The sequence below is a fragment of the Neoarius graeffei genome, chromosome 2, assembly GCF_027579695.1.
Source record: "Neoarius graeffei isolate fNeoGra1 chromosome 2, fNeoGra1.pri, whole genome shotgun sequence".
NCBI classification, from domain to species: domain Eukaryota; kingdom Metazoa; phylum Chordata; class Actinopteri; order Siluriformes; family Ariidae; genus Neoarius; species Neoarius graeffei.
Window position 1 is genome coordinate 40016515 of NC_083570.1, and position 119341 is coordinate 40135855.

Genomic DNA, 119341 nt, shown 5'->3' on the forward strand with positions numbered 1-119341 from the left:
TTCCAGAGTGCTCAGGACCTCAGACTGGGCCAAAGGTTCACCTTCCAACAAGACAATGACCCTAAGCACCCAGCTAAAATAACAAAGGAGTGGCTTCGGAACAACTCTGTGACCATTCTTGACTGGCCCAGCCAGAGCCCTGACCTAAACCCAATTGAGCATCTCTGGAGAGACCTGAAAATGGCTGTCCACCAACGTTCACCATCCAACCTGACGGAACTGGAGAGGATCTGCAAGGAAGAATGGCAGAGGATCCCCAAATCCAGGTGTGAAAAACTTGTTGCATCATTTCCAAGAAGACTCATGGCTGTACTAGCTCAAAAGGGTGCTTCTACTCAATACTGAGCAAAGGGTCTGAATACTTATGACCATGTGATATTTCAGTTTTTCTTTTTTAATAAATTTGCAAAAATTTCTACATTTCTGGGTTTTTTTCTGTCAAGATGGGGTGCTGAGTGTACATTAATGAGAAATAAAATGAACTTTTTGATTTTAGCAAATGGCTGCAATGAAACAAAGAGTGAAAAATTGAAAGGGGTCTGAATACTTTCCGTACCCACGGTATATACAGCGTAGACCACTGAGTGGCCTAGTGGTTAGCATGTTCACCTTTCGATTGGGAGATCATGAGTTCTACTCATGGTCGGATCATACCAAAGACTATCATAAAAATGGTTCCTACTGTCATGGCACGCTGCAATACAGATGTGAGTGGGGAGTCAAACTCTCGCAGTTACCAGAGGACTAGCCCCCCATTGTAACCCTAGCTATGTAATATAGGCGAGAGGTCGAGGGCTACGAAACTGAGCTCAGCATCTCCAAACGTGCCATGAATGGTGTGGGAAGGACTTTGACAGTGGAGAGCTCTCATTTTGCTGCAGGATTTTAGACCTCATAGGTCTGCATCTCTTGGCCACATCATCATCATCATCATTCACAAATGGATCAGCCTGGTAATCACTTCTAGCTAGATGACTGAAAAAGTTAATTTAGGTACTGAAAAATCATAATATTTTTACACGAGTTCATTTTTCTGAACATTTACAAAATGCAGCACTTGAGTATAATTAGGCTCTTCTACAGTTCCATCAAAACACTGTTCCCAGTTTTATAACCCTTCAAGATCTACTAGTGCATCTCAAAATATTGGAATATTGTGAATTTTTTTTCTTCAGAATTTAATACAAAAAAGTAAACTTTCATATATTCTGTATTCTTTATGTGTAAGGTGAAATATTTCAAGGGTTTTTTTGTTTTAATTTTGATGATTATGGCTTATAACTCATGAAAATCAGAAATCCAGTATCTCAAATTATAAGAATATTTCATTAAGAGTTTGAGTAAAACCGTATAAATACCATGAATCTCGCAGTCTAGTTCAGTACATGCAACCACAATCATGGGGAAGACTGCTGGCTTGACAGTTGTCCAGAAGGCAATCATTGACACCCTCCACAAGGAGAATAAGCCACAGAAGGTCATTGCTGAAAAGGCTGGCTGGAAAAGGTGCACAAGCAACAGGGATGATCACAGCCTTGAGAGGATTGTCAAGAAAAGTTGGTTCAAGAACTTAGGAGAGCAGGAGTGGACTGAGGCTGGAGTCAGTACATCAAGAGCCACCATGTCTTCAGACGTCTTCAGGAAAGGGGCTACAACTGTCACATTCCTAATATCAAGCAACTCCTGAACCAGAGACAACATCAGAAGTGTCTTACCTGGACTAAGGAGAAAAAGAACTGGATTGTTGCTCAGTGCTCCAAAGTCCTCTTTTCAGATGAAAGTACGTTTTGCATTTCATTTGGAAATTGAGGTCCTAGAGTCTGGAGGAAGAATGGAGAGGCACAGAATCCAATGTGTTTAAAGTCCAGTGTGAAGTTTCTGCAGTCTGTGATGATTTGATGATTTCATCTGTCATCTGCTAGTACACTGTGTTTTATCAAGTCCACTGAGCAACAATCCAGTTCTTTCTCTCCTTAGCCCAGGTAAGTTGCTTTTGATGTTGTCTCTGGTTCAGGAGATTTTTGAGATGCACTAGTAGATCTAAAACAATATATAAATTTCTTCTTTCAATACAAATGCAATGTTTTTTCATATTTTGTTTTAATTTTTTTAATGAAGAATATGCAAAGGGAAAAAAACCCAATCAGTATTCACCAGGACCTCACAAAAGTGTAAACTGATATTTTTTGTCCAATAAATTCATTTATTTTTTATTACATTATTTTGTACACAGTCAACAAATGAACTAAAATCACCAATTGTACAGAAAGTAGTAGCTTACACTTTTGTGAGGTCCTGGTGAATACTGATTGGGGTGGGGGGTTTTTTTGTGAATAATATTTCCCAGTTTCCCCTAAGAGAGTCTTTTTACATCAATAACTGTAAGGAAACTGTAGATTTTTTAAAAAGGGCCAGGTTACCTGCCCAAACTGATAATTGCATCATCAGTTTTTCTTTGGCTAATAGACACACAAGGTACACCACCACACTTGCAGGAGCAGTTGGGGGTTAGGCACCTTGCTCAAGGGTACTTCAACCAGTTCTGCTGGTGCAAGGAATCAAACCAGCAACCTTTTGGTCCCAAAGCTGTTTCTCTAACCATTAGGTCATGGTTTCCCAAAATTGTTGATATTGACCACCTTATGTTTACCAAGGGGATCCTTTCCATGTTGTCAGACACTCATTCATGTTGTAGTCAGCTAAATATTACAGCATGACTTTTCCTCCTGTAAACATCAGAAAACAGCCCCCATGTAATAATGGACTACAGGCACTGAATGGGGCACTGCATCAGAGACCGGAAGAAGAGAAAGGTAAAGCAGTAAGTGTAGAAACAGTCATTTTCTCCAGTTTCTTTACACTTATTGAGGTAAGCAGACCCAGCTGTATCTCTGTAGGGGACTCTTTCCATGTTCTGAGACACTTATAATAACATTACGAACGAGTCAGTGGCCAAAACAAGCGCTTTACTTTGGCAAGGATTATTTCCCTCTAGATTGACATTGTATAGCTGTTATAGCACTGTAACTCAATGCTGGACCGATTTCAATTGTTTCTGACCCTAGTAAATATTTAGACCCAAAGAGTTGAGAAATAGTTTTACTTTAAGCAAATAATTGTGCTCTAATTTGTGTTAATGGTTTCCCCTACTAAAGGCAGCCTTTTGCAGTATGTTTTGCCACTCAGTCTGACTGGGGGGGGGCTGTTCCAGTGGGAAAGTGACGTCAATGCATACCCTCTACTGAACTGTATTGCCATCTACTGCATTTTAAGATGTATGTCATTGTCGAGCACAGGCTTCCACCATGGCCGAATGGTGTATCTCGCAACATTCGTGAAAGTTAAATTAAATTAGTAGATCTGCCCTGTGACTTGGATCCACTCCAAAATTTAATGGGATCTTCCTTTGCCAACGCTACACCCTTCCACCAAGTTTCATGGAAAACATGTTTTGTGAAACCCTGCGAAGAGAAAAACAAACCGCACTGACCTCACATAACCTCCTTGGTGGAGGTAAAAAGTGAAAGAACTGAAATGGCAATGCCTAACAGTAGAAAGCAAAAGCTACTGCCATAGCATCATTCCAGGTGGGGAATGTGTATGGGGGATGGAGTAGATGCCATGCACCCACAGCCAAGCCCCACTGCTAGCAAAAATAAATTCTGAAATCAGCAGCATTGAATTTTTTTTTAAAGATATGTTCAACAAACATGGTAACCAGAACATGTCTGGTACAGTACACTTTCTGGTGTATTTTAATCAAAGATTTTTATCGATAGTCCCCTCTAAAACACACACGCTTATGGCTGCCTGCTGAGGGAGAAATATGCTGCACTATACTCTGTACCCACGTTAAGTGCTCTGGAATCTTTGCTGTAAACAAACAATGAGTCAGTCACAACCAATTCATCAGTCAGAGAACAAAGAACAAATTCAAAGTCCACAGTAACTAATCTTGCATAAATGAAAAGGTTTAAAGCTATCAACAAATTTAAGGTCTGAAACAATATTGTATCAGGCTATGTAGATAGTTACGAATGTATAATTCGCTTTGCAGTGTTGTTTTGCTTAGTGATTCCACCTAACATTGTTCATGGAGGAATATAAATATCCTAGAGGAGATGGCTAGGACAATTATAAACCAGCTGGCTAGCCATATGTAAATGCTAGCCAACAGCAGGCTTTTAGTACTTGAGTCCAGGATTTGGACTCAAGTCCAACTCGTGACTTGACTTGGACTTGAGCACTGATGACTCGGACTCGTGCATTAACTGCATTCAGACTTGTAAATTGGAGACAAAGACTCAGATTATCTCTTTATTTTTTGTAACATGCTGTAATAATTGGGCACAAGATATTTATATCTACATTAATTTTTATATTAATTTCGTGCAAGAGAATGCACATTCACCTGTTCATACGTCATGTTTGGGAACAAACTAACGTTAATGGTGCTAAAATGCCTGGAGAGAACGCCCCTAGGATTGTCCGCTTTGCTTATACAGACTTCTTATGCAGTGGGAAAAAAATGCACTGCTATGTGTTCCATATGTAGAAAAACTATTGAGGAGACGACGGGGACAACCTCGAACTTCAATCGTCATTTGACAGGACTACACCCAGAGAAGGAAGTGACACGCTATGTTCATTGCCCTGTTGATAGTGGGGCTTGCTTGCTGACCAATGAACTAGCTAGCGTTAACCCTCTCTCATGTTATTTGCCCTGTTGATAGTGGGCGGGGCTTGCTGAGCAATGAACAAGCTTTTAATCTGGAGCCTATTAACTAAAATGAAGCAGTCAAGCAGTAATGTTAGTCCAACACAGTAGCAGAGATGGTTTCATATAAAGGCAGCAACAGCCACCGTCAAATAGTGCGGTTGGAGTCTTGTTCTTGGACTCGACTTGAAATTTTCTTTAATGACTTGGACTTGAACACTGGGGACTCAAGAATGGACTTGGACTCGAAGTTTAGTGACTCGACTACAACACTGGCCAATGGTGTTTGGATTTATGTAGTTAGATAGCACTGCCACAACAAGCTAGCAAGTTAAACTGTTTAAGTGTTGTTGGGCCATTTCTTGCCCCATTGCATTTTACTATCATAGAATTGTCCTATCAGCTACAATTGTTCTTTTTAAGCAAAAGAAACGACAGAGGAGTATTGACTCCTTTTTCAAGCCAATTCATGTAAGTGGAGTTATAAAGAGACGAACTTGATGTACTAGATAATTCAATTTTCCTTAGTGTTGTTTTTGCATGCCTTACCGTATCTATGTCAGTGAATGTTAGGTAACAGAAACCTACTTGTTTGGGAATTGCAATGCATCCATCATGAGCGATGATGACCACTAGCACCCCTGAGTTGTTATATCTTGTGCTTCTGTTGGTGGCTAAAGAGGCCTATCCGGGCACAGATTAGTCTCCCACAAGTTGAACAAGCATGAAGAGCTGGTGTAGAGGTGGCACCACAAGACGCGCGCTCCTTGCGTAGGTGCCACTTTTCTTCTGCATCAGTTTTGTGTTTCTCTTCAGCTTGTGTGCCTCCAGAATTAATGAGCTATCGCCAAGTAGAGCGATCTTGGCTAACTTATAAAGTTCAATAGGGGAAGCCATGGCCTAATGGTTAGAGAAACAGCTTTGGGACCAAAAGGTTGCTGGTTTGATTCGCAGGACCAGCAGGACTGGCTTAAGTGCCCTTGAGCAAGGTACCTAACCCCCAACTGCTCTGACAAGAGTGGTGGTGTACCTTGTGTCTGATTAGTCAATGAAAAACTGATGATGTGATTATCAGTTCGGGCATTGAACCTGGCCAACTGAACTGATAAAGTTCAATAACTCATTCCTTATTATTGCTCTGTTCTGCTTGTTTAGGACTGGCAGTTGCAGCAGTTGCAGGAACCTCAGTGAGACAGGCAAATAAAATATAAAATTAGGCTTAAGATCTGCCCTAATTTTTTAGAAAAGCTTCTAGGAATAGCATACTTCAACAGTGTTATAGTACTTGAGACATGCCTCAAGACTACTTTTTGAAAGTTTTGGTCTCGTCTCAAAATCTACCGGATTTTTACGCGGTCTTGTTTAGCAAGACAATAGATTCGGGATTTTATTTCAAAACTGGTCAAGGCTACAACTGTGGGGATTTCACTAATTTGCCTGTGCATTGTCTAATTTATTTGTTAACATCGTTACTGTGATTGAATGTAAAATTTTCTGTTTTGAATGCAACCAATAATGTGACTAATTGCTAATTTGAAATTTAGATCATGTAAGAATCTATCCCATTGAGTGTTTTTTATATCCACTTCTTCTGAGTGTACTTCTTGGTTTTAATAACTTGCTTGTTTGCTGTACACAAACATGGCAATAAGTTCTTGTGTTAATTGACCAGACTCCACTTTTGGATCATTAATCCCCTTTGACTGAGAATGCCCTGCATGCATTGTTTTGGCTTCTGGCACATCCATACAGTTTTAAATACAATACCTCATCATCATCGGCTGTCCATCGCTAGCGATGATGACTGCTTAATTAGGATGCACAGAAATGCACATGGGCCGTGAGGCCCGCACCAGAGCGATAGAGTTGCCCGCAGAGGCAGCATGAACGGCCGGCTGAGCCGCCATGGAAATGTCTGGCCTCATAAGCTCTCACATACTATTCTCCTCTCCTAATGAAGCACCTTGCATGGTAAGGTAAGACAAACAATATTGTGCCCCCATCGTGTTGTCTCTCTGTACCTCCAGGCCAAGTGGTGCACAAAAGTGCCACAGACCTGACGGGTATGGAAGTTGCCCCGCAGTGACAACTGACTTGCCAGGTGATGCCATCTGTTGGCCATTTCCACATGCTATCTGGTGGAGTGCCATTGACCCTGTTGGGTTCATTTGCCACATTGCACCGAAAAGCGCCTTGCTGCCAGCACCTTATTGGTGATATACTATTTAACCTATAGCTGGAACCCAGGCAGGTGCTGTGAGGGAAATTTAATGGACGAACATTATTATTCTCTGTGTTTCTGTATGTTGAGCTCAAGTGACTTAGTGAACTGAGAAAGATGTTTTTCCACATGCTGTAATCACCTTTCTGTGGCCTTGGTGATAAGCAGGGTGCCTGAGTTCTCCATAACTACGCATCCGCCTGCACATACCAGAGCACGCCAGGTGCACGCTTTAACAAAGCTTCATAGAAAATCTTGAGCCAATCACGTGAAGATGCAAGCAGTAAGCGAATGCCTTTAGAGTATAATACATAACAGCCACTAAAACACAACTCAGAGTGCGCATACTCTCGGCATCATCAGAAGTGGTGTCTTCTTCTATTCTTCTCTTTCCTTTCCTATTTTATATATCTTTATATGATCTACTATAATAAATAACAGAAAAGACGACTGCTAAGCGTTCTGAAGTGTTTATTAGAAATTTCCATTACAATTTGGCGTCCCCTGGGTGGGCCCTATGCATCTGATCCTCAGACAACGGAACACTCCCAAGGCTACGGTGTGGAGCTGAGAACTCGGATGAGAGACCAGGCCATCAGGGCTCACCGAACCAGTAAGTGATAACTTTGCATTCTTGTGTAAAGAAATTAGTGGAAACAGTATTTAAAGAATGATATGAGAAATGGACAGAGATTGTCCTAGTCAATGAAGACTGACATAAGAGATGGACAGAGATTGTCCCAGTCAAGGAAGACTGATATAAGAGATGGACAGAAATTTGTCCGAGCCCAGGAGGACTGCTAAGCTGTGGTACCATCAATATGTTTGCCGAAACGGATAAAACACAATTTTGAGACAATAAACCGCGAGTAGTTTATTGGGTTGTGTAAGAGAATTATCCGCCCAAGTGACGACTGGGTAACAGCTCACCTACTTGAGCGAAGGAAGTACGGGTGCGTGTCTCGACGGACTCACGTTCAGCGATTCGTAACTGGGAAAGAATTGAATCTTGCTCCCTTTGTTCTGTGTGAACAACTGGCCCGTCGGAGGAACGGGATAGAGAGGTTCGATCACAAAGTCGCAAAGACGCACCGGTCTGCACGCAAAATATTGATGAATTAACAGAGTACTGTCCTCCTCCAAATTCTGAAACAGAGAAATAGATTTTGTACACATGCGTGAGTTGTCTTTGAGGTTGTTGTGCTAAATGATACCTACTTTAGTTTAAGGCAAATGCCAGATAAATTGTTTACTAATAAGAACACACCTAAAGGATTATTGTGTCGCATTTTTGAACATAGTCCAACTTGTTCTTCTTGTGATCCAAATAAAACTCAGCCATTGTTGTCATAACCTATTGATATAATAGTGTACAATGAGGAACAGAAACAGTAAGTTAGGGAAAGGAACGGAAGAATCAAGTAAGCCTGAAGCTACATGTGCTATAATAAGAAGTGGGTGTTCTTATGACAGCCCAAACATCCAGTTTATGAAAACCTCATATGGCGAGGATTATTTGGCACAGTTTGACATATGGGTAAAGGACTTAGGATTCCCTGAGAAGGGCAGTTTTAGTCCCAGGCAGATAGAACAGTGTGGCAGCGGGGGCGTGGTCAAGCGTCGGTCTGTGAATGGAGGGCGGAGTCAGGGAAGGTAAGTGGCGGAATCACTGCACCTGACAGGAATTAGCCTGTGTTTGTGTGTCTTCCCCAGTGACTGCACCCTATAAGAGGAGAGGGAGAGCGGAGGAAGGGAGCTATTCCCCAACCTGGAGACTTGTGTGCGTGCGTATGTGTGTAGTTAAGGCTGAAAAGCTATAATAAACGGGTTTTTGAGAACTCAGTTCTGGTCTGCCATGCTTCTGTGCTCCACCCACCTAGAACACTTGCTACAAACAGTTAGAAGAAAAGTTGAAATGGAAGGAAAAAGAAGAGTCTGCAGATAATGTTAAGTTCTTAGGGAACTGGAGGGCGTTTTCTGCATGGAAAGAAGAAACACTTAAGAGAGTACAAAAGAGAGAAACGAGAGGCAGGGCTCTCACCCTCTTCTCAGTGTTTGAAATTTCAGATGGACCCTGACCTGGAGTCTGCCCCACCACCCCGACACACACTGCCTCCTCAGCAAGGCGGAGCATCACTCCCACAAGCGCTTCACCCACAGAATGGGGGAGAAGTCGAGACAAAGAAAAAAAAACTGAGCCTCTGGAATCTCTCCCAGCCTACCAGCCGCCTCCAGCATCAGCACCTCTCAGCGCTTCTCCATCACACACGAGATCCGGTCTTGCATATGGCGATGGAAGAGACACCCTCCTGGACCTGACCACATGCTCACCAGTGGGTCCGCAAGGCCGTAACCTAAAGTCTGAAGTCCTTCATCTTCCAATGGTGGAAGTGGCTGGAGCTGACAGCGTGCTTCTAGTCCACAGACCCTGGATGACAGCTGATATGAAGGAAAGCATGGCTTCTCTTCCCAATGTGAGAGAGGTAGGAGGAAAGAGATTTGGTAATGAGCTATTAAAATTTTGCAGAGAATTCCGAACAACCACCCATGAACTTCGCTGCCTACTCATGATCAAGATGGGTATAGATTGGAACAGAGTTTCCAAAGAGTGGCTGGAAGCTGACCAGTGAATGATTACACCAGACTGGAGTGCGGCTGGCAATGGTGAGTACAGAAATACCATCACTGCTCTCTGTGCTCGTCTGGACAGTGCTTTTCCCTTGAACATGGACATTACTAAGATCAGTATGTGTAAGCAAGAAGATGGAGAAGGTGTGTCAGCGTTTCTCGCCCGTCTCACCGCCGCGCACAAGAAACACAGTGGCCTGACCAGGCCCATGACCCTGGCTGCAGTGGAGGGCACTCCTGAGCCTCACCAAGATCGAGCAGTACACTGTGCATGCAGAAAGGCTGATGAAAGGAAAGGAGAAGACAAAGTCAACACAAAGAGACCAAGACCTACACGCCGCCACTCTCACTCTTCTCCAGACTGCTCAGCCTGGACCTAGAGGAAGAGGTCGAGGTAGGGGCCGAGACAGGACGATCTGGGGTGACTCGTCCTGGATTAAAGGCGCAACCTGCTACAACTGCAATCAGAAGGGACACATTGCTCGAGATTGTCTCCACAGTAGCAGGCAGAAGCCCCGTAAGGAGTAGAGCAAAGCAGACTGACGGGTGGACTCTGGGAACGGGCCCCACCAAGAGAACAGGGGAGGTAACACACACACACCTGATGATACACATAGACAGGAGCATTCACATAACGTTAAACACATTAGTAGCAGCACCTGCATGCAAGAGCAAGACTACACAGAAACGCCCGATACACCAGTCCAAATAGATACACCTGAAGTTGCATTAAGTTTGTTAAAATACACAACTACTCCCTTCTCTAAACTCCCTTGTATGCCCCTCACTGTGTGTGGGCATGTGTTAACCTTTTTAGTAGATTCTGGAGCAGGACACTCAGTGATATAACGTGGGGTACTTCCAGTAGACCCACCGCTCAGCTCAAATTCTATTCAGACAATGGGCATCTCAGGACGACCTGTAACCGAAACTTTCTCAGTCAACCTCCCGTGTAAAAGCAAAGGAGGAATAGTTACGTCCCACTGATTCCTCATCTCACATACATGTCCAGTAAATTTGTTATCACGTGATTTAATGTGCAAATTAGGAGTAAACCTCACGTCCACTCCAGACGGACTAACTACTGAAGTAAGTGAAATGTGTGGTGTGCAGTATGGGTTTGGAAGCCCCCTGTATGTGTATGTCTGGTGGCTCTGCTCAGATCAACTCACACGAACTCCAAAACACCTTGAACAGCTCGCACACTTGAACACCTCATCAGTTGACACAGATTATATGAAAGAGGAAGATTTGCATTGCACAACACATGTTCACCAAGGTCAAGATGTAGAGTTTGAAAAGACTTGGTTTGCAGACCCCCACGTATGTGAAAGATTGACCCTCAAAACTACATATTGGTCTAAACATTATTGCGCTGTGCAGGTCCATTTTACTCATTGTCCGAACAGCTGCATCAATGTTCATCGCAGTGTTCTCAAACATGTTATACGCGGCCTCGTGTCCGAGGACTCTGAGGTCGACTGCTGCCAGCATGATTTCTTTGACATCGTTAATTCTATACCTCATGTCTCATTAGCAAAGCCACAAGCCGCCCATTGGAAAGATGTGGGGGAGTGGGTCAAGAAGTGCGCAGCCAATGGCAATGAATGGTCCCAAACAGAGGATCCTAGTGTGTTGTTTTGTCAAAAGCTTGGGGTCTACAAACAAAGTCATGCTATGTGTGTGCATGTTAAGTGCAGCGTAATATTAGCCACTGATGACCGGGATCCTGGGGACCCCGGCTGTAGTGGCCTGTTTGTCTCTGTTTCCACAGGCATAACTCCAGCAGAGGTGCACCCCAAATTGGCGTGAGTTCCAAATTCCATTTGGGCGAAGGGTAAACATGATGTGGGCCTAATAAAGAATGCTGAACCAGTGGTGATCACCCCCAAATCAGATTTCAGGCCTAAACAGACCCAGTACCCACTCAAACCAGAAGCAATCACAGTTAAGAAGGCAAGAAAACCGTCCCAGCCCGATGAGTGGAGGCTTGTCCAAGATCTGCAAGCAGTCAATGCTGCGGCTGTCCCGCGCGTGCCTGACGTCCCTAAAGAGCGTTCTGCAGACCACACCCACTCTGGGACTGCCTGACCCCAATAAACCATTTTGTTCAAAGTGTAGATGAAAAGAAGGGTTTTTATGACCTCTGTTCTTTTGCAGAAACACGGGGATAGATTGAGACCTGTAGCCTACTTCTCCAGCAGGCTGGATCCAGTGGTGGCTGGACTTCCTGTTTGCCTGTGTGCAGTTGCTGCAGCTGAAAAGGCAGTAACTGCCTCCAGAAATATTGTGTGGTATTCTAACCTCACTCTTTTGGTCCCTGTGGCAGCGGGGGCATGGTCAAGCACCGGTCTGTGACAGGAGGGTGGAGCCAGGGAAGGTGAGTGGCAGAATCGCTTCACCTGACGGTAATTAACCTGTGTTTTGTGTGTGTTTTCCCAGTAAACCGCTCCCTATTTAAGGAGGCTGAGAGAGAGCAGAGGGAGCGCGACCCGGGATTGGAGGCTGAGTGTGTGTCTGTGTGCGTGCGTGCGTGCGAGCGTTAGACTGAAAAGTTATTTAATAAATACACTGTCTCTACCTCCAAACGTTGTCCTGTTGTCCTCTGTGCTCCACCCACACATTGTCCGCGCTATAGTGGTGCCAGAACCCGGGAAAAGGTGGAGCACCAGTTCTGCAGCTCCATGGAATCCTCCCCGTTCGCGGACTTGGTCCATGCCCTCGCCACGGCTCAGCAAAGCCAGCACCAGGCACTCGTCATGCTCCGAAAGGAGCAGGAGCGCCGCTTCGAAGCCCTGGTGCTGGCCCAGCAGGAAGACCGAGAGGCGTTCCGGCGGCTCCTCGCGTCGGCGGGGTCCACCAGCGCCCCGGCCGCGGGCCCATCTCCCCTCACTTTGTCCAAGATGGGCCCGCAGGACGACCCCGAGGCTTTCATCACCTTGTTCGAGCAGCTCGCCGAAGCCTCGGGGTGGCCGATGGAGCAGCGCGCGGCGCGCCTCCTCCCCCTCCTGACGGGAGAGGCGCAGCTGGCTGCACTACAGCTCCCTGCCGACCGCCGGCTGGCCTACGCTGACCTTCACCGGGCCGTCCTCCAGCGCGTAGGGCACACGCTGGAGCAGCAGCGCCAGCGCTTCCGCGCGCTGCGGATGGAGGAAGTCGGCAGCCCGTTCGCGTTCGGCCAGCAGCTCCGGGACGCCTGCTGGCGGTGGCTGAGGGCCGAAGATCGCGACGCCGAGGGAATCATCGACCAGGTGGCACTGGAACAGTTCATCGCCCGCTTACCAGCCGGAACCGCAGAGTGGGTCCAGTGCCACCACCCGGCGTCGCTGGATCAGGCCGTAGGACTGGCGGAGGATCATCTGGCGGCTGTTCCGGCGGCAGGACAACGGATGACATCGTCTTCTCTCTCCTCTTCTCTCTCTCTGTCTTCCCCCCCTCCTCCCGTGTCCCGTCCTCGCCCCATTCCCCCACCACGGAGGCGGGGGCCGGCTCCACCCCAGCCGGCCCGCCGCACCCGTGGTGCCCTCCCGTTTCTCCCTTCTGTGTCTGTCTCTCCCCCCCCTCAGGTGAGTGAGCCCCAGAACACAGCTGCAGAGGGAAGGCCCGGGCCGGTTTGCTGGCGCTGCGGGGAACCGGGCCACCTGCAGCAACAATGTGCAGCGATGGAGGTGGGGGCGGTGGTGCAGATCCCCGACGCGCCAGAGGCTGCCCTCGATCGGGCCGGAGCGTATCGCATACCGGTAAGTGTACAAGGGGCTACATATCAGGCGTTGGTGGATTCAGGCTGCAATCAGACCTCGATCCGCCAAAGCCTGGTGCAAGACGAGGCATTGGGGGGAGCACAAGGGGTGAAGGTGTTGTGTGTGCACGGGGATATTCACCGCTACCCGTTGGTGTCGGTCCACATATATTTTAGAGGGGAAAAATCGAGAGTGAAGGCGGCGGTTAATCCTCGCCTTACCCACTCTTTGATCTTGGGGACTGATTGGCCAGGATTTTGGGGTTTAATGGCACGCCTAGTAAAGAGTGGGTCCTGCCGGTTGACGGGGGAGGGTCCCGGTGTCGCTTTGGCTGGAGCTGCGGTCGCAGAGCCATCCACGTCATCTCCGCGACAGGGTGAGGAGCCGCCGGCCCCTCCTCTTTCTATTGGGGAATCCCTCGCGGATTTCCCACTGGAACAATCGCGAGACGAGACTCTGCGACACGCGTTTGACCAAGTGAGAGTAATCGATGGTCAAACGCTCCAGCCGAACGCCACCCCGTCCTTCCCTTATTTTTCCATTTTGAAGGATAGGTTATACCGAGTGACGCAGGACACACAGACGAAAGAGCAAGTCACCCAGTTGTTAATTCCAAAGAGCCGCCGGGAATTGGTATTCCAGGCGGCTCACTTTAATCCCATGGCTGGACACCTCGGGCAGGATAAGACACTAGCCCGAATAATGGCCCGATTCTATTGGCCGGGGATTCGCGGCGACGTCCGTAAGTGGTGTACGGCGTGCCGCGAATGCCAGTTAGTAAATCCAGCGGCCATTCCAAAAGCGCCCTTGCGCCCCCTACCATTAATCGAGACCCCGTTCGAAAGAATTGGGATGGATCTCGTCGGGCCATTAGATCGGTCAACACGAGGGTACCGCTTTATATTAGTCCTGGTGGACTATGCAACGCGATACCCGGAAGCAGTGCCTCTTTGCAGTATCTCAGCACGCAGTATTGCAGAGGCCCTCTTCCACGTCATCTCCCGGGTTGGAATCCCGAAAGAGATTCTGACTGACCAAGGCACCTTGTTTATGTCACGAACACTGAGCGAACTGTATGGGCTACTGGGTATTAAACCGATCCGCACCAGCGTTTATCACCCACAGACGGACGGTTTAGTTGAACGGTTCAACCGCACCCTCAAGAATATTATTAAAAAATTCGTAAGTGAGGACGCACGTAACTGGGATAAGTGGCTCAAACCCTTGTTGTTTGCAGTGCGAGAGGTCCCCCAAGCCTCCACGGGGTTCTCCCCGTTTGAATTATTGTATGGGCGTAAGCCGCGCGGCATCTTAGATGTACTGCGGGAAAATTGGGAGGAGGGACCTTCACAGAGCAAAAACAAAATTCAGTACGTTATGGATCTGCGCGCAAAACTCCACACGCTCACCCACCTAACTAAGGAGAATTTGCGGCAGGCCCAGGAACGGCAAGCCTGCCTGTACAACAAGGGCACGCGCCTTAGAGAGTTCACTCCGGGAGATAAGGTACTCGTCCTGTTGCCCACGTCGAGCTCCAAATTAATCACCAAGTGGCAAGGACCCTTTGAGGTCACACGGCGAGTCGGGGACGTCGACTATGAGGTTAGGCGAACGGACAGGGAGGGGGCACTACAGATCTACCACCTCAATCTGTTGAAACTCTGGAACGAGGAGGTCCCCGTGGCGTTGGTGTCGGTAGTTCCGGAGAAGGCGGAGCTGGGGCCGGAGGTCCCTAAAGGGTCATTGGCATCACGTACCTCTCCGGTCCCCTGTGGAGACCACCTCTCCCCGACCCAACTCACGGAGGTCGCCCAGTTGCAGGCCGAGTTTTCGGATGTGTTCTCGTCCCTGCCCGGTCGCACTAACCTCATAGAACACCACATAGAGACGCCCCCGGGGGTGGTAGTGCGTAGCCGTCCTTATAGATTACCCGAACACAAAAAAAAGGTGGTTCGGGAAGAACTTCAGGCCATGCTCGAAATGGGCATCGTCGAGGAGTCCCACAGTGACTGGAGCAGCCCGGTGGTCTTGGTTCCCAAGGCCAACAGGTCGATCCGGTTCTGTGTGGACTATAGAAAAGTCAATGCGGTGTCTAAATTCGACGCGTACCCAATGCCTCGTATTGATGAGCTGCTCGATCGACTAGGCACGGCTCGCTTTTACTCGACACTGGATTTGATGAAGGGATATTGGCAGATCCTCTTGACTCCATTATCCCGCGAGAAAATGGCCTTTTCCACACTGTTCGGCTTACACCAGTTCGTCACACTTCCGTTTGGGCTGTTTGGGGCGCCCGCTACGTTTCAGCGGCTGATGGACCGGGTCCTCCGGCCACACGCCACCTATGCGGCCGCGTACCTAGACGACATCATCATTTATAGTAATGACTGGCAGCGGCACCTGCAACACCTGAGGGCCGTCCTTAGGTCGCTGAGGCGGGCGGGACTCACTGCCAACCCGAAGAAGTGTGCGATTGGGCGGGTGGAAGTACGGTATCTGGGCTTCCACTTGGGCAACGGGCAGGTGCGTCCCCAAATTAATAAGACAGCAGCGATTGCGGCCTGCCCGAGGCCCAAGACCAAAAAGGGGGTGAGACAGTTCCTGGGGCTGGCTGGCTACTATCGTAGGTTTATACCTAATTATTCGGACGTCACCAGCCCGCTGACTGACCTCACTAAAAAGGGGGCGCCAGATCCGGTCCAGTGGACGGAGCAGTGCCAGCGGGCTTTCTCTGAGGTAAAGGCTACACTGTGTGGGGGGCCACTCTTACACTCCCCTGACTTCTCTCTCCCTTTTTTGTTACAGACGGATGCGTCGGACAGAGGGCTGGGGGCCGTTTTGTCCCAGCAGGTGGAGGGGGAGGACTGCCCGGTCCTATACATCAGCCGCAAGCTGTCAGTGCGTGAGGGGCGCTACAGCACAATTGAGAAAGAGTGCCTGGCGATCAAGTGGGCGGTCCTCGCCCTCCGTTACTACCTGCTGGGGCGCTCTTTCACCCTCTGTTCGGACCACGCGCCCCTCCAGTGGCTCCACCGCATGAAGGATGCCAACGCGCGGATCACCCGTTGGTATCTGGCACTCCAACCCTTCAACTTCAAGGTGGTCCACTGGCCGGGGGCGCAGATGGTCGTGGCGGACTTCCTCTCCCGTCAAGGGGGGGGGGGAGTCGGCTGCGGGCCGGACGGGCGCCTGGCCTGAGTCGGGCGGTGGGGGTATGTGGCAGCGGGGGCGTGGTCAAGCACCGGTCTGTGACAGGAGGGTGGAGCCAGGGAAGGTGAGTGGCAGAATCGCTTCACCTGACGGTAATTAACCTGTGTTTTGTGTGTGTTTTCCCAGTAAACCGCTCCCTATTTAAGGAGGCTGAGAGAGAGCAGAGGGAGCGCGACCCGGGATTGGAGGCTGAGTGTGTGTCTGTGTGCGTGCGTGCATGCGTGCGAGCGTTAGACTGAAAAGTTATTTAATAAATACGCTGTCTCTACCTCCAAACGTTGTCCTGCCGTCCTCTGTGCTCCACCCACACATTGTCCGCGCTACAGTCCCACATGCTGTCTCCCTGCTTCTGTTGGAGAAAAAGATCTCACATTTGTCAGCACAGAGATGGTTGAAGTATAACACTGTCATACTTGATATGCCTAACATGATTGTGAAACGTTGTACTGTTCTGAATCCTGCCTCTCTTCTCCCTACAGAGGATGATGGAGAGCCACATGACTGTGTTGCTTTCACTAATGATTTTTGTTCCCCCAGGGCAGACTTAAAGAGTGACCCTTTGGAAAATCCAGACATGGTCCTCTATGTGGATGGTTCAGCCTCCAGAGACTCAGAGATGGGAAAGAAGAAAGTAGGTTTTGCCGTAGTCTCAGATCATGAGGTCCTCAAGGCGTCGTGTCAAGTCAAGTTTATTTGTATCGCACTTTTAACAATAAACGTTGTCGCAAAGCAGCTTTACAGAATTGAGGACAGTCGTGTCTGTCCTCAAACCTGTCAGCGCAGGCCGCAGAGCTCTGGGCTCTCATTGAGGCATGCAAATTGGCTGCAGGGCAATCTGTCAATATTTTTACAGATAGCAGGTACACATTTGGCATTGTGCATGATTTTGGCACCATTTGGAAACAGAAATTTTCTCACTAGCACAGGATCTCCCATTGCACATCATAAACTGGTCTCTGAGTTGTTGGATGCTATTCTACTCCCTAGAGCAGGGGTGGGCAAACTTTTTGGCTCAGGGGCCACATTGACTTTTGAAATTTGCCAGGCGGGCCGGGCCAACACCAAATTCATACATATCGAACATAAACCGGAAAAGCTTTAGTGTTTTATTGTAAGGCCTTCACTGACAGAGACCCAAATGCAGATCAGATTGACATTTATTTTAGTTCTCAGTCAACAAAGGCAGAGCAGAAAAATGCTTGCAGTTCAATAGATTGGCACATAAAAAATATATACACATAAAAACAAACACCAGCACTACAGCAGCCACCCACGACAACCAAAATTACTAAGAGTTATACTTTTTATATTATTATGTCTGTAAACATGTGACTACCATCTTATTACAGCTCCAACATAGTTTTAAAAAGAGTGTTAATACTCACATTCACTCAGCAACCGCTGAGCTGTATTCGTCCATTCTTGCGCTGACTAGCATAATTAGCATGCTTGGAGGAAAAGTGCCGTTTGATGTTATATTCCTTTAAAACTGTCATGGTTTCTTTGCAAATAAGGCATACAGCCTTTGATCGGACTTCAGCAAAAAAATATTTAGTTGTCCATTCTTTATTGAACACCCTGCACTCACTGTCCACTTTTCTTTTTTTAGGACCACTCATTGTAAAGTTTTATCCTGTGTTCTCGAGATCATCAGTGGCACGGGCGCCAGAATGACTTCCATGGCACGCGCTGCACCACTCTGCAAATGTAATCTCGCGTGAATACAACTGACTGGAAAGACGGATCTCTAGAACACCTGTCTACGTGATAACACTGACGCTTATAGTTTATAGATCTGCTCAATCGTGTTTATATGATTATCTTCCGCGGGCCGGATTAGAAACGCCAACGGGCCGGATGTGGCCCGCGGGCCGTAGTTTGCCCACCTCTGCCCTAGAGCCATTGCTGTGTGTGTGCTGCCCGTACTAACAATACTGAATCTTGTTTCTCAAGGAAATGCCAAGGCAGACGTGGCAGCTGAGTGTGCAGCCTCAACTTCCAGTTCACCCTCTAACCTTGCCTTTCCTCAGGTTTCTACCCCCTGTTTACAGCTAGCGGACCTTCAGAGCACTGCCACTCAGGACAAGAGACGAGTCTGGAAACAGGCAGGCTGTATCTTTGCAAACTTGGTCTGGGTTTGTCTCTCGGGCCATCCCTGTCTACCAAAATATATGTTTCCTTTCTATGCAAAATTGGCACATGGGCTCGCCCATGTGTCAAAAGAGGGGATGGTAGTAGAAGTAACAAAGAGATGGTTCACAGAGAGGTTTTCAAATCATGCTGCGAAATTTTGCAAACAATGCTTGATATGTGCACGAAATAATGCAGGTCAAGGTATCAAACTAACTCAAGCAGCACACCCAATACCAGACAAACCATTTGATCATCTCCAAATGGACTTCATTGAACTGACACTTAGTGAAGGGAAAAGGTATTGCCTGGTAATAGTTGACGTTTTCAAAATGGGTTGAAGTATTTCCCACAGCTAAACAAGACTCAGAGGCAGTAGTCAAAGCACTCCTGAGAGATATAATTCCTAGGTGGGGTATACCTAGCAAAATCTCAAGTGACAATGGAACACCCTTTGTTAATGCAGCCCTAAAGAAAATAGGAGCATTCCTAGGGATAGACCTGAAACAACATTGTGCCTACCATCCTGCCAGTGTCGGAGCAGTAGAGAGGGAAAATGGGTCCCTTAAAAATAAACTAAGCAAAGCTTGTGCAGAAACAGGGCTAGGATGGACAAAGGTCCTCCCTGTAGTACTAACACAAATGAGGATGCAAACTAGACCTAAACATGGGTTAAGCCCATTTTGAAATTCTGTTTGGATGAGTACCCGACACGAGGTTAGGGCCAGTTTAAGGAACCCTGCCAGACACCACACTGTGTGATGATGCAATGTTGAATTACTGTGCAATGTTGTCCTCTGCTTTGAAATCTATCCACAAACAGGTAAAAGAAGCACTTCCCAAACCTGCTGAGGGACCTCTGCATGATCTACAACCAGGGGATTGGATCGTGGTGAAGGACTTCTGATGAACCAAGTGGAACAAGGCATGGTGGAATGGCCCATTCCAGGTCCTGCTCACGACCCCAATGGCAGTGAAGGTCACGGGCAGAGTGACGTGGATCCACGCTAGCCACTGCAGGAGGGTTCCTGAACCGGCTGAGCAGGAGGGAAAAGAAGGCCTAAGTGACCCAGACGCTGACTAAAGCTTGTGAGGAAGAAAGGCATCACTGCATGGAACAGTGCGAGTATCACATCACGCACGCACCCTCACTAGGGAAGAGTATTTCAGTGTCTAGCCGATAGATAAGTCTTAGGGTTTCGAATTTCCTCCAAGTCCCGGTGAGGTGGGATGAGGGCTGATAGGGCGTGCCTGCCCTCTGAGCACCAATACACGTCAAGAAGGACAAGGGTTAACTCGGTAACATCACTGAGGCACTGAACAAGATGCGCAAGGTTGCTGAACAATTACGAGCAGATGAACATGGAGGAGTTGAAGACAGCTGATGGTGTTGGTTTAGTGGATGGAAGACTCTGATTCCATCCACCATACCGGTCCTGGGCTTAGTGATCGTGATGCTATGTTTGCTCCCTGTTTTATGTCAATGTTGTACATGTATGTCTGTGTTTCAGAGGCAGCTGACAAATATCGGTTACCAGATGGTAAAAATAGACCCAGATGACTTGTCTGACTGGCCTCCAAACCCACATGAAGACTATAACCTACCGTTCGATGACATCAGCACAGTTGACATGAAACTAGTCCTGACTTAAAACACTTTCATTATGATTGTTTCCTGTTCTATTATTCCTGATCTATGTATATGGCTTGCTAGCATTTACTTAAAGACGTCTATGTCTTATAAAAACAGCCTTAGCATTATCCCTGTACATTCAATGACGTGTTAAGTCGAATCTCTCTGAGAACTCTTATCACTGAAACTGTGTACAGTTCTTTTCTTTTAGCAATTATTATCCTGTAGGATAATAAGGGGGGGAAATGTGAGGGAAATTTAATGGACAAACATTATTATTCTCTGTGTTTCTGTATGTTGAGCTCAAGTGACTTAGTGAACTGAGAGATGTTTTTCCACATTCTGTAATCGCCTTTCCGTGGCCTTGGTGATAAGCAGGGTGCCTGAGTTCTCCATAACTACGCATCTGCCTGCACATACCAGAGCACGCCAGGTGCACGCTTTAACAAAGCTTCATAGAAAATCTTGAGCCAATCACGTGAAGATGCAAGCAGTAAGCGAATGCCTTTAGAGTATAATACATAACAGCCACTAAAACACAACTGAGTGCGCATACTCTCGGCATCATCAGAAGTGGTGTCTTCTATTCTTCTCTTTCCTATTTTATATATCTTTATATGATCTACTATAATAAATAACAGAAAAGATGACTGCTAAGCGTTCTGAAGTGTTTATTAGAAATTTCCATTACAGTGCTATCACTCCAGGTCAGAACGGACCTAGGAGCAATGGTGATTAAAGGGTAACTCCACTTTCCCCAATACTCAAGTCCTCCTGGACCTGAAACTCACCACCGGTTGCAGTTTAAAGTCATACCCAGGACTATATACAATACCTACAAATAAACATTTGCTTTTATTGCAATTATTTAAGTCCTGGGCTCCCATCTGTAACAGGGAGTGATGTTGCATTCCATTAATACACTTTACAATAGATTATTAGATTCTAATAGAATAGATGAGCGAAAATAATTGGGGATCTTTTTTAATGGGCTCCGACTCGTGATAAATATGACTAGGTGGGACTCAAAGCAGAAAAGGTTGAGAACCCATCCATCTATCCATCCATCCATTATCTGTAGCCACTTATCCTGTTCTACAGGGTCGCAGGCAAGCTGGAGCCTATCCCAGCTGATGATGGGCAAGAGGCGGGGTACACCCTGGACAAGTCACCAGGTTATTGCAGGGCTGAGGTTGAGAACCCCTGGTCTATATACATCCATCCAGCCATCATCTGTAGCCACTTATCCTGTTCTACAGGGTCGCAGGCAAGCTGGAGCCTATCCCAGCTGACTATGGGTGAGAGGCGGGGTACACCCTGGACAAGTCATCAGGTTATCGCAGGGCTGAGGTTGAGAACCCCTGGTCTGTATCCATCCATCCATTATCTGTAGCTGCTTATCCTGTTCTACAGGGTCGCAGGCAAGCTGGAGCCTATCCCAGCTGACTGTGGGCGAGAGGCAGGGTACCAGAGGCTCCAACTTGGGAAATTGCAAAGAGGAAGATTCTTCCTCTCTGCGAGTAGCTAGGAGGGAGAAAAGTTTGAGTGCTGTAGGCGCAAAGGCGAGTTATATATATATATATATATATATATATATATATATATATATATATATATATATATATATATAAAATGTGTGTATATCTATCTATCTATCTATCTATCTATCTATCTATATATATATATATGATTCACCACATTTCGTGTCAGTTTCGTGTCAATTAAATCTTATTAATAGTAACAGATCTAGATAAATCCAGTGACTATAGACCAAACTTTAATATGCCTAAAGTCAATGTTAATGTCAATAATGATTATTATAAATTGCCAATGGTAGACCCTCTAATGATAATGTTCTTCTAATAATATTCTATTTCTAAGTCTAAGTTAGTAAAAGTCAGACAAAAAAAGTCAGACAAGTTCGTTAGAATCTAACATCTGGTCTGGTGATCTAACCTTGTCGGATATTGGGTCGTCTTGCTGCTTTCCAAAATAGTCCTCCATTCATCCCTGGTGACCATCGTGACGGGCTATCCGAACTTTATCTTGGTGATTTTCTGATATTTTTTCTTCATAGTTTGGCTTTCGCCATTTCCACCAATGGAACTTAATTTCATTATCTCATTCAAGAGAGCATAAAGTTAAAGATGAGCAGGCGATAAATGCAGACGAAATGCAGATGCAAAAAAACAAAATGGTTGAGTGTCGCGGGTTTTCTCGTTCTCTCACGCGTATCATTAATAGCGCTATCTGTATGCTTTATCAGTAACTGCTAAGACATTGGGTCGGCTCAAGTGTGTACCCTGCGGCATACCGAATTCTGCTTGATTCACATGTGCGCTTGATCTGAGCGCGCATGCCTCCAGCATTCACTCCAATCCCCCCATTATGCCGATCAGTGTACCGACCGGGGAATTTGCATATACCGCGGGGTACACACTTGAGTCCACCCATACAATGTCAGACACACAAAAAGCGGAAATTCAACTATTAATTTTCATCAACATAAACGTATCAAGTTATATATTTTTTTAACTAATCATGTGTAGTAAGGGCGGGCAGGAGATTTTTATGTTGTCAGCGGGAGGTCGGGAGGATTTTCTAAATGTTCCCTAAAGCGGGAGCTCTCCCGCCCACGGTGGGAGAGTTGGAGCCTCTGGGGTACACCCTGGACAAGTCGCCAGGTTATCGCAGGGCTGAGGTTGAGAACCCCTGGTCTATATCCATCCATCCATCATCCATCCATCCATCCATTATCTGTAGCTGCTTATCCTGTTCTACAGGGTCGCAGGCAAGCTGGAGCCTATCCCAGCTGACAATGGGTGAGAGGCGGGGTACACCCTGGACAAGTCATCAGGTTATCGCAGGGCTGAGGTTGAGAACCCCTGGTCTATATCCATCCATCCATCCATCCATCCATCCATTATCTGTAGCTGCTTATCCTGTTCTACAGGGTCGCAGGCAAGCTGGAGCCTATCCCAGCTGACTATGGGCGAGAGGCGGGGTACACCCTGAACAAGTCATCAGGTTATTGCAGGGCTGAGGTTGAGAACCCCTGGTCTATATCCATCCATCCATCCATCCATCCATCCATCCATCCATTATCTGTAGCTGCTTATCCTGTTCTACAGGGTCGCAGGCAAGCTGGAGCCTATCCCAGCTGACAATGGGTGAGAGGCGGGGTACACCCTGGACAAGTCATCAGGTTATCGCAGGGCTGAGGTTGAGAACCCCTGGTCTCTCCATCCGTCCTTCCATTATCTGTAGCCACTTATCCTGTTCTACAGGGTCGCAGGCAAGCTGGAGCCTATCCCAGCTGACTATGGGCGAGAGGCGGGGTACACCCTGGACAAGTCATCAGGTTATCACAGGGCTGAGGTTGAGAACCCCTGGTCTGTATACATCCATCCATCCATTATCTGTAGCCGCTTATCCTGTTCTACAGGGTCGCAGGCAAGCTGGAGCCTATCCCAGCTGACTATGGGCGAGAGGCGGGGTACACCCTGAACAAGTCATCAGGTTATTGCAGGGCTGAGGTTGAGAACCCCTGGTCTGTCCATCCATCCATCCATCCATCCATCCATCCATCCATCCATTATCTGTAGCCGCTTATCCTGTTCTACAGGGTCGCAGGCAAGCTGGAGCCTATCCCAGCTGACTATGGGCGAGAGGCGGGGTACACCCTGGACAAGTCATCAGGTTATCGTAGGGCTGAGGTTGAGAACCCCTGGTCTGTATACATCCATCCATCCATTATCTGTAGCCGCTTATCCTGTTCTACAGGGTTGCAGGCAAGCTGGAGCCTGTCCCAGCTGACTATGGGTGAGAGGCGGGGTACACCCTGGACAAGTCATCAGGTTATCGCAGGGCTGAGGTTGAGAACCCCTGGTCTGTCCATCCATCCATTATCTGTAGCCGCTTATCCTGTTCTACAGGGTCGCAGGCAAGCTGGAGCCTATCCCAGCTGACTATGGACGAGAGGCGGGGTACATCCTGGACAAGTCATCAGGTTATCGCAGGGCTGAGGTTGAGAACCCCTGGTCTGTATACATCCATCCGTCTCTATACAGTGTGTGTTGTGAACCTTTTGGCGTTCCATAGAGCAGAGCGGTTCGCTTTCAGCGTGCAGCGTCAGACTCTTTTAGGATGAAGGGATGCTGCAGCTCGAACAGAGGACAGAAAATGAAGAAGCTTTCCCGAAAGCTGACGGTAGCTGCGGCTGCGCTGTTCTGGGTCGCGGCTTTGCTCTATTTGATTCTCCTGAACAGTCGGAAAATACCTGAGCAGCACGACAGGCAGGAAGAGAAGGAGGTGAGTGGAAGAGTCAGAGAATAAAAGTGGATGGATGGAGGCGACACACACACACGCACTGCAAGTCAGTGCTTGTGTCCAGATGGGACAATCAAGATGTCAATTACACTGATGATGTAGTACACTATAATTCCCTCCCTTCATTATGAAGGATAAACAAATATATCAATTTATTAATTAACATTTATAATGTTAATGTATATCCAGGAGCATGTGGCACCTGATATTGATTTATTTTGCTCCATGACATAATCTTTAATATTCTCTGGGTATTAAAGTCACCTTAATCTTTACAGAGGTTGTTGTTGTTGATATTATTTTTTGGCATATTTTTCAGGGGAATTCATTTGAGAGAGAGCAGAATATTAACCTGTCACTGCAGCGCTGTTGTTTCATTTCATTATTGCTCATCTCATCTCATTATCTCTAGCCGCTTTATCCTGTTCTACAGGGTCGCAGGCAAGCTGGAGCCTATCCCAGCTGACTATGGGCGAAAGGCGGGGTACACCCTGGACAAGTCGCCAGGTCATCACAGGGCTGACATATAGACACAGACAACCATTCACACTCACACCTACGGTCAATTTAGAGTCCCCAGTTAACCTAACCTGCATGTCTTTGGACTGTGGGGGAAACCGGAGCACCCGGAGGAAACCCATGGGGAGAACATGCAAACTCCGCACAGAAAGGCCCTCGCCGGCCACGGGGCTCGAACCCGGACCTTCTTGCTGTGAGGCGACAGCACTAACCACTACACCACCGTGCCGCCCCATTTCATTATTTATTCCTCACAAATAAGGAGGCTGAACACAAACTCATTTCACAAAAACAAAAAGGAGAAAGAAATACAATTGGACATGTGACACGAGCATGTTATTGTGTCATAAAACTCAAGTCAGGTGTATTATGTAAATAAGAATAAAAACCATTATATAAGAACTGCTGTATCCATCCATTATCAGGGTCACAGGCAAGATGGAGCCGATCCCAGCTGACTATGGGCGAGAGGCGGGGTACACCCTGGACAAGTCGCCAGGTTATCGTAGGGCTGACACAGAGACAAACAACCATTCATGGTCAATTTCGAGCCACCAATTAACCTAACCTGCATGTCTTTGGACTGTGGAGTAAACCCACGCAGACACAGGGAGAACATGCAAATTCCACACAGAAAGGCCTTCACCAGCCACTGGGCTCGAGCCTAGGACCTTCTTGCTGTGAGCCGACAGTGCTAACCACTACACCACCGTTCCACCGCTGTATTAAACAGAATTTCACTTTAACAAAATGATCTTAGCTGCAGGAGTAAGGTGATTTTAGCTGTGACTCTGCAGCTCTCATTTACAATACGCTAGTTGCAGCCTCGTAGACGCTATACACTGTCAGGAGAGTGTGTTCATAAAGCAGCTTCCACACAACATTGCATGTCTGCAGTATGCACGTACATTTATGTCCACAAATATTTTGACATTGACAGAATCATGGTTATTTTAGCTGCCAATCACAGTATATTGGAGTTGAAATTAAATAATGAACTTAAAGTGCACACTGATTGGGTGCACACTGATTGGGTGAACACTGCACTTAGACAAGATAACAATCATTAATTAAATTGTTATTGCAATCAAATGCTTGAGTGCAAATCCTAGGTCAAGAACCCATATGCATCACCAGGCGCTGAGTTTCTTCCCTGGTAATGATCTGCCAGGTCTTTACTGCAGCTCTCTTCACTTCTTATTTGTTACTTCTTTGGGCGTTTTGTCTACATTTTTGCCTTTAAAGAGTGAAATTCAACTCTGGATTCAGCTCAGGTGATTGACTTGGCCATTACAGAACATTCCACTTCTTTGCCTTAAAAAAAAAAGTCTTGAGTTGTTTTCTAAGTACACGTCAGGTCATTGTCTGTCTGCACTGTGAAGCTCCATCTCGTGATTTTTGAAGGATTTGTCTGAATGTGAACAGATAATATCACCCTCTACACTTCAGAATTCATCCTGCTGCTTTTCTCAGCTGTGAAATCATCAATAAATAGAGAACCAGTATCACTGGCAGCTATAAACACTTATGCCCATACCACAAGATGATGTGATATGCTTCAGATCATGATCAGTTCTTTCCCTTCTCCATATGTGTCATCATTCTGCTACATGTTCATCTTTGTCTCATCTGTCCATAGGATGTTGTTCCAGAACTGTTCAAGCTCTTTTTTTTTGGCAAACTGGTTTTCCTGTTTTTGAGGCTTACCAGGGGTGTACATCTTGTATTAAGGCTTCTGTATCAGCAGAAAATCACTAATGTGTACCAAATGTGTCTCACTGAGGGCCAAAAATTGACCATGCCCTTTCCAGCAGAAACCTATGGTATATTGCCACAAATTATGTCTAATTTATACCTGTAAAATTTTTCTTACTAATCTTCAACGGCAAAAAAGTTACATACATTCAAGTTACGGCACTATCAGGGGCCTTCAGACACTACATTTTGCAATATTACTTTGTATTTGTGATAAAGAAATGCTATAAATATACTTGTAAGGACAAAATTATTGACAGAAATTGATTCGGTATGTAAAACCAGTCATATTAAGAGCAGAGAACAACAATATCTTCCCCATTACTGAAAAGACTGCTCTCCGCTAATATATGTACTGGAAAAAAAAAATGGCCATATAAACTCTTCCTTGTAAGAAGCCAGTAAACCACTGAAACACCTGAAATTTGTCATTAATGTACATTAGTCTTATCATTTACATCTCTACAATGATATTTAAATTTATATTCCAATCTAGTTGAATTCAAAGAATGAGTTTTATGGTTTGAAGAATATTACTGCGAAGGGGCTACGGACGCTACAAGGTAGTCAGTTACAACTCCCAACTATTTTTAATTGTTTTCAAAGCATTTATTAGCTTATAAAGGGTGCTTTTCATGTTCTGATTAACTAACAATATTCAGGTCTACAATTTTTAAAAGCAATACTATCCCAATACTTTGTTTTAACTCTAGTAAGATCAGAATTCTTGGCATATGGTGTTTTGAACTGTAATTAAATCTTCCAAATATCATGAAAAAAGTTCCTTGTGTATTTGTTTCTGTGTCACATACAGAGAAAATGACTGATTTTTCCTGATTACTTCAATAAGTTGCCTATAGCTTTTTATGTAATTGACTCTTTGTATGAGATAACATGGGGCCTACGGACACTACAGGTGGGCTATGGACACTACAAGTGAGTTAATTGTCCTGCCTGCATTTTGTAATTCAGCAAGTACCATATAGACATATTGTGTTGTTACCAAAGGCCCTTCATAGTTATTGTACTGAGCTCATTGTACGTCTCTCAGCATTGTGTACATAGAGGAGCCTACGGACACTATGGAGATTTTTGTCATTTTGACATATGATTTTGAATCATACCTCAGTAGTATTAGGAAGTTATATTGTGAACATGTTTGGGGTTTTTTCCCCATCTGGATACTTTGTAGATGAGAAATTCATTATAAACTAGATACAAATTTGACATCATGAGCTTGATAAATTTGACAGAAAAGATCTTATCTCATTATCTCTAGCCGCTTTACCCTGTTCTACAGGGTCGCAGGCAAGCTGGAGCCTATCCCAGCTGACTACGGGCAAAAGGCAGGGTACACCCTGGACAAGTCGCCAGGTCATCACAGGGCTGACACATAGACACCCATTCACACCTACGGTCAATTTAGAGTCACCAGTTAACCTAACCTGCATGTTTTTGGACTGTGGGGGAAACCGGAGCACCCGGAGGAAACCCACACACATATGGGGAGAACATGCAAACTCCGCACAGAAAGGCCCTCGCCAGCCACGGGGCTCGAACCTGGGCCTTCTTGCTGTGAGGCGACAGCACTAACCACTACACCACCGTGCCACCCCTGACAGAAAATATCTCAATAGTAAATCTGTCACACTGTAGACATTTCATGCGTGGTCCAACAAGATGTATATTTTGCAACAAAATGGTGTACTTCAGCGTGAAAGATGAAGAAATATGATACACTAACACAAACAGTGCATTCAATAAGTTGAAATCATATTATGAGACAAAAAAATACATGAAATTGTAGCACATTCATTGCTGGCAAATTTTTATTATTGCAGATATCAATGTGCGGTTTTCGACATCTGACAGTCCTTGCGGTACTTTATCTGAAAACACTCAAACACTACAGTTATTCTGTTTCTATAATTCTGAAATGTGTGCATAACATTGTCAAACAGGGGCGGCACGGTGGTGTAGTCGTTAGCGCTGTCGCCTCACAGCAAGAAGGTCTGGGTTCGAGCCCCGTGGCTGGCGAGGGCCTTTCTGTGCGGAGTTTGCATGTTCTCCCCGTGTCCGTGTGGGTTTCCTCCGGGTGCTCTGGTTTCCCCCAAAGACATGCAGGTTAGGTTAACTGGTGACTCTAAATTGACCGTAGGTGTGAATGTGAGTGTGAATGGTTGTCTGTGTCTATGTGTCAGCCCTGTGATGACCTGGCGACTTGTCCAGGGTGTACCCTGCCTTTCGCCTGTAGTCAGCTGGGATAGGCTCCAGCTTGCCTGCGACCCTGTAGAAGGATAAAGCGGCTAGAGATAATGAGATGAGATGACATTGTCAAACATGAAATGGCTCACATTAGTGATTTTGTGCTGTATATACTCTGGTGAAGTTTTCTCTTGATTGTTGAGCTTGACAGAGATACACATACTTTCTGTAGAGTGTTCTTTATCTGGCCAACTGTTGTGAAAGGCTTTTTCTTCATCACGGAAAGAATTCTTCTGTTATCCACCATAGTTGTTTTCCATGGTTTTCTGGACCATTTGGTATTCCTGAGCTCAGCAAAGCATTCTTTCATTTTAAGAATGTACCAAATGGTTGATTTGGTCACATCTAATGTCTTTGCTATCTCTCTGATGGGTTTGTTTTGATTTGTCGGACTAATGATGGCTTGCTTCACTGGCAGTGAGCTCTTTGGTCTTCATATTGAGAGCTAACAGCAACAGATTCTTAATGAAAATGGGCGCTGTAGCATAGCTGCTCACTGCTCTGGGTATGTGTGTGTGCTCATTGCTCACTTGTGTGCGTGCATGCGTGTGTTCACTGCTTCAGATGGGTTAAATGCAGAGGACGAATTTCACTGTGCTTGAGTGTGCATGTGACAAATAAAGACCTTCTTCTTCTTCTTCTTCTTCTCAACCCTAGACCTTTTATCTGCTTACTTGTAAGAGAAATAATGAGGGAATAACACACACTTGGCCAGGGAACAACTGAGTAATCTAATGTCCAATTACTTTTCGCCCCTTAATAAGGGAGGGACCACATATGATTCCCTCATTCACCTGATTTGGATGTAAAGAAAATAAAGCTCAAAATAAAGCTGAAAGTCTGCACTTTGAGCTGATATTTTCTTCATAATTTCCACTCCAATGACAATACCTTTGTTAATGTCCATATATTTATAGACCTGACTGCATATTCTAAAAACAAAATAATGTAGCACACACAACAGAATGTTCATTTTAATATTGTGTAATTTTAAAACTTTGCTTTTTTCTGTTCTGGTACCTGACTACAAAATTATTTAACATGTTAACATTTTTACATTGTAGGGAAAAGAACTACATGAAGCAGACGAATGACTTTTAAAATATATTTTAGTAGTTCATCTAGATACACAGTGTCACTAAGTGGCCTTCACTGCCGCTATAGAATTATTTAATGTCATCCAGATAACTGTGTTCTCCTGAAATCTGGGCTATGTGATTAACATAGCACGAATTATTCATATCTTTCCACTCTTAGTCCCTAATCCTTTAATATACTTACTGTGTATTGTATTCTGTTATCTGAATTGTGGGACTTCAGAGTCTGTGGTGACATACTGTAATGAAAATATCAGATTTACTGTCGACTCCGTAGCGCAGGCCTTTAGCTGAGTTTATGCAGGCTGAACTGAAAGCCTGGCCCTCGTCATGCTTTATGGTCTATCATGAAAAAAGGACACCTACAATTACCCACCTTCGCTTTTTTAAAGCAGTGGGTTATGACATCCTTACCAGCACTAAAAAAAAGTGCAAGCTTGTGGAGAATTCACACTAAAGAACATTGACAGTGCACTTTGAAACCATTAAATACCTTTCTGTCATCATTCAAAGCTACAAACAAAAAGATGTCAGGTTTTTTCCCCAACATTGGTATACAGCCTAATTGCATACTGAAGTTTATATTCTGAAAAGTTAAACCAGTTAAATCAATAGACATTGCAGATGCTGCATTTAATCTAATCAGACTAATACCTCTTGCTCTCTGTTTGTTTATTTTCTTACCTGGTCCAACTATTCACAGTTTACTAGCTAACATTAATGCAAATGTTTATGTATGTAATAATAATGTTAGCTTTCAATGGTGGGCTAGATCACTGATGTGTTTTTGAACTTTAGAGAAAACCTATCCAGATGGCTATACAGAAATAACCTCGAAGCCACACGTAGATCATATTTCTGACAAAGTTCTCATGCTACATAAAAGGTTCAGTAAAGCGCAAATAAACACCAATCAGATGAGGGCTTTACAGAGGAGAAGCCATTTAATTTGACTCCCCACCAGATGCCTTCCACCAGCAACGAGAGCGTATTGCAGCAGCTTGTATTGCGATGAGCTGACTTGTAATGTGAGCAAAGATTCTAAAAACTTTCATGCTTGATGGTTCAACTCAAAATCGATTTTCTTTGGCCTACCAATTAAAGAAATGGTCTGGTTAGATGTTGATTCATTTCAGAAACACCTTCAACAAAAGGGTGAATTGTAACAGTCAACAGCTGTGAGACTTCACTAGTCATGTAACATCCTGCATCCTGTTTCAAAACAACACTTAGGATAAAATCAGAATCTAATACTAGCTCACTAATGTCACCTAAGATGGCTCCAACTGAGCTATATTTCATCTGCTGAAGGCCCCAAGAACAAGCAGGAAGTGGTGAATACAGCTGCAGTAAAGGCCTGGCAGAACATCCCCAGGGAAGAAACCCAGCATCTGCTGATGTCTGTGGGTTCCAGACTTCAGGGAGTCATTAACTGCAAAAAATTTACCACCACAACACTTTAATTTAAGATCGGTAGTTTGTCTGATTACTTTCGGTCCATTTAATTTCAACTCCAATATACTGTGGTAGACAGCTAAAAAAACAATGACTTTGTCAATGTCCAGATATTTATGGACCTGACTGTATATTACACAATGAACTCCTGCATAATACAGTAAAGCCAAAATGGTTTAAGCCTCAGTTAATAACTAAGAGTAACAATAATTGTTTACTTCAACAAAGAAAGAAATCACTAAAGTTCTATAGGTTTGAGGTTCTTTTGTCATACTCTCAACCAATCCTTCTGCCACTCGCCATCATTGGGTGCTGTTTTTATAGGCTTGAGTTTGTGCAATATCAGAATAATAACTAACACAAGTGCATGGCAGTATTATAGGCTCATTAATACAGTATTTGTGTGCATTCCAGTGATATACAGTATGTAAATACAGTAATACAGAATGTGTGGCAGCCATTTTGATTATGTGTGGGATGCAGATGGCCTTGGTGATGTGGATGGTTAAATAGATTTAGGTGGGGATTTGCCAGTTGGTTGGGAAATAAAGAGTCATTGAGATGAGTCCTCAACTGTAAATAAAGTGTATTTGTGGAAAAATACCATGAGTCTCTCATGAAAATTCATCTGTATTGGTAAAAAACACAAGTGATGTTTTTTTTTAACTTTTGATCTCAACACAAAGAAATGAAAACTCACTTGGGAATTTTCAGATCCAACTGGATCCTTCTTCAGCCATGAACTGTGACTAAGAAGTGACATCAGAGCGCACATGCGCTTTGACAAGCTTAGTGTAGTGTAGCGAGAATAGCGTGTGGGTGGAGCACAGAGGACGGCAGGACAGAGATCAAGGTTCTCAGAAGGCTTTATTGCCGAACTTTTCAGTCTAACAATATTTAAACCAATAGGCAGAGACACGCACGCACACACACTGTCGTCTCTGCCGGGGAAGAAGCTCCCTTCCGCTCTCCCTTTCCCTCCTTAAGTAGGGCAGTTTACTGGGGAGAACACACACAAAACACAGGTTAATTACACTCAGGTGTAGTGATTCTGCCACTTACCTTCCCCAACTCCGCCCTCCTGTCACAGACCGGCGCTTGACCACGCCCCCGCTGCCACATGCCCCCACCGCCCGACTCAGGCCGGGCGCCCGTCCGGCCCGCAGCCGACTCCCCCCCCCCTTGACGGGAGAGGAAGTCCACCACGACCATCTGCGCCCCCGGCCTGTGGACCACCTTGAAGTTGAAAGGTTGGAGCGCCAGATACCAACGGGTGATCCGCGCGTTGGCATCCTTCATGCGGTGGAGCCACTGGAGGGGCGCGTGGTCCGAACAGAGGGTGAAAGAATGCCCCAGCAGGTAGTAACGGAGGGTGAGGACCGCCCACTTGATCGCCAAGCACTCTTTCTCGATAGTGCTGTAGTGCCCCTCACGCACTGACAGCTTTCGGCTGATGTATAACACTGGGTGGTCCTCTCCCCCCACCTGCTGGGACAAAACGGCCCCCAGCCCTCTGTCCGACGCATCCGTCTGCAACAAAAAAGGGAGCGAGAAGTCAGGGGAGTGTAAGAGTGGCCCCCCACACAGTGCAGCCTTTACCTCAGAGAAAGCCCGCTGGCACTGCTCCGTCCACTGGACCGGATCTGGCGCCCCCTTTTTAGTGAGGTCAGTCAGCAGGCTGGTGACGTCCGAATAATTAGGTATAAACCTACGATAATAGCCAGCCAGCCCCAGGAACTGTCTCACCCCCTTTTTGGTCTTGGGCCTCGGGCAGGCCGCAATCGCTGCTGTCTTATTAATTTGGGGACACACCTGCCTGTTACCCAAGTGGAAGCCCAGATACCGTACTTCCACCCGCCCAATCGCACACTTCTTCGGGTTGGCAGTGAGCCCCGCCCACCTCAGCGACCTAAGGACGGCCCTCAGGTGTTGCAGGTGCCGCTGCCAGTCACTATAAATAATGATGTCGTCTAGATAAGCGGCCGTGTAGGTGGCGTGGGGCCGGAGGACCCGGTCCATCAGCCGCTGAAACGTAGCGGGCGCCCCAAACAGCCCAAACGGAAGTGTGACGAACTGGTGTAAGCCGAACGGTGTGGAAAAGGCCGTTTTCTCCCGGGATAATGGAGTCAAGGGGATCTGCCAATATCCCTTCGTCAAATCCAGTGTCGAGTAAAAGTGAGCCGTGCCTAGTCGATCGAGCAGCTCATCAATACGAGGCATTGGGTACGCGTCGAATTTAGACACCGCGTTGACTTTTCTATAGTCCACACAGAACCGGACCGAGCTGTCGGCCTTAGGAACTAAGACCACCGGGCTGCCCCAGTCACTGTGGGACTCCTCGACGATGCCCATTTCGAGCATGGCCTGAAGTTCTTCCCGAACTACCTTTTTTTTGTGTTCGGGTAGTCTATAAGGACGGCTGAGCACTACCACCCCCGGGGGCGTCTCTATGTGGTGTTCTATGAGGTTAGTGCGACCGGGCAGGGGCGAGAATACATCCGAAAACTCGGCCTGCAACTGGGCGACCTCCGTGAGTTGGGTCGGGGAGAGGTGGTCTCCACAGGGGACCGGAGAGGTACAAGATGCCAATGTCCCTTTTTGGACCTCCGGCCCCAGCTCCGCCTTCTCCGGAACTACCGACACCAACGCCACGGGGACCTCCTCTTTCCAGAGTTTTAACAGATTGAGGTGGTAGATCTGTAGCGCCCCCTCCCTGTCCGTTCGCCTAACCTCATAGTCGATGTCCCCGACTCGCCGTGTGACCTCAAAGGGTCCTTGCCACTTGGCGATTAATTTGGAGCTCGACGTGGGCAACAGGACGAGTACCTTATCTCCCGGAGTGAACTCTCTAAGGCGCGTGCCCTTGTTGTACAGGCGGGTTTGCCATTCCTGGGCCTGCCGCAAATTCTCCTGAGTTAGGTGGGTGAGCGTGTGGAGTTTTGCGCGCAGATCCATAACGTACTGAATTTCGTTTTTGCTCTGTGAAGGTCCCTCCTCCTAATTTTCCCGCAGTACATCTAAGATGCCGCGCGGCTTACGCCCATATAATAATTCAAATGGGGATAACCCCGTGGAGGCTTGGGGGACCTCTCGCACTGCAAACAGCAAGGGTTTGAGACACTTATCCCAGTTACGTGCGTCCTCACTTACGAATTTTTTGATAATATTCTTGAGGGTGCGATTGAACCGTTCAACTAAACCGTCCGTCTGTGGGTGATAAACGCTGGTGCGGATCGGCTTAATACCCAGTAGCCCATACAGTTCGCTCAGTGTTCGTGACATAAACGAGGTGCCCTGGTCAGTCAGAATCTCTTTCGGGATTCCAACCCGGGAGATGACGTGGAAGAGGGCCTCTGCAATACTGCGTGCTGAGATATTGCGAAGAGGCATCGCTTCCAGGTATCGCGTTGCATAGTCCACCAGAACCAATATAAAGCGGTACCCACGTGTTGACCGGTCTAATGGCCAGACGAGATCCATCCCAATTCTTTCGAACGGGGTCTCGATTAATGGTAGGGGGCGCAAGGGCGCTTTTGGAATGGCCGCTGGATTTACTAACTGGCATTCGTGGCATGCCGTACACCACTTACGGACGTCGCCGCGAATCCCCGGCCAATAGAATCGGGCCATTATCCGGGCGAGTGTCTTATCCTGCCCGAGGTGTCCAGCCATGGGATTAAAGTGAGCTGCCTGGAATACCAATTCCCGGCGGCTCTTTGGAATTAACAACTGGGTGACCCGCTCTTTCGTCTGAGTGTCCTGCGTCACTCGGTATAACCTATCCTTCAAAATAGAAAAATAGGGGAAGGGTGGGGTGGCGTTCGGCTGGAGCGTTTGACCATCGATTACTCTCACTTGGTCAAACGCGTGTCGCAGAGTCTCGTCTCGCGATTGTTCCAGTGGGAAATCCGCGAGGGATTCCCCAATAGAAAGAGGAGGGGCCGGGGGCTCCTCACTCTGTCGCCGAGATGACATAGACGGCTCTGCGACCGCCGCTCCAGCCAAAGCGACACCGGGACCCTCCCCTATCAACCGGCAGGACCCACTCTTTACTAGGCGTGCCATCAAACCCCGAAATCCCGGCCAATCAGTCCCCAAGATCAAAGAGTGGGTAAGGCGAGGATTAACCGCCGCCTTCACTATTGATTTTTCCCCTCTGAAATGTATGTGGACCGACACCAACGGGTAGCTGTGAATATCCCCGTGCACACACAACACCTTCACCCCTTGTGCTCCCCCCAATGCCTCGTCTTGCACCAGGCTTTGGCAGATCGAGGTCTGATTGCAGCCCGAATCCACCAACGCCTGATATGTAGCCCCTTGTACACTTACCGGTATGCGATACGCTCCGGCCCGATCGAGGGCAGCCTCTGGCGCGTCGGGGATCCGCACCACCGCCCCCACCTCCATCGCTGCACACTGTTGCTGCAGGTGGCCCGGTTCCCCGCAGCGCCAGCAAACCGGCCCGGGCCTTCCCTCTGCAGCTGTGTTCTGAGGCTCACTCACCTGAGGGGGGGGAGAGACAGACACAGAAGGGAGAAACGGGAGGGCACCACGGGTGCGGCGGGCCGGCTGGGGTGGCGCCGGCCCCCGCCTCCGTGGTGGGGGAATGGGGCGAGGATGGGACACGGGAGGAGGGGGGAGAGAAAGAGAGAGAGGAGAGGAGAGAGAGGACGATGTCGGTGGTTGTCCTGCCACCAGAACAGCTGCCAGATGATCCTCCGCCAGTCCCACGGTCTGATCCAGCGACGCCGGGCGGCGGCACTGGACCCACTCTGCGGTTCCGGCTGGTAAGCGGGCGATGAACTGTTCCAGCGCCACCTGGTCGATGATTCCCTCGGCGTTGCGATCTTCGGCCCTCAGCCACCGCCAGCAGGCGTCCCAGAGCTGCTGGCTGAATGCGAACGGGCTGCCGACTTCCTCCATCCGCAGCGCGCGGAAGCGCTGGTGCTGCTGCTCCGGCGTGCGCCCCACGCGCTGGAGGACAGCCCGGCGAAGGTCGGCGTAGGCCAGCCGGCGATTGGCGGGGAGCTGTAGTGCGGCCAGCTGCGCCTCTCCCGTCAGGAGGGGGAGGAGGCGTGCCGCGCGCTGCTCCATCGGCCACCCCGAGGCTTCAGCGACCTGCTCGAACAACGTGATGAAAGCCTCGGGGTCATCCTGCGGGCCCATCTTAGTTAAGGTGAGGGGAGACGGGCCCGCAGCCGGGGCGCTGGTGGACCCTGCTGACGTGAGGAGACGCCGGAACACCGCTCGATCTTCCTGCTGAGCCAGCACCAGGGCTTCGAAGCGGCGCTCCTGCTCCTTCCGGAGCGTGATGAGTGCCTGGTGCTGGCTCTGCTGAGCCGTGGACCAAGTCCGCGAACGAGGAGGATTCCATGGGGCTGCAGGACTGATGCTCCACCTTTTCCCGGGTTTCGGCGCCACTGTAGCGAGAATAGCGTGTGGGTGGAGCACAGAGGACGGCAGGACAGAGATCAAGGTTCTCAGAAGGCTTTATTGCCGAACTTTTCAGTCTAACAATATTTAAACCAATAGGCAGAGACACGCACACACACACACTGTCGTCTCTGCCGGGGAAGAAGCTCCCTTCCGCTCTCCCTTTCCCTCCTTAAGTAGGGCAGTTTACTGGGGAGAACACACACAAAACACAGGTTAATTACACTCAGGTGTAGTGATTCTGCCACTTACCTTCCCCAACTCCACCCTCCTGTCACAGACCGGCGCTTGACCACGCCCCCGCTGCCACATGTAGATCTCCGGAAATTGGTATCTCCCCCCGTCTCTGTTGAGGAACAGCTGCAGGGCACGGATGTAAACCAACTCATACAGACCAGTATTTGAACTTTGGCTCAAACCACCCCCTACAACACAAACTTGGGGTGATTTGGACTCGGTTTCACTGGGCTGAAACTGTCATCATGGACAAGGATGACCTAAGGGAGCAGATCGACCACCTGTGCTTAGCCCTTCGGAACTGTGGTTACCCCTCCTGGGCCATCGATAGGGTGAAACAACCTATGCAGAAAACTACTGATACAATATCAGCCAGTTGTGGGGACAAGCCTGTCACTGGGAAAAGTAAGGGTCTTGCCAGCATACCCTATGTGAAAGGCCTGTCTGAGACTCTTAGGAGGATCTATCAAGCCAAAGGTATCCAGACGTGTTTTAAACCGACCAACACACTGAGGCAGATACTTGTCGCACCCAAGGACAAATCTAAGAAAGAGGAGACTATTAACCTGGTCTATCTTATCACATGTGGTTCTTGCAAGGATTCTTATATTGGAGAGACTGAGCATGCCCTCAAACAGAGGTTCAGGGAGCATAGGCGTCCTAGCTCACTCAACTCCTCTGAGGTGTCATACCACATACACAAGGCCTGTCCTGATCACAGTGTCAACATTGAGGACGTTAAAGTGCTAGACAGGGACCCCAGGTGGTTTGAGCGTGGTGTTAAGGAGGCAATCTACATCCGTGCTCTGCAGCCGACCCTTAACAAAGACGGGGGTAGATGCCAATTTCCAAAGGTCTACACTAAACTTGTCAGAGTGCATGTGTGCTCTGACGTCACTTCTTAGCCACAGTTCATCACGGCTGAAGAAGGATCCAGTTGGATCTGAAAATTCCCGAGTTTTCATTTTTTTGTGTTGAGATCAAAAGTAAAAAAAAAAAAAAAATCACACACCATAATGCTGTTCTCAGCCATTTTCAACATCAGCTATGTACAAGTCAGGTCCAGTGCTACAGCTGCTCGAGTATCTATAGAACTCCTAACAGCAGACTGATCTATAATGGTGCATGATTGCTTTTGTTCCAGATATCGAATGCAGAATGGGATGATCTCTTGGATGAGTTTGAAGAGAAGAACTATCTCAACACTCACAGGTGGAAGCCAGGCCAAGATCCCTACAGTCAGTATGCCTTTAATCAAAGAGAGAGCGAGAGGATCTCCAGCAACAGAGCACTTAAAGATACCCGACATTACAGGTAGGCTGTGTGTTACTCCTCTTAACCACCATGGGAGGGGGGCGTCGTGGTTCAGGTGGATAAGGCGCCATACCATAAATCTGGGGACCCGGGTTCGATTCCGACCCGAGGTCATTTCCCGATCCCTCCCCATCTCTCTCTCCCACTCATTTCCTGTCTCTACACTGTCCTATCCAATAAAGGTGAAAAAAGCCCAAAAAATATCTTAAAAAAACCCCACCATGGGAGGTGTTTTAACATCTGGATATCCCCTAGTGCCCACCATGCTGAGACCTCTCACAAAGTCATGCACTGACAATGACTTAGTATAAGTACCCCCATGCACTGTCACTTCAGTTCCTTTGACTCTATTCGACTCGGCCTCCAAAGCTGGTCTCTCCTAAACACCTATCATATCCTCAGGGTCACTTTCAGTGGCTACTAGCTAAATTGGGTTCTGTTGTTGGTGTGCTAATCTTATTATCATCCCTTCTCTCTCCATCTGACTGTTAGCTACAGCTGCAACCCCTTAGGAGCTGATAGAATTAAGAGAATCTCAAAAGCGAGTTCAACCCCAAATACCACAGACGGAATTACATCCTCATCTCAGTGAGAGAGGCAGGACTACAACTCCAACTGTTGAGAGGCACAAGGTAGTAAGTCTTAAAAAAAATGTAAAAGGAGGCCACATTAGAATTGAGGGCAGCCTGGCTGGCCCTCATATTATTCCTACCTGTTTTATTTATTTATTTTTTTATATACTGTCACGTCCTGGTACATAAATCACCAGGGCAGCACAACGTTAAAAAAAAGAAAGCTCTCTGTCTTACAGGGAAGCTCTGCAAGTCGGCTCACCAATGGTTAGTCTCATTGAGACTGACTTACTCTACACAGCATTCAGCAATCAAACCACAAGAGTCTACTTAAGACCTCCAAAAGGTTCAAAGAGACCCTGATTCCCACTGCTGCTCTTGCTAGACGCCCACTGTGGCACTCTTGACCAGGATATCTGCACACATAAATTTGATGACTGCCCCATGGGCTGACTGTTAACTACATCAGAGCAGTCTAGGAAATGATCCTGAATGATGGAACCCTGGCATGAGGGCCTGGTTCACTGTATGCCCATTTTGCAGGGGTTGATGGGTGGTGGCAGATCCCTGTCTATGTTGTCAGCATTTCTGAAAGGATCGAGATGCCTCCAATTACTATGCTCTCCCAAGCATCAGGTGTGGGATCTCCCCCTTGGGTTGGAATTCCTTAACATTCTTCATCTTAGATATTAGGCAGCCTTTTTGCTGGTGATCAGCTCAGCAAAGTACAGCAGAACTACATGCTGGTGACTGTATGGTTCCACCAATTTGAGGTTTAAGGTTATGTATCCTAAATTTGTGAACCAGGTGAGCATGTTCTATGAAAAACAGTTTGCAGAACATTCCCTATTGTGTTCAGTACATGCCTTACTGTACTGTTTGAACCACACAGCAGCTATTTGTTCATCAGACCAGTTATTCATCTGTCTCTGTGCAAAGATACGTGGCGCTCACTGTCTAAGCAGAGATTATCCCACTGTATGACAGGTTATTACCACGGTCCACTGACTGGCTTCAAGCCCAGCCATGCTGTGACATGCCTGATAGGCGATACTGAGAGTTATACCACTTCAGGACGTCTGTGATTCAGTACTTTAACAATGTTGAATTGATCAGAACATTGAAAATGGAAGCTTAAGATCCAAATTCAGTTGGTACTTATTTTTGCTTTTTGCTATTGCAGGGCTCAACATTAGAAAACATTGTGGTCACTAGGTGAAAGGAGACTCCTTTTTTTGAGCCACTTTGGAAGAAACTCGCATTTCCTTTTCTTTTCATATGACTGTTTGGTTTCTGTTCGTCCTTTTCTCTTTTTGGGATTGTCATGTTTTTCACTTTTTTCGATGAAATGAAACTGAAAGAAAACAAGTTGGATATGATAAGGGTGACAGAATCACATTGTGAGTGAGTTCGGTACTGTCGTAAAATTCCGGTGAAATATTTTACAACATTTGTGATGGTTAATGTGTACCATACAAAAGAAAAATACAATGAATGTCTAATGAATAGGTACTCAGTGAATAGGTTCAAAGACTCAAATTCATGCCAAAGTCACGTCACACACTAGAGGATATCCAGGTGTTAAAACACTCCTATTGTTCATAGCCTTATAAATACAGACATAACCAGCGATTTCTTACTGCTTGTTTCCCAACTGCCATACATACATACTGCGAAAGAAAATTTCTTCTAAAATAAATATGGTTTGTCTCTCATGTTTACCAAATACTTTGAAACTTATACTTTATAGCTTTCTATTAAACACAGTAATGTTAAGTTGTTGGCTGAGTATATATTATGGAGCACAATCACAAGTGCAGTCAGTGATTCTCCTGAGTGTGAGCTTCCTCTGGCTTGTATTTAAGATGCATGAGAAGGGATAGGGCGATAGTTAATAAACAGAAACAACAGTAAATTTATTGTAATTATTACATTTTGATATAAATTAGTGCTGTCAAAAATGTCGCGTTATTATCGCGTTAACTTGACTCAATTTTAACGGCGATAATTTTTTTATCGCGAGATTAACGATCTGTGATATGATGTAGGTTTTTCATAAGCTTTTGAAACTGCCAGGAACTTGGAACAGAACAGAGACTTTGCTTAGAAAAAAACGATAGCAGCTAGACTGTAATGTCACGCCCCGCACAGCCAGAGTCCTCTGCCCTCCCCCCAAAGAACCAGCGTGGGCAGCTCGCGCTGCTGCGCCTCGGGACGAAGAGCCACGGTGCTCGGCTTAGGTTTCGTTTTCCCATCGGCGGCTCCAGCCCGACTTTGCAGTGGCTGTGACAAGACGTGTTATACGGAGCCGTAGTAACTCGTCCCCTCACTTTTAATTACCCGAGCGCACGCCTTAACGCAAAGCGTGCGCACGGGTTATAACTCGTGCGCGCGCATTAATATCTCATGCACACGCCTTATAAGTCGTTCCCACGCTTTGTTATTTTTTATTCACCATGTCCCCTCTACGGCTCCGTAGTGTTATGCTCTGCAATAAAAAAAAAAAAAAAACATTGGTACAAAGCAAGCCCATTCACTTTTTTATGCTGATAAGAAAATTACAATGGTTTTTCATGTGACAAAAATGTGCAATTAAATTGCGATTAATCGCGAGTTAACTATGACAGTCGCGACATTAATCGCGATTAAATATTTTAATCGCTTGACAGCACTAATATAAATAGAATACAAGGTAATGTAACATTATTATCAAATCATTTTGCTCTGGAACTACACGCCAAGTGCAGTTGGTACGATTGTGACTGCAATGCAGTGCAGTGTGCTTCTAAAAAAGACAAAGAGAAAAGGAAGCTGAAGGAACACAAGCTGAACATGCTGCTGTTCGTATTGTGAGGAAGAGAAACTGAACCCCACCGAAACATGATAATGCATCCAGAGAGAAAGAATCAGCAGAGAATAAATATAGTGCATTATGGAAATATTCACACCTCTCCACTTTTTTTTCCTCAAATTTTTCTATGCCATAGCTTCAGTCTACTTTTCTTTTTTGCATTAATCTCAAAGAAAAAGCATAACCAGGTTGTGAAGAAATTTTGTAAATTCATTAAAACATGGAATATCACATTTACACAAGCAGTCAGACCCTGTTTTACTTTGTCGAACATCAAATAATGTTTTTTTTAAACAGACGATTATTATTTTTTTTTATTTATGTAGTCAAGTTCCGTCTGGAACATGATGTTGCGACCAATTGCCCAATACCCCTCCATTTCATCCAGTCTTTCGCCATCATCTGGGCCTCATTCTGTGTGTTGATTCCGGCAACCTTCATCTTCTTCAGGACACTACAGCACCAGGTTTCCTTCGGACAGCCCACACGTCGCTTTCCTTCTGGAGCCCAAGAGATGCTGGTGTGGGGGATAGTTTTGGGTCTACGAAGGGTATGGCCTAGGAATTTCCATCGTCTCTCCTCAACAAGAGTTGTCACACTCTTGTGTCCAGAAGGTTCCAGAACTCTTCCATTAGTGATGTGTTGTTGCCAGTAGACATAAAGGATTCGTCTCAAGCACCTTTGCTGAAAGACACTAAGGATGTGACTATCTCCAGTTGTCAGTCTCCAGGACTCACAACCATACATCAGTACTGACATTACATTCGACATAAAGATCTTCAGCTTGGTGTTGCGAGAAATAACGGCAGACTTCCATATTCTATTCAAATGGTGAAATGCGCCATTCGCCTTCCTCACTCGTGTCCACACATCGACAGCAGCTCCTCCATCATTAGTCAACTCTGCTCCTAGATAAGTTAATTGATTCACACATTCAATCTTGTTACCATTGACAATGATCCAATCACCACTTTGTCTGGTCTGCACTCTCATGATCTTCGTCTTATGGAAGTTAATCATCAGTCCAATCTTCTCTGCTAATTCTGCCAATCTGACTGTTACTGATTCCATGGCTGACTTTGTAGAACTGAACAAGCAGATGTCGTCTGCGTAAGCAAGGTAATGTAGCTGGATGTTGAAGTTCCAACGTATCCCTCAGGGTTTATCCTTGATAACTTGCTGCGTAAGATAATCTACAGCAATAATAAACAATAGTGGTGAAAGTGGGCATCCTTGTCGAACACCTGACGTGACAGAGAACCATTTATCTGGATAGCTATTCAGACAACATTGATAGTTCTCGTAGAAGAGTTTGATGACGGTGACAAGTTTCTTCGGAATGCCATACGATGCTAGGATGTTCCAGAGGCTGTCTCTATGGAGGCTATCAAAAGCCTTTTTAAAGTCGATGAAATTTAGGTAAAGTGAAGACCTCCATTCCTCGCACGATTCAATAACATTTCTGATGGTAAAGATATCTGTGCATCCTGTCCCTGGTCTAAAACCTGCTTGTGCATCGTCCAATTTGTCATCCAACACTTTGAGTATGCGATTGTGGAGAATCTTCAGTAGAATTTCCCCAGATGTCGATAGCAGAGTAATACCTCTCCAGTTATTTGGATCAGTTAGATCTCCCTTTTTGGGGAGCTTTACTATTGTACCCTTTCTCCAATCATCTGGAATCTTCTCATGTGTCCATACCGCTGTGTATAATCTATCAAGCATCTCAATACTATGTTCTGCTAAGCATTTGAAGAACTCTCCAGGTATGCTGTCATTTCCAGGGGCTTTACCAGAAGACAACATTGTTATTGCCTCCTCAATTTCATTAAGAGTTGGGGGTTCGTCATCTATGTCCAGGAGTTGTTGATCTGTGACTTCAAAGTTGAAGGTACTTTGTGGGTCGGGAAGGTTTAGTATTCTGTTGAAGTGGCTGGTCCACATCTGAGATAATCTCTCCTGATCAGTTACAATATTTTCATCATTTCGCAGCGCTGAGTCCTGCATAACTTTTCTTCCACTTAATTCTCTGGTTATCTGGTAAACTTTTGCCATGTTACCCATATTGGCAGCTCCCTGTGCAATCTGTGCTGTAAGCTCATAGTGCTCTCTTTTATCTTTCCTGGCACTTTTCTTCACTCTTTTATTCACTTCACAGTATTCCACATTAAGAGCATTCTTCAGTCTTTCTGACCGTGTATGCTGTTTCTTCAGATGTATTTTCTTTTGAAGATCGATAAGACTCCAAGTGTTTTGAGACATCCACTTGGCTGGGCAGCATCTGTCTTCTTCACCTATTACCTCTTCAGCGGATTGATGGTAGATCATCTTCATATTTTCCCACAAATTGTTAGGATCTTCATCCAGTTGAAGAGCCTGGAATCTGTTTTTGATCTTAAGGCTGAACTCCTTCCTGGTATCTTCCAATCTCAGCTTACCTACATTCCACTTCTCTGTAGACTTCTTCGGTGGACGTTTACTGGATAGTTTATGCTTCACTTTGGCAATGAGCATAAAATGGTCACTGCCTGCATCAGCTGATCGAAACACTCTTGTATCTTATAAACTCCGTGTCCATTTCTGGTTGATCATCACATGGTCTATCTGATTCATGTGTCCGGTCGGTGACTTCCATGTTAGCTTATGTATCTCTTTATGAGGAAAGAGAGTCCCACCGATGATCATATTGTTGGTCAAGCAGAAGTCTCTCAGATGATCTCCATTGTTGTTCTGTTCACCTGTTCCATGTCTTCCCATAACATCTTCGAAGTTATTGTTGTCTACACCAACTTTTGCATTGAAATCACCCATCACTATCAGAACGTCCTGCCACTGTGCAGTATCCTTCACCTGTTGTAGCTCCATATAAATTCTTCCTTCTTTGTATCGTCAGCCTCATTGGTTGGTGCATAACATTGTATGATTGAAAGATGGCAGTATTTGCATTTGAATCTGGCATACATCATCCTTTCATTGATTGGTCTCCAAGCCACAAGAGCCCTTCTAGCTCTAGGAGTTAGCATCAGTGCAACACCATACCTATGTATATCATTCACTTTACCAGAGTAGAGAACTGTCTCACCAGATATTAATTTCTTCTCTCCAAAACCTGTCCATCTCACTTCACTCACTCTTAAAACATCTAACTTAAACCTACGAAATTCTGCCGCCACCTGTGCGGTCTTTGAGCACTCAAACATTGTGCACACGTTCCACGCACCTATATTTAGGGTGGTCTGGAGGTCCATGAAGTTCGTGCAATCGTCATTCTGGTTGCTGGCGTCCCTTCGGTTTTGGCCGACATCCATCATCAACCCAGTGCTGGGGCGATTCCCTCCCATCTGTCCATCTCCAGGGGTTTCGTTTAAATTAGTAGCGATTTCAATTACAACAAAAGGTTTTTGGATGGGGAAGAGGTTGTAAGCCCCATGCCCCAACTCCCAGAACCCAGAGGGCCGGTTGCCAGACGATTAAATGATAAAATATTGCACACAGTGGTGCTTGAAAGTTTGTAAACCCTTTAGAATTTTCCATATTTCTGCATAAATATGACCTAAAACATCATCAGATTTTGACACAAGTCCTAAAAGTAGATAAAGAGAACCCAGTTAAAAAATGAGACAAAAATATTATACTTGGTGATTTATTTATTGAGAAAAATGATCCAATATTACATATCTGTGAGTGGCAAAAGTATGTGAACCTTTGCTTTCAGTATCTGGTGTGACCCCCTTGTGCAGCAATAACTACAACTAAGCGTTTCCAGTAACTGTTGATCAGTTCTGCACACCGGCTTGGAGGAATTTTAGCCCATTCCTCCGTACAGAACAGCTTAAACTCTGGGATGTTGGTGGGTTTCCTCACATGAACCGCTCGCTTCAGGTCCTTCCACAACATTTCAATTGGATTAAGGTCAGGACTTTGACTTGGCCATTCCAGAAGATTAACTTTATTCTTCTTTAACCATTCTTTGGTAGAACGACTTATGTGCTTAGGGTCGTTGTCTTGCTGCATGACCCACCTTCTCTTGAGATTCAGTTCATGGACAGATGTCCTGACATTTTCCTTTAGAATTTGCTGGTATAATTCAGAATTCATTGTTCCATCAATGATGTCAAGCCATCCTGGCCCAGATGCAGCCAAACAGGCCCAAACCATGATACTACCACCACCATGTTTCACAGATGGGATAAGGTTCTTATGCTGGAATGCAGTGTTTTCCTTTCTCTAAACATAATGCTTCTCATTTAAACCAAAAAGTTCTATTTTGGTCTCATCCGTCCACAAAACATTTTTCCAATAGCCTTCTGGCTTGTTCACATGATCTTTAGCAAACTGCAGATGAGCAGCAATGTTCTTTTTGGAGAGCAGCGGCTTTCTCCTTGCAACCCTGCCATGCACACCATTGTTGTTCAGTGTTCTCTTGATGGTGGACTCATGAACATTAACATTAGCCAATGTGAGAGAGGCCTTCAGTTGCTTAGAAGTTACCCTGGGGTCCTTTGTGACCTCGCTGACTATTACACGCATTGCTCTTGGAGTGATCTTTGTTGGTCGACCACTCCTGGGGAGGGTAACAATGGTCTTGAATTTCCTCCATTTGTACACAATCTGTCTGACTGTGGATTGGTGGAGTCCAAACTCTTTAGAGATGGCTTTGTAACCTTATCCAGCCTGATGAGCATCCATCTATCCATTATCTGTAGCCACTTATCCTGTTCTACAGGGTCGCAGGCAAGCTGGAGCCTATCCCAGCTGACTATGGGCGAGAGGCAGGGTACACCCTGGACAAATCGCCAGGTCCCTGATGCGCATCAACAATGCTTTTTCTGAAGTCCTCAGAAATCTCCTTTGTTCGTACCATGATACACTTCCACAAACGTTTTGTAAAGATCAGACTTTGATAGATCCCTATTCTTTAAATAAAACAGGGTGTCCACTCACACCTGATTGTCATCCCACTGATTGAAAACATCTGACTCTAATTTCACCTTCAAATTAACTGCTAATCTGAGAGGTTCACATACTTTTGCCGCTCACAGATATGTAATATTGGATGATTTTCCCCAATAAATAAATGACCAAGTATAATATTTTTGTCTCATTTGTTTAACTTGGTTCTCTTTATCTACTTTTAGGACTTGTGTGAAAATCTGATGATGTTTTAGGTCATATTTATGCAGAAAGATAGAAAATTCTAAAGGGTTCACAAACTTTCAAGCACCACTGTGAATATTAATGTACTTTTATTTATTTATTTATCTTTTGCCATAGGAAGATCTATATATATATGTACATCATGGCATGGGAAACCACAACAGCTTGCGCCAATTACAGTGGCCCCGGAACCTTCTTGCTGTGAGGCGACAGTGCTAACCACTACACCACCGTGCCGCCAAATGTCGCCATACTAATGATTACATCACGTTCTTATTTCATTTTATTATTTTTAGAGGAAAAAGACATTAATGGAGTCATGGAGTAAGTTCTAAAATGAACTAGCTGTTGTTGAACCACTGTTTGGATTTCATTATAATATCTACTAAAACCTACTACAGTATAAAGATTTACAGTAAAATGAATTCATCATTTTATCAGACACAGGGAGAACATGCAAACTCCACACAGAAAGGCCCCCCATCAGCCACTGGGCTGAAACCCAGAACCTTCTTGCTGTGAGGCAACAGTGCTAACCACTACACCACCATGAAGGGTGTACTCTTCCCCCTGTCAATCACATTAACACTAGCCAATCATGGGCATCTTTGAGCCCTTTTTGAGACTTTCATGAAGAGGGTTGACAGCACTTCCCTCTAAGTGTGTTTACGCTGCGACACAGCATGAGCAGCTGTTTGAAAAGACATATGATAGAAGAGAGCTGACTGGCGGGGGGAAATGGGCAGGACTAAATTGCAGAGAAAATGGCAGGAAAATTCTAGAAAGTAAGAATAAATCTAAAAAATGCCATACTCCTAAGTTCTTGTCTTAGTTTTTAGTTCATCATGTTTTAGTTGTAATTCTGAGCTCAGTTACAGCTTCAATGATCAATTCAGAAAGAATATGTGAGAATGTGACAATGACAAAAAAAGTGCATTAGTCTGTTTTTCCCTGATATGGACGGTAATGCCTCCTTCTCACTGATGAAAATACAGTTGAACACCATTCAGTAAAATGCAGTGCAGCAGCTTGGATTACATTGATTCTCACATTTTAAATCTGTTTAGGCCCTGGTCACACTACAGCTTGCGATGGGTTTGCGAACACTTGGCGATGAAAAATTGGTAGCCTCATCACCAATCATTCAATACACGGTGATTGTTTTCCGAGCATTGTGAGTTTTTTTTTTTGGTGTGTCTCCGCCTCGTGAGTGGCCAAAAATATCTCAAAAAATTTCAATGCATGCATTGAAATTTGGTGCCAATGTTTTCTTTGGCAAACTAAGCAGCGAATACTTGCAGATGGGTTTGGGAATACTTCCTGAAGCGCAGGGAACCTTCTTCAAGCCTCTTGAGATGTATTTGTCTCGAATCCATGTCCCCAGTGCTTGTGGGAGTCTCATCAACACAGTGGCTCAGCATAACCTAACCTTCACCAAGGCTTAAAAAAGTGCATTTACATTCAGCGATCCTTCAAAGCATGTTGTGTGTGTGCTTGGAACCCAGTTGTTATGGGAAACACCTGATGCTGATTTGAGCGCAATCAGCACGCGCATATAAGGACGCTGTTTTCATAGAGACTTTGCATGTATTCTGTCAAGTATGCAGCGGTAGACAGATGTAAGTGCAGGAAGATTGTTTATTAGCAGACGTGATTGTAGGAATCTGAGCAGGTGGGTGGAGCACAGAAGCACGGCAGGCCAGAACTGAGTTCTCTCAAACTCTTTATTTTAGCTTTTCAGCTTTCACTTTACACTCTCCCAGTCACACGCACCCACACACACAAGCTTTCTGGCTGGGGAGAGAGCTCCCTTTCTCTGCTCTCTCTCTCCTTTTATAGGGCGCAGTCACTGGGGAAGACACACAAACACTGGTTAACTCACATCAGGTGCAGTGATTCTGCCACTTACCTTTCCTGACTCCGCCCTCCATTCACAGACCGACGCTTGACCATGCCCCCACTGCCACATATCCCCACCGCCCGACTCAGGCCAGGGAGCCATCCGGCCTGCAGCTGACTCCCCCCCCCCGACTGGAGAGGAAATCCGCCACGACCATCTGTGCCCCCGGCCTGTGGACCACCTTGAACTTAAACAGCTGGAGTGCCAGATACCAACAGGTGATCCACGCGTTGGCATCCTTCATGCGGTGGAGCCACTGGAGGGGCGCGTGGTCCGAACAGAGGGTGAAAGGGCGTCCCAGTAGGTAGTAGCGGAGGGCGAGGACCACCCACTTGATTGCGAGGCACTCCTTTTCTATGGTGCTGTACCGGCCCTCACGCACCGACATCTTCCAGCTGATATACAGCACTGGACGATCCTCCCCCTCCACCTCCTGGGACAGAACAGCCCCCAGCCCTCTGTCCGACGCGTCCGTCTGCAAAACAAAGGGGAGAGAAAAGTCAGGGGAGTGTAACAGTGGCCCCCCACACAGTGCAGCCTTTACCTCAGAGAAAGCCCGCTGGTATTGCTCCGTCCACTGGACCGGATCTGGTGCCCCCTTTTTAGTGAGATCAGTCAGCGGGCTGCTGATGTCCGAATAATTAGGTATAAACCTACGATAGTAGCCAGCCAGCCCCAGTAACTGTCTCACACCTTTTTTGGTCTTGGGCCTCGGGCAGGCTGCAATCGCTGCTGTCTTATTAATTTGGGGACACACCTGCCCATTGCCCAAGTGGAAGCCTAGATACCGTACTTCCACCCGCCCAATCGCACACTTCTTCGGGTTGGCTGTGAGACCCGCTCGCCTCAGCGACCTAAAGATGGCCCTTATATGTTGTAGGTATCGCGGCCAGTCATTACTATAAATAATGATGTCGTCCAAGTATGCAGCCGCGTAGGCGGTGTGGGGGCGGAGGACCCTATCCATAAGCCGCTGGAACGTAGCAGGCACCCCAAACAGACCAAAAGGAAGTGTGACAAACTGGTGTAAGCCAAACGGTGTGGAAAAGGCCGTTTTCTCTCGGGATAATGGAGTCAAGGGGATCTGCCAATATCCCTTTGTCAAATCCAGTGTCGAATAAAAACGAGCCGTGCCTAGACGATCAAGCAACTCGTCAATACGAGGAATTGGGTACGCATCGAATTTAGACACCATGTTGACTTTTCTATAGTCCACACAGAACCGGACTGACCCGTCGGCCTTGGGAACCAAGACCACCGGGCTGCTCCAGTCACTGTGGGACTCCTCGACAATGCCCATGTCGAGCATGGCCTTGAGCTCTTCCTGAACCACCTTTTTCTTGTGTTCGGGCAGCCTGTAAGGGTGGCTGCGCACTACCACCCCCGGGGGCATCTCAATGTGGTGTTCTATTGCCTCTTTTCCACCAAATCAGTTCCAGGGCTGGTTCGGTGCTGGTTCACAACTCGTTCAACTTGCGAGCCAGCTGAGAACCAGTTTGCTTTTCCATAGCTTGCGGTGCTAAGGGAAGCCACGTCATTACGTCGCTGTATACGTCATTACGTCGCTTTATAAGTCAGTTACGTCGCTACGTTTGCTTAAACCTTGGCGCGAATATCGAAGCAAAAACCACGCGGAAGAAGCAGAAGCAGCGGCAACAACAACAATAATAATAATGGCTGACTTCGCGTTTGTACAGCTGCTGCTTCTCGCCACTTAAAAATGGCGATCTTTCATGGTCTTGTTATTGTTGCTGGTCTTAACAACTCTGCCCCCCTGCTGACGTAAGCGGTTCTTTCCTCTGGCCCAGCAGAGAGTTGGTGCTAGCCTGGAACCAGTTTTTCTGGCCCCAGAGCCAGTTCTTTGTCAGTGGAAACAGAAAACCCGGTTCCAAACTAAGCACTGGCCCCGAACCAGCCCTGGAACTGCTTTGGTGGAAAAGGGGCATATGAGGCGGGTGTGGCCTGGCAGGGGAGAGAACACGTCAGAAAATTCTGCCTGCAACTGGGCAACCTCCGTGAGTTGGGTCGGGGAGAGGTGGTCTCCACAGGGGACCGAAGTGGTAGGCGATGTCAATGTTCCCTTTTGAACCTCTGGCCCCAGCTCTGCTTTCTCTGGAACCAACGACACCAACACCACGGGGACCTCCTCGTTCCAAAGTTTGAGCAGATTGAGGTGGTAAATTTGTAATGCCCCACCTCTGTCCGTTCGCCTCACCTCATAGTCGACGTCCCCGACTCGCCGTGTGACCTCAAAGGGTCCTTGCCACTTGGCGATCAATTTGGAGCTCGACGTGGGCAACAACATGAGTACTTTCTCTCCCGGTGTGAACTCCCTAAGGCGCTTGCCCCTGTTGTACAGGCGGATTTGCCGTTCTTGGGCCTGCTGCAAATTCTCCTGGGTTAGGTGTGTGAGTGTGTGGAGTTTTGCACACAGGTCGATAACGTATTGAATTTCATTTTTGCTTGTTGAAGGTCCCTCCTCCCAATTTTCTCACAGAACATCTAGGATGCCACGTGGCTTACACCCATATAATAATTCGAACAGGGAGAACCCCGTGGAGGCTTGTGGGACCTCTCGCACTGCGAATAACAGGGGCTCGAGCCATTTATCCCAGTTGCGTGCGTCCTCGCTTACAAATTTCTTAATTAATTTTTTGAGGGTGCGATTAAACCGTTCAACTAAGCCGTCCGTTTGTGGGTGATAAACGCTGGTGCGGATAGGCTTAATTCCCAGAAACCCATACAGTTCGCGCAATTTGCATGACATAAACATAGTGCCTTGATCAGTCAGAATCTCTTTGGGGATTCCAACTCGGGAGATGACGCGGAAGAGTGCCTCTGCAATACTACGTGCTGAGATATTGCGAAGAGGCACTGCTTCTGGATATCGTGTTGCATAGTCCACCAGAACTAAAATAAAGCAATATCCTTGTGTTGACCGATCTAATGGCCCGACGAGATCCATCCCAATTCTTTTGAACGGGGTCTCGATTAATGGCAGAGGGCGCAAAGGCGCTTTTGGAATGGCCGCTGGATTTACGAACTGGCATGCGCGGCATGCCGTACACCACCTACGGACATCACCGCGAATCCCTGGCCAATATAACCAGGCCATTATTCGGGCTAGTGTCTTATCCTGCCCCAAGTGTCCAGCCATGGGATTGAAGTGAACCGCCTGGAATACAAATTCCCAGTGGCTCTTTGGGATCAAAAGCTGTGTTATCGGCTCCGTAGTCCAAGTGTCCTGCGTCACTCGGTATAATCTATCCTTAAAGGAACAGTCCACCGTACTTCCATAATGAAATATGCTCTTATCTGAATTGAGACGAGCTGCCCCATACCTGTCCGAGCTTTGCGCGACCTCCCAGTCAGTCAGATGCAGTCAGACGCGCTGTCACTCCTGTTAGCAATGTAGCTAGGCTCAGTATGGCCAATGGTATTTTTTGGGGCTGTAGTTAGATGCAACCAAACTCTTCTGCATTTTTCCTGTTTACATAGGTTTATATGACCAGTGATATGAAACAAGTTCAGTTACACAAATTGAAACGTAGCGATTTTCTATGCTATGGAAAGTGTGCACTATAATGACAGGCGTACTAACACCTTCTGCGCTCTTCGGCAGCGCATTGATATCTGAGCTCCGTATCAATGCGCTGCCGAAGCGCGCAGAAGGTGTTAGTACGCCTGTCATTATAGTGCAGACTTTCCATAGCATAGAAAATCGCTACATTTCAATTTGTGTAACTGAACTTGTTTCATGTCACTGGTCATATAAACCTATGTAAACAGGAAAAACGCGGAAGAGTTTGGTCGCATCTAGCTACAGCCCCAAAAAATACCATTGGCCATACTGAGCCTAGCTACATTGCTAACAGGAGTGACAGCGCGTCTGACTGCGTCTGACTGACTGGGAGGTCGCGCAAAGCTCGGAGAGGTATGGAGCAGCTCGTCTCAATTCAGATAAGAGCATATTTCATTATGGAAGTACGGTGGACTGTTCCTTTAATAATGGAAAAATAGAGGAAGGACAGTGTGGCATTTGGCTGGAGCGTTTGACCATCGATTACTCTCACTTGGTCAAATGCATGCCACAGAGTCTCATCTCGCAACTGCTGTAACGGGAAATCCGTGAGGGATTCCCCGAGAGAGGGAGGAGGAGCCTGCTGCTCCTCGCTCTGACGCAGTGATGACGTAGACGGCTTTGTGACAGCTGCTCCCGCCAATGCCACACCGGGACTTCCCCCCACTAAACTATGGCAGGCCCCACTCTTCACTAAATGAGTCATTAATTCCTCAAATCCTAGCCAATCAGTCCCCAAAATTATCGAGTGAGTTAGGCGAGGATTAACCGCCGCCTTTACTCTAAATTTCTCCCCTCGAAACAGAATGTGGACCGACACTAAAGGGTAGTTGTGAACATCCCCATGCACACACAACACCTTCACCAATTGTGCTCTTCCCAATGCCTCGTCTTGCACCAGGCTTTGGTGGATTGTGGTCTGATTACAACCGGAGTCCACCAAAGCCTGATACGTATCCCCTTGGATACTCACCGGTATGCGATACGCTCCGGCCCGATTGAGGGCGGTTCCTGGCGCGTCAGGGATCCCGACCACCGCGCCCACCTCCATCGCCGAGCACTGATGCTGGAGGTGCCCCGGCTCCCCGCAGCGCCAGCAAACCGGCCCAGGCTCTCTCTCCGCACCGGTGTTCCGGAGCTCACTCACCTGAGGGGGGGAGTGACAGACACGGAAGTGGGAAACGGTAGGGCACGGCGGGTGTGGCGGGCCGGCTGGGGTGGAGCCGGCCCCTTGCCTCCGCGGTGGGGGAATGGGGTGAGGACGAGGAATAGAAGAGGAGGGGTAGAGAGAGAGAGAGGGGAGAAGAGGAGACATGCTGTCCTGCTGCCGGAACAGCTGCCAAATGGTCCTCCGCCAGCTCGATGGCCCGATCCAGCGACACCGGGCAATGGCACTGGACCCACTCCCCTGTTCCTTCGGGAAGTCAGGCAATGAATTGTTCCAGTGCCACCAGGTCGATGATTCCCTCGGCGTCGCGGTTGTCAGCCCTCAGCCACCGCCAGCAGGCATACCAGAGTTGCTGGCTAAATGCGAACGGCCGGCCGACCTCCGCTAGGCGCAGTGCGCAGAAGTGCTGCCGTTGTTGCTCCGGGGTGCGCCCCACACTCTGGAGGACAGCCCTGTGGAGGTCGGCGTAGACCAGCTGGCTGTCGGCGGGGAGCTGTAGTGCGGCCAGCTGTGCCTCGCCTGTTAGCAGGGGGAGGAGGCGCGCCTCGCACTGTTCCACCAGCCAGCCCCACGCCTCTGCTGCCTGCTCAAAGAGAGCGAGGAAGGCCTCGGGGCCGTCGTGCGGGCCCGTGTTCATTAGGGTGAGGTGGGGAGGGTCCGTGGCGGTGGAGGTGGTGGACCCCGCCGATGTGAGTAGGTGCCGGAATGCCTGGCGATCTTCCTGCTGTGCCAGCACCAGGGCCTCGAACCTTTGCTCCTGCTCCTTCTGGAGGGCAACCAGCGCCTGGTGCTGGCTATGTTGGGCTGTGGCAAGGGCATGGATCAGGTCCTTGAAAGGGGAGGACTCCATGGGGCTGTTCTCCTCTGTGCTCCGTTCCCGGGTTTCAGCACCACTGTATGAATCTGAGCAGGTGGGTGGAGCACAGAAGCACGGCAGGCCAGAACTGAGTTCTCTCAAACTCTTAATTTTAGCTTTTCAGCTTTCACTTTACACTCACCCAGTCACACGCACCCACACACACAAGCGTTCTGGTTGGGGAGAGAGCTCCCTTTCTCTGCTCTCTCTCTCCTTTTATAGGGCATGGTTACTGGGGAAGACACACAAACACCAGTTAACTCACATCAGGTGCAGTGATTCTGCCACTTGCCTTCCCTGACTCCGCCCTCCATTCACAGGCCAACGCTTGACCACGCCCCCACTGCCACAGTGATATTTACAAAAACAAAACCGAAAGCAGTCATAAACATGGCTGGAAACAAATGTAACAGTGATAATGATAATACTTTGCAAAGCTTCTGTGTCCTTATATGCGTGTGCTGATTGCTCTCAAATCAGCATCAGGTGTTTCCCATAACGACTAGGTCCTATGAGCGAGCACGGCCACTCGAGCGCGCGAAGGCGTGACAGTCAAGTGCTCACCTGCTGTGTGACCACAACTTTTAGCTCGTCTGTATATCGCCATGCATCGTCACCAAAACGCCTCATTTTCATCAATAACCCATTGCAAAGCATTGCGAGCTGTAGTGTGACCATAGCTTTAGTGTTTAGTTCCTAAAAAAGCAGTCCCCTGCTGATTGTTTTTCACTGAAAGGATTTTGAGGTTTTGGTTTCCATGTGTCATTTGTGTAAATAGTCCATGTTTTTGCAGCTCTGTTATTATGGATTGGTGTTTTAGCCAAAATTAAATGGATATGATGATATACAATAGTGTTGTAGTACTTGAGATCAGTCTTGGTCTTGAGACTTTTTGAAGATCTTGGTCTCATCCTGGAATCGACCTATTGATCACGACCACAACTGCAGGGATATCACTAGATTGCCTGTGAATTATTTGATTTATTTGTTAACCTCATTACTGTGATTGAATGTGAAACTTCCTGCTTCACACGCAGTGGTCTGGTCCTGGTCTTGTCTTGGTCTATATACACTCTACTCTTGGTTGAGATGGTCTTAACTACAACACTATTATATACAGTATATAATAAAATGTCTATAATATAAAAAATGCCTGTGATATAAATAACTGTGTACATGCAACAATCAGTATTTTTTTTAATGAGTCAGTATATTGTGAAATAATCTAATGAATAAATCATACTTAATTTATAATTAAATATTATGATATCCTTCTCATTTTTACTTTAACATTAGTCACAGTTCAGGGGTGGGTTTCCCAAAAGCATCGTAGCACAAGGATCATCATTAAATGGTAGAGCCAGCATCACAATGAACACTCACTGTCTGAGTTAAGACGTTCTTAGCATTAAGAGGCTTTTGGGAAGCCCACCCCAGTTTGTTTTTATTTCACAATAACAGGTTTTATTTCAAAAAGGATTTTTTCCCCTTTTATTTAATGCCCTTTTTCATTTTATAATTTGATTTTTATTTCGCCCTGTGATGACCTGGCGACTTGTCCAGGGTGTACCCCGCCTTTCGCCCGTAGTCAGCTGGGATAGGCTCCAGCTTGCCTGCGACCCTGTAGAAGGATAAAGCGGCTAGAGATAATGAGATGAGATGAGATGAGATTTTTATTTCATAATGAGACATATTGAACTCATAAAATTTCATATTTTATTCTGCTTTCAACACAGATGGGGCTGAACCTATTCAGTGATTGGTCCTTATCCTTTGCTGTTGATTATTTTGCCTGGAGTGGGCTGTACATTTCTAGCTAGTGAAGTTCTGCTTGTGTTCAGGCCAATGGAACCGCAGTGAGCACACAGAGCTCCAGAGATATTTGGCATAGTTATTTATTTAATCTGAATTAAAACAGCATTCTATGTGTATGTGTATATGTATGGCATTTCTTAAAATTTAATCTGGCTTTAATGTTCTCTGTAATGATGACACTGCATTTGTGTGATGTTGCTGCAGGGGAAGCTGTGTGATGAGTTCTGTACCCTGTTCTCTCTTCAGGTGTTCAACACTGCACTATGACCCTGAGCTGCCACCCACCAGTATAGTGATCACACTGCACAATGAGGCACGATCCACCCTACTGCGTACACTGAGGAGGTGAGGAAACCCTTTACCCCTAGTTATACTAAACAATACCATTGACAACATACATTCATGGGAATTTTGTAAAGATGGTGCCTCTCCATAAAAATAGGTTCCAAAGTGTTCAGGTTTACTAAAAGTTAGGAATGTAACGATATTGGTGTGATGATAAATCATGATCCAAATTTATGATGATTTGAACTGATGAAATTTAAAAAAAGAATCATGATTCTTATCAGACTGCATAACTTCTTAGTTTTTCCTTGCTGTAATTATATTGTTTAGACAGAAGAGGGAATTATAATGTACGATAGAGGGAATGCACATGATGTCACCGGAGGTGGAAGTAACACAGTTGTGCGAAAATGCACAAAAAACAGATCTATAATGGGAAAGAGCTGTTGTGTGATTGACAGCACAAATACAGTGGTGCTTGAAAGTTTGTGAACCCTTTAGAATTTTCTATATTTCTGCATAAATATGACCTAAAACATCATCAGATTTTCACACAAGTCCTAAAAGTAGATAAAGAGAACCCAGTTAAATAAATGAGACAAAAATATTATACTTGGTCATTTATTTATTGAGGAAAATGATCCAATATTACATATCTGTGAGTGGCAAAAGTATGTGAACCTTTGCTTTCAGTATCTGGTGTGACCCCCTTGTGCAGCAATAACTGCAACTAAACGTTTGTGGTAACTGTTGATCAGTCCTGCACATCGGCTTGGAGGAATTTTAGCCCATTCCTCCATACAGAACAGCTTCAACTCTGGGGTGTTGGTGGGTTTCCTCACATGAACTGCTCGCTTCAGGTCCTTCCACAACATTTCCATTGGATTAAGGTCAGGACTTTGACTTGGCCATTCCAAAACATGAACTTTATTCTTCTTTAACCATTCTTTGGTAGAACGACTTGTGTGCTTAGGGTCGTTGTCTTGCTGCATGACCCACCCTCTCTTGAGATTCAGTTCATGGACAGATGTCCTGACATTTTCGTTTAGAATTCACTGGTTTAATTCAGAATTCATTGTTCCATCAGTGATTGCAAGCCGTCCTGGCCCAAATGCAGCCAAACAGGCCCAAACCATGATACTACCACCACCATGTTTCACAGATGGGATAAGATTCTTATGCTGGAATGCAGTGTCTTCCTGTCTCCAAACATAACGCTACTCATTTAACCCAAAAAGTTCCATTTTGGTCTCATGCATCCACAAAACATTTTTCCAATAGCCTTCTGGCTTGTCCACATGATCTTTAGCAAACTGCAGATGAGCAGCAATGTTCTTTTTGGAGAGCAGTGGTTTTCTCCTTGCAACCCTGCCATGCACACCATTGTTGTTCAGTGTTCTCCTGATGGTGGACTCATGAACATTAACATTAGCCAATGTGAGAGAGGCCTTCAGTTGCTTGGAAGTTACCCTGGGGTCCTTTGTGACCTTGCCGACTATTACACGCCTTGCTCTTGGAGTGATCTTTGTTGGTTGACCACTCCTGGGGAGGGTAACAATGGTCTTGAATTTTCTCCATTTGTACACAATCTGTCTGAGTGTGGTTTGGTGGAGTCCAAATTCTTTAGAGATGGTTTTGTAACCTTTTCCAGCCTGATGAGCAACAACACTTTTTCTGAGGTCCTCAGAAATCTCCTTTGTTCGTGCCATGATATACTTCCACAAACATGTGTTGTGAAACTCAGACTTTGATAGATCCCTGTTCTTTTAATAAAACAGGGTGCCCACTCACACCTGATTGTCATCCCATTGATTGAAAACACCTGACTCTAATTTCACCTTCAAATTAACTGCTAATCCTAGAAGTTCACATACTTTTGCCACTCACAGATATGTAATATTGTATCATTTTCCTCAATAAATAAATGACCAAGTATAATATTTTTGTCTTATTTGTTTAACTGGGTTCTGTTTATCTACTTTTAGGACTTGTATGAAAATCTGATGATGTTTTCGGTCATATTTATGCAGAAATATAGAAAATTCTAAAGGGTTCACAAACTTTCAAGCACCACTGTAGGTGTATACAGATGTGTATAGGTGTATACAGGCATGTGTATAGGTACATATAGGTATGTGTAGTTGTGTATGTAGGTGTGTATAATTTTATATTGGTGTGTATAGGTGTATATAGGAGTATGTATTGGGTGTATATAGGTGTATATAGGTATGGATAGTTTTATTGTGTGTAGTTGTGTATATGGGGTCAATAGTTGTGTATACATGTGTGAATAGTTGTATATATAGGGGTATTTAGGTGTGTATAGGTGTTTATAGATGTGTATAGGTGTGTACAGAGGTGTGTATAGAAGTGTGTATATACACCTATATACCTGTATATAGAGATCTTGCACGTGATGTCACAGCCGATCCAGATTGTGACAGACGCCATTTTGTCGGTCAAACGCCATATTTCCGCCTTCTACTTCTTCTTCTGGTTCTACTTCTACCTTTTCTTCTGGAAAACCCTACTATATACAATTCTACTATAACGGCTGCGGCTACAAGCTCTCCCTACCTATGCACGTTTTTTATGTCTTTTGTGTGTATTTTTGCGTGTTGTTCGTCTGTACCGGACTTCAATATCCACTACAACCGTATGGACTTACTGGACATTGGTTTCCAGCAGAAAATGATGGTTTGTAGCGATTTCCATCGCATGCACAACATTCCGGACGAGATAGCGAGACCAGCGGGGTCTCCGTGGATTGTTATCGAGTCTGGCAGGTGAAGGAGGCGGCGTCGGGAGCGGAAGCAAAAGCGAGGCTGCAGGCAGAGCCGGCCTGTTGACTAAGCTCAGAAAACAGCCACTCAAATCTCCACTGCCAAGCCTCGACCTCTCCAACGCCAGATCCATGGTAAACAAGACGGACGATTTGGAATTACAGCTGGAATTACCTTATTCTATTCTATAATCGGCTGGTCAGTGCTACTAGATAGCTACTACTGATATATCTAGTATTAGTACTCAATACTTAAGTGACTTACCCGTCCAATGAGGATTATTTTCTTGTTTACAAGATGCCGCGGCTGACAAATCCTGAATTTCTGTAAAGATAACTGTGCAAAGATTTATAAGCACGCAGTGCTTCACCACTGAACAGCGAGGGAAAGTTGATGAGGTAATTATACACATCTGGGTATTCCACCTCTGGCAGTTCCATATCCACTGACACGGTCGTGAAAACTACATCCGGTAAGCCATAAGGGTCACTAATCTGTAGATCGTTTATTTTAGACATATATCTAGTTATCTGTTCATTACAAAAATGAGCCGTGTAGTCCTTTGGTTGAAATTGATCCATTCTGTACACGAGTGCAGCAGTATTCAGCTGTGTTGTTTGCTGACAAGATGGCGGCTGTTAACTTTCCAGTCACGTGACTGCAAGATCTCTATAGGTGAGTATAGGTGTATACAGGGGTGTGTATATGTGTTTGTGTGTGTTTAGGTGTGCATGTGTATATAGGGGTGTATATAGGTGTGTACAGGTGTGAGTTGCTGTATATAGATGTATATAGGTGTGTACAGGGGTGGCAATAGGTGTGTATAGGTGCCCCAAGTGGTAGACTAAAGCTTGAGAGTCTACCGTGTTGAGAGTATGCCGTGCGCATTCTGGCTGCCGCTTCTCACCGGAGCTTTGTATTTTAATTTAATTTAATTTTCTCTTTTGTTTTTCTTTTTTGTGTTTGTGTAGTTTGATGTTTGTTTGTTTTTTTAGTGTTTTTGTCCACTGGTTGTGGTGTAGCTCCGGACCCAGTTTTGGGCGTCAGTTCCCTTCAGGCCTTGGTTCACTGTAGGTGACACCTGTGCTCCTAGCTATGGACTGCAGTGAGCTCGTTGCTATTTTTAACATCGGGGTTGTCCAGTGCTCTGTGTGGTGGTGCTTTAGTGCTTGGCGTGATGTTCTCAGCGATGTTGCTCTGTGGCGTCGCGGCGGCTGTGCAGGCGGCTTGGAACATACCAGCGCTCTGCCTGGGGGTGCGTCTGTGCTCGTTTTGTGGATCCATGGCGTGATGTTCCGGGCGGTGTTGCCCGATGCCGTCGCGGCGGCTGTGCTGGAGATGTGGGACTTGTTTGTGTGCGCCTTTTCCGTGCGTGGACTGTGGCTGCTACACCATTGGAATGTCATCCTGACCTTTATTTGGTGGACTTTTTTTTTCCCTATAATTGTAAAGCGAACTTGGGTTTTGAGAAAGGCGCTATATAAATTGAAATTATTATTATTATTGAGAATTTCAGAGCATTGTCCCCCTGAATACATGTAATATTCCTTCATAGCTCAGTGATTACTGAGACGCTTTCATTTTTGCCACATTGTTTCCACACCTGACAGATTCTCTCACTGAGTGTTTGATGAATCAACATTAAAAGCAAAATCACTTTCCATGACTTTGTCCATTACAGTGACATGCTGCTCATTAATCACTTTTGATACCTAATACTTCTCAAACTAATTATTTACTTTTTTGAATGAATGTGATTTTACCCAGCTGTCAGATGTGAAAAAGCTCATTGAACTCAGAATTATGTGTCTTTCTGCCAGTGTGCTGAACCGGACGCCCGTTCATCTGATCCATGAGATCATCCTGGTGGATGACTTCAGTGAGGATCGTAAGTCATGACAGTGAATCTTCTACTTCATTTTTTCACAATGTTGTTTTGGACACATGGCTTATCTTGAGTAGCGTGCTTTGGGAAGTAAGGCATTTTTCCTTAATTTAAATAATAATAATAATAATAATAATAAGGGCTAGTGTTTTAGGTTGGATGAGAAAAGATGAAATGATGTGATAGAACTTATCTTTGTTCTTTCAGCAAATGACTGTCTTCTGCTCACCAAGTTACCAAAAGTCAAGTGTCTTCGAAATAAACGAAGAGAAGGTAGGCTGGTTTTAATTTCTTCATATGTCTGTTCTCTGTAATGCTGCACATACTGGTTGCTGATTAGCAAATATGGTACAGACAACATCAGGGAAATGTTCTGAAACTGCCTCTGCCTTGGAAGATTTCATATGAATTTGCAAGCAAAGAATTTTGTCTTGTGTCTGAGTGAAAACACATCAGCGACTGCTTCCTCTATCTGTATCTACATGGCAGGGTCAGTACTCGGTATTTTAAATGGCACTCATTGCTTAATGAAGTCCCATTAGCATGGGTTTCCTTGCTGAGCTGTTCATTGTTCAGGAGGTTACAGCTGCTTTAATAGATGGCCTGCCTGATAAATGATGTGTGAGTTAACTCATACACCAGTGCTACACTCGTGTTTCTCATTCCTGGTCCTGTAATACCCGTGGTTCAGACCTCACTGTGGTGAGTTTTATAATCACATAATGAGTTTATTCTCTGTCAGTGCAAACTTGCTGAGGACTGAAAAATACTGGGGCACACTATATTGTGTATAAATAAGATAATTTTAGTAAAAGGTAAAATGGGTTATAAAAAATGAACTGCGTTTAAAAGAGTTTGTGTTCACGTGTAGGTGCAATTGCACTCCTCACACGAGGCACCAAAATTATGTAGGTGCAATACCAGTCCTTACACGAAGCAACAAAATTATGTGGGTGCAATTACATTATTAAATCAGTCTCATACAATCCGTCTCATAAAATATCAGTTCATTAATTTTACTAATCGATATTTATATTAATTATTAAATAAAAATGAATGAATTACTCTAGTGATACACTAGATCAGTGAAAGCAGTGTCAATTCTTTGATGGCAGAGGATAGCTTCAAGTAATACTGCAGCAAAACAGACAAGACACAGTTTCTTGTAAATATTTAATTTATTAAAATGACAAAATCAAGTGAGGATAATACTGATCAGGTACATTCAATAATACTAGCAGCAGTTTAACAATCAAGGCACAAAACGTTGATATGAGGTAGTAATATTATGTGACTAAGGCTACGTTTACACTAGACCGTATCTGTCTCGTTTTCTTCGCGGATGCACTGTCCGTTTACATTAACCCCCCTGGAAAAGCGGGGAAACGGGAATCCGCCAGCGTCCACGTATTCAATCTAGATCGTATCAGCTCCGGTGCTGTGTAAACATTCAGAATACGCGAATACGCTGTGCTGAGCTCTAGCTGGCGTCTCATTGGACAACGTCACTGTGACATCCACCTTCCTGATTCGCTGGCGTTGGTCATGTGACGCGACTGCTGAAAAACGGCGCGGACTTCCGCCTTGTATCACCTTTCATTAAAGAGTATAAAAGTATGAAAATACTGCAAATACTGATGCAAATACTGCCCACTGTGTAGTTATGATTGTCTTTAGGCTTGCCATCCTTCCACTTGCAAGTAATAAGTGATATGCGCTGGGATCACACACACAGCGGCTCAGTCCCGAATTGTGGCTTGTTCACTTCACTCGCGCACTCTGTGAGCTGCGCAGGGCCGGAGTGCGCACCCTCCAGAGGGCACTCGCTGTTCAGGGTGGAGTGATTTGGAGCGCAGGATGCCTGCGGAGCCGAGCGTATCCGCGTATTGGTGTTGCTGTGTGCACGGCTAACGGTTTTAGTGTAAACGCGAATCATTTTAAGAACGTTAATCTGATGATCCGCTGATTCGACGTAATGTAAACGTAGCCAAAGTGTACGTATGTGTGTGTGTTTGCAGGTAAGTGAAAACACGTGAAAAAGGTGGGGGAGGGGGCCTGAGGCACCCTGTGTGACTGATTGGACAAAGGATTTTAACAAAGGTGTATAAATAACCATTAGCCTATGCAGGGATTGAACCCACAATTTCAGTATTATAAGTATCATATGCTAACCAACTGAGCTAAACCAACCTTTATGTCACTGTACTCTGAACGTTAAGATGTGTATAATAGTGCATGGTAAGAAAATGTTAGAGCAAGAAAAATAGAGATAGGGGATGCAAAATCTATCTACCAGAGTAAAACTGAGAAATGCAAATAACATGATCAAACCAAAACTATGTGATTATCGTATGCACACTTGAAACAATCTTAGGTTTAAATAGCACTTTTCAAATAAACTAATGAAGCTAAGACTAAACATTACCCAAATGCCAGCCTTACTTGGGACCACTTTCGCTTGGCAGCATGAAGGAGTTCATCAGTGATCTTCCGTTTTGATGTATCTTTCTGAAAAGAGCAGAGCACAGCTTCAATTCAGTTTAATGCAGATCTGCTATGTTGCAAAAGTCCTTCCCAGGCAGGATATCGTTGATCCAGAAGGTCCTTGGTTGAAAGTTGGTGTGCTGAAGATGTGGAGGGAACCACTCGCCCCTAAGCGTCCTGATTTGCGTTATTACGGTATAATAATAACGATGGCTGGTTTCAAACACCACGAAAGTGAAACAATGCGACTGAAGTACTTTTGACTGTAGCCAGTGGTCCATACACAACGTGTGTTCATTCCTTTGTTCCTTTGCTTCCGCCTGCAGGCCGTAGTGTCTCTTTTTAATACCGACGGCGTGTCGGTCAGAGAGAGCACTGGGTTTGAGAGAACGGAGAGAGAGCGAGGCAGAGAGCAAAGCACATCTGGTTTTGGGAGGACGGAGTTGCAGGGCACTGGCAGCCGCGCGTGTCCGTGGCCATGGCGAGGCTCGTGTAGGAAGGTCGAGCAGAGAGAGTCAGAGAGGCAGAGGCGTATCTCAGCATGCCTGGTCCAAGAGAGTGTGAAACTTGCTCAGTCCATTCAATTTATGGGCGAACTTGCGTTACGAGTTACAGTAGTGCACTACCCAATTGTGGTGCAGTGAAAGATGAGATGAGCCAATCGTGGCGCAGTGAAAGATGAGTTGAAGCAGATATCATCCGGGGCAGGAACTGAGGGAATCATGGGAAATGTAGTTGCGGAGATGCGCTGTATCTACACATGCTTGCGTGATTTGTTGTGGATCTGCAATTTAATACATTTCCTCTGGTCTCCTACTGCATCAGTGATCTGGAAGATGATGACTCATTGATAGAGGTTGTTCTGAAACTTAACACCTCTTTGTTGCTCAGGGTTGATCAGGTCCAGGGTTCGAGGGGCAGATGCTGCTGAAGCAGAAATCCTCACCTTCCTCGACAGCCACTGTGAGGTGAACAAAGACTGGCTGCCTCCACTGCTCCAGAGGGTCAAAGAGGTACTGAGTTTGCTGATTTTCTGTCCAGCAGAAACACATTGGTACAGTATGTGCCAAATTTGCATTCTGGCACATTGATGTTTACAGAACTGATATCACAAATTATTATATCCACATTCACTGGATATGGGCAATCATGTGCTCTGATTGGCTACTCTACTTCTAGGCTATCAGTTCATATACCGTGAGTAGAGAAAAACAAAATGGCAGAGCATGTTCCTGAACTGGGTGGCATGGTGGTGTAGTGGTTAGCACTGTCACCTCACAGCAAGAAGGTCCTGGGTTCAAGCCCAGTGGCCGGTGAGGGCCTTTCTGTGTGGAGTTTGCATGTTCTCCCCATGTCTGTGTGGGTTTCCTCCTGCAGGTTAGGCTAATTGGTGGCTCTAAATTGACTGTGAGTGTGAATAGTTGTTTGTCTCTGTGTCAGCCCTGCGATAATCTGGCGATTCGTCCAGGGTGTACCCCGCCTCTCGCCCATAGTCAGCTGGGATAGGCTCCAGCGACCTGGAGAACAGGACAAGTGGCTACAGATAATGGATGGATGTTCCTGAACCAACCGAGGACGGAATAAAAACTCTACTCAGAAACAACACCCCAAAAAATACAAAAAAGCAACAAAATATGGAATGAAACTGTTTGATGGTAAGAACATATCTTTTTTATTTTTCAAGAATTATTATTATAGCATTTTTTTCACAAATTGCTACTGTCATTTTGCTGGTTTTTTTAGGCAAAATGATTGTCAGATGTGTTGTATGAAGTTTTTATTTATCAAATTTGCTAAAATAAAAATGCTCTGTTTCTCAAAAGCCAGAGAATGTGGATAGAATAAGACAATTATTGTTAATTATTGTTAATAATACCGCGAGTTGGCCTAGTGGTTAGCGCGTCCGCCTTTTGACTGGGAGATCATGAGTTCTACTCACGGTTGGGTCATACCAAAGACCATCATAAAAATGGTACCATCTGGCAAGGCAATACAGATGCAAGTGCAGAAGTCAAACTCTTGCGGTTACCAGAGGACTAGCCCCCGACTGTAACCCTAGCCATATAGGAGAGAGGCTGAGGGCTATTGAAATGGAGATCGGTGCTGCACCCATATGCCTTAAAAGAGTTGGTTAGTACTCGGACAGGAGACTGCCTGGGAAGACCAGATTCTAGTGTGAGAGGGACTTTGACTTTGATTGTTAATAATAATAATTGTTAATTATTCGGCGGCACGTTGATGTAGTGGTTAACACTGTTGCCTCACAGCAAGAAGGTTCTGGGTTTGAGCCCAGTGGCTGATGGGGACCTTTCTGTGTGGAGTTTGCATGTTCTCCCCGTGTCTGCGTGAGTTTCCTCCGGGTGCTCCGGTTTCCCCCACAGTCCAAAGACATGCAGGTTAGGCTAACTGGTGACTCTAAATTGACCGTAGGTGTGAATGGTTGTTTGTCTCTATGTGTCAGCCCTGTGATGACCTGGCGACTTGTCCAGGGTGTACCCCACCTCTCGCCCATAGTCAGCTGGGATAGGCTCCAGCTTGGCCACGACCCTGTACAGGATAAGCAGTTACAGATAATGGATGGATGGATGTTAATTATTCTCCACAAGTTGTGTACAACAACATCTTTCTAACACAGAGCTTTAAAACATGTAGTTAAATATGATCTATTATAAATGCACTAACATCCCATACAAGGTGTATTCCAGCTTTATGCTCAGTTTTTCCAGGACAGGTTTTAGATTCACTGTGACCCAGAATAAATGCATGAAAATTACCACAATATCATAAGGAATAGGCCAAGTTGTTAGATGCCTTATTAAAACTGGCAGGATGGCTTGAAAAACAAACACAGTATGAAGAGGACATGGAAGAATGCATACACAAGTGAGTAAAAACTACTAACCAACCCTGAATAACTGTAGCCCAAGAGACAGAATCTGAGTGGGTGGGAAAACAAATTGGTTGGAATACAAGTGGAATAAGTGGTGCATTTCAACAAATGCCTCTTTAGTAGACTGGTGAGAGCTAACATCAGGAACTGGAGAACTAGGACGACATTTAGGAATCTTTTATCACAGTATTTAGATATGTTTCTTTTGTGTGAAAGAAAAAAATATATAGTTCACCTGTTAATAATTTCCCATCCGAGGTTGATGTTCTGTAACAGACGCTTTCTGAATGCATTGTGCTGATTAAAAGGAAATACCTTAAACATGATAGGTTTGGCTAATTTCAGGACCCAAGCTGTATCGCCAGCCCAGTGATTGACATCATCAACATGGACTCATTTGCCTACATTGCTGCTTCCTCAAACCTACAGGGTGGTAAGAATCAAAACACGCAACAAGTATAAGAATCACTGTCTATACATGACTGGCACATTGTTTCATTTTTGTCTTCTTTCACATCTTCTCTGTCGTCCTCTCTGTCAGGCTTTGACTGGAGTCTCCATTTTAAGTGGGAACAGCTATCTGCAGAGAAGAGAGCAAAGAGAGTCAACCCCACAGAACCCATTAAGTAGGTGAAAAGGAGCATTAAGAGGGTCTGTTTCCATATCTGAGGTAGAACAGACAGACAATGATTGGCAGCCTGAAGGAGATAAAGCCTTCCAGCCTGTTTCACCAGCTGAACATTAGTTCTGTCATAGCCTAGTGACTATTCACTAATTACTATTTTGTTTAATTCAAGTACATAGTGATGGTATATGGACCATCAATGGCCACCTCACAAAAATATAGTTTACGTACTGGAACACATGCATGATTAATATATGTATATGCAACAAGCAGTTGTTTTTTTCCATGCAGTTTGTGTTATTCACCTTCTCTTTACTTCACAAAGGCCTAGGCAGCTAACAATTCACCCAGTTCACAATTGGATTTGATTCATGATATTGGGTTCTCCATTTGATTTTCCCATGATATTTTTGGAAAATAAATCAAATGAAAGAAACTTTGACCAAAAAATGCAACATTTATTTTCCTATTCTTTATCAACTTAAATATTCATTTTGTTTAATTAAACAAACAAACAAACAAACAAACAAACAAACAAACTTTTTTCATTTTCTTAATAATCAGCAATAATTATTTACCCACATTTGTAAAGGTTGGCGTTAAATATAATAGCCTATTAACTAAAATATTCCTTTTATTAAAAGTAAGTTTATAAGAAATAGGCCTTTTTTAATAAACTTTAATGAACATTTTTACCACCTCCATTTGCTTCTCTTTTCTTCAGCAGTCTCTTGTCTTTCTTTTCTTTTCTCTTTTCTTTTTACAGCAGTCTGTAAAAAGAGAGCTCTGATTTCTATTTGTACTGTCAATAACACAATAGCTCTTTCCCATATTTATGTCTATTTTTGTGTGTTTTCACAGCATTAGAGCTGTGTTACTTCCATGTATGGTGAAGTCACATGCATTCACTCTATTGTACATTATTGCACCTCTGCTGTTTAAACAACGAAACTACAGCTAGGAAAAACTAAGAGATTACACAGCCTAAAAATAATCATGATTCATTTTTTATCTCACTGATTTGAATCGTTATAAATTTGCACTGCAATTTATCATCACACAGTATATCATTACATGCCGACAGAGGTCTGTGTAATTGCTGACTGATACAGAAGAGGCCTGTTTTCCACAGGAAAAGCCTGTACTTAGAGTGCAGTAGTCGGCATTGCCAGTCTGACACCGTAGGAATTTTAGTCATTTCTGAGTTGTCACACAATTTTGAAAGCAGCATCTGATCTCTGAATACAAATGATATGTACAGTATTGTTAGTATTTAGGCTGTTGAGTAAGGCCAGATTGGACAATCATTTATTTATTGTATAATTTTTGAAGGCGGCACAGCAAGAAGGTTCTGGGTTCGAGCCCAGTGGCTGACGGGGGCCTTTCTGTGTGGAGTTTGCATGTTGTCCCCGTGTCTGTGTGGGTTTCCTCTGGGTGCTCCGGTTTCCCCCACAGTCTAAAGACATGCAGGTTAGGTTAATTGGTGGCTCTAAATTGACTGTAGGTGTGAATGTGAGCGCGAATGGTTGCTTGTCTCTATGTATCAACCCTGTGATTACCCGGCGACTTGTCCATGGTGTACCCCGCCTTTTGCCCGTAGTCAGCTGGGATAGGCTCCAGCTTGCCTGCGACCCTGTAGAACAGGATAAAGCGGCTAGAGATAATGAGATGAGATGAGTAAGACTTCACTGGCTACAACTTCTTGTCAGAAAAGCAGAAGGCTTATGGTTGCAGTTGTGGAAAAGAGGGTCATGCGAGGGGCAGTCAGAGGCAGAGCAAAGCTCAAAGTCAGGAAAGGCAGAAGCAGAATTGTAAACAGAGTAAAGCAGAGCAGAATGACAAAGGCTTGGCACAGTCAGGTATGAAAACGCTGAGTGATACTTCGCAATGAACAGGTGGTAGATGAGTGTTTTAAATATGCTTGGTGGACATAGGGAAATGACGGCACGGTGGTGTAGTGGTTAGCACTGTTGCCTCACAGCAAGAAGGTTCTGGGTTTGAGCCCAGCGGCCGACGGAGGCCTTTCTGTGTGGAGTTTGCATGTTCTCCCCGTGTCTGTGTGGGTTTCCTCCGGGTGCTCCGGTTTCCCGCACAGTCCAAAGACATGGAGGTTAGGCTAATTGGTGGCTCTAAATTGACCGTAGGTGTGAATGTGAGTGTGAATGGTTGTTTGTCTCTATGTGTCAGCCCTGTGATGACCTGGTGACTTGTCCAGGGTGTACCCTGCCTCTTGCCCATAGTCAGCTGGGATAGGCTCCAGCTTGCTGGATAATGGATGGATGGATGGAGATAGGGAAATGTAGACCAGGTGTGGCACTAATTAGAATTCAGGAGAGAGAAGGTGGTGTGGAGCTTGCTGGAAGATATAGTTTGCGGCGGCCATGTTTGGAGGCTGCTGCGAACTTGGAGTTTCTGCATTATTTGTGACACTTGTTAGCTGCACAAAGCAGCACTTCTCCTTTATCATCTTTATCAGTCAATCTTTCCAATTCATTTTCAGTGACACATTCCCTTACCAATGACTTATGTGCAGTACGTTATTGATCTTACATCAGAATAGGTAAACAGACCTCTGGCCAGTTTAGTGGAAATAGTTTAAATGTCGAACTCAACTGTGAAATGATCATTATTCCAGCAGTATTGCAGAGTTTTTAATCATTTTTCAATATCCTGAAATCCCCAGGACACCCGTTCTTCCTGGAGGGCTCTTTGCAATCAACAAATCCTGGTTCAACCACCTGGGGAAATATGACACAGCCATGGATATCTGGGGAGGAGAGAACTTTGGTGTGTGTGTGTGTGTGTGTGTGTGTGTTCATGGTATCCTGTGAGTCCATGATTTATCCTGATTGTCCTCATTCTCTGTAATTATTTTAGTTTGATAAACTAGTTTGTTTCTACATCATCTGTTCTAATTTATTTGAATAACAGCTCTGTGAATATAACAGTACAGTTATTCAGAGCTTTTTTGGGGGGGTCAAACTGCCTTCATTTGCTGTAGGCATGAACAATTTCCTGTTCTACCAGTACTGATTTTTGCTTTTCATGTTTTGCACAATTCATATGCAATTAATTTAGCACTAAATGTTGCTGTAAATATATACTAATACATTCTTGGTATCTTCACCTCCCCACAGAGTTGTCATTCAGAGTGTGGATGTGTGGGGGAAGTCTGGAGATTGTTCCATGCAGTAGAGTTGGCCATGTTTTCCGCAAGAAACACCCATACATCTTTCCAGATGGCAATGCCAATACTTATATTAAGTAAGATCCCTTCAGCAGTATTCACACTTTCACACTTACATAATCATTAACTAGCCCATAACATTATGTGTAACCAAACGCACAGTAGAGAGATGAGGTTTATCAAATTATCAAATTTAATACTTATTTTAATAACTGTGTCATGTGTCATTTATTAATAAATTGTACTCCTAATCACTGTAGTATAAGAGGAATTATATATATTCCAGCAATTCCGTATTTTCTGTCCTCATCCATCGATGTCTTGTTCCAGTAGCCCATTTCTCATCAGTTTGCCCTGGTTCCCTAGCAACTGACGCAGACCTTGTTGACCTGGCCGACGTCTGAGCCGGTGTGACTCTATCAGTTATGTCTTCACTCATTCCTGAGGTAGGCTGATATATCATGAGGGGTCTTGCCTAAGGACCCTTACTGGATGATGTTTTGCTCCGACTGGGATTCGAACCCCGATCTCCCGCGTCGTAGTCAGTGTGCATTACCACTGTACTATCAGAAGGGAAGGGACCCATCCCATCCAACTACCGGCCAATTACCTGTCTCTGCACAACATGGAAGGCCCTGTCAGGCATCATTGCGGCAAAAATGAGTAAGCATGTGGCTCAATACATGAGCGAGGCACAGAAAGGAATTGGCAGTAACACCAGAAGAGCCAAGCACCAGCTACTGGTCGATAGAACAGTTGCCCGAGACTGTAAGAAGAGACAGACCAACCTGTGCACTGCCTAGATTGACTACAAGAAAGCCTAGGACTCAATGCCACACACATGGATACTGGAATGTCTGGAACTGTATAAGATCAACAGGAACCTAAGGACCTTCATCCAGAACTCAATGGAAATGTGGAAGACAACCCTAGAGGCCAACTCAAAACCCATTGCCCAAGCCAACATCAAGTGCGGCATATAGCAAGGAGATGCGCTATCACCACTGCTGTTCTGCATAGGCCTGAACCCCCTCAGTCAGATCATCACGAAGAGCGGCTACGGGTACCGATTCCGTAGTGGGGCAACAATCAGCCACCTGCTCTACATGGATGACATCAAGCTGTATGCCAGGAACGAGCGAGAAATAGACTCGCTGATCCACACCACCCGGATCTACAGCGATGACGTAGGGATGTCATTCGGATTGGACAAGTGTGGCCGGATGGTCTCAAAGAGAGGCAAGATGATCCGGACTGAGGGGATTGACCTACCAGAGGGCAACATAGGTGATATCCAAGACAGCTACAAGTACCTTGGCATCCCACAGGCTAATGGAAACCATGAAGAGGCCACAAGGAAGTCAACCACAGCCAAATACCTCCAGAGAGTAAGGCAGGTCCTGAAAAGTCAGCTGAATGGTAAGAACAAGGTCCGAGCCATCAACATGTACACACTACCAGTCATCAGATACCCCGCTGGTATCATAAACTGGCCAAAGGAGGAGATAGAAGCCACAGATATCAAGACTAGAAAGCTCCTCACCATGCATGGAGGGTTCCACCCCAAGTCCAGCACCCTGAGACTATACACTAAGTGGAAAGAGGGAGGCCGAGGGCTAGTGAGCATCAAGACCACAGTCCAGGATGAAACATCGAAAATCCGAGAATACATCAGAAAGATGGCCCCAAAGGATGAACTGCTAAGTGAATGTCTCAGGCAGCAGAACCCTGATGAGAGTGCAGAGGAGGAGGAACAGACAACCTGGAGGGACAAACCCCTACATGGCATGTACCACCGTCAGATAGAGGAAGTGGCTGATATCAAGAAATCCTACCAGTGGCTGGATAATGCAGGACTGACAGACAGCACAGAGGCACTAATCATGGCAGCACAAGAACAGGCCATAAGCACAAGAGCCATAGAGGCCAGGATCTACCAGAGTAGATCAGACCCAAGATGCAGACTGTGCAAAGAAGCCCTTGAAACAGTCCAGCACATAGTAGCAGGGTGTAAGATGCTAGCTGGATCAGCGTACATGGAGAGGCACAACCAAGTGGCTGGGATAGTATACAGGAACATCTGCAACCAGTATGGAATAGAAGTACCCAAGTCCCAATGGGCCATACCACAGAAGGTGGCTGAGAACAACAGGGCCAAGGTTCTGTGGGACTTCAGCTTCCAGACTGACAAACAGATCCTGGCTAACCAACCGGACATAGTGGTGGTGGACAAAGAGCAGAAGAGGGTGGTGGTGATAGATGTAGCGATCCCAGCTGACGCTAACATCAGGAAGAAGGAACATGAGAAACTTGAGAAGTATCAAGGGTTGAAAGAGCAGCTGGAACGGATGTGGAAGGTCAAGGGTTGCGTGGTCCCTGTGGTAGTGGGGGCTCTTGGGGCAGTAACCCCCAAACTGGGAGAGTGGCTCCAGCAAATCCCAGGAACAACATCTGAAGCCTCAGTCCAGAAGAGCGCAGTCCTAGGAACATCGAAGATACTGCGCAGAACCCTCAAACTCCCAGGCCTCTGGTAGAGGACCCGAGCTTGAGGATGACATGGATACCACCCCCCGCCGGGGGTGAGAAGGAGATTATATATATATACTCAATAACTACTCTTTTTTGTTTATCAATATAACCTGTTGTTATTACTGAACAGCTGCAGCCATATTTGCAGTTAAAGGAATCCGAAAAGTCAGGGGTACTGCAGTACACTCAGCACCCCGAATTCCTGTATCCTTGGTCTCAGCCATGTAACAGGGACCTTCACCATCACTGCTATTTTTTTTATTTTAATGACCAACAAATACAGTACTAATTGAAGTTTAATTGTAAAGGTAACCGTCCCACATTTCACTCCTAACATTCTGGTTATTTGCTGTATTGTTCTTGTATCAGTTATAAAAGACACTAGTGGAGTCTTGGTAGCGCTTTCATTTTCACTTGACGTATTTAAATGTGAGATGTTGGCAGTTTGTACTTGCGATGCTTTTTTTACTGGTCAGTTTAATCAACATGAATCAATTGAAGTTTAAAACACCTATACCGCCCTTAGTCACAAATCCAAGGCCCAGGTTCTTTATCACTGATGTTTCTTTATTGCTCCGACAAACACAGACACCAAAACACCGTAGAACTAGATAGAAATAAATAACATACATACAGCAATCAATCCTATGTTCATAAACACAATCTTAAATGTTCTAAAAAATAATAAAATATACATACCATACCGGCGGCACGGTGGTGTAGTGGTTAGCACTGTCGCCTCACAGCAAGAAGGTCCAGGTTCGAGCCCCGTGGCCGGCGAGGGCCTTTCTGTGTGGAGTTTGCATGGAGACCCACGTGTCCGCGTGGGTTTCCTCCGGGTGCTCCGGTTTCCCCCACAGTCCAAAGACATGCAGGTTAGGTTAACTGGTGACTCTAAATTGACCGTAGGTGTGAATGGTTGTCTGTGTCTATGTGTCAGCCCTGTGATGACCTGGCGACTTGTCCAGGGTGTACCCCGCCTTTCGCCCATAGTCAGCTGGGATAGGCTCCAGCTTGCCTGCGACCCTGTAGAACAGGATAAAGCGGCTAGAGAAAATGAGATGAGAAATAACATACCACTTTTGCCTGCTTGCAGACTAAGAGGGATATTACGGCTGACCTTGTTATCCTTATCGAGTAGCTCACTCTTCAAACTTACTTCAAACCACGCTACAAAACTGACGGACGTCCATTCATTCATACATGCTCAACAGGAAGTAGCAGGTCACGTGCAATCGTGCATGATGGGAAAGTTCAAAACATCTTACATTCATATACAAAATAATTTACACATTTTAATACACAGTCATAATCAACATCATAAAAACTACAGTACTTAAATCTGTAAAGTAATTAGCTACGATTTACTGCCACAATTGTACAAATCTGCTCAAGACACCACCAAGTGGAGAAAATACTCGAAACCTTTGTGACTGCAATTACAACACCTATTTCCACTTATCCACTTTCATGCCAGGTTTAGAGCAGGTAAGCACAAAATGATTGGTGAATAGGGTCACGAGGATTGGTACTCAATATCATTTGGCTAAAATCAATTACAGTTGTGGTGATGTTGGTTTCAGGAACACAAGACGTACTGCTGAGGTGTGGATGGATGAGTTTAAAATCTTCTATTACTCTGCTCGACCAGCAGCCAGGGGCAAGTCCTATGGAGAGTGAGTCAAATCAAAACCTGTAAAACATGCCTGATCATTAAATTCCACTTTCTCATGAAAATAAGTGCAAGAGGTGTCTATGATGTGACTTAATTATTTTGTTTGGAAACAAGAAAAAAGAGAAATTATAAAAGTTGAGAAATAAGGGGAAGGTTTGGTTGGGGAGACATGGGCAGTGAGAATTGCCTGTTCTGCAAAGAGAACTGGCAAAAAAGGCAACTATTGCAAAAACTATTGCAAAAAAGGCAACTATTTTTACATTGTCCACTACCAGCAATCATGTCATGTTTGTTTTTATTTTTACTGTTCCTAACAGTCTTTGGGTATGACATCAGAAATCTGCTGCAAATGACAGCAAAAGAATTTGATTTCCTCCCTGACTCTTATTCGCTGTTTCTCAGCACTATTTTTGCTCCTAGTTTCAGAGGATCTTGTGCTGCACGATTCAGCAGTAAATAAATAAAACATGCTTGAAAATGATCAGAGCCTCTACAACTGTGTGAACATGGTGTGAGGGAAAAGGGATCTCTGTGTGTTATGATATGTAAAATGTTTCCTCTCTTGTTTCTTGGCAGTGTTCATGGTAGACAAGAGCTAAGAAAGAGTCTGAAATGCAAATCCTTTCAGTGGTACTTGGAAAATGTCTATCCAGAGCTCAAGTGAGTGTGTTATTGTGCGTTGCTGTATATGTCTAATTGGCCCTGTCTCCAACTGGTTTTGCATGTTTTGATGGGAGTGATGATTGATTCTGTCTCTACAGAACTATTAATTACCATGCAAATTTTGACAAGCAAGTGGGAAAATAAGTAGCATACTTTGTTCTGTTCCAGAGTTCCAGATAATTCACACTCAAAATCTGGAGTCATCCAGCAAAGGCAGAACTGTCTTGAAGCTCAGCAAGCTGAGGGACAGGATGTTCCAGTGCTCATGCTTGCCCCATGCATCAGCACCAAAACTGCCAACCAGGTATGACAGAGACACCGGGTTTGCCAAACACTGGCAGTTTGTGGTTAAAGGTGATGCAGTACTTGCTACCCAGTAACACAAATAAAGTATCATTATTCACACTATTCAGTTGTATGCTGACAATTAAAAATGCAGAACTAAAAAAACAAAACAAAAAAAACCCTAGTGGATCTTCTTATCATATATTGCACAACACATTGGAACACGTTAGAATGGGCTGAGCCCTATGGTAGAGTGAGTGAGGGTTTTTTTTTGTGCATATTCAGGCCAGTGTAAGTAGCATTTGGAGTAATGTTAATGGCTAGACCAGGTCAGCACTTATGGCTTGAGGCCCAACATTGCTGATTGAGGAGCCATTAGAGAGACATCATGTCCCAGCCAAAGTGACAGACTTTATCCTGGACTATAGTGATTTCAGTCAGTATCTAAACAGGATCAGTAACATCTGAATGATGAAGTAATTTGAACCAGAGGTCCAGAGATCTAAAATCCAAGTTAGGAATTTGCCAACCACCAGTTCATACCTTTACTGATAGCCTTACAGTGATCGCTGAGTCAGCTCCTAAGGTCAGAGGGATTTTCATTGATCTGAATCCTGAATGGATGGGCAAAGATGTCTTTTAAGCCTGCAAAATCCAGGACATTGGTGTTAAAGAAGAGAAGGGTCTTGGACAAGTTCTGTTTCTCAATTTCAAGATCACAAATACCTACTATCTTGAAGCAGCCAATGAAGAGTCTGGGGAAAACCTTCAATAACAGCCACAGAGATACATTGGAAGTCAAGAACTGCTGTGAGGAACTGGAGGGGTGGCTGAAGGGGAAAGACAAAACAGGTCTTCCAGGAAAGTTCAAGGCTTCAATGTAGCAGCATGGGATACTGCCAAGGATCCTGTTGACACTGCTCCTCAATGCATTCTCCACCATCTTAGTCATAGAGAGATGGCTAGATCTGCCAAGGAGCCTGAGCAGCATCAACCTCGATGGCAAAATCTGCAAACTTTTGCTCCCTTTTAAGTCCAAAAAGGACGAGTTCAAGATCTAGTCTGCAAGGGAGGTGCTGCAGTAGAGCAACTCAAACATCTGGAAAATCTCTGGGTCAGGATTAACAGTAAAGGCTAGCAAGAAATGGAGAGCAGAGGCAGCAGTATCAGAGGCAGGGTTATGGCTGCAGAATGAAGTTCTGGTGGGAGTAGTCACTAGAAGCTAGGCTGGGATGCTAGCCTAGGAACCCATGCAACTCCCCAGTATGGCAAAGCCTGAGGAAAGGAGCAGCAGCACTTGGTTCAGCATGGGGCAAAAGTGTCTGATGAAGAGAAGAGAACCACCAGAGAGTAGTAATGAGACAGCAAAATACCGGGACAAGAGTGAAACAAGTTGAGGTGAGAAAAAGCTTGTGTGCTTACCTGTGGCAAACAGAACCACACCACTTCAGGTTATTAATCTAGGCAGTGTGTGTGTGTGTGTGTGTGTGTGTGTGTGTGTGTACAATGCCTTGCAAAAGTCTTCATCCCCCTTGGTGTTTGTCCTGTTCTGTTGCATTACAAGCTGGAATTAAAATGGAGTTTTGGGGGGTTAGCACTATTTGATTTACACAACATGCCTACAACTTTAAAGGTGTGCACTGTTTTTTTATTGTGACCCAAACAATAATTAAGATGAAAAAAAAACCCTGAAATCTGGAGTGTGCGTAAGTATTCACCCCCTTTTGTTTGAAACCCCTAAATAAGAGCTGGTCTAACCAATTCACTTCATAAGTCACATAATTAGTTGATTAAGATCCACCTGTGTGCAGTCAAAGTATCACATGATCTGTCACATGATGTCTGTATAAATCAACCTGTTCAGGAAGGACCCTGACTCTGCAACACTACTAAGCAAGCAACATGAAAACCAAGGAGCACTACAAACAGGTCAGAGACAAAGTTGTGCAGAAGTATAGATCAGGGTTGGGTCATAAAAAATATCCCAAACTTTGAATATCCCAGGGAGCACCATTAAATCCATTATAGCAAAATGGAAAGAATATGGTACCACTACAAACCTGACAAGATAAGGCCGCCCACCAAAACTCACAGATCGGGCAAGGAGGACATTAATCAGAGATGCAACAAAGACACCAAAAATAACACTGAAGGAGCTGCAAAGATCCACAGCGGAGAGGGGAATATCTGTCCATAGGACCACTTTAAGCTGTACACTCCACAGAGCAGGGCTTTATGGAAGAGTGGACAGAAAAAAAGACATTGCTTAAAAAAACACAATTGGAGTTTGCCCAACAGCATGTGGCAGACTCCCCAAACACATGGAAGAAGATTCTCTGGTCAAATAAGACTAAAATTGATCTTTTGGGCCATCATGGGAAATGCCATGTTTGACGCAACCCCAACACTCTGAGAACACCATCCCTACAATGAAGCATGGTGGTGGCAGCATCATGCTGTGGGGATGTTTTTCATCTGCAGGGACAGGAAAGCTGGTCAGGACTGAAGGAAATATGGATGGCACTAAATACAGGGCAATTCTGGAGGAAAACCTGTTTGAGTCAGCCAGAGGTTTGAGACTGGGATGAAGGTTCACGGTCTAGCAGGACAATGACCCTAACCATACTGCTAAAGCTACACTGGAGTGGTTTAAAGGGAAACATTTAAGGCTACATCCACACGACAACGGCAACGAGATTTTTTTTTTAAATATCGCATCCACATGGGCAATGGATCAGTTAAATTTCAGGTCCATATGGCAACGCAACGCTTGCTGAAAACGATGCAATACACATGCCACACCTCTAGGTGCGCTGTAAGACGGCCCCATCGGAGACACCATAACAATAGAAGTAGACGCATGCGCATAACTGCGCATGCGCACAGTGACTATCCCTGTCACTGTCACACACACACACTTTCTCACTCCCTATCCTATGGATATAGTCCCTTTAAATCACGTGCTCGTTTTTTGAATGGAGACGCGGAAAGAGGAATGAACAGGGGTAGATGGAAGCTGGTACGCCAACATTCTGATATCCTCCAGAATTCTTTAATGGTCCGGAATAAATTGAATGCTACACGTTGATGGATTACTTTATTCTTCTATGCCCTTTTTGAGGAATGTATTGTCGGACTTAAACCAACATCTGAAGAGGTGAGATCGCTCCTTTTTTTTCCCTATTTTTGCTGGCGGGATTGACTCTGCCCTAAGGGCTATTCTCTCTCTCTCTCTCTCTCTCTCTCTCTCTCTCTCACTTTGCACCATTACACAATAAATATTCACAGTGAAAATATTTTGTAAGCGTGTTTCATGAACCAAGTTATAGGATTTGTTGACAACTCGCATCGAGTTTGTTACACTTCTACCCGGCGTGAAGCACATGTGGTTGTGACGTCATCGTAAACAAATCCATTCTACTCATCCAGACGACTTCGCAACGGCTCCGTTGCCAGATTTTTCCACTCTGGAACCCGTTCTCAAAAGATTTCGTTTTGGGGCGCCCAAAACGCTGGTGCCGTGTGGACGCCAGGCCGAAACAATAAAAAATTTTATCAGATTCACCTGAATCCGTTGCCATGTGGACAGGGCCTAAATGTCTTGGAATGGCCTAGTCAAAGCTCAGACCTCAATCCAACTGAGAATCTGTGGCATAACTTGAAGATTGCTGTACACCAATGCAATCCACCTAACTTGAAGGAGTTGGAGCAGTTTTGCCTTGAGGAATGGGCAAAAATCCCAGTGGCTAGATGTGCTAAGCTAATAGAGACATACCCCAAGAGACTTGCAGCTGTAATTGTAGCAAAAGGTGGCTCTATAAAGTATTGACTTTGTGTGTGTGTGTGTGTGTGTGTGTGTGTGTGTGTGTGTGTGTGTGAATAATTATGCACACTCCAGATTTCTGTTTTCTTATCTTAATTCTTGTTTGTGTCACAATAAAAAAACAATGTGCACCTTTAAAGTTGTAGGCATGTGTAAATCAAATGGTGCTAACCTCCCAAAATCCATTTTAATTCCAGCTTGTAATGCAACAAAACAAGACAAACACCAAGGGGGATCAATATGTTTGCAAGGCACTGTATGTGTGTGTGTGTTTTACCCAATAATGATAAATGAAAACACAATTTCAATTGAACAGTACCCATGAGCTAGTGCTACATTTAATAAATTTTTAGCCATGTTAGCATGTTTTGTGGTGGAATAGAGATCTTGCAGTCACGTGACCGGAAAGTACACAGCCGCCATCTTGTCGGTAGAAAACACAGCTGAATACTGCTGCACTCGTGTACAGAATGGCTCAATTTCAACCGACGGACCACATGGCTCATTTTTCTAATGAACAGATAATTAGATATATGTCTAAAATAAACGATCTACAGATTAGTGACCCTTATGGCTTACCGGACGGAGTTTTCACGACCGTGTCAGTGGATTTTGAACTGCCAGCGGAATACCCAGACGTGTATAATTACCTCATTAACTTTCCCTCGCTGTTCAGTGGTGAAGCACTGCATGCTTATAAATCTCTGCACAGTTATCTTTACAGAAATTCAGGATTTGTCAGCGACTCAGATGTGGCATCTTGTAAACAAGAAAATAACAATCCTCATTGGACGGGTAAGTCACTTAAGTATTGAGTATAGCACTGACCAGCCGATTATAGAATAGAATAGAATAAGGTAATTCCAGCTGTAATTCCAAGTCGTCCATCTTGTTTACCATGGATCTGGTGTTGGAGAGGTAGAGGCTTGGCAGTGGAGATTTGGGTGGCTGTTTTCTGAGCTTAGTCAACAGGCCAGCTCTGCAGCCTCGCTTTTGCTTCCGCTCCCGGCGCCGCCTCCTTCGCTTTGCTTCCGATAACAATCCACGGAGACCCCGCTGGTCTCGCTATCTCGTCCGGAATGTTGTGCATGCGATGGAAATCGCTACAAACCATCATTTTCTGCTGGAAACCAATGTCCAGTAAGTCCATACGGTTATAGTGGATATTGAAGTCCGGTACAGACGAACAACACGCAAAAATACACACAAACAACGTGCACAGGTAGGGAGAGCTTGTAGCCGCAGCCGTTGTAGTAGAATTGTATATAGTAGGGTTTTCCAGAAGAAAAGGTAGAAGTAGAAGGCGGAAAATGGCGTTTGACCGACAAAATGGCGTCTGTCACAATCTGGATCGGCTGTGACGTCACATGCAAATGCTCCATTGGTGCTATGTTTAACCTCACAGACTCCTAGAACCTGCCTTAGACTTAGAATATACTGTATATACTGTTGACTTACAGTATACTGTATGTAGCTCCTGACACACTTTCCTTTTTTTCCATGGATATGAAATAATTTGTAATATTTATTGAATAATAAATATTGTTGTAGGAATAATTGCTGAATAATTAATTGGGAGGATTGAACCGTTTAGTTTAGTGAAGAGAAACATTGAGCCGGTAAGTGCATTGTCTCTCTTTATTGCATCTAAAAGAACAGAAACAATGCATACATGCAGTCACTCAGCAGGAACACTTTTAGATTCATTAGTTTAAACACTCTGCACTCATCTGACCCCACTAATCTGCCCTTACTTCTATACTCACTGGAATCCTACTGCCTCTAGTACCTACTTAATCCTTATATTCTTAATTTAAACACTTTAAATGTGTTTTCTCATCAGGAATAATAAACTACAGGCACGAGCAAATTATTTGTTTCTGTTCAGTGTAACTTAATTCATCACACATTGTGGTTCTAATGTTATTTGTTTAGTAATTGGTGTGGAAGCTGTAATAGAATAATAGATTTGTTTCAGCATCTCGGCTACAGTAACCGAACCTCTATAACACAACAGTAAAAATATATCATTGTCAGGGTCTCTTTCTCAAAAGCATATTTAAATTAGTCAACTATATATCAATTATAAGACCACATATTACAGGCATCCTGCTGCCTTCCACCTTCATGTTAAACTCTGATTATCATAATCAGGTATTTACTTAAGCCTCATGGAAGTAGACAGTAGCTGGCACTACAGATAACGTAAACACAATAGGGCAGGAGGAATGTAAACTAAATATAACAAAGAACTAGAATTTGCTCTTTGAAACTATGTTTAACAATAGGGTGGCGTATTGATCTGGACCATGCTGGTCAACCTGAATCAACAGGTGTTAAATAAATGTAATTAATCAACATCCCAAGTTCAGAACATGCTTTCATATTCAGCATTCCCAAATGCATCCTTTCAGGAGTGGATCTATACACATGGACAGCAGATTCGCCAACAGCACGTCTGCCTGTCTGTCTCTACCACAATGCCTGCCGCACAGATTCTGCTTGTGCCCTGCAATATCAGCGACAGCAAACAGGTACCACCTTCAGGAAAAGTTTATTTATTCAGGTCTAAACCTGGATATCTGAAATACAGGGATTTGAATAATAATGACTACTAGTGAATTGTGGAAAGAAAGATGATTGTCAGAGTAATTTCCACTGATCAGCACTATAGGTGGGTTGCATCTGACGTTACATCCGCCTCATTAGATATGCAAGCCATGAAGTGGTGGTCAGCTAAGCTCACTGTTCACAAAGCGTTACTATCCCTGGGGTGCCTTGCTATTCGTTAAAATGCCCTATGCTTGCGTTGTTTTGGGCTGTTCGAATCAAACAAATTGTGAAACTGAAAAGTTTCTTCTGGGTTCTCCGTGAAGTGATAAAAAAAGGGTGAATGAGCAAAGGATTTTATCAAAAGATGACGAAAAAGGTGGCTCTTGAACCTTTCGCTGCGATGGAAGGGAGCGGAGTCGAAGAACGCTCAAGTTTGCAGTGATCACTTTGTGAAAGGTTTGTAAATTCCTCTGATTTATTTTGCTTGGACTCGCAAATCACTTTTCTTGCGATTTTCCATTATTTTGTGATGTTTTGAAGTTCAGGAGATGCTAAAGTCCTCAGGTGTGTTTTTGTTTACTGTTTGATCATGTTCGCCATATTGTAAACTAACTAACGTATGTTTTCACTTTATTTATCAGGATGTCCTAGCAATCTGTACAAGGATGATGATGTAGATTGGGCTCCTACACTGAACTAGAGAAATAAGATAATCGAGACGATCCACGTAATCACAAAAGCAGAGCTGACAAGTTAACAGCACGAAACAGCTTTCCCTGCCATGCAGTTACAGTGAGCCATGATAACTTCTATATCCTGTTTCACCAATACCCAGGTCTTTAAAGGGGTTTCTGTGGATCTTTGTGAATAATTTACGTGGAAGAGAAGAGCAGGGAGGATTGAGAATTGAGCAGCTATGGTTTGTTTACACCCGATACTAAAACTTGTAGTGTCCTAGCAATCATTGCAAAGACACGTACAAAAAGCCTCAAAAGTCCTACTTACCCGGGCATAAACGATACAGGATTTATCTTGTAGTTTCCTGATCCCCAGATCTTTATCCCAGCCACATATATAAAGTTGTACACCTCTATGCTCTTCCAGGTTTTCATTTGTTTCTCCATTTAGAATGATGTCTGTAGCACCAGGTAGTTTGACATGCCTGGGAACTCAACGGATGGATAATTTTCCAACTCATAGGAAAAATCCTTCTTTGTTAATGTGTACAGTGGTACTCGAAAGTTTGTAAACCCTTTAGAATTTTCTATATTTCTGCATAAATATGACCTAAAACATCATCAGATTTGCACACAAGTCCTAAAAGTAGATAAAGAGAACCCAGTTAAACAAATGAGATAAAAAATATTATACTCGGTCATTTATTTATTGAGGAAAATGATCCAATATTACATATTTGTGAGGGGCAAAAGTATGTGAACCTCTAGGATTAGCAGTTAATTTGAAGGTGAAATTAGAGTCAGGTGTTTTCAATCAGTGGGATGACAATCAGGTGTGAGTGGGCACCCTGTTTTACTTAAAGAACGGGGATCTATCAAAGTCTGATCTTCACAACACACGTTTGTGGAAGTGTATCATGGCATGAACAAAGGAGATTTCTGAGGACCTCAGAAAAAGTGTTGTTGATGCTCATCAGGCTGGAAAAGGTTACAAAACCATCTCTAAAGAGTTTGGACTCCACCAATCCACAGTCAGACAGATTGTATACAAATGGAGGAAATTCAAGACCATTGTTACCCTCCCCAGGAGTGGTCGACCAACAAATATCACTCCAAGAGTAAGGTGTGTAATAGTCGGCGAGGTCACAAAGGACCCCAGGGTAACTTCTAAGCAACTGAAGGCCTCTCTCACATTGGCTAATGTTAATGTTCATGAGTCTACCATCAGGAGAACACTGAACAACAATGGTGTGCATGGCAGGGTTGCAAGGAGAAAGCCACTGCTCTCCAAAAAGAACATTGCTGTTCGTCTGCAGTTTGCTAAAGATCACGTGGACAAGCCAGAAGGCTATTGGAAAAATGTTTTGTGGGTGGATGAGACCAAAATAGAACTGTTTGGTTTAAATGAGAAATGTTATGTTTGGAGAAAGGAAAACACTGCATTCCAGCATAAGAACCTTATCCCATCTGTGAAACATGGTGGTGGCAGTATCATGGTTTGGGCCTGTTTTGCTGCATCTGGGCTAGGACGGCTTGCCATCATTGATGGAACAATGAATTCTGAATTATACCAGTGATCTAAAGGAAAATGTCAGGACATCTGTCCATGAACTGAATCTCAAGAGAAGGTGGTTCATGCAGCAAGACAATGACCCTAAGCACACACATTGTTCTACCAAAGAATGGTTAAAGAAGAATAAAGGTAATGTTTTGGAATGGCCAAGTCAAAGTCCTGACCTTAATCCAATCGAAATGTTGTGAAAGGACCTGAAGCGAGCAGTTCATGTAAGGAAACCCACCAACATCCCAGAGTTGAAGCTGTTCTGTACAGAGGAACGGGCTAAAATTCCTCCAAGCCGGTGTGCAGGACTGATCAACAGTTACCACAAACGTTTAGTTGCAGTTATTGCTGCACAAGGGAGTCACACCAGATACTGAAAGCAAAGGTTCACATACTTTTGCCACTCACAGATATGTAATATTGGATCATTTTCCTCAATAAATAAATGACCAAGCATAATATTTTTGTCTCATTTGTTTAACTGGGTTCTCTTTATCTACTTTTAGGACTTGAGTGCAAATCTGATGATGTTTTAGGTCATATTTATGCAGAAATATAGAAAATTCCTAAGGGTTCACAAACTTTCAAGCACCACTGTAAGACTCTATCCCATTGCAAAGAGCAACTTCCTGAATGTATCTTGACCGTGCATTGACCTCTAAACTGCGAAAATGGTCAAAGACAGTTTCACTAGCCCTTTGTATAATAGCAGCCAAATTGGTTTGCCTGACCATCACTTCATTCACCAGAAGTAAACTCGCAAGCAAAAGTCACATGACTGAATACAACCTATTTTGCCTTTATTCAGTGATAATTTAATTGGCAGAGTTTGGTCACTGAAGTTTACTTTCCTATTTGTTTGCTGTGTTTAGGGTTAGGGTTGGATTTAGGTCTAGTAGCATTAATTAGCTGCATTAAGAAAAAAGTGTGTGTGTTTCTCTTGTCTGCATTTCATTTTCCATCCCCAAGCGCTGGCAGAAAGCAGGTACCCACCTGGAGCACCAGGTATCACACTTCTGTCTGGACAGTGAGATGGCTCTGGATGGTGTGGACAGCAGTAGGATGTTGGTGATCAGCCCATGTGAGCTCTCAGTGCAAACACAGAGATGGGAAATGCCTTTTTCTTGATCCTCAGCTTCTCCAGTACAAAAAGTGAGAGGCTGCCATGTGTAACTGCAGAGAAGACGACATCAATCTGCTGTAACTGCAGTCACTTCCATTTTCTATGGCTCAAGAGGTAATGGAGGCTCCGTCTGTCCAAACACAATAATGATGCATACAATGATGCCTGAAGTCACTCTTAAAACCCTTTTCAGGTACTTTAATACTTTATTAGGAATACCTGTACACCTGCTTATTCATGTAAATATCAACCAATGTGGCATGTGGTAACAGCACTAGGCATAAAATCATGCAGATGCAGGTCAAGATAATGTTCAAATCAAATATCAGAATATATGAGAGGCTATGCAGAACTGTTCATGATGATTTCAAGCTTTCCTACCATTATTTTCTCTGTGATTGTGATACAGTTGGCCTTTTTATTTATAAACTTATTGAGGTGCTTGACATCTCCTGCAGTGATGCTGATTCCCCAGCAGACCACAACCTATAAAAGAACACTGGCCATAATTGACTAAAGCAACAGCCCCAGTGGTTTTCTACACACTTTGATAAATAACTAGGAGTTAATAGAAGTGAAAGTGTTCATGAAGAATTACTTATTTGTTCCTGCTTAGTCACCTACGAGTTGTAGAATAGTATTATAATGTGTTACCAAACAAACAACACAACAAATCTGAGGCTTACTGAAACTAAACCTCTGATGATGAATCTCGAGTTTTGGTGTGATATGTACAACCCGATTCCAAAAAAGTTGGGAAAGTACAAATTGTAAATAAAAACGAAATGCAATAATTTACAAATCTCAAAAACTGATATTGTATTCACAGTAGAACATAGACAACATATCAAATGTTGAAAATGAGACATTTTGAAATTTCATGCCAAATATTGGCTCATTTGAAAGTTCATGACAGCAACACATCTCAAAAAAGTTGGACAGGGGCAATAAAAGGCTGGAAAAGTTAAAGGTACAAAAAAGGAACAGCTGGAGGACCAAACTGCAACCCATTAGGTCAATTGGCAATAGGTCATTAACATGACTGGGTATAAAAAGAGCATCTTGGAGTGGCAGCGGCTTTCAGAAGTAAAGATGGGAAGAGGATCACCAACCCCCCTAATTCTGCGCCGAAAAATAGTGGAGCAATATCAGAAAGGAGTTTGACAGTGTAAAATTGCAAAGAGTTTGAACATATCATCATCTACAGTGCATAATATCATCAAAAGATTCAGAGGATCTGGAAGAATCTCTATGCGTAAGGGTCAAGGCCGGAAAACCATACTGGGTGCCCGTGATCTTCAGGCCCTTAGACGGCACTGCATCACATACAGGCATGCTTCTGTATTGGAAATCACAAAATGGGCTCAGGAATATTTCCAGAGAACATTATCTGTGAACACAATTCACCATGCCATCCGCCATTGCCAGCTAAAACTCTATAGTTCAAAGAAGAAGCCGTATCTAAACACGATCCAGAAGCGCAGACGTCTTCTCTGGGCCAAGGCTCATTTAAAATGGACTGTGGCAAAGTGGAAAACTGTTCTGTGGTCAGACAAATCAAAATTTGAAGTTCTTTATGGAAACCAGGGACGCCGTGTCATTCGGACTAAAGAGGAGAAGGACGACCCAAGTTGTTATCAGCGCTCAGTTCAGAAGCCTGCATCTCTGATGGTATAGAGTTGCATTAGTGCGTGTGGCATGGGCAGCTTACACATCTGGAAAGACACCATCAATGCTGAAAGGTATATCCAGGTTCTAGAGCAACATATGCTCCCATCCAGACGACGTCTCTTTCAGGGAAGACCTTGAATTTTCCAACATGACAATACAAACCACATACTGCATCAATTACAGCAGAAGGGTCCGGGTACTGAACTGGCCAGCCTGCAGTCCAGATCTTTCACCCATAGAAAACATTTGGCGCATCATAAAACGGAAGATACGACAAAAAAGACCTAAGACAGTTGAGCAACTAGAATCCTACATTAGACAAGAATGGGTTAACATTCCTATCCCTAAACTTGAGCAACTTGTCTCCTCAGTCCCCAGACATTTACAGACTGTTGTAAAGAGAAAAGGGGATGTCTCACAGTGGTAAACATGGCCTTGTCCCAACTTTTTTGAGATGTGTTGTTGTCGTGAAATTTAAAATCACCTAATTTTTCTCTTTAAATGATACATTTTCTCAGTTTAAACATTTGATATGTCATCTATGTTCTATTCTGAATAAAATATGGAATTTTGAAACTTCCACATCATTGCATTCCGCTTTTATTTACGATTTGTACTTTGTCCCAACTTTTTTAGAATCGGGGTTGTAGATGGCATAGTAAGAATTTGGCAGAGGTAGCATGAATCCATGGATCCAACCTGCTTTGTGTTATGGTATGTTGACTTGTTCCTTAGCACACATCGGGCCCTTAATACCATTCGTCCATCATTTGAATGCATAACCTCAGTATTACTGCTGACCATGTGTGAAATGACAGGTGATAGCCTGGGGATGTCACTATATGTTTCACCCATAGGGGGTACTGCATTAAGGCTAGGCCTGGGGCACACGAAGAAGCCTGGTAGAGTGAGATACTGGATGTTATGTTGCTGACAGTTAATAAAGCCGAACACAGAGAACTCACATTAGTTGTGTCAATACTTTATGTCTGTAAGAGACAGTCACAGACATTACATGGTGTCAGAAGAGCCTGTGTGTCAGTGAGGCAAAGGAGTCATGTCAAAGCTCAACCCGCTGAGCAAATTCAATTTCGAGAGCCCAGCAGAATGGCCGGAGTGGAAACAACAATTTTGCCGCTACCGATTGGCCACGAAGCTAAGCAAAGAAGATGACGAGATTCAAGTAAGTTCGCTGATCTATGCGATGGCCAGTGAGGCGGAGAAGATATTCAGTTCATTTGAGTTCATGGAGGTAGCTCATATGAAGAACTTTGATGTTGTCATGAAAAAGTTTGACGAATACTTCCACGACGTAACATCATACATGAGCGGGCATGTTTCTACCAGCGTTGCCAGCAGGCAGGAGAAACGGCGGAGATGTATATTAGGACATTATACGAGTTGGCTGAGCACTGCGAGTTTGGGGACAAAAGGGATAAACATAGAAGAGACCGCCTTGTGGTAGACATTGCTGATAAAGAGCTTTCCCGGCAGCTCCAGCTCAAAGCAGACCTGACGCTGGCACACGTGATCGAACGTGTGTGCCAAGCAGAGGAGGTAATGCATCACATAAATCTTCAATCCAACCGACCTGATGCCCAGCTGGCCAATGTTCAGGCTGTCAGAAGGAAGGGAGGACAGTATAAGAAAAAGGCACAGTGACAGGAATACAGTGGCCAGGGAGCCCAACCAAAAGAGAAGTGTGGTAGGTGTGGAAAACCACAACACTCTGATAAAAGACAGTGCCCTGCATTAAAAAGTAAGTGCAATAAATGCCAAAAGAAAGGACATTGGGGATGTAAATGTCATACTAAAGCAGTGAGAGAGGTCACAAGTGAGCTGCCTGAACAATTATATTTTTTGGGTGCAGTCAACAGGCAGAATAATGAGGATACATAGACTGTAGGTTTGCCTATAAACAATGTAACTGTAACCTTTAAGATCGACATGTGAGCCAATGCCACTGTGATTGATCAGGGGACATTTGAAAAGATGAGTCCTAAAGTAAAATTAGGGTCTCCAGACACATGTTTCGTAAGCCCAGGGGGCGATCTCAGATGCCTAGGCATGTTTTCTTGTACCACCAGCTATAAAGGGGAAAAGTATTCCTTTAAGGTGTACGTGATAGAAGGGTGTGGCAGCGGGGGTGTGGTCAAGTGTCGGTCTGTGAATGGAGGGCAGAGTCAGGGAAGGTAAGTGGCGGAATCAGTGCACCTGACGGGAATTAACCTGTGTTGGTGTGTCTTCCCCAGTGACCGTGCCCTATAAGAGGAGAGGGAGCGCGGAGGAAGGGAGCTCTCCCGACCAGAACACATGTGTGTGTGGTGTGTGTATGAGTAAACGTGTAGAAGCTGAAAAGCTGACAATAAAAGAGTTATTGAGGACTCAGTTCTGGCCTGCCGTGCTTCTGTGCTCCACCCACCTAGAACACTTGCTACAGTGGTGCTGAAACCCGGGACGGAGCGCAGGAGAGAACAGCCCCATGGAGTCCTCCCCCTTCATGGACCTGATCCATGCCCTTGCCACGGCCCAACAGAGCCAGCACCAGGCGCTGGTTGCCCTCCGGGAAGAACAGGAGTGAAGATTCGAGGCCCTGGTGCTGGCGCAGCAGGAAGATCGCCAGGCGTTCCAGCACCTACTCGAGTTGGCGGGGTCCACCACCTCCACCGCGGGCCCTTCCCACCTCACCCTGACGAAGATGGGCCCACACGACGACCCCGAGGCCTTCCTCGCTCTCTTTGAGCAGGCAGCAGAGGCGTGGGGTTGGCCGGTGGAACAGCAGGCAGCACGCCTCCTCCCCCTGCTCACAGGCGAGGTGCAGCTGGCCACGCTACAGCTCCCTGCCGACAGCCGGCTGGTCTACGTGGACCTCCGCAGGGCTGTCCTCCAGCGCGTGGGTCGCACTCCGGAGCAGCAGCGGCAGCGCTTCTGCGTGCTGCGCCTGGAGGAGGTCGGCCGGCCGTTCATGTTTGGCCAGCAACTCCGGGACGCCTGCCGCCGGTGGCTGAGGGCCGACATCCACGACGCTGAGGAGATCATCGATCTGGTGGCGCTGGAGCAGTTTGTTGCTTGACTATGAGTTGAGGCGAACGGACAGGGGTGGGGCGTTACAGGTATACCACCTCAATCTGTTAAAACATTGGAGCGAGGAGGTCCCCGTGGCGCTGGTGTCGGTGGTTCCCGAGAAGGCGGAGCTGGGGCCAGAGGTTCAAAAGGGAAGATTGGCATCACCCACTGCTCCGGTCCCCTGTGGAGCCCACCTCTCCCCGACCCAGCTCGCGGAGGTCGCCCGATTGCAAACAGAATTTTCTGACGTGTTCTCGCCCCTGCCCGGCCGCACCCACCTCATAGAACACCACATTGAGACGCCCCCGGGGGTGGTAGTGCGCAGCCGCCCTTACAGACTGCCCGAACACAAGAAAAAGGTCGTTTGGGAAGAACTCGAGACCATGCTCGAAATGGGCATTGTCGAGGAGTCCCACAGTGACTGGAGCAGTCCAGTGGTCTTGGTTCCCAAGGCCGACGGGTTGGTCCGGTTCTGTGTGGACTATAGAAAAGTCAATGCGGTGTCTAAATTTGACGCATACCCAATGCCTCGTATTGACGAGTTGCTCGATCGACTAGGCACGGCTGGTTTTTATTCGACACTGGATTTGACAAAGGGATATTGGCAGATCCCCTTGACTCCACTATCCCGAGAGAAAACGGCCTTTTCCACACCGTTTGGCTTACACCAGTTCGTCACACTTCCGTTTGGGCTGTTTGGGGCACCCGCTACGTTCCAGCGTCTTATGGATTGAGTCCTCCGCCCCCACACCACCTATGCGGCCGCATACTTGGATGACATTATTATTTATAGTAATGACTGGCCGCGGCACCTAAAACACCTGAGGGCCGTCCTGGGGTCACTGAGGCGAGCGGGTCCCACAGCCAACCCGAAGAAGTGTGCGATTGGGCGGATGGAAGTACGGTATCTTGGCTTCCACTTGGGCAATGGGCAGGTGTGTCCTGTCACGGCTTGGCTCAAACCATGACAAAGAGGAAGACACAGGGGGTAAAGTTCAAATAATAATTAATTTATTATAATAACAAAATACAAGAAAAATCAACAAAATCAGCAAAGTGGAATGCATGAATGCGTGAACAATGAGCTCGTGCGTGTTACATGCAAAAAAAAGAAACAAAAGGAAGGAAAAAAAAGAAGCTCCCACGGGAAACGGGGAAAAAGTGGTTTTAAGGACGTGGCGACACCGGGCCCAGGTGTCGCCAATTCCCGGGATGGTCTGCAGCCACGCCTACAAGGAACACACATACACACACACACAAAGCAAGACAAACACAGACAAGGCCAGCAGACCATCACACCCCCTCCCACAAAAGCAGGCTCCTAAAATGGAGTCCCGCCCACCAATCAGGGCTAACAAATAAACAACCATCCCAACAAAATTAAACATAATAGACATTAATTTGAACATTTGGACACATTAGACCAGCTACTATACAATTATCTAACCCTCTTAATAAATTCACAAACCATAACCTGGGGATGTTAACATCTGTCCCACAGCTCAACACACACAACCTCTCCCCAACTCGGCAACCGGTGCACCTAGGAAGCACATTTAAGAGTACAGGAAGGGGCAAAAAGCAAAGAACTGTGAGAACAGAGAAGTCCACCACACCTAGGGGGCCCTAGACAACGCGTCTGCCACCACGTTGTCTGTTCCCTTGATGTGGCGGATATCCAGGCAATAAGACTGCAGGAAGAGAGACCATCTGATTAGTCTCTGATTCGGACAATGTAAAGAATTAAGAAATGTGAGTGGATTATGATCTGTAAAAACCAATACAGGAGTACTACCACCAACATACACATCAAAATGTTTCAAAGCAAGAACCAATGCCAAAGTCTCCTTCTCCACAACAGAATAATTCCGCTGATACGCATTAAACTTTCTTGAGAAGAAGCTAACAGGCTTGTCTATGCCACGCTCATCCTCCTGAACCAGAACAGCCCCTGCACCCACAAAACTAGCATCGACAAAGAGATTAAACGGACAATCAAAACGTGGTGCTGCCAAAACTGGTGCATCACAAAGGAGCCTCTTCACCTGTTGGAAAGCCACATGACAAGCAGGAGACCAGACAAACTTTTCCTTCTCCCTCAAAAGGTTAGTAAGAGGGGCCACAACCGTAGAGAAGTTCTTACAAAAACTCCTATAATAGCCCACAAGACCAAGGAACCGCATCAACTCCTTTTTAGTTGCTGGCGCAGGAAACTGCTCAACAGCCCGGACTTTTGCATCAACGGGACGAACCTGTCCCTGCCCCACCACCCGGCCAAGGTAGGTCACAGTCGCCCTCGCAAACTCACACTTTGCGAGGTTGACTGTGAGCCTTGCCTCCGCCAAACGAGTGAAAAGTTCCCGCATCCGCTGCATATGAACATCCCAAGTATCTGAAAAACACACTACATCATCTAAATACATCGCACAGCCTTCCATATCACCGACAACACGATTCATAAGACGCTGGAATGTTGCTGGAGCATTTCGAAGCCCAAATGGCATAACTGAATAGGAATACAATCCCTTAGGTGTTATAAAGGAAGCAATCTCCTGAGCACGGTCTGACAAAGGTACTTGCCAGTAACCTTTTAACAAATCAAGTTTACTGACAAACTTCGCAGAGCCCACCTGATCTACACAATCTTCCATTCTCGGAAGAGGAAACAGATCAGGTTTGGTGACGGCATTGACTCTGCGAAAGTCTGTACAAAAGCGTAACGTGCCATCTGCCTTTAGAACCAGCAAACAAGGAGACGCCCAACTAGAGGAACTAGGTTCGGCTATACCATTCTCAAGCATATATGCAATTTCACTGTCTAGACATTTCAGTTTCTCTGCATTTGCCCGATAGAACCTTTGCTTTATTGGCTTAGCATCTCCAACCTCAATGTCATGTTCAATCAGATGTGTACGACCAGGTGTATCAGAGAACAAACAAGGGAAGCTACGTATCAGATCTATTAGCTCAGCAGAACGGGATGTGGGCAAGTATGCCAGCAACTCTTCAAGATTAGCAAGGACCTCAGAGTTTTTCAAACGGCCAAGCAAGAGCGCCTGATCAGGCGCAATAACTTCATCCTCCTGTTGATCACAATAATTGGTGACCCAGTTAGCAGGTCCAGCTACACAAGCTGCTTGCGGAACACTTACTTTGGAACCACAGGATGACGGACGGGCGTAATAAGGTTTTAATAAGCTAACATGGCAGAGCTGTGTGCTCTTCCTACGCTCCGGGGTAGCGATTAAGTAATTCTGCTCCGTGACCTGTTTCACCACAGAGTACGGCCCTGAAAACTTGGCCTGGAATGGAGACTGAAGCAGGGGGAACAAAGCCAACACCTGATCTCCAGGGACAAACACCCTACGCTCAGTATTTCGGTCATACCATGACTTCATTTTTTGTTGCGCTGTACCCAACTTCTCTTTCGCCAACATACCCGCCAAATAAAGACGATGCCTAAACCCATTCACATACGCAATCAAATTGGTTGGAGGAGTCTCCTCCCGCCAGGCATCTGCCAGGACCGCTAATGGACCCCGCACCGAATGAGCGAACACAAGGTCATTTGGGCTAAACCCTAAGCTTTCCTGTGTCACCTCCCTAGCCGCAAGCATTAGCCAAGGTAAACCCTCCTCCCAGTCTTGACCCAACTCTGTACAATAAGCCCGAAGGAGAGACTTAAGTGTTTGGTGAAATCGCTCCAATGCCCCTTGACTTTGAGCATGGTACGCTGAAGCCTTGTTATGCTGAATACGGAGTTGCTTTAAAACCTGAGCAAATACACGAGATAAGAAGTTCGACCCTTGATCAGATTGAATAATTTTGGGAATACCAAAAATTGAAATAAATTGTGACAGAGCACGAACTACTGATTTGGTTGTAATCGATCGCAGTGGGTAAGCTGCTGGATACCGAGTGCTCTGACACATGACTGTTAACAAGTAGTTAGAACCAAACTTAGAGCGCGGTAGCGGCCCCACACAATCAATTATTAAATGCTCAAACGGCTGACTAATTGCAGGAATGGAATATAATGGTGCCGGCTTTAGACGCTGATTTGGCTTATCGGTTAGTTGGCATATGTGACAAGTCTTAATGTAGGCTGAGACGTCCCTTTTCATGCAAGGCCAAAAGAAATGTCTCAACAATCGATTATAAGTCTTCTTAATGCCAGCATGTCCTGATCCATCATGAGCAACTTTCAACACAGACTGACGCAACTTAGTGGGTAAGACAACTTGAAAAACAGGGTCTCCAACAAACAAATCTGTGTGCCAAGCCCATTTTCTCACCAATAGTGAATCTTGAAGAAAATATCCACAAACACTGTCCCGCATTTCACTTTCAGGTTGGACCAACTCATACAACCCAGCCAGCGAAGAGTCAGCTTGCTGCTCAGCAACCAACTCACTACGAGACACAGACACAGGGAAATAAGACAGAGGCAGTGAAAATTTCTCCAACAACTTGCTCTCACCAGACTGAAGTGTCAGCTCAGACTCTGCCCGCATCATAGCACGTGTTACCGCACAAGCAGGAAAAGTCTCAGGAAAATTTTGTGCACACTCATCGAGTCCAGCTCTCAGCTGTGGCACAGAATCTACCACCAAAGCAGGAGAAACATCAGACCACAGTTGAGCACCTACCAAGCCATTGCCAAGAATCACAGAGATCTCTTCAATTGGCAATGCAGGACAAACAGCAAGTGCAGCCTCACCCTGAAACAAGTCACAATCAAGCATTACTTTGTGTAATGGCACATGCATAACATTTAAACTCATTCCCTGAACTGGCACTGAACTGCCCAGTTCAGAATTTTCAGACAGAGGCAACACCTCAGCTTTAATAAAAGAGTCAAATGCCCCTGTGTCTCTCAAGATTTTAACAGGCACTTTTACATCACTGCCAACCATAGACACAAACCCCGTTCTAATGAATGGCAAATAAGAATCAAGTGCATTGACAGAGTGTATTAGCTGTGGCTCGCCATCAACCATATGGCTATCAACAGCAATAGGTTTATTAGAACGTCCAGGTGCAGCCAGGCCTGCACCCTTAGGGCGCGAACCTGGAGGTGGCTTAGTATTACCAGACTTGAGCATGTAACAATCAGCTTTCCAGTGGCCACGTTTATGACAAAAATTACAAATCTTATATGCATTACCAGAACCACTAGGCCCACTAGTAGGCAGAGGAAATCTGTTTGAACGATTAAATAATTCAGCAGGTGTACTACCACTACTGGCCTGAAAACGACGATCAGATGGAATGTTTTGATGGATTAACACATAATCATCAGCTAAAGCAGCTGCTTCAGCTGCAGTACGAGCCTTGTGTTCACATACATAAGTGGCAACATGATGAGGAACAGAATTTTTAAATTGTTCTAATACAATTAGATCACATAGACCAGGGGTGTCAAACCTGATCCATAAAGGGCCTTGTGGCTGCAGGTTTTCATTCCAGCCATGCAGCAGCACACCTGACTTGGCTCATTCAATCAACTGAACTGTCTTCACACAGTCAAATACTTGCAGCCACACCCACCCTTGATTAAAGGGTGGGTGTGTCAGTTGATTGAATAAGCCAAATCAGGGTGCTGCTGCATGGCTGGAATGAAAACCTGCAGCCACACGGCCCTTTATGGATCAGGTTTGACACCCCTGACATAGACCATCAAAATCGGACACTTCGACAGAAGAACACCAGCGGTTGAAATAAGTTGTTAAATCCCGTGCAAACTCTAAATGGCTCTGTCTTGGCCCCCTTTTCCACGATCTAAATTTCTGCCTATAATGCTCCGGAACACGCTCATACGCTTTCAGTACAACTAATTTTACCTTATCATAGTCTTGACTATCACCAGGCGACAAGGCTGAAAACGCCTCTTGCGCCTTACCAGTAATCACACACTGAAGCAATAATGCGCGAGCGGAATTGGGCCAACTTTGCGCATCAGCTAAACGTTCAAACAAAAGAAAAAATGTATCAGGATCGCTCTCGGAGAATTTAGGCACTAAACGCAAATTACCCCGCATGTCAAAACCCAGTGTGTCAGATTGATCGACGCTAAAATGTAAGCCAGAGTTTAACCGAGGCGCAGGTGTAATTTTGCCCTCCCTGATAACTTGGAGCTTATGTTCTAGATCTAAACGCGTCTGTTCAGTCTCCTGACGCAACTTTTCAACTGCTAGATCTTTCTGGAACTCCGCCTCAATCTTATACTTCTCATGCTGAATTTGTAACAGTAACAACTCTTTCCAATGATCAAAACTCAAGCCTTCCATTGATATAGCCAACGGAGACGTAATTGAAACTGGTTCACGGTCAATTAACACACCTGTAGCGACTAAGTTACTCTTCACAATTGCCTTAACCTTATCCTTTGCAAATTGACTATTTACCTCCAGCTGATAATGCTCTGCTAACTTAAGCAGCTGATCCTTAGTCCACTGGTCTAATATCTCCTCCGACGGAGAAGCAATAAAATCTTTAACTTCCACCGTCGGCATTATACCGCATTGCGCAACGTTAAACAAAACAAACAGAATTAAGTGTCTGACTCCATGCACAAGACCCCCAAACTGAAGGCCAAACAAAAACAATGCCTGTCCCGCTACCTACAAAGCCCCACAACCTATTTAAGCTGCGGCCTAGCTCTTCATGTAGCTACTGGCGGTGGGTAATTAAGTGCCAAAGCCCAGTAGGGAGAAAAAGCAACCAGAAACTGGCGACTCCTCTCACACTATGGAAACACTCCCGAGACAATTGCTCTGACCGCTTTCACCACAACACTACAAACCCCCCCCGACGAAGTCCAAAGGGACAACGCCGCTCCACCTAACAAGGGACATTCATCGCTCATTTAACTCGAACCAGTGCAACAAGTCAAACACTTACCTTATTAAGCGTTGCGCACCGAGGCAGAGCTTCCAAACTTTACCTCAAACAAAACTGCGCCTCATCAAACAATAGAGATTTCCCGTTTCATTAGCTCTACACCTGTAACCTGAGCTAAACGTGAGGGAATACCCACTACGAAGTGACGTACCTAATGACGACATGCCATTCACAAAATTGACCCGCAACGCTTGCAGATCAAAAAAACTGCATCAAACAATTTAAAAAAAAACAAACGGGTTCTAAATTTGACGAGCCCCCATTTGTCACGGCTTGGCTCAAACCATGACAAAGAGGAAGACACAGGGGGTAAAGTTCAAATAATAATTAATTTATTATAATAACAAAATACAAGAAAAATCAACAAAATCAGCAAAGTGGAATGCATGATTGCGTGAACAATGAGCTCGTGCGTGTTACATGCAAAAAAAAGAAACAAAAGGAAGGAAAAAAAAAAGCTCCCACGGGAAACGGGGAAAAAGTGGTTTTAAGGACGTGGCGACACCGGGCCCAGGTGTCGCCAATTCCCGGGATGGTCTGCAGCCACGCCTACAAGGAACACACATACACACACACACAAAGCAAGACAAACACAGACAAGGCCAGCAGACTATCACAGTCCCCAAATCAATAAGACAGCAGCGATTGCGGCCTGCCCGAGGCCCAAGACCAAAAAGGGGGTGAGGCAGTTCCTGGGGCTGGCTGGCTATTATCGTAGGTTTATACCTAATTATTCGGACGTCACCAGCCCGCTGACTGATCTCACTAAAAAGGGGGCACCAGATCCGGTCCAGTGGATGGAGCAATGCCAGCGGGCTTTCTCTAAGGTAAAGGCTGCACTGTGTGGGGGGCCACTGTTACACTCCCCTGACTTTTCTCTCCCCTTTGTGTTACAGACGGACGCATCGGACAGAGAGCTGGGGGCTGTTCTGTCCCAGGAGGTGGAGGGGGAGGATCGTCCAGTGCTGTACATCAGCCACAAGCTGTTGGTGCACAAGGGCAGGTACAGCACCATAGAGAAGGAATGCCTCGCCATCAAGTGGGCGGTTCTCGCCCTCCGCTACTATCTGCTGGGGCGCCCTTTCACCCTCTGGTCTGACCACGTGCCCCTCCAGTGGCTCCACCGCATGAAGGATGCCAACGCGCAGATCACCCGTTGGTATCTGGCACTCCAGCCATTTAAGTTCGAGGTGGTCCACAGGCCGGGGGCACAGATGGTGGTGGCGGACTTCCTCTCCCGTCAAGGGGGGGGAGGGAGTCGGCTGCAGGCCGGACGACTGCCCAGCCTGAGTCGGGCAGTGGGGGTATGTGGCAGCGGGGGCGTGGTCAAGCGTCGATCTGTGAATGGATGGCGGAGTCAGGGAAGGTAAGTGGCGGAATCAGTGCACCTGACGGGAATTAACCTGTGTTTGTGTGTCTTCCCCAGTGACTGTGCCCTATAAGAGGAGAGGGAGCGCGGAGGAAGGGAGCTCTCCCGACCAGAACACGTGTGTGTGGCGTGTGTATGAGTAAATGTGTAGAAGCTGAAAAGCTGACAATAAAAGAGTTATTGAGAACTCAGTTCTGGCCTGCCATGCTTCTGTGCTCCACCCACCTAGAACACTTGCTACAAAGGGACAAGCTGCTTATTAGGCCGCAAGGAAGCAGTGAAAATGGGCCTCGTGAAGAGGATGGATGAGGTCAGTGGCGTGTTTGGATCTAGTGGCCTACTGAAAACAGATCCCGTCAAAATAGCACTACGCGATGATGCCCAGCCGTATGCAGTACACACCACCAGGTGGATACCCCTGCCACTAGTACCGCTGGTAAAAAAGGAACTGCAGCACATGGAGAACGAGGGCATAATTGAAAAGGTAATGCAACTGATGGAATGGTGCGCCGCAATGGTGCCGGTGATGAAACCTAACAAGAGAGAGGTCAGCATCTGTGCAGACCTCAGGAAACTGAATAAAGCTGTGAGATGGGAAAAGTATGTCATGCCCACAGTGGAGGAGATTCTACCAAGGCTCGCTGGATCAAAAGTCTTCACATCACTGGATGCAGCGAACAGATTCTATCAGATTCCCCTACACAAGGAGAGCAGGATGCTCACTACTTTTATCACCCTGTTTGGGAGGTATGCCTTCCGCCCCATTCGGAATTACAAACACGCCTGAAATTTTCCAGAGGAAAATGGTGGAGACTCTAGCAGGCTTGGATGGAGTAGAGATTTTCATGGACGATGTTCTGATTCATAGCGAGACAGAGGAACTACATGATCAGTGCCTTACAGAGGTACTCAAGGTCATCAAGGCAGCAGGCCTCAAGCTGAATAGGGCAAAGTGCAAGTTTAAGCAAAGACAGGTCCATTTCCTGGGTCACATTATAGACGAGGCAGGCATTAGGGCTGACCCAGCCAAAGTGACCGGGATAGAGAACTTTCCACAACCACAAAACGTGACTGAACTCAAAAGGTTCTTAGGAATGGTTAACTATTTAGCCAAGTTTGTTCCAGAGCTGTCAACAGTGGCACACCCACTGTATGAGCTGCTGAAAGGAAACACAGAGTGGACATGGGGACCTGCCCAGTGTGAGGCGTTCAGGAAAGTAAAGACTACACTAGCCACAGCTCCTGTACTCACCTTCTACGACCCCAGCAATTAAGCCCACTATGGTGTCAGCCGATGCCAGCAGCTACGGGTTGGGTGGCGTGCTGTTGCAGCAGCACCAGGACCACTGGAAGCCCATAACTTACTGTTCCAGATGACTAAGCAACGCGGAGAAAAGGTACGCGCAAATTGAGAAGGAATGTCTGGCTAGTGTGTGGGCCTGCGAACGTTTTGACAAATAGTGTATGGACAAAGTCTGTATGGACTTGATAGCTTTAGGCTAGTTACTGATCATAAACCCCTGGTACCTCTCATGAACAACAAAGACTTGGACTGTGTACCAATCAGGTGCCAGAGATTACTGATGAGATTCATGCGTTTCAGTGCCATAGCAGAACATGCACCTAGTAAGACATTAGCAGTAGTTGATGTGCTCTCTAGGAGCCCAGAGCAGTGTTATGGGGATGGGGTCTGTCATGAGGAGGTGGCAGCATACATTGATGCTGTCATGAGCCAGGTCCCAGCCACACCACACAGAATGACTGAGCTAAAACAGCACATAGACAATGACAGGCAGCTCCAGATAGTCATAGGTTTCATCAGGAAGGGTGAAACCAACTGGCCTGACGAGGACGAGATCAGGCAGGCTGATGCTGCAGCCAAACAGAAACAAGCCTACTACTATAACTGCAGGAATGGAGTAAGGATTCTACCACCACTGAGCCTGGGGGACACTGTGCTCACAAAGTTGGATGGACAGAAACAGTGGACAATGCCAGCTGTCATTCAGAACTTTAGCTCTACTCCAAGGTCCTATATTGTGGAGACAGTACAAGGTGAGCGGTATAGGAGAAATAGGCGCCATCTGCAATCCACACTGCGACAATGTTTATTGCTAAAAGCGCTGTACAAATAAACTTGACTTGACTTGACTTGACACCTGAGCTGCTCACACCAGTTGGTGAAAGCCCTGACCAGGTCACTCCTGAGGTCAGGAGCACTGAGAGCACACAAGGGACAGAGAGACAAGACACTCTCACACACACACCAGGGATGGTGACTGTCACTCGTTCCGGCAGAGTGAGCAAAGCCCCAGACAAACTGGACTGGTAACATGGGGTTACTCAGGGGTGGTTATTTAAAAAAAAAAAAAAAAGAGAGGGGATGAGTGATGGAAACAGCATGGGAATGTGAAAAGAAAAAGCTGATGTCAATGTTGAGACATGTTGATTTATTGCTGAATTTTGTTGCAAGAAGTACACAGGGTATTGAAGAGACAGAAGGAATGTTTAAGTTTTGTTAACGAAGCAACAGAAAATGTCTATTTTAATTTGACAACTTTGAGGTCTGAAGATTAGTAAGACAGTTTTGTTACAGGGTGGCACGGTGGTGTAGTGGTTAGCGCTGTCGCCTCACAGCAAGAAGGTCCTGGGTTCGAGCCCCGGGGCCGGTGAGGGCCTTTCTGTGTGGAGTTTGCATGTTGTCCGCGTGGGTTTCCTCCGGGTGCTCCGGTTTCCCCCACAGTCCAAAGACGTGCAGGTTAGGTTAACTGGTGACTCTAAATTGACCGTAGGTGTGAATGGTTGTCTGTGTCTATGTGTCAGCCCTGTGATGACCTGGCGACTTGTCCAGGGTGTACCCCGCCTTTCGCCTGTAGTCAGCTGGGATAGGCTCCAGCTTGCCTGCGACCCTGTAGAAGGATAAAGCGGCTAGAGATAATGAGATAAGATGAGTTTTGTTACAATAGGAAATATTGTTCACATGAAGTTGTGTGTATGGTTTACACTAAAAGTCTAGTTTAACAGAGGAGTGCAACATCTTTGTGGGGTAGATGTAATGACAGGTGATAGCCTGGGGATGTCACTATATGTTTCACCCATAGGGGGTATTGCATTAAGGCTAGGCCTGGGGCACACAAAGAAGCCTGGTAGAGTGAGATACTGGATGTTATGTTACTGACAGTGAATAAAGCCGAACACAGAGAACTCACATTAGTTGTGTCAATACTTTGTCTGTAAGAGACAGTCACAAACATTACAATGTGCATTCCTTTATGACCACAATACAGTGGGACAGCCATATCTACTGGCTCAGTAACCATCTATCCATCCATTCACTTTATCCTATTATATATTTCATTACCTCCACCAACTTTGTTGGAGGAGGTTATGTTTTATACCTCCATTTGCTTGCCTGTTCCCAATGTAACTCAAAATAGTGAATGGATTTTGATGACATTTTGTGGAAAGGTGAGCCTTGGACAAAGGAACAACTGATTAGATTTTGATGCAAATCCGGATATGTATGCAGAGCCAGGACTTTTTTTTTTTGTCTGTTCCCCATGTACAGTGGTGCTTGAAAGTTTGTGAACCCTTTAGAATTTTCTATATTTCTGCATAAATATGACCTAAAACATCATCAGATTTTCATACAAGTCCTAAAAGTAGACAAAGAGAACCCAGCTAAACAAATGAGACAAAAATATTATACTTGGTCATTTATTTATTAAGGGAAATGATCCAATATTACATATCTGTGAGTGGCAAAAGTATGTGAACCTTTGCTTTCAGTATCTGGTGTGACCCCCTTGTGCAGCAATAACTGCAACTAAACATTTCCGGTAACTGTTGATCAGTCCTGCACACCGGCTTGAAGGAATTTTAGCCCGTTCCTCCATACAGAACAGCTTCAACTCTGGGATGTTGGTGAGTTTCCTCACACGAACTACTCGCTTCCTTCCACAACATTTCGATTGGATTACAGTCAGGACTTTGACTTGGCCATTCCAAAACATGAACTTTATTCTTCTTTTACCATTTTTTGGTAGAACGACTTGTGTGCTTAGGGTCGTTGTCTTGCTGCATGACCCACCTTCTCTTGAGATTCAGTTCATGGACAGATGTCCTGACATTTTCCTTTAGAATTTACTGGTATAATTCAGAATTCATTGTTCCATCAATGATGGCAAGCCGTCCTGGCCCAGATGCAGCCAAACAGGCCCAAACCATGATACTGCCACCACCATGTTTCACAGATGGGATAAGGTTCTTATGCTGGAATGCAGTGTTTTCCTTTCTCCAAACATAACGCTTCTTATTTAAACCAAAAAGTTCGATTTTGGTCTCGTCCATCCACAAAACATTTTTCCAATAGCCTTCTGGCTTGTCCACATGATCTTTAGCAAACTGCAGACAAGCAGCAATGTTCTTTTTGGAGAGCAGTGGCTTTCTCCTTGCAGCCCTGCCATGCACACCATTGTTGTTCAGTGTTCTCCTGATGGTCGACTCATGAACATTAACATTAGCCAATGTGAGAGAGGCCTTCAGTTGCTTAGAAGTTACCCTGGGATCCTTTGTGACCTCAATGACTATTACACGCCTTGCTCTTGGAGTGATCTTTGTTGGTCGACCACTCCTGGGGAGAGTAACAATGGTCTTGAATTTCCTCTATTTGTACACAATCTGTCTGACTGTGGATTGGTGGAGTCCAAATTCTTTAGAGATGGTTTTGTAACCTTTTCCAACCTGATGAGCATCAACAACGCTTTTTCTGAGGTCCTCAGAAATCTCCTTTGTTTGTGCCATGATGCACTTCCACAAACATGTGTTGTGAAGATCAGACTTTGATAGATCCCTGTTCTTTAAATAAAACAGGGTACCCACTCTCACCTGATTGTCATCCCATTGATTGAAAACACCTGACTCTAATTTCACCTTCAAATTAAAGGAGTACGCCACCCCCAGGTGAAATTGAGTCAGTCCCTGCAGTCCCTAGAGTTGGATGAGTGAGCCAAAACTTTTTGTAGCCGACCCAGCCATTGTCCTGATCTAGAAACGCCCTGGTTAGCTTTAGCTTAGCGTAGTCGCTGTAATCCGGCGTGTCCAGCTAGCATTGTCGTTGCAAAAGTGAATCAAATAACTCAAGATTTTTTATAATTATTTCTCATGACCTGTACATTCACATCGAGTACACATATCAATGCAAATTAACACGAAGGGATTTACTAGACCAATTTATATCTGGAACTATTTTCGGCCACAGCACAGGCAAAGCACCGCTGCAGGCGCAAAGACACCACGCAGCACCACAACTTCTGTCAATACACCAGTGTTACCAGCATGTAGTTGCGGTAAGAGGAGAAGAGAAGAAGTTGTAGTAAGGTTGTTACGTAAGTAGTTTGAAGTTAGTTTCACATCTACTGAGGAAAAATGGTTATTTGCTGTGTGAAGGGCTGCAATAACAAGCAGAGGACGTACACGAACATAATGTTTCACAGAATTCCAAAACCAGTGGAACGAAGAAATCTTTGGCTTGCAGCCCTCGGCATTCCTGCAACAACACCAGTGGATAAAATCAATCAATATCGTGTTTGCGATGAGCATTTCAAACCGGAGGACTACGAAGAAAAAATGCAGTATGCTACGAGAAAGGTGTTGCTACATCTGAAGGATACGGCCGTTCCATCCATTTTCAGTACAGAGGCAGAACAGAGTTCATCATCCATGCCTGTAAGTATAATTTCTATCCCTCCTTCCTTGGGTTATTCATTGCTAACGTTATAACTGAAACTTCCCGTTAGTCCAACTCACATTGTCGCTTCCAGTTTTATTGTATAACTTCATCACCGTTTCACTCTATTGACAATACGACGAGTTTACCTTTTACCGTTACCTGTGGCATGAAATAATTGTGGGGCTTGGTTACAGCATACAATCGCTCTGTTGACTCGCGTGTACTGCAAAGTTTGATAAGAAGGTTGCAAAGAAGTCACTGTTCATGTAAAGTTTATATAATAGACCATCCAACCAAAGATTTTTACCCAACTGACATAACGTTAGTACATGGGCATTGATACCAACTCTCAAGACTGTAGGCAAAATCCTCAAATCAGTCCCCAACCAACCTAGCTAATACAACTTGAGAAAGCACACCTGTCAGTGTCAGCCTAGTAGCAGAGAACTTAGTCGTCACGCTGGTGTATTGACAGAAGTTGAGGGTTTTCAGGTGCTGCGTGGTGTCTTTGCGCCTGCAGCGGTGCATTGCCTGTGCTGTGGCCGAAAATAGTTCCTTATATAAATTGGTCTAGTAAATCCCTTCATGTTAATTTGCATTGATATGCGTACTCAATGTGAATGTACAGATCATGAGAAATAATTATAAAAAATCTTGAGTTATTTGATTCACTTTTGCAACGACATGTTAGCTGGACACGCCGGATTACAGCGACTACGCTAAGCTAAAGCTAACCGGGGCGTTTCTAGATCAGGGCAATGGCTGGGTCGGCTACAAAACGCTTTGGCTCACTCATCCAACTCTAGGGACTGCAGGGACTGACTCAATTTCACCTGGGGGTGGCGTACTCCTTTAACTGCTAATCCTAGAGGTTCACATACTTTTGCCACTCACAGATATGTAATATTGGATCATTTTCCTCAATAAATAAATGACCAAGTATAATATTTTTGTCTCATTTATTTAACTGGGTTCTCTTTATCTACTTTTAGGACTTGTGTGAAAATCTGATTATGTTTTAGTTCATATTTATGCAGAAATATAGAAAATTCTAAAGGGTTCACAAACTTTCAAGCACCACTGTAATTCAAAACGTAGTGAATGGATTTTGATGTACAGATTTAGTCTCATTTCATTATCTCTAGCCGCTTTATCCTGTTCTACAGGGTCGCAAGCAAGCTGGAGCCTATCCCAGCTGGCTACGGGCGAAAGGCGGGGTACACCCTGGACAAGTCGCCAGGTCATCACAGGGCTGACACATAGACACAGACAACCATTCAAACCTACGGTCAATTTAGAGTCACCAGTTAACCTAACCTGCATGTCTTTGGACTGTGGGGGAAACCGGAGCACCCGGAGGAAACCCACACGGACAACATGCAAACTCTGCACAGAAAGGCCCTCACCGGCCACGGGGCTCGAACCCGGACCTTCTTGTTGTGAGGCAACAGCGCTAACCACTACACCACCATGCCGCCTACAGATTTAGTATTATCCTAAATTCATTTGATTTGATTTTGATGTTGATAATATGTTGCTTGGCAGAGGTATGCACTCTACCAAGTGCTGTTCTGGTTTAAAATGGATTTAATTTACTATTTGGCTTTTAGTCTACACACAAACATTTTTTGCAAATGTATTGTTTATTAATTTATTTCATTAATGTATTGATTCATTTATTTGTTAATTTTTTAATAGTTGTTTTTGTAAGAGTTGTTTCATACTTGTTTGCATGTGTAAAGGAAGTTACTTCTAGTAATCCTTTGTTATTTTGTTTTAGGATCACTGAAGTGTCAATAAGAACAGAAATGAGCAGCTGGGCACATGTGAGCAAGACCTTTAAAACAACAATGGAAAAGAAAGAACAGAAAACACATGCATGCTTTCTCACACACACACGCTGCCATGAAAAAGTATCTTCCCTCTTCCTGATTTCTTTTATTTTTGCATATTTATCACACCCAATTTTTTTCAGATCTTCAAATAAATAAAAAAAAAACACAAAGTACAGTTTTTCAAAGATCTTTATATTTATTGACAAAAAAGTTTATCCAACACAAACTGGCCTTTTGTGGTGAAAAAATAATTGCCCAATTTGTTAATCAACCAACTAACCAAATTTAATGGATAACTGGATTCGGTTAGACAAGACATACCTAGGCTTGATTACTGTCAGGAAGGTTGAATCTAATCTCATCTCACTTTTGAAAAAAACAAACAAACAAAAAAAAAACACCTTGATGGCCCCTGAAGCTTTTTTGGGATAATATTCTGTGGACTGATGAGTTGAAAATGGAACTTCTTGGAAGACATAGGTTCCATTATATCTGATGTAAAGCTAACTCAGCATTCCATGCTAAGAATATGTGAAACATGGTGGTGGTAGTCAGATGGTGCATGGATGCTTTGCTCTTTTTGGGTGACTTGCCATAATTGATGGAATCATGTATTCTGCTCTCAAAAAGAAAATCCTGAAGGAGAATATCCGGTCAGCACTCTGTGATCTGAAGCTCAAGTGTAGTAAGGGTTATGCAGCAAGACAATGATCTGAAGCAGAAGAGCAATTTCACCTTTGATTGGCTCAAAAGCAATAATTTGAAGGTTTTGGAGAGGCCTAGTCAATGTCCTAACTTGAACCCCTTTGAGGTGCTGCAGCAGGACCTTAAACTAGCAGTTCATCCTGAAAAGCCCTCTCGTGTGGTTGATTTAAAGCAATTTTGCAAAGAAGTGTGGACCAGAATTCCTGCACAGCCACATGAAAAATCCGTTAGTTATCAGAAGCATTTAGTGCTAAAGGTCATAAGGAGATCAGGGAGGGGAAATACTTTTTTGTACCACTGTGTATGTCTGTTCGTCTGTGTGTGTGTGTGTGTGTGTGTGTGTGTGTGTGTGTGTGTGTGTGTGTGTACACACACAGTGGCATGCAAAAGTTAGGGCACCCTTACTGAAAATGTCTGTTACTGTGAATAGTTGAGTGAGCAGAAGATGAACTGATCACCAAAAGGCATAAAGGTAAAGACGATGCATTTCTTTTCAGTGTTTTCTGCAAGATCTGTGTATTATTTTTGTTTTGTACAATTGGAGAGTGAAAAAAGAAAAGGAACACAATGTGAAAGTTTGGGCAGCCCAATACATTTGAGTTCTCAGGTAACTTTTACCAAGGTTCTAGACCTTAATTAGCTTATTGAGCTGTGGCTTGTTCAAATTCTTCGTTAGGAAAGGTCAGATGATGCAGATTTCAAAGCTGTATAAATTCTCTGACTCCTCAAACTTGTCCCTCAAATCAACAGCCATGGGCTCCTCTAAGCAACTCCCTTGCATTCTGAATAATAAAATAATTGATGCTCACAAAGCAGGAGAAGGCTACAAGAATGTAGCAAGGTGTTTTCAGGTAGCTGTTTCCTCAGATTGTAATGTTATTAAGAAATGGCAGTTAACAGAAACAGTGGAGATCAAGGTGAGGTTTGGAAGATGAAGAAAACTTTCTGAAAGAACTATTCATTGGATTGCTAGAAAGGCAAATAAAAAACCCTGTTTGACTGCAAAAGACCTTCAGAAAGGTTTAGCAGACCCTGGAGTGGTGGTGCACTGTTCTACTATGCAGCGACACCTGAACAAATATGACCTTCATGGGAGAATCATCAGAAGAAAACCTTTCCTGCATCCTAGCCACAAAATTCAGCATCTGAAGTTTGCAAATGAACATCTAAATAAGCCTGATGTATTTTGGAAACAAGTCCTGTGGACTGATGAAATCAAAATAGAACTTTTTGGCCACAATGTACAAAGGTATGTTTGGAGAAAAAAGGGTGCCAAATTCCAGGAAAAGAACACCTCTCCAACTCTGAAGCATGGGTGTGGATCGGTCATGCTTTGGGGCTGTGTTGCAGCCAGTGGCACAGGGCACATTTCATTGGTCGAGGGAAGCATGGATTCGAATAAATACCAGCAAATTCTGGAAGCAAACATCACACCATCTGTAAAAAAGTTGAAGTTAAAAAGAGGATGAGTCTTATAATAAGATGATGATCCAAAACACACCTCAAAATCTACAATGAAATACCTCAAGAGGCACAAGCTGAAGATTTTGCCTAGGCTCTCACAGTCCCCTGACCTAAACATCATTGAAAATCTGTGGCTAGATCTCAAAAGAGCAGTGCATGAAAGACAGCCCAAGAAACTTGTAGAACTGGAAGCCTTTTGCAAGGACGAATGCGCGAAAATCCCCCAGGTAAGAACTGAAAGATTATTAGCTGGCTACAAAAAGTGTTTACAAGCTGTGATACTTGCCAAAGGGGTTGTTACTAGGTACTAACCATGCAGGGTGCCCAAACATTTGCTTCGGGCCCTTTTCCTTTTTTGTCATTTTGAAAATGTAAAAGATGAAAATAAAAAATTGTTTTTGCTTAAAATATTAAGGGAATGAGTCATCTTTAACTTTATGCCTTTTGGAGATCATTTCATCTTCAACTTGCTTAACTGTTCACAGTAACAGCAATTTTGACCAGGGGTGCCCAAACATTTGCATACCACTGTATATATATATATATATATATATATATATATATATATATAAATTGTCTGTGTATATTTTTTGTATGTGTATCATTTACCTTGTTCATCCCAAAGCATCATGCAATAAATCTGCTTGTATTGTACATTATCATTTAATAAATAGTCTAAAATTCTTAGTAACAGGGCTACCATCTACTTGTGGAATATACAGTATACATATTTTTGCTCCCTTTGAACTATATAGGCTAAAATAAATACATGTACACACTGAGGACTGACCTGGAATGTAAAAGTATTCTGACAGGAGTCAACACAAGAATGAAGTTCCTGCTCTATCACGCTGAACTTTGTCCACTAGAGGCAAAGGCACGTGTCTGTTTTAAGGTCAATTTACTCTCTACATGCAGAAACATAACAGAAAGTATTAGAAGCCTCATCATTGCAATGGAGGCTTTACTCTGTGGTCCAGGTAGAGCAGTACCGACCCTAACATTGCAGTATAGTTGCCGAAGTGACTGGACTATCCAAGAATGTATAGTACAGGCTGATAAAACTCTGCACATAGATCCAAGCACATGCAGTTTAATAGAAATTACATGACATGAATAGTTTGTAGTTAGTACGTTGTATCCCTAGCGCAGTGTTGAACATTAACTCTTGGTCTTTAATGACATAATAATGCCCATAAAAGACGAGAAAGCCTACACGCATTTTGTGTGCAGTGAGATATAGCACTGAAATGCAGTAGAGCACTAGAACTCTGCTGCATTTTGTGACAAAGTTGTGACAAAGGCAAGCTGACTCAAACGCCACTGTCAAAAAGAATGTTATAAACACTGCACCATCTGCTGGCTGTTGCTGGTAGCTCACTGGCACACAGGACTAACATAAGCTGTAAAATATTATTTCACTGTAAAATATTTCACATTATTATACATACAGGACACTTTTTTGATGGAATAAAAACATGTATTCTCTTCCCTTCTAGTGGGTTTCATTCATTTGGTTTGATAGCATGCAATATTGTTATCATATCGCTTATCCTACGTGTATTACGTCACTCTACCCAATGGAGAATAAGCGTTGAATATGGTTTACAATATTGCATGGTTGTCAAGACAACATGACATCACACATCAGAGCTGATACGAATATCCAATGAGAAAGTTTTCTGCTGTGCATGCGCAGAAGCATTTCTTTGTTCGCTGGGAAAGAGAAAGACACGTTGAACACCTGAAAGGCTACCAAAACTTCATTAGATATTCTTCACTCATATTTACAAGAGAAAAAATACCAATGGTGTCACACCTGCGTGCTTTGTCGTGCGCAACAGACGGACTCGCAAGCACGCATGCAGCAGACAGCACATGCTCCAAACTGACTCTCGCTTGCGCGCTAACAATTCGCACCTGCACAGGATTAAGGCGCAATCAGCGTGCCTATATAAGGACTGTGAAAGCACACTCACTTTGCAAAGTATTGTGTTGTTGACACATTACCAAGCCTTATTTTCTTGATTGTTCTCCTGGTTTCCTGATTGTTCTCCTGGTTTCCTGATCCCTGATTTCCTGTTTCTTGAGTTTAATTCTGCTTGCGCCTAGGATAGTCTGTGCCTCACTCAACCTATTGCCTGTTGTACTGTTTATAATTTTGCCTGCCGTTCTGGATTGTTTACCTGTTTTCACTTTTATTAATAAACAACACCTACTGCACATACATCCATCTTCAACCATCCCTGGTTGAATACTTCACCCAGCTGACAGAATATTTTGCCAAGACATGGATGTAGTAGAATTGAACCAGCATGCCCCTCTACACCATTCCCGGGTTTCCGTGCCTCAGCCCCTAGCCATGTTTTTCCAGCAGCTTTCTGGAATAGACACCCCAGCACCCTATGATAAAGAGGAATATCACCCAAGGGGATTCAACCTGCAATGTGCCTTCTTTTATGCTGACCTGGAAGACGCCAAGCCTCCAGAACCTGTCTGGGTCAGCTGCGGGATTTCCTGGCAGTACCACAACTCCTCTCTCAGCACCCTGTCATATGCCTTCTCTAAATCTACACACACACACACACACACACACACACACACACACACACACACACACACACACACACACAATGCAGCTCCTTCTGGCCTTCTCTATACTTTTCCATCAACATTCTCAAAGCAAATATTGCATCTGTAGTACTCTTTCCTGGCAGGAAACCATATTGCTGCTCACATATCTCCACCTCTCCTCTTAGCCTAGCTTCCACTACTCTTTCCCATAATTTCATGCTGTGGCTGGTCAACTTTATGCCTCTATAGTTACTGCAGCACTGGACATTGCCCTTGTTCTTGAATATTGGTACCAGTACACTTCTCCACTCCTCACTCTCACTTTCCAAGATCTTGTTACAACCCCGATTCCAAAAAAGTTGGGACAAAGTACAAATTGTGAATAAAAATGGAATGCAATAATTTACAAATCTCAAAAACTGATATTGTATTCACAATAGAACATAGACAACATATCAAATGACGAAAGTGAGACATTTTGAAATTTCATGCCAAATATTGGCTCATTTGAAATTTCATGACAGCAACACATCTCAAAAAAGTTGGGACAGGGGCAATAAGAGGCTGGAAAAGTTAAAGGTACAAAAAAGGAACAGCTGGAGGACCAAATTGCAACTCATTAGGTCAATTGGCAATAGGTCATTAACATGACTGGGTATAAAAAGAGCATCTTGGAGTGGCAGCAGCTCTCAGAAGTAAAGCTGGGAAGAGGATCACCAATCCCCCTAATTCTGCGCCAACAAATAGTGGAGCAATATCAGAAAGGAGTTCGACAGTGTAAAATTGCAAAGAGTTTGAACATATCATCATCTACAGTGCATAATATCATCAAAAGATTCAGAGAATCTGGAAGAATCTCCGTGCGTAAGGGTCAAGGCCGGAAAACCATACTGGGTGCCCGTGATCTTCAGGCCCTTAGACGACACTGCATCACATACAGGCATGCTTCTGTATTGGAAATCACAAAATGGGCTCAGGAATATTTCCAGAGAACATTATCTGTGAACACAATTCACCGTGCCATCCGCTGTTGCCAGCTAAAACTCTATAGTTCAAAGATGGAGCCGTATCTAAACATGATCCAGAAGCGCAGACGTCTTCTCTGGGCCAAGGCTCATTTAAAATGGACTGTGGCAAAGTGGAAAACTGTTCTGTGGTCAGACGAATCAAAATTTGAAGTTCTTTATGGAAATCAGGGACGCCGTGTCATTCGGACTAAAGAGGAGAAGGACGACCCAAGTTGTTATCAGCGCTCAGTTCAGAAGCCTGCATCTCTGATGGTATGGGGTTGCATTAGTGCATGTGGCATGGGCAGCTTACACATCTGGAAAGACACCATCAATGCTGAAAGGTATATCCAGGTTCTAGAGCAACATATGCTCCCATCCAGACGACGTCTCTTTCAGGGAAGACCTTGCATTTTCCAACATGACAACGCCAAACCACATACTGCATCAATTACAGCATCATGGCTGCGTAGAAGAAGGGTCCGGGTACTGAACTGGCCAGCCTGCAGTCCAGATCTTTCACCCATAGAAAACATTTGTCGCATCATAAAACGGAAGATACGACAAAAAAGACCTAAGACAGTTGAGCAACTAGAATCCTACATTAGACAAGAATGGGTTAACATTCCTATCCCTAAACTTGAGCAACTTGTCTCCTCAGTCCCCAGATGTTTACAGACTGTTGTAAAGAGAAAAGGGGATGTCTCACAGTGGTAAACATGGCCTTGTCCCAACTTTTTTGAGATGTGTTGTTGTCATGAAATTTAAAATCACCTAATTTTTCTCTTTAAATGATACATTTTCTCAGTTTAAACATTTGATATGTCATATATGTTCTATTCTGAATAAAATATGGAATTTTGAAACTTCCACATCATTGCATTCTGTTTTTATTTACATTGTACTTTGTCCCAACTTTTTTGGAATCGGGGTTGTAAACAATCTAGTCAAAAAGTCAATTGCTATCTCTCCTAAGCATCTCCATGCATCCACTGGTATATCATCTGGACCTTACCACTTTTCACACTTGTCACAGTTCAGCTGCAACAGCTGAGAAAAATAATAGCATTATTCCAAAGGGACCGATTCTTACTTCCAGTGGAGTCCCGAAAAGCTTGGACTTCACCCAACAAATTTCTGCTTCTGAACAAAGTGAAAGAACATTCTGATTCATGGTTATTACCCAGTTAAAAATATCTTAAGATTTAATCTGGACATTTATGTAAACTGCATGTTTTGTGACTCAGAGATGGAGACTGTTGGGTTTTTATTTGGGGATTGCCATCACACACAGAGACTTGGGCAGTAGGTCTCTGGTTCCACTGTGCATTTTGCTGACAGAGATGTTAAACTCTATTCTGGAAACCTTTTGTTTGGTTTCACTACCTTTGAAAAGGAAACAAAGATTTTATTTTCTATGTGATTTAATTTTGCTCCTGATAAAATACCTTAAGTGCAAACTCTTAAAAATGAATCCCATATTTTCTTCTTTTGACAGATATATAAAACAATATATTAAAGAGCTAATCACCCTGGAACATTATAAAGCTTTAAAAAAAAAACCTGTAATGTTTGTGTAAAAGCTGTGTATTTATGTAATGCTCTGTTTGTTTGTTTTTCCCTTTGCTTGTATTGTACTGTATTAACTATTGTGTATTTCTCCCTGATGTTGAGTGTTAAAAAACGACCTGTGTGAATTCCTTGTTACTTTTGAGTCATATTGAAGCGGATGCAATGTGCTATTGAGGACGACATTTTTGTGAAATGAATTTATTTACTTTGCAATAAGAGAACAAGTTTTGGAAATCAGATGTGCACCAACACACATTTAAAAAATTGTCAAGGATTTATGCATAGCATATAACAAATTACACAGTGTAATGATAGAAACCTATTATTTATTATGTACTAAATCATGTCAAGTATATGTTGCAGTTCTGTAAATTGTACTTTTCTGCTTTTCTGTCCCAAAATAAAAAAAAGCATATATTATACCATTTTATGTCAATAACTCATTGTTGCATGCATCATAGCCTGAAGACAAAAGTCACATCTTGGCTTAAAAACACATCTTGATGATAAATGGAATAAATCCAGCATCTTATATCCCTATGGTTATGGGAGAGGGAAAGGGGATGGAGCAAAAATGTGCATGTGTGTATATCCAATATCCAAACTGACTCTCACACGCACACACCATCTGGAGCGTGCTCAAGAGTCCATCTGTTGCACACGCCAAAGTGCACAGGAGTGACAGAACCCCCTCAAAGAGCTCCCTTCGGTAGCTCAAATCCATCCTCCCTGGCCCGGGGATGAGGGCCTGATGCTGGATGCCGTGTCATCAGTGCGCTGCTCTGTACTGACATGGCACTGGACTCGGGCTCTGGACAGGATCTGGACTCTGGACTAGACATGGGCTTGGGCTCTGGACAGGACTTGGACTCGGGACTGGACATGTACTTGAGCTCTGGGTAGGACTTGGTCTCTGGACTGGACCTGGGCTCAAGTGCTGGACCGGTCATGGGCTTCGGACTGGACATAGGCTCGAGCTCTGGACTGGACTTGGGCTCAAGCTCTAGACTGGACCAGGCTTGGGCTCCAGACTGGACATGGGTTTGAGCTCTGGACAGGACTTGGGTTCCAGACTGGACATGGATTCTGGGCTGGACATGGGCTCCTGACTGGACCTGGGCTCGAGCTTTGAACAGGACTTGGACTTGAGCTCTGGACCAGACATGGGCTCGAGCTTTGGACAGGATTTGGGCTCCAGACTGGACATGGGCTTGAGCTCTTGACTGAACATGAGCTCCATCTAAGTACCACTTTTGTCCTTGTCAGGGCACAGTGGCATGACGACAACGTCTTCATAGTCAGACAGCAGTGGGATGATGACGTCTTTGTAGCCAGGCGGCGGGACAACGTCATCTTCATAGCCGGGTGGCGACAGGACAATGACATCTTCGTAGCCAGGTGGCAGTGGGACGATGACTACATCTTTGTAGCCAGGCAGTGGCAGGACATGATGTCTTCATAGCAGTCTAGGGCAGAGGCCGCCCTGTTGGCCTCTGACACTGGTTCTGGAATTGGCTCTGGCACTGACACTGGTACTGGCACTGGCTCTGACTCTGGAGCTGGCTTTGGTGCTGGTGCTGACTCTGGCTCCTACCCTGGCGCTGGCATTGGCACTGGCTCTGGCGCTGATGCTGGCACTGGCTCTGGTTCAGGCGCTGGCTCTGGCTCTTGCTCAGACGCTGGCTCTGGCTCCTATCCTGGCGCTGGTTCTGGCATTGGCGCTGGCTCTGGCACTGGTGTTAGCACTGGCTCTGGTTCAGGCACTGGCTCTGGCTCTTGCTCAGGTGCTGGCTCCAGCTCTGGTTCGGGCACTGGCTCTGGCTCTTGCTCTGGCGTGGGCTTGAGTGCTGGCTCTGGGACTGGCTGTGGGACTAGCTCTGGAGCGATGACCTCCTCTGCTGCTGCTGTGTCTGCCTCTGGGAGGAGCTCAGGAACAATAGCCTCCTCCACAAGGGTGTTCCACTCTTACGAGGTAATCAGCTCATCGGCATGCTCATCCCATGAGCCACGAAGAAATCAGGAGTGGCAGAGAAGTATGTGAGATTGGTGCAGGATATGTATGAGGACAGTGTAACAGCAGTGAGATGTGCAGTGGGAATGATGGAACCATTTAAGGTGGATGTTGGATTGCACCAGGACTCAGCCCTAAGCCTTTTCCTGTTTGCAATGATAATGACAGACGACATCAGGCAAGAGGCCCCATGGACAAGGATGTTTGCAGATGATATTGTGATCTGCAGTGAGGACAGCAAGCAAGTGGAAGAAAATTTAGAGACATGGAGGTGTGCACTAGAGAGAAGGGGAATGAAAGTCAGTAGGAGCAAGATGGAGTACATGTGCGTGAATGAAGGGGAGGACAGTGGAATGGTACAGCTACAAGGAATAGAGGTGGTCAAAGCAGAGGAGTTAAAAAATCTGGGGACAACTGTACAAAGTAAAGGTGAGTGAAGAAGAGAAGTGAAGAAGGGAGTGCAAGAACTGGATGGAGGAGAGTGTCAGGAGTGATCTGTGACAGAAGGTTGCCAGCAAGAGTAAAAGGGAAAGTGTATAGTGTCTTGCAAAAGTATTCATCCCCCTTTGTGTTTGTCCTGTTTTGTCTCGTTAAAAAAAATGGAATTAAAATGGATTTTTGGAGGGTTAGCACCATTTGATTTACACAACATGCCAACCACTTTAAAGGTGAATTGTTGTTTTATTGTGTCACAAACAATAATTAAGATGAAAAAACAGAAATCTGGAGTATGCATAGGTATTCACCCCCTTTCGTATGAAACCTCTAAATAAGAGCTGGTCCAACCAATTAACTTCATAAGTCGCATAATTAGTTGATTAAGATCCACCTGTGTGCAATCAAGTATCAAGTGATCTGTCACATGATGTCTGTTTAAATCAACTTGTTCTGGAAGGACCCTGACTCTGCAACACTACTAAGCAAGCAATATGAAAACCAAGGAGCACTCCAAACAGGTCAGAGACAAAGTTGTGAAGAAGTGTGGATCAGGGTTGGGTCATGAAAAATATCCCAAACTTTGAATATCCCAGGGAGCACCATTAAATCCATTATAGCAAAATGGAAAGAATATGGCACCACTACAAACCTGACAAGAGAAGATCGCCCACCAAAACTCGCAGACTGGGCAAGGAGGGCATTAATCAGAGATGCAACAAAGACACCAAAGATAACAATGAAGGGGCTGTGGAGATGGGAATATCTGTCCATAGGACCACTTTAAGCTGTACACTCCACAGAGCAGGGCTTTATGGAAGAGTGGACAGAAAAAAAAGACATTGCTTAAAAAAACACAATTGGAGTTTGCCCAACAGCATGTGGCAGACTCCCCAAACACATGGAAGAAGATTCTCTGGTCAAATGAGACTAAAATTGATCTTTTTGGCCATCATGGGAAATGCCATGTGTGGCACAAACCCAACACCCTGAGAACACCATTCCTACAGTGAAGCATGGTGGTGGCAGCATCATGCTGTGGGGATGTTTTTCATCTGCAGGGACAGGAAAGCTGGTCAGGACTGAAGGAAATATGGATGGCACTAAATACAGGGCAATTCTGGAGGAAAACCTGTTTGAGTCAGCCAAAGGTTTGAGACTGGGATGAAGGTTCACATTCCAGCAGGACAATGACCCTAACCATACTGCTAAAGCTACACTGGAGAGGTTTAAAGGGAAACATTTAAATGTCTTGGAATGGCCTAGTCAAAGCCCAGACCTCAATCCAATTGAGAATCTGTGGCATAACTTGAAGATTGCTGTACACCAATGCAACCCATCTAACTTGAAGGAGTCGGAGCAGTTTTTCCTTGAGGCAGAAATCCCAATGGCTAGGTGTGCTAAGCTAATAGAGACATACCCCAAGAGACTTGCAGCTGTAATTGTAGTAAAAGGTGGCTCTACAAAGTATTGACTTTGGGCGGTGAATACCTATGTACACTCCAGATTTCAGTTTTTTCATCTTAATTATTGTTTGTGACACAATAAAACAACAATTTGCACCTTTAAGTTGTAGCCATGTTGTGTAAATCAAATGGTGCTACCCCCCAAATCCGTTTTAATTCCAGCTTGTAATGCGACAAAACAGGACAAACACCAAGTAGGATGAATATTTTTGCAAGACACTGTACAAGACAGTAGTAAAACCAGCTGTGTTGTATGGTTTGGAGACAGTGGCACTGACAAAAAGACAGGAGGCTGAACTGGAGTTAGCAGAGTTGAAGATGTTGAGATTTTCATTGGGAGTGACAAAGTTGGACAGGATTAGAAATGATTATATTAGAGGGACAGCGCATGTAGGACGGCTTGGAGAAAAGTGAGAGAGGTGAGATTGAGATGGTTTGGGCATGTATGGAGGAGAGATCCAGGGTATATTGGGAAAAGAATGCTGGAGATGGAGTTGCCAGGTAGAAGGAAAAGAGGGAGACCAAAGATGAGATTTATGGATGTGGTGAAGGAGGACATGAGGATGGTTGTTGCTGCAGAAAAAGATATGGAGGACAGGAGGGGATAGAGAGACATTATCTGCTGTGGCGACCCCTAACAGGAACAGCCAAAAGAAGGAGAAGAGGTTGCAGCTGAACCACTGAGCTCATAGGCTCGTCAGAGTGAAGCAGTCTGGCCGCCATCTTACCACTCGCATCGCACATATGTGTTAAACCATCCTATTCGATCAAACTTGCCCCAAGAAAAGTATCTCCTGGCTTTTTTTCCCCATTTCATTACCTCCTTTTATTTTCTCACTTTTACCCCCATTCCTTTATAGCACTCCCCTTCACTGTTATTGTTTTTTTTTTTCCTTTTCCAGTCCAGCCTCTGATAATTTTTTTTGAACGGCTCTTTTACTACTATAATTATTTCAACAGAGATTATTTCAGTTTTTCTCTTATACGGTGTATCTATTTCATATAGTTTTCCCTTCTTCTCTCTCTCTAATTAATTAATTAATTAATTAATTAATTAATTAATTATACCAACACAAAGGCTGTACAATACTTACTTTCTGTTTTGGACAGTTGTTGAAACAGGATTATTTTCTCATGTTATTTGCCATTTTCACTTCATTCTCACAGTCACGTCTTAACAGTTTTTATTGGTCACGTAATTCACTGTGACAGTATTCATGCAGCTTGCGTCTATCCAGATCCGGGTTGCAGCCTAAGCAGAGCAGCCCAGACTTCCCTCTCCCCAGCCACCTTCACCAGCTCTTCTGGGGGAATACCGAGGCGTTCCCAGGCCAGCCGAGAGATGTAATCTCTCCAGCGTGTCCTGGGTCTGCCCCAGGGTCTCCTCTCGGTGGGGCATGCCCAGAAAACCTCCCTTGGGAGGCGTCCAGGGGGCATCTTAACAAGGTGCCCGAACCACCTCAACTGACTCCTTTCCATATGGAGGAGCAGCGGTTCTACTCTGAGTCTCTCCCGAATAACCAAGCTTCTCACCCTGTCTCTAAGGGAGAGCCCAGCCACCCTGCGGAGAAAACTCATTTCTACCGCTTGTATCCGCGATCTCCTTCTTTCGGTCACTACCCATAGCTCGTGACCATAGGTGAGAGTGGGAACGTAGATGGACCAGTAAGTTGAGAGCTTTGCCTTTTGGCTCAGCTCTCTCTTTACCACAACAGACCGGTTTAGCGTCCGCATCACTGCTGACGCTGCCCCGATCCATCTGTCCAACTCCCGCTCCCCCTTACCCTCACTCGTGAACAAAACCCTGAGATACTTAAACTCCTCCACTTTAGGTAGCAACTCCCCCCTGACCTGGAGTAGGCACTCCACCCGTTTCTGGCTGAGTGCCATGGCCACGGACTTGGAGGTGCTGATCCTCA

General features: G+C 45.0%; 1 protein-coding gene across 2 annotated transcripts; it reads left to right on the forward strand.

Annotated features, from left to right (window-relative positions):
- The first annotated feature begins 24461 nt into the window (after positions 1 to 24461).
- On the forward strand, positions 24462 to 85618 carry galnt14 (UDP-N-acetyl-alpha-D-galactosamine:polypeptide N-acetylgalactosaminyltransferase 14 (GalNAc-T14)). 2 transcript variants are annotated; one of them, XM_060907692.1, is made up of 15 exons: positions 24462 to 24602; positions 38517 to 38686; positions 56832 to 56930; positions 61474 to 61541; positions 61746 to 61811; positions 64914 to 65035; positions 67258 to 67345; positions 67454 to 67538; positions 70221 to 70324; positions 70675 to 70801; positions 74837 to 74929; positions 75505 to 75588; positions 75760 to 75895; positions 82114 to 82233; positions 85460 to 85618. In XM_060907692.1, exons 1-15 carry the CDS (start codon positions 24462 to 24464, stop codon positions 85616 to 85618), a joined length of 1662 nt encoding a protein of 553 aa, XP_060763675.1. The 2 variants fall into 2 exon arrangements, with proteins under 2 accessions (XP_060763675.1, XP_060763684.1); XM_060907701.1 differs by having other exon boundaries at positions 24462 to 24590.
- Positions 85619 to 119341: the final 33723 nt, after the last annotated feature.

What these genes read in the sequence shown, in the direction of transcription:
- galnt14 (XM_060907692.1), top strand. Translation starts at nt 24,462, where the DNA reads ATGAAGAAGCTTTCCCGAAAGCTGACGGTAGCTGCGGCTGCGCTGTTC. An exon ending in AGAAGGAGGTGAGTGGAAGA is followed by an intron (nt 24,603 to 38,516) that starts GTCAGAGAATAA and finishes CTTTTGTTCCAG; the next exon opens with ATATCGAATGCAGAATGGGA. An exon ending in TGCTCCAGAGGGTCAAAGAG is followed by an intron (nt 65,036 to 67,257) that starts GTACTGAGTTTG and finishes GGCTAATTTCAG; the next exon opens with GACCCAAGCTGTATCGCCAG.